The 141,463-nt window shown below is 48.8% G+C and overlaps 3 protein-coding genes, 1 long non-coding RNA gene and 1 other non-coding gene across 55 annotated transcripts in view; 4 read left to right on the forward strand and 1 right to left on the reverse strand.

Moving 5' to 3' along the window:
• Positions 1–262: 262 nt before the first annotated feature.
• Positions 263–28,195, reverse strand: LOC121817631 (uncharacterized). Of its 2 annotated transcripts, none has more exons than XR_006057650.2 (3): positions 27,589–28,195; positions 14,160–14,341; positions 263–9,065 (listed from the first exon to the last, which is right to left on the reverse strand). It is a non-coding gene; the product is annotated as an uncharacterized LOC121817631 (long non-coding RNA). The 2 variants fall into 2 exon arrangements; XR_006057649.2 differs by lacking the exon at positions 27,589–28,195 and adding an exon at positions 14,531–14,711.
• Positions 25,790–109,879, forward strand: DMBT1 (deleted in malignant brain tumors 1). 50 transcript variants are annotated; one of them, XM_042238760.1, is made up of 45 exons: positions 25,790–25,867; positions 36,421–36,477; positions 46,075–46,104; positions 46,697–46,720; positions 50,359–50,682; positions 51,099–51,125; positions 55,930–55,962; positions 57,034–57,357; positions 58,136–58,165; positions 58,762–58,788; positions 59,863–60,186; positions 60,952–60,981; positions 62,540–62,569; positions 63,152–63,178; positions 65,355–65,384; positions 65,978–66,004; positions 67,083–67,406; positions 68,168–68,197; positions 69,739–69,768; positions 70,352–70,378; positions 71,459–71,782; positions 76,947–76,976; positions 78,537–78,566; positions 79,150–79,176; positions 80,257–80,580; positions 81,346–81,375; positions 82,933–82,962; positions 83,546–83,572; positions 85,746–85,775; positions 87,329–87,358; positions 87,956–87,982; positions 88,863–89,186; positions 89,949–89,978; positions 90,572–90,598; positions 91,680–92,003; positions 92,417–92,443; positions 93,039–93,071; positions 93,867–93,917; positions 95,796–95,828; positions 96,939–97,089; positions 98,707–98,915; positions 100,004–100,188; positions 106,284–106,672; positions 107,266–107,534; positions 109,322–109,879. In XM_042238760.1, the coding sequence occupies exons 1-45, from the start codon at positions 25,807–25,809 to the stop codon at positions 109,486–109,488; spliced, it is 4,944 nt and encodes a 1,647-aa protein (XP_042094694.1). In that variant the 5' UTR covers positions 25,790–25,806; the 3' UTR covers positions 109,489–109,879. The 50 variants fall into 50 exon arrangements, with proteins under 50 accessions (XP_042094694.1, XP_060260757.1, XP_060260760.1 ...); XM_060404774.1 differs by lacking the exons at positions 69,739–69,768; positions 70,352–70,378; positions 71,459–71,782 and adding exons at positions 74,139–74,168; positions 74,752–74,778; positions 75,859–76,182; XM_060404777.1 differs by lacking the exons at positions 69,739–69,768; positions 70,352–70,378; positions 71,459–71,782; positions 93,039–93,071 and adding exons at positions 74,139–74,168; positions 74,752–74,778; positions 75,859–76,182.
• Positions 109,880–116,357: 6,478 nt separating this feature from the next.
• LOC114110374 (small nucleolar RNA U13) lies at positions 116,358–116,462 on the forward strand. Its single transcript, XR_003586649.1, has one exon. It is a non-coding gene; the product is annotated as a small nucleolar RNA U13 (small nucleolar RNA).
• Positions 116,463–122,100: 5,638 nt separating this feature from the next.
• LOC121817630 (major seminal plasma glycoprotein PSP-II-like) lies at positions 122,101–130,134 on the forward strand. The gene is made up of 5 exons (XM_042238801.2): positions 122,101–122,175; positions 125,480–125,509; positions 126,549–126,684; positions 128,437–128,624; positions 129,851–130,134. The coding sequence occupies exons 1-5, from the start codon at positions 122,130–122,132 to the stop codon at positions 129,853–129,855; spliced, it is 405 nt and encodes a 134-aa protein (XP_042094735.1). The 5' UTR covers positions 122,101–122,129; the 3' UTR covers positions 129,856–130,134.
• Positions 130,135–136,081: 5,947 nt separating this feature from the next.
• The window catches only part of LOC101111505 (spermadhesin Z13-like), a 5,408-nt gene continuing 26 nt past the window's right edge, over positions 136,082–141,463 (forward strand). The window contains exons 1-4 of the mRNA XM_015103484.3: positions 136,082–136,154; positions 138,498–138,527; positions 139,391–139,532; positions 141,303–141,463. The exon at positions 141,303–141,463 is cut by the window's right edge and continues 26 nt beyond it. Coding sequence (XP_014958970.1) covers positions 136,109–136,154; positions 138,498–138,527; positions 139,391–139,532; positions 141,303–141,463 — 379 coding nt within the window. The 5' untranslated portion in view covers positions 136,082–136,108. The remainder of the gene's footprint in view (positions 136,155–138,497; positions 138,528–139,390; positions 139,533–141,302) is intronic.

The raw sequence follows: 141,463 nt of genomic DNA on the forward strand, positions 1-141,463 counted from the left end.
CAGTCCAAGCAACAAACGTTCTGATCAAACAGAGACACAGTGGTGAGGACAGCCGAGTTAACTGTGAAGGCTTCATAGGATTCTGTTGTAATCTTTAGTGTTGTTTGAGTCTTTTTATTCTTCCAGTACTCTTGCCTGGAAAATCCTACGGACGGAGGAGCCTAGTGGGCTGCAGTCCATGGGGTCGCTGAGAGTCGGATACGATTGAATGACTTCACTTTCACTTTTCGCTTTCATGCATTGGAGAAAGAAATGGCAACCCACTCCAGTGTTCTTGCCTGGAGAATCCCAGTGACGGGGGGAGCCTGGTGGGCTGCCGTCTAGGGGGTCACACAGAGTTGGACACGACTGAAGTGACTTCGCAGCAGCAGCATTCTTCAAATTGCTGCCAAAATTCTACATGGGAATCACTGCCCTAGAAAGTTTCTGAATGATGACCAGGCCATTGGTCAATAAGTAGCAGGTCTTACAACAGACACCAACAGGTGATATTAATGGACTTCTTGTTCTTTCAGTTTAATGCCATTTTTTCAAAGCAATGAAAGGTTTAAATCAAGGACTGTCTGGTTCTTTTTTTTCTTTGAAATTGTTACCCTTTGACAAGTTTTATAACTGTGTCTTGTATTAGGTTAATAATTAAATTGCCACTTTTCAATGGACACCATTTTTCAGTCATGCTCTTCACTGATTTTTTTCACATTGATAAGATAAAGGACACTAAAAGTCCACAGCAGGAAAACTTCTGCCTTTTATGATTTACCTGAAATTGCATTAATGGTTGGCTTTTAATCAGGGTTTGCTAACTAATAGCTTCCCCTCGACTGCCCCCCTTTTTTAAAACCACTCTTCTATATTCTTAACAGTATTATGCCTGCTTGATCTGTGTCTGAGAAAAACCTGCTAAGATCCCCCAGCAGATTGTGGGTTTATTATTTTCACCTTCCAATTGTATCCGTTTTTATTTAATGCGTTTCCAGACTATTTTGGTAGATGCAATCAAATTTTGGTGGAATGTTTCTTTTATTACTATGTAGCATTCTACCTTATCTGTATTGATTTTACTATAAGTTATATCATGCTGCTGCTGCTGCTAAGTTGCTTCAGTCCTGTCTGACTCTGTGCAACCCTATGGACTGTAGCCCACCTGGCTCCTTTATCCATGGATTTCTCTATGCAAGAGTACTAAGGGATCCTCCCAACCCAGAGATCAAACCCTGGTCTCCTGCATTGCAGGCAGATTCTTTACCACTGAGTCAACAGGAAAGTCCAAGTTAATATCATATTTTATTACAAATTAATACCACTATACAAACTATGGTTTTAGTACTTCTACAGTGTATCTTTTCTCAGTATAACTATGTCAGTTTGTTTTAGAAACAGTTTTACATGACTTTTATAGACAGGATATAGCCTCATTAAAAAAAATAAGAATGGATAGTCTGTTTCTATTGAAGACTGAACATAACCTATTGACATTTCTTGTTATTTCTCATATATTTAAACTTATTTTAAGCATTTTCTTTTATGGTTGGTGCTTTCCATCCTTCTTGTTTGCATTTTTTTTTCCAGTCCTGCCTTCAGTTAGATTGGTGAAATATTTTCATATTCCCTTTTCCTCTTTTGCTGATGTGGAAGCTATAAATTCTGCATTTTAAATTTTATTTTTGCCTTTAAATTTCTAAACTTAATACATAATTCTAACTCTTTTTAGAAAAATGTAAAGGTATATAGTTTCTACCACCTACCATCTTAATGTAACAGCTATTGACATTTTGATACCTTCTGTTCAAGGTCTATTAATCTACTATGTTTATAATGTGTCTTCAGGCAGTGGTGTTGTCCTAGCTCACTACACCTACATTCAGGTTTACAAATACTTTATTGTGAATGTCTATTGTCTTGAGTGTTTGGCTTCAATTCTTTTGATGATAGCTTTCCTTTTGGTTCTGGAAACTGCTTCATCCACTGGAGCAGGAGTTCCTATGTTCTTAGAGACCAAAGCAACTGGCCTTTGCTGATTGGCTCAGAGTGAGCACTGGACTTAAGTTCAGCCAATCAGAGTCCTTCCTCAATTTTTTTTTAAATTGGAACAGAAAAAAAAACAAAAAGGCTCATCCTTTCTTGTCCCTTACACTGTGATGGGTCAACTATGACACAAGGACTATCAGCATGATCCCTACGATCCAGGAGTGGCCCACTTAGAATTAGGAAAGGAACCATGAAATCTGCTAGGTGGCAGAAGGTAAATTCATATCACAAGTGGACCTGAGAAAAAACACCATCTATAATACTCAAAATGAATTTTTAAAAAATCCTGAATGACAGTTTTCATTTAATATCCAGCTTCTACCTGAATCTTTTTTTGTTCTTGGCCTGTGTTTGGGCCTGCACACCTGTGAACATGTGCTTATTTAGGGAAAGGGTGCCTCTCAGCCAGCCTGAACTTGGACCATCCATCCCATTCCTGTTTCTGCAGGTCTCAGAGGAAGTCAGAGGGAACCTCGCCCGTGCAGTACTGGGACAAAGAGACACTTCCTTATTTGGGGCATGGTTTAGCAACTTTTATTCTCATATCCTTCGTGTTTTATTTCCTATGGAAAAGGATAGCTAAGAGTAGCGGAGCCTCATTTTTTGAAGGTTTTTCAAACCAAAAAAGTTTTTTTTCTCCTTTCAAACTTTGAACTTTTTATTTTATGTTGGTATATAGCTGATTAGGGCTTCCCTGTTAGGTCAGTGGGTAAAGAATCCTTCTGCAATGCAGGAGACACTAGTTTGATTTCAGGGTTGGGAAGATCCCCTGGAGAAGGGATAGGCTACCCACTCCAGTATTCTTGGGCTTCCCTGGTGGCTCAGCTGGTAAAGAATCCCCCTGCCATGCAGGAGACCTGGATTTGATCCCTGCATTGGAAAGGTCCCCTGGAGAAGAGCATGATCTTCATGGACAGAATCCCCATGGATAAATCCAGGGGGTCTGTGCATGGGGATCTCTTGCCTGGAGAATCCTCATGGACAGAGGAGTCTGGTGAACTACAGTCCATGGGGTCTCAAAGAGTTGGACATGACTGAGGGACTAAGCACAGCACAGCACCTCACTGATTCACAGTGTTGTAGTTTCCGGTCAACAGTGAAGGGGTACATGCCCTCCCATCTAACCTGCACATAACGTTGAGTAAAGCTCCATTTGCTATGCAATACGTCCTTGCTAGTTATCTATTTTGAATATAGCAGTGTGTACATGACCTTCCCAAACTCCCTAACTTTCCCTCCCCCTCAACACTTCCCCCTCCCTGAAACCATTAGACTTTTGTTTTCTAAGTCTGTGAGTTTCTGTTTTGTAAGTAAGTTCATTTGTATCATTTCTTTTTAGATTTCACACTAAAGGGATGTCATACGATATTAAAGTATTACTCTAGCTTGAAGACTTTGGGACAGATATGTTGACTTCTTGTGAGTCCTTTCTTGTCCAAAGATTCCCAGACATTACACACACATGTTCTGTGATGAACATGGTGTGGTTGCCAAAGCCTCAGCCCAGTGCCCTGACAAAGGTCCTCTAAATGCACCCCCTGAAGCTTTGAGTGTTAGTTCCCAAGCTCTTCATGACCACTGGTGGCAACACCCTGGACACAGCTGGAGGCAAAGAAAACCAGAGTGGGATTGATACAGGAAAGCTGTGAAAGAGGGCTGCCTGTTTCAGGCACAGGCCAGCAGGACAGTAATCAAGACGAGACAGGCAGGTACCAGTGGAGTGGGCAGTCTCAGGCTGGCTCTTTGGCAGGCCCACACTTGAATATGAGATGGGGCTACCCAGATGTGAAGTAAGCTGGTGACAGGTTGAGTACCGAGACCCCTAAATCAAGCCAAGGGGAGGCTAGGAGGTCAGCTGCTTTGGCTCCAGAGGAGCAGATTGAAAAAGAAAGGGAGGTTGATCAGGAAAAGGCTGGAAAAGACTGAGGCCTCACCATGTGGAAGGACCGTCCCTCGGGCACTGGCAGCTTGGGTGTGGGAGCTAAGGTGACAGAGGGGAGTTGGGCAATCAGCGTTGGCAGCGGGAACAGGAAGCTGCCCCCGACTCCTGTGCAACGTTTGCCATGCTCCCTGCCACACAAAGAGCACTCAGATAATCTGCCCCTTGTCCTGGGGCTTCCGGGGTGCGGTGGATTCTCACCGATAGGGCTGGCTCCACCTTTTCGGAGCACACTCACCTGAGTGACCCGGGAATAGCTTGGAAGCTTCTGGAGAGGCCTCCCTTTCCCTACAGTGGCCTCATGTGACCTGCCCTTCCTGGCACATGCATCCCCCAGCTGAACGGTCTGGATGACAAGCATCTCTGTCTGGCCTGCAGCAGCTGAGAGGCCTTTGCAGAGGCAGGGTGACCCATGCGAAGCAGGAGGGCTTGGAGCCATTTCTTTGAATTTGGATGTGTGGCTTGACTTTCCTGGAGCTCAGTTTTCTCATCCGTAAAATGAGGGAAGGAGAAGGTTTGGATGTGGATGTTCACTGAGGTTATTGCTAGTTCTGGGATCCTGAGACTCAAAGGGGACCCGGAATGGCAGATGGGCAGTTTCCATACAGGGAAGCCAAGAGGTCTTGAAAACTTGAGCGAAGAAGCCATGCCTTCCTATAGGTTTAAGGCTGGGTCTTCCTGCTCTCCTGTGACAAGGACAAGAAATTTGCCTCTTAAATTTCTGTTTTTTGGCCAAAATGGAAAGAACGGTTTAACTGATCTAGAAAAGTAAAGTCAACTAAACCTTTGAGCTACCTGGCGCTTCAGAAGCCTGCTCCTACTGCTGCTTAGGCGCTTCAGTCCTGTCCAACTGTGCGACCCCATGGGCTGTAGCCCGCCAGGCTCCTCTGTCCATGGGATTCCCCAGGCAAGAATACTGTGGTGGGTTGCCATGCCCTCCTCCAGGGGATCTTCCCGACCCAGGGATTGAAGTCAGGTCTGCTGCATTGCAGGCGGATTTTTTACCATTTGAGCCACCAGGGAAGCCCAAGAATATTGGAACAGGTAGTCTATCCCTTCTCCAGGAGATCTTCCTGACCCAGGAATCAAACCGGGGTCTTCTGCATTGCAGTGGATTCTTTAGCAACTGAGCTACATTTATCCCCAAATCACTAATAAACAATTTTTCAGTGTAATAGTGGGGTCCTGATTGAAAGTGTTGAAAGTGTTAGTGGCTCAGTTGTGTATGACTCCCTGTGACCCCGTGGACTATAGCCCGCCAGGTTCTTCTGTCCATGGAACCTTTGTCCAGGCAAGACTACTGGAATGGGTAGCCATTCCTTTCTCCAGGGGATCTTCGGGACCCAGGGGTTGAACCCAGGTCTCCTGTATTTCAGGCAGATTCTTTACCGGCTGAGCCACCAGGTAAGCTGATGGATTCCTATAAATGGCCACTTTCCCTAGCTTCCATACAAATAGGGTTCTATTCACACAGTGTTACTCATGAAGTTTAAAGGACACTTCTACTGTATGAAGAAAATATAATTAAAATCCTTTCTGGAGCCTTTTTGAGACTCATATATTCTTTAGGGGAATAGGTCGGAATCTGGGTTAAGATAGGAAGCTATTCATTTTATTCTTTTGTAACATTTAAAAATCATACTTGTTTCTTACTAACACATATATATGGAATTTAGAAAGATGGTAATGATATCCCTGTATGCGAGACAGCAAAAGAGACACAGATGTATAGAACAGTCTTTTGGACTCTGTGAGAGAGGGAGAGGGTGGGATGATTTGGGAGAATGGCATTGAAACATGTATAATATCATATAAGAAACAAATCGCCAGTCTAGGTTCAATGCAGGATACAGGATGCTTGGGGCTGGTGCACTGGGATGACCCAGAGAGATGGCATGGGGAGGGAGGTGGGAGGGGGTTCAGAATTGGGAACACGTGTATACCCGTGGCAGATTCATGTTGATGTATGGCAAAATCAATGCAGTATTATAAAGTAAAATAATAAATAAGTGATAGGTTAAAAAAATCATACTTGTCCTTTAGAAAGTTGTACATTGAATAAACATACTAGATCTGATAGATAGAGTGCCTGATGAACTATGGGATGAGGTTCGTGACATCGTACAGGAGACGGGATCAAGACCATCCCCATGGAAAAGAAATGCAAAAAAGCAAAATGGCTGTCTGGGGAGGCCTTACAAATAGCTGTGAAAAGAAGAGAGGTGAAAAGCAAAGGAGAAAAGGAAAGATACAGGCATCTGAATGCAGAGTTCCAAAGAATAGCAAGAAGAGATAAAAAAGCCTTCTTCAGCAATCAATGCAAAGAAATAGAGGAAAACAACAGAATGGGAAAGACTAGAGATCTCTTCAAGAAAATTAGAGATAACAAGGGAACATTTCATGCAAAGATGGGCCCAATAAAGGACAGAAATGGTATGGACCTAACAGAAGCAGAAGATATTAAGAAGAGGTAGCAAGAATATACGGAAGAACTGTACAAAAAAGATCTTCGTGACCCAGATAATCATGATGATGTGATCACTAATCTAGAGCCAGACATCTTGGAATGTGAAGTCAAGTGGACCTTAGAAAGCATCACTATGAACAAAGCTAGTGGAGGTGATGGCATTCCAGTTGAGCTGTTTCAAATCCTGAAAGATGATGCTGTGAAAGTGCTGCACTCAATATGCCAGCAAATTTGGAAAACTCAGCAGTGGCCACAGGACTGGAAAAGGTCAGTTTTCATTCCAATTCCAAAGAAAGGCAATGCAAAAGAATGCTCAAACTACCACACAATTACACTCATCTCACATGCTAGTAAAGTAATGCTCCAAATTCTCTAAGCCAGGCTTCAGCAATACGTGAACCATGAACTCCCTGATGTTCAAGCTGGTTTTAGAAGAGGCAGAGGAACCAGAGATCAAATTGCCAACATCCGCTGGATCATGGAAAAAGCAAGAGAGTTCCATTTCTGCTTTATTGACTATGCCAAAGCCTTTGACGGTGTGGATCACAATAAACTGTGGAAAATTCTGAAAGAGATGGGAATACTAGACCACCTGACCTGCCTCTTGAGAAATCTGTATACAGGTCAGGAAGCAACAGTTAGAACTGGGCATGGAACAACAGACTGGTCCCAAATAGGAAAAGGAGGACGTCAAGGCTGTATATTGTCACCCTACTTATTTAACTTCTATGCAGAGTACATCATGAGAAACGCTGGACTGGAAGAAACACAAGCTGGAATCAAGATTGACGGGAGAAATATCAATAACCTCAGATATTCAGATGACACCACTCTTATGGCAGAAAGTGAAGAGGAGCTAAAAGCCTCTTGATGAAAGTGAAAGAGGAGAGTGAAAAAGTTGGCTTAAAGCTCAACATTCAGAAAATGAAGATCATGGCATCTGGTCCCATCACTTCATGGGAAATAGATGGGGGAACAGTAGAAACAGTGTCAGACTTTATTTTTTTGGGCTCCAAAATCACTGCAGATGGTGACTGCAGCCATGAAATTAAAAGACGTTTACTTCTTGGAAGAAAAGTTATGACCAACCTAGATAGTATATTCAAAAGCAGAGACATTACTTAGCCGACTAAGGTCCGTCTAGTCAAGGCTATGGTTTTTCCTGTGGTCATGTATGGATGTGAGAGTTGGACTGTGAAGAAGGCTGAGCATCGAAGAATTGATGCTTTTGAATTGTGGTGTTGGAGAAGACTCTTGAGGGTCCCTTGGACTGCAAGGAGATCCAACCGGTCCATTCTGAAGGAGATCAGCCCTGGGATTTCTTTGGAAGGACTGATGCTAAAGCTGAAACTCCAGTACTTTGGCCACCTCATGTGAAGTGTTGACTCATTGGAAAAGACTCCGATGCTGGGAGGGACTGGGGGCAGGAGGAGAAGGGGACGACCCAGGATGAGATGGCTGAATGGCATCGCGGACTCAATGGACGTGAGTCTGGGTGAACTCTGTGAGTCGGTGATGGACAGGAAGGCCTGGCGTGCTGTGACTCATGGGGTTGCAAAGAGTTGGACACGACTGAGTGACTGAACTGAACTGCATTGAACTGATGGTGTAATCTTGGCTCAAATGGTAAAGAATCTGCCTGCAATGCAGGAAACCCTGGTTTGATTCCTGGGTCAGGAAGATCTCCTGGAAAGAGGATGGCAACCCACTCCAGTATTCTTACCTGGAGAATTCCATGGACAGAGGAGCCTGGTAGACCACAGCCCATGGAGTCGGACATGACTGAGTGACTAACACACACATGGTGTAATCAAAACATTTCCCAGGTGGCTCAGTGGTAATGAATCTGGCTGTCAATACAAGAGTCGGAGACACAGGTTCGATTCCTGGGTTGGGAAAGTCCCCTGGAGGAGGAAATGGCAACCCACTCCAGTATTCTTGCCTGGGAAATCCCATGGACAGAGGAGCCTGGCAGGCTACAGCCCATGGGGTCACAAAGAGTTGGACACCACTGAGCACCAAGCAATTGATACACTGAATAAACATAGTCTATGGCATGGTCAAAGCACAAAGTTATTTTTTGTCTTTGTCCCTTAAAAATTTTGTCAGGTAGGGTATTGTCTCCTGTTCCAGAAAGAAAATTTAGGCTGCTGCTCTGCAGAAGTGCGGGAGAGGGCTATGGCTGCTTTAAATCACAAGCCAAAATTTTGGGGCTGCAGTCTGGGGGCCAGAGAAGATGTGGGCTCTAAGGCTGGGGCTTGGACACTCGAGTTGCCCACCACCGAATAAGCCAGGAGGCCTGGGCAGGATGCAGGTCAAGCAAGACTTGTTTCTACAAAGTTATAGTGATGTATGCTTGAGGAGGATCAGGATTAACATAGTTATCTGTCAACCACAGGGCAGGGATAAGAGGTGGGATAGGGTGGGGGGAACTTGAGACCACCTAGGAAGAGCCTGGGACCTTGGTACCATCTCAGGAGGCAGGAGGATGCCTGGGGAATGATGGGCATTGGCCTTCTCATCAATATTGATGAACAGGGGACTTCTCAGGTTCTCCGGTGGTTCAGACTCCGAGCTTCTGCTGCTGGGGCCTGGGTTCCATCCCTGACTGGGGACCCAGGATCCCACAAGCTACACAGCATGGCAAAAAAAAAAAAAAAAAGTAGTGAGTGGGAGATTTGTGATAGAATTTTATTGGGTTAAGAAATATTAATGTGGTGTTCCACTTGAATATTGTAAAGCAATTATCACTATGGCTTGTGATAAAGACATAAACATATTCTTCTTAAAAAACACTAAAATGAAAGAGTTTGGGGATTCCCATGGGACTCAGGGGTAGAGAATCTGCCTGCAATGTGGAAGACCTGGGTTCAATCCCCGGGTCGGGAAGATCCCCTGGAGGAGGAAATGCCAGCCCACCGCAACATTCTTGCCTGGAAAATCCCATGGACAGAAGGGCCTTCTGGGCTATAGTCCATGGAGTCGCAAAGACCCAACTGAGTGACTGAGCATGCACAAAGTAAAAGAGTTTATCTTCACATATTTTTCCCTTTCTAATAAAATGAAACGTTTTGCTATTTTTTAATTGGAGTATTTCTTTCATTATGAAATTATAAATGACCAGACAATTAAATTTTCATCACTCGTTGCAGCAATTTGTCAATGAGACGATTTTATTTATTTTTTTTTTAGTTTTTTATTTTTTACATTTTAAAATCTTTAATTCTTACATGCATTCCCAAACATGAACCCCCCTCCCACCTCCCTCCCCATAACATCTTTCTGGGTCATCCCCATGCACCAGCCCCAAGCATGCTGCATCCTGCGTCAGACATAGACTGGCGATTCAATTCACATGATAGTATACATGTTAGAATGTCATTCTCCCAAATCATCCCACCCTCTCCCTCTCCCTCTGAGTCCAAAAGTCCGTTATACAGATCTGTGTCTCTTTCCCTGTCTTGCATACAGGGCCGTCATTGCCATCTTCCTAAATTCCATATATATGTGTTAGTATACTGTATTGGTGTTTTTCTTTCTGGCTTACTTCACTCTGTATAATCGGCTCCAGTTTCATCCATCTCATCAGAACTGATAATGAGACGATTTTAAATTGATGCACAAGTGATAATTCATGACTCAAATTATAGTTTATTTCAATTCACTCTGGCTGCTGTTCTGTGAATACATTAGAGTTTTCTAAAGTAGTTTGTGATCAGACACTTACAAGATCTGGAAACATACCTCCCAGAAATGTCAAGGATTTTGACAGCATCTATGAGGTCCAGCTGAAGCCCTAAACTGCTCTAAACCTCAGCTGATCCCTTGAATCCATGGAAGATGGCTTCAGAGAGCCACCTGGTACATTCACCCCCCAAACAGCACGGGTGACCTGTGAACTGCTGATGACTTCATTTTTGCCTCTTAAATAAAATGTATTTATGCAAATAATAATTCAAAACACCCAGTGATTTTCTAGCTATGAAAAAGTGTAGATGAAGATTTGAACTTATACATGCCTAGGCACTGCCAGCTCCCAGCTCCCAAATCTTTCACTACTATAGATCTGACTCTTTTCTGTTCTCCACATTCACGCTTTTAAAGGTCTTTGATTTCATCCAAGTCTTTCTTCTTTTTTAATTTTTTTTTTTTTCTTTTTGGCCACACTGTGTGGCCTGTGGGATCCTAGTTTCCCAACCAGGGATTGAACCCACACCCTCAGCAGTGAATGCATGGAGTCCTGATGACTTGACCGCCAGGGAATTCCCTAAGTCTTTTTTCTTAAAGTAAAAATCCTCCATGGTCTCAAAGATCTCAAAGGAACTGAAAGGTTTCCACCTGTTACTTTCTGATGAGCCAGCAATTTTTCTGTCCACCTGGACTGTATGTTTCTTGAGGCAGGGGTTATTCTATTCTTCCTCGTAGATTTCCAGACCCCTGCACAGTGTGGCAGGTGTGGCGATGCTTGATGAACAGGATGCTCCATACGTGCTGATACACACTGTCATTTCTTGTTTCTTCATAAAAGAGGTCCCCCATTGCTCTCCTCAAAACCCTGCCAGGACTCCATGTCCTACAGAATTAAATGTAGACTTCTCCATGAGCTGTTTGAAGCTGTTGCCTTGCAGCCGAGACTGCCTTTCATTTCTTTATTCAGTCATTCATTTGGCTATTTTTGGCAGTGCTGGGCCTTTGCTGCTGCGTGGGCTTTCCTCTAGTTGGTGGTGAGCAGAGGCTACTCTCGTTGCAGGGCGTGAACTTCCCATTGCACGATTTCGGCTGTTGCAGAATGCAGGCTCTGGGTATGGGGGCTTCAATAGTTCGTTTCTGGGCTCGAGAGCACAGGCTTAATAGTTGTGGCTCATGGGCTTAGTTGCTCCGTGGCATGTGGGATTTTCCCCGACCAGGGATAGAACGCATGTTCCCTGTATTGGCAGGCAGATTCTTTACCACCAAGCCACCAGGGAAGCCCCCAAACCGCCTTTCTCCTGTTCCCAAATAAACCTGTTGCTGCAAAGTGAATTTCCTTCCATATTTGCAGCCAGGAGGCTGTGGTCAGAGCTGCCCTTTCTCGGTTCCCACACTTTGGTGTGTATCAGAATCATCCAGGAAGTTTAAGCAAAAGATCTCCAGATCCAATGCCAAACTTGATGTATCAGAATCTTGGGGGTGTGGGACCCAGGCATCTGTATTTTAAACCCTGATGGTTCTGTCCCCCACCCTATCCACTGACTCCAATATTCTTGCCTGGGAAATCCCATGGACAGAGGAGCTTGGTAGTCTATAGTCCATGAGGTCACAAGAGTCAGACACCACTTAGCAATTAACCACAACTGCACCCCCATCCTTACCCCCACCCCCAGCACAGCTCTTTGGCCTCTGATTTTAGAACCAATACAAAGGAATCTCATTCGTTTACCACTGCGTGTAGCTCTGTTGAAAAACAAAAGAGAAATTTAAGGAGCTCCTGCCCTGTGTAGGTTTCTATGGTTCAATGAGGAGCTTCCAGTAGACCCTGGAGGAAGCATCTCCATCCACAGAGAGGGACCTCTTCATATTTGGGCCACAAAGCAATGGAGGCAAAGTGATTTCTGGTTCAACCAGGAAGCTAACTTAAAAAATCTGGCTTTCTTACCTCCTCTTATCTCGAAACAATCTTTATAGTTTACTGCTGAAAAGCCAGGGGTTTTCAAGGAGTTGCCAGGTTCTAAGATCCACTAGAAATCTGTAAGGAGGCAACGGATGGAGCAGAAAAGAGCTTTGACTAGAGAGGGGGTTGGGAGGGGCATTGAGTAGGGGATGTCTGAACTCTCCTTTTGTATTGGGAAGAAATACCAGAAAACTATCTTTTTTAATCGAATTATTTTGTTGACTCACAGATTTTAGGTTCCATTTTTAGCATTTTCGAAATTAGAAATCATCTCAGTTGAGATGCTTTTGCTGTGCTGTTTCTTCCTTCTTCTTCTTTCCACTTGGTTATTAATCCAGCAGCAAGACTTCAGTATAATCCAGTATAATCCAGTATAATCCATGCCATATGATCAGTTCAGTTCAGTCGCTCAGCTGTGTCCGACTCTTTGTGACCCCACAGACTGCATCATTCCAGGCTTCCCTGTCCATCACCAACTCCCAGAGCTTGCTCAGACTCACGTGCCTCAAGTCGGTGATGCCATCCAATCATCTTTCAACCCCTTCTCCTGACTTCAATCTTTCCCAGCATCAGGGTCTTTTCCAATGAGTCTACTCTTCACATCAAGTGGCCAAAGTATTGGAGTTTCAGCTTTAGCATTCCTCCTTCCAGTGAATATTCAGGACTGATTTCCTTTAGGGTTGACTGGTTGGATCTCCTTGCAGTCCAAGGGACTCTCAAGAGTCCTCTCCAACACCACAGTTCAAAAGCATCAATTCTTTGGCACTCAGCTTTCTTTATAGTCCAACTCTCACATCCATACATGACTACTGGGAAAGCCATAGCCTTGACTAGATGGACCTTAGTCAGCAAAATAATGTCTCTGTTTTTTAATATGCTTTATAGAAAGTCAGCATTTCACTGGACCACCAGATAAGTCCCCAGCCATCATCATGGCATTCTGTATATTTTACTTGGGGGACCCAGCCCTCCTCTTTTGTTGAGTGTAGAGCACTTTTCCCATCTCTCTGCTTTCAAGGAGAGACGAGAGAAAAGTTCTACAGGAGAATTCCTTTTTTTTTTTTTTTTTTAAGCTTTTTATTTTGTACTGGGATATAGCCAGTTAACAAACAATGCTGTGATAGTTTCAGGGGAACAGTAAAGAGATTCAGCCATTCAATACCTCTGGTATTGACTTAAATGATTTTTATTCCATTATTATTTAAACATATACAAAGAAGAAATGTCATATTCAAATTCACTTATAGAACTCAACTCACCAAAGACAGATGTATACTCAGAATACTAACTGAACTACCCACCCAAGAACACTCGACTGAATGATATTAATCCAATCTAGTGAATAATGTGGTTTTGCTGAAACAAAATTGTTCCCATTGAGTTTCAAAAACACTTGACCCTTTTTCTGGTCCTACACTAAATGTTTCTGTAGTTGATTTTTTTTTAATACTAAACTTTGTATTTTGGATTGGAGTATAGCTGATTAACAATGTTGTGATATTTCAGTTGACCAGCAAAGGGACTCAGCCACGGATATACATGTATCCATTCTCCCCCAAACTTCCCTCCCATCTATGCTGCCACAGAACATTGAGCAGAGTTTCCTGTGCTGTACAGTAGGTTCTTGTTGGTTATACATTTTAAATATAGCAGTGTGTACATGTCCACCCCAAGCTTCTTAATATCCCTTTCTCCCACCCATCCGCCTTTGGCAACCATAAGTTCATTCTATGTCTGTGAGTCTCTCTCTGTTCTGTAAATAAATTTGTTTGTATCATTTCCTTTTAGATTCCACATATAATGGATATCATATGATATTTCTACTCCTCTGACTTCCTTCACTCAGTATGACACTCTCCATGTTACTGCAAATGGCATTATTTCATTCTTCTTAATGGCTGAGTAATATTCCATCATATATATCTACAGGAGAATTCTTGAGAAAATAGAAATTTAAGAAGAAAACCCACCTCCAACGGGGTTTTTCAGCCCAGGAAGGGCACCAAGTGTTGCTAGCAGTGAGGAGGAAGAGGAAGATGGGAAATGGATGGGGATCCGGATGTGGGGTTTCTTACCTGGGACTGAGATTTCCGTGTGTCTGTTTGCACAGAAAAGTGAAAGCCTGTTGGGAGTTTTGGGTCTCAGTTTTCTTCATCTGTGAAGTGGGCTGAATCTCACCTGAAGAGTGTGTATGAAGCCTTGTTGTCACGCTCGGGGTGCTGAGAGCATGGCAGTTTTTGCAACTTGTCCTCAAGTCCTAGAAAATAGGACAGGATGGAAGATTTTAATAGCATTAAAGTCGAAATTCCTGATGGCCGTGAACTGACATGCAGGAGCTGTCTATCTCTGGGCTTCATGGACCACCATGGGATTCTAAGTGTAACCTCTGCTCTGCTGGAGCTGAGATGGGTTGGAGGAGGCAGTACAGGAGAGCCAACTTTCTCACCCTCCTCTTCATCACACTCTGGGCACCATCCTTCACCTAGGTAATCTGTCCATGAGGCCACTTGGGAGACATTTTTTCAAGGCCTTGGAAACAAGAGAACCAATGTCTCTAAGAGAAGCAGATGAGTTCAGTTTTACACTGATCTTGTTTCCTTCTTTGCTTTGCCTGCTAGGAAGTTGGAGTCACAATTCTAACTGTGTTCTAGCAGCTAAGTTCCTTTAGTGGAGCCTCTTATGACATTTCTCAATTTGGGGTTGAAATTTTACTCTAGCTTTGTTTTCCTAGCTTATCATTACTTTTTATGGTCTTGTTAAACATTTCTTTCTTTGCTGTTGCACCGTACGTGATTTTGAAAATTGCATCAAACTGTTTAGGAGCAAGGCAGGTGCAAACAAATTAGGAGAGAAATATCACATCCTGTCTGGGAACCTCAGGCAAGAACAGTATCATGAGGAAGCGTGTAGGGTCTGGGTGAGGCAGTTGTGTCCTGAGCTCTCCCCATGATCATGGGAGTAACTGCTTCACCTCTGTAAGCCTCAGTTTTCTTCATCTGTGACGCGGGCTGAGTCTCACCTGAAGAGTGTATATGAAGCTTTGTTGTCAATTTCAGGGTGCTTACAGCATGGCGGATTTTGAAGTTTTCCTCAAGTGCCGTTTGAGATCTTGCTGGGTGTGCAGTGCTGGGAAATGGAAGCCGTGCTTCCTGATTTCAAAAGAGGGGCCCAAGTGGTGATGCACGGAATAATTAGGGCTCAGTCCAACATGACATGTGAGCCGGAGGAAGGTGGAGAGGGAGCGGGGCTGACCCCGTGGGTGTGGAGAAAAAGGTTTCAAGGAGGAAGGAAGAGGGATTAATCCATTTTTCTGAGAATGTGTGAAGCAGTGACAGAGGAAGGGAAAGAATTCTGAGCAGACTTTTCTGGTTGAATGAGAACCAGGTAAAGCCCACCCTATGCCCTGGTGCTTTCTGCAAGAGGAAAGGGTTTGGCGCTGGGTCCTCCCAGTCCGGAGCCCCTCCATGGAGCCCAGACCTCCAATGCCTTGATGTAGGACACACAGCTCTCCTCCAGTCTTGGGTAAAGTCAGGCCGGCTCCCTTGACCTGAGCCAGCTCTCTCCTGTTCAGGGTTTCCCGCTGCTCAGTTCTCAACCTGATCAAATATTCATTCCATTAAATCGAGCCAAATGGTTGGTCTCTGAGGGATACTGCCCACATGTGTGTGCAGTGCCGTGGGCTCAGTGGTAAAGAATCCACCTGCTAAGGCAGGAGACGCAGGTTCTGTCCCTGGGTCGGGAAGATCCCCTGGAGGAAGACAAGGCAACCTACTCCAGTATTCTTGCCTGAATAATCCCGTGGACAGAGGAGCCTGGTGAACTACAGCCTATGGGGTTGCAAAGAGTCAGACACGGTAGAGCACGCACACACACATCCACACACGTGCACTGGCTCTCTGGGTCTCATGTTGTAACAAGGAAGAAGGAAGTACGGTCAAAACATTTCTCATTCAAGGAACTTAGCTGAGAGTCGGTGATAGCTTTGTGGAGCCATCAATCACGTTTCCTTCTTCACTGGCCATGCATAAGAACTCCATTATGGCTGTGCTGTTTTTAAGGTAGTTTTGTTTTCTTTGGTTTGGCTGAGTGCTATGTGCTTGTCATTGCCCTGTACCCATTTACGACTCTTTTTTGTTCCAATTTCCTTGGAGTTTTTACAGCGTGTGTTGTGGTTTTCAACGCCCCCTGTCAAGGCCACAGCAAAGACTGATTTGAGGGTGGCTGATGAACAAAGCAGTGGATTTGAACCGCTGCCTGGAACTGATGTGAACCCGTTCTCTGGAGCCGAGGGGCCATGGATACAACTTCCCTGTCCCTGGGGCTTCACGTGGTACCTGAGCTCACTTTGGATTACACTGGGCTCTTCAGCCAATGTGGGCAACAGATGGTCCTCCTTTTTAAATAAAACGCTCTCCTTCTGGGTGACAAGGGTCCTTTAGGATGCTCTACTTGGCCCACTCTGACTGCTGTTTGGAACCACTGCCTCTGTTCTCAGGATCAGAATAAGAGGCTGGACCGAGACAGCACCTCCAAGTCTGAGAGTGATGGCTTGGGCCTGATGCCTTTCCCAGGGGCCCGATGAGGGCCTGCTGGGCGCCTGTTAAGACCTAGGCTCCCCTTGTGTTTTCCCTCCAACCCTGGGGCACGGAGAGGTGTGGCGATCCACAGCACTGGGGATGGTCAGTCTGGGTTTGGATCTGGATCATTTATCCCCAGCAACAACCCCTCCTGTGATGCCCACACCACTTGCCTCTTCTGAATCGGTGCTGTTTCACTGGTCTGAAAGACCCATACTCTTGTTGAAGGAGAGAGAAGGAGGTGGGCAGAGAGTTCTAGACTTCGAGGGGAAAGGGCACGGGGTGCGGCTGAGGACAAGAAGGAAGGCCAGCCAGGTTGGAGGCTAGTGAGCTGGGGCCAGACATGGGAGGAGGAGGTGGCCACATCAGCTCATCCCAAACCAGGACACTGGTGTAAGTGGGGGATGCTGCGGCTGTCACAGCCCTGGAATAGAAAGTGCCAGCAGAACTGCCCTGGGACGACTGGACGCATAGTTCCTGCTCCAGAGGCTTTGCTGCGGGGCTCTGTCTTACAAGGAATGCCCTAGGATAGCCTCCGGAGGCTTTCGGCAAGGATTCATTTCATGGCTTTTAAAGCTCACTCCAGCTCTGTGAGGATAAAAGACTGGAGAGGGCAGAGGGACTGTGAGCCTGGCCAGTCTTGGGGTCGAGGGCTGGCCTTTTGGCTGTGCTGGCCCTGGTGTCTCTCAACTAGGATGCCTGCTGCTGGCCCCCAGATGCTGGGATGTGGACAGTGATACTAAGATGAAGAGGGACCAGTCTGTGGCAAACAGGAGACCTCCTTCTCGGAGGGGCGGTCCCTGAATCGGATCCATCATCCCTGATTCTTTTTGTTTAAACATCTGTTAGTTTATGAAACAGTGATAATGAAAACTGGGCTTTAAAAACATCTTCATTTAGCAAATATAACATGGCAGCTTTGTGGGGACAAAAAGGCCCCTCAAATGAAACTTATTTGAAACCTGATGGGGTTGAGAAAGCAAATGTCTGGGAACAGCAGGTCGGGATTGTGTCGGAGTGCAGAGCCCAGCAGAGCCTCAGTGCTGAGACGCCCTCTGCCCAGTGGACTTCCTGTAGTCCTGTGGCCACACCCAGACCGTAGTCACTTCCAGAACCTCAGCCTGATGCTCCCAGACTCCACTTCCAGCCACCCTCCCTGTCCTTAGGACACTCACACGGATGGGGACAGGTCCAGACCTTGTTTCCCTGGTGCCTCCCAAGTTCACCTCCTCCATCCCCAGCCTCACTCTCACTTTTCATCACACTCATGCCCCTCCATTTCATCTGCCTTCCAACCTCCCACCCTTAGAAGCATCTAAGGTTTTCCCTGCCCCACCCTGGGTGAAGAGGACACCCCAGTCCAGGGGCCTGAGCTGTTTGTCTTTCATGAATCTTCGCTGGGGGTCCCCTCTCCCATCCCCTCCAGGGCTGCATCTGCTGAAGGGGCAGGTTAAGCTTTTGCGCAAGTGGAGGTGACCAGCAGGAAGTTAGAAGTTTGAGGGGGAAGCAGGGACTGGGAAGAGAGACCTGGGGTGTGTGGGTATGTCAAGGTCCCTGAAGCCTCGGGAGCAGAAGAAGTCTGTCAGGAGGAGGAAGGAAGAGGGGCAGAGGCCCCCTCCAAAAAAAGCTCATTGTCCCCAGTGGCCACCCTTCCTCCTGGGCTCCCTGTCTCCATATGACTTGGAGCAGAACTGGTCATCCTGGGCTCCTTTGTCCCCTTTGTCCCCACGCCCCTGCCATCCAGTCGGCCCCCAGCTTCCGCTCCTGACTTCAGCTACTATTATCATCTTCTTCCCCGCTACCACTGGCCCCGCTTCATCCCTGCAGCTCAGAGCCCTGCTTTACTCACCTGGGCGGGGAAGGGAGCCTTCCGTGTCAGCAGCGCTCCCTGTAGGTTTGTTTAGTGCAGAATGACCCTCAGAGTCCCCGGGGGTGGGGGAGTGGGGCTTGTTGAAGCTCAGATTACAGGGGCCCACTCTGCAGCCCGAGGCTCCGCAGTTCTAACAAGTGCCTGATTGATGCTGATGCTGGTGGTCGAGGGACCACACTGTGGGAGCCAGTGGATTAGTGTATCAAATGGCCCAGTGAACCTGAGCTAGTACTTGAGATACAGTCTGGACCATCCAGAGGAAAGTGGGCTCTTCCTCACTCAGGTTCCCTCGAGCAACAATTAAGATGCCCTTAGACCCATTCACCTTTGGCGGCACTCCTGTTACATTTCTGGTCGATTCTAACGTGTATAAGAATCACCCACCTTCACCTTCCAGGACCGGTGCACTTGATTTTTAGACTCAAGGGCAGGAGTGATTTGGGTGCATTTAATCATGGTTGGCTTGGCTGGTGGTTCAGTCTTCCTAGACTGTCATGCATACGAGTGGTTTCTTCCATTTCCGTTTCATCCCTCCCTCTGTGTTGTTTCCCAATCACAGGTAAAGGTGTTGAAGGAGATGGGGATGAAGGACCTTCCAACAGCTCAGGACACCCTCCAATAATAGACTCATCACCAGCCCCTTTGGACCACAAGACTTCTCCTAAAGTAACTGAGTTCTTGTCTTATAAGTTAAACGCCACCTTTTTGAAGCTACTGAATTGAACATGAAAAATTATGAAATGAACCAATTTGGCTGTGGCCCCAGCTCTCCTGTGCTCTGGTGGGAGGTGGTCTATCTGAGTCTCCTTAGGTCTCACTTATCAGGGGCCCCATGTTAGGGATGTAGGAGGGTGACCACAATGACGAGCGTTTAGAGGAACCCAAAACAGTTCTTTATGCAGAGACTTCCCAAGAAAGGGTAATGACAGGCTCCATTATCTCGATAAGAGTTTCTTTTGGGCATCGCGCAGTTTCCTTGTTCCCCAAGCAAATTATTGGCATATAATTTGATCTTTCAAGCAAAACAATTCTTTAGTCAAAGGATATTCCTATTGCAAGTGAATGAATTGGTCTTCCTGGCTCACTAGTTAGTGTCTGGCGACTGTAATTAGTGTAACTGGATTTTCTAGAATCTGATCGCACCGGGGTGAGTTGAAAAGGCTAACACTCCGTGATGCTGACAACCCATGGGCAGCCCCGCCTGAAACAGCCATTCCCATTGTTCCCCGACACCCTGGGTTTCCTTCACTTTGCTGTTGGACCTTCACTTTTTTTTTTCCACTATTTATTTTATATTAGAGTATAGCCAGTTAACAGTGTTGTGATACATATACATGTATCCATTCCCCCCAGACTCCCCTCCCATCTGTGCTGCCATATATCATTGAGCAGAGTTCTCTGTGCTATCCAGGAGGTCCTTGCTGATTATCCATTTTAAATAGAGCAGTGTGTATATGTCTACCGTAAAGCCCCTAATAGTCACTTTCACCCACCTATCCCTTCTGGTGACCACAAGTGCATCTCTAAGTCTATAAATTTGTTTCTGTTTTGTCAATAAGTTCATTCGTGCCGTTTCTTTGTAGATTTTTACAAATAAGGGATGCTGTGTGGTATTTCTTTTTCTCTGACTTATTTTACTCAGCATGACAACTCTCGAGGGAGGGTTCCCTGCTCAGTTGCATAACCCCCTTGGAGAGACAGTGTGTTGGGCTTCATTAACCTTATGTACCTTAGAAGGAAAAAGTGAAGGAGGAAATAACTTCAGGGAGATGGTCACAACTATGATTTCTCCTCCCCCATTTTGCTGCAAGATCACCGGGCACCGCAAGCTGCCTAACCACTTTTAACTGTGTTGGTCTAGATGCAGTGTTGCCTTTAAAAATATTCTCCCTTCACTCTTCCAGGGAGAAGCCACTTAGCATCTTTCGTGGGGCATACGTCAAAAAATTCTGCGCTTGTTCTGATGACCCCAGAGCCAGTTTTCCTGCTCTATCTGTTCCTTTGAATGTTTCTGCACAGCAGGGCATCCTGCGGTAGAGGGCACTTAGACACAAGGCAGACTGTTTGAATAGAGTCTTCTGGGGGAAAGGAAAAGGCTTTGGAGTCCAGTGGGAAAATACCAGACTTTAGAGTCAGACTTCACTTCAAGCTCTGGCTATGCCACTTTCTTTGTGACTTTCAGTAAGTTGCTTAACTTCTCTGAGCCTCAGATGAGGAATCCTTGAAGCAGTTATTGAGCTAGTGTGAGATTTTGAGCACCCTACCCAAACAGCCCTCCCTACTGCAGATACTCGCTATTCTATCACCTTGCTCATTTCCTTCCCAGTGCTCCTCCCAATCTGAAATGTTTCTCCCTGTGGATTTACCCATTGTCTATTGTCTATGTTACCTTAGTTACAAGGCCCAGGAGGCCAGTTCCAAGTGCATGCATGCTCAGTTGTGTCCCATTCTCTTGAGACTCCATGGACTGTAGCCCGCCAGGCTCCTCTGCCCATGGACTTTTCCAGGCCAGAATACTAGAGTGGGTTGCCATTTCCTACTCCAGGGGATCTTCTCAAACTAGGGATCGAACCTGTGTCTCTTATGTCTCCTGCATTGGCAGGCGGGTTCTTTACCACTAGCATCACCTGGTAAGCCCACGAGAGCAAGGGTCATGTCTATTTGACTTTGGCCCCATTAGCTAGAGCAGTTCCTGGAACATTGTAAGTGATCAGCACTTATTTGTTGACTGAACAGATGAATGGATAGCATAATCTATAGCGTGTGGTTGACACTTAGTTGACATAGAACTCACTCAAGCCATCTGGGTAAAGAGCCCTGGTCTTCCTCTTTCCACACTCATTCAGTCAACTCATTCCACAAGTATTACTTGAGCGCCTACGATGTGCTAAGTATTGTGAGATTCTGGGGATACATCAGTGAGTAAAACAGACACAAAGTCCTGCCTCGTGGAGCTCGTGTGAGCAGACAGGCAAAAGCATAAGGAAGTAATATATAAGGAGGCCATCGGGTGAGAAGAGCTGTGCAGAGAGGAACAACCGGGAAAGTGGGAGGGAGTGCAGTGCAGGGGGGGCAGGAAAGGCTGCCCAGAGGAGGCGATATGTCAGAAAAGACCTGAAGGAGCGGAGGGGATGAGCTCATAGCTTCCTGGGGGAAAAGTCTTCTAGGCAGGGAAGACAGCAAGTGCAAAGGCCCTGGGGTTGACGATTGGTAGGATGGGCTGGGTGGAGAGAGGCCATAGGGGCTGGTTGAGTGGGGCCTTATAGACCCTGGTGAGGGCTTTCAGTGCTATCCTGAGAAAGATGAGAAGAATGTGATGAGCCTTCTATTATCTATTTTCAAGCACCACTAGAGGGCTGTGTTTGTGACTGGAAGATTCTGAGGTTGGACTGTGCTCACCAGGGAGCCATATCAGTCCTCCTGCACTCCCTCCTTCTCATGGGAGGCAGTTTCTGCCACCCTGAATGCTGGCTTGGCTCTGCCAGTCCCTTCCCTCCCTGGACCTTGGTGTCCCCTCCTCGAGGCTATTGGTGACCCTGGAAGGCGGGAGGGCAGGGTTCTGCTCTTGACGGCCACCTTTAGCAGCCAATGCCCACTGAGCACTTGTTCAGCTTGAGGCTTCTGATTACAGAGGAAAGGATGAGACTCAGCTTGGTCCTCAGGCTGGAGGTTGGGGTGGGGTGCGGGTCCCTGGTAGCTTGGTTGGGAAGGCAGGCTCTCGGAGGGCAAAGCTGAGTGACATTGTAACGCTGCATGACGTACACAGTGCCCAAAGGGTTGTTAAAATGGTAACAGTGGCTGACAATTAAGTCTGGCTACTCAGTAACAGTGAAATTAGATATTAGGGGTCAACCTGACCCCCGAAGGGGAGCCATCCTCCAAGGCGCAGAAGCAAATGGTGATGCCTCAGAGGCCACAGGGCCTGACTCTTCCCACCCAGGTCTGTTCCAGGTCACAGGGTGGCAGGTAGGATGTAGAGCCAACCTCTGGGGAAAGGGGCTTAGATGATCCAAGGTGAGGACAGGTGCTTGCTCTCGGGAGCCCCCTGGGGACCCCAGCACAGTGTCTGGATGTACCCCTGGCAACCCCAGGAGACTTGCTGGGCCCCCAGGTCCTGTGAAGAGAGGGGCTGGCTTCCCTCAGGGAACCCCTAGCCCTGCCACAGGCTGCCCTCTGGGAGGACAGGACTTTGGGGTGCTCCCTGAGCTGGCAGGGACTCCCCTGCCACACCCGGAGGGTTCCACTGACCTGTTCCTACTTGGAGCTTCCCTGTGATTTTCAGTTTAGGAAAGGGTTCTGCTGCTTAAAGAAAGCCATGAATGACCCCTACAGAGGTTTCTTCCCAAGGCCATGCCTCCCGGACTGAGGTCTGGCCCTGGGTTCTACCTTCCGGGGTTTGCAAGAGCAGGTGTTCAACAGGTCGCAACCACCTGGGGAAGGTCACTGAGAAACAGGGTCTGAGGGCCGAGTCTCGGAGCTTCAGCGAATTTTCCTTCTTCCCGCTGTCCTTAATGGCCGATTTTGTTAGGAAATGGAGCTCTGTGGCTCTTTCTTCCCCAGACACGCTGTTGACGTAGATGCTTCTAGTCAGCAGGATGGGGAGAGAGAGGTGAGCCCTCTGAAAGGGGTGTGTCCCCCCAGGACCCTCCTTTCTGCACAGGAGGAAACCCTCTCTGAACAGGGTCTGATGAAGGGCTGTGGGCCTTGGTCCAGGACGGGGTCCTGGTGATGAAGGACCCACCTGGGGGTGGCAGGTGGCTCGCGGCCCCATGATCTTCTTCCTGCACACTCAGGACTCCCGCCTCCTTCCTGCTCCACTGGCCTCACCCGTCTTCCCACCTGGATGCCTCCCCAGTGGGCTTTGGAATGATGGGTAGGTACCCTCCGCTTCCTTCTTCCTGGTATCTTCTGAACAAAAAGCTCACAAGCCCTCGTTGTGTTAGGATCTTTACTGTTGACCACAGGGGGTAGAGGATGGAGTCATTGCAATGACAAGAATGAGGAAGGGCTGCTGTCCTTTGTGTTCTGAACTGAGTTATCCATGGGGCTTCCTCTCCAGTTTTGGGGCAGGATTCCCCTCCCCCAGCCTCCACTGTCTCACTGTCCTGGAAGGTCACTTCTGTTCTTCATCTGGTCTTCCCATTCTTGGTTGCCAAATGACTCCTGACTGCATTTCGTCTCACTTCCTTAGAGAAACTGCCTCTGCCATGGAGTCACATGGTTTTTCACCCCTTAGCAACTGGCACTAATACTCTTGCAAAGGTCACCATGCAGGTCTGTCTCTAAGACAAGACAGTCTGCTTCTGCGGGGGAGGGACCTTTTGTACCCCCTCCTCCCTCGTGGATGTTTTGTATTCCCAACTCTTATTCCTTTTTTATGCTGTGTGCAGGACAGGTGCACAATCACGGCACTCTTTTTTTTTTTATGATCCTAAACCTAACTCTTCTGGAGCCAAACAATCATAACCTCCTCTCATAATAACCATCATAACATAATAAGCAATAACAAGCAATCATAACCATTCCGGTCATAATCATAAGAGGAATCCACCGTGGTATCTGGTCTTACGGGCTCCCTAGCAGATGTGTATCCTGGTTCTCTTCTCCTGTCACCTGACACTCATCAATTGTTGGGCTGCCAGGAGGGCAATGGAAAACAGTCAAGTCCCTTGGAAACGTGCCTCTTCTCATCAAGGGGAGAGGAGGAATTGGGGAACAAAGGGAAAAGCTATAGGACTGAAAAAAGAAATCCAATGTTGAACGTAACTTTCATCTGGATGGAACCTAATGCAGACATCTGGCCCGAAATCCTGCCTGGTGACCAATACAAGACATGGGTTCCTAATATCCTTCCAGAATGAAGCTGCGGAAGATCAGGGGTTCACAACTCATGGCAAGGAAGCTGAGGTGTCATCTCATAGTGTCCACATCTCAGCTGAAAGGCAAGACGGGGCTCACTCAGGCCAGGATAACAAAGGCAAGTCCTGAAAAGCCATATGCTTCTGACCAAGAGTTACCGACCTTCAAGAGAATTTTGGGAGGAAAAAAAAAAAAAGAACAACAGGAAACCTTCTAGGTAGGTTGTGGGAGTTTTACCAGAGTCTGGTGATAAAGACCAGGGATCTCAAAGTGATATCTACATAAGAGAGGGATTGTGGGCAAAGTTGGAGGAGGTCGGAGGCAGGTTTGGTGGGTTTGCCGGGCTGGACAATAAAAAGGTTGAGTGCTAAAGAATTGATGCTTTTGGTGGTGCTGAAGACTCATGAGAGTCCTTTGGACAGCAAGGAGATCAAACCAATCAATCCTAAAGGGAATCAACCTTGACTATTCCTTGGAAGGACTGAAGTTGAAGCTCCAATACTTTGGCCAGCTGATGGGAAAAGCTGACTCATTGGAAAAGACCCTGATGTTGGGAAAGACTGAAGACAGGAGAATAAGAGGATGACAGGATGAGATGGTTGGATGGCATCACTGACTCGGTGGACATGAGTTTGAGCAAATGCCAGGAGATGGTGAAGGAAAGGGAAGCCTGGTGTGCTGCAGTCCACGGGATCTCAAAGAGTCGGCCATGACTGAGCAACTGAACAAGAAAGGGTCAGGCAATGCGAATACCAAGGGCATGAAATCAAAGCCTGCGAATGGTTGGAAGTGGTTCAGTTCAAGGTCACATGTTTCTCAGTTCCTGGATTATGGAATGAGTATGAGACCTGGAAGATGATGGCTAAAGCTAATATAAGCCCATGGAATCCATGAATATCTTTTACGTCTTCTCCTCTCCAATCATGTCTGCAATGTCATCCTCATTTCTTCAAGGCCAGGGGCCAATAGGAGAGTGCCATGCCAGGACAAACCATCTCAGAGATGCTTTTCCCCTTGGCACTGTGTCCTGTATTTGCTCAGCAGCCCACATCCTGCTCTGCCCTGAGCCTTGGAGCAGACTTCCCACAAATTCATTCACATTCTCCCAGATTAAAGTCAAGCCTATATTCAGGGAGCACTTGAGAGACTTAGAGGTTCACCTAGAAGGAAGTTGGAAATTGCACTGCTAATATCAGCACTTTTGCAATTGGGAAATTGCCAGACTGTTACACAACAATCAGTCTAACCCACCTAAATTGTTCCACAGATTAGCCATCGATTGTCAGAAGAGCCCCTGACTTCCTTTATCTTTATGGCACCAGTACAAATATAGTGTCCTGGAGGACACGCCTCCTTTTAACTACGAACCTATAAATATCAAGGCATTTTTACTGAGATTGAGAAGAACCCAGCAAAATGGGGATCTCTACAGTCATCCTTCAAATATGTCTTTTATTGGGTCAAATTCTATCTACAGGTATTATATCTAATTATTACATTTGTTTTTCACTGCTGTAAATCTGAATCATGGCAAATTATATCTGTTTCTTGGTGCTCTTCTTTCATCTCAAGAGGAGTTTTATATCAAGAATGGGGGGATAGTTCTTTAATGATCATTGTAATTGCAAAGATTTCTTGCTTTGTTTCTGGCTGAGAAATGCAACGGTTGTAGTTAGAAAAAGCCAATCACTATGTCAATTGTCTTCAGTGACTCACTCAACTAAGGAAATGACTGACTGGTTTTAGAAAAATTCCTGAAATTAAGGAAAAATGTATATTATTAAAACTAAAGCTTTGTTATCATTGATTAAACCTGTGGTTTGTGCATTGATGAACATGGCCAGCAAAGATTGCCCTGTAAATGCATGTGATGTGACTTCTATCTGCTGGTGTGTCTGGCTTGATAATTAACATTTACCAAGCAAAATCAGATCACATAGCTGAGCACAGAAAAGATCATTAAGATTCCAAGTCTATGTCTGTCACTGCTTTATTTTTAAATTTTTATTTATTTATTTGGCTATGTGGGGTCTTATTTGGGGCTCGTGGGACCTTGGCTGTATTATGTGGAATCTTCCGTTGCAGTACATGAGCTTGCCTGCCCTGAGGCATATGAGATCTTAGTTCCCTGACCAGGGATCAAATCTGCATTCTCTTCATTGCAAGGCAGATTCTTAACCGCTGGACCAGCAGGCAAGTCCCTGTCTGTGACTGGTTTAGATAAATGATTTGGAGATTAGTTTCAAGCACATCTTTGTGTTCTTAGAATGTCAAGTGACAAAATGGACATGAAAGAGCCCTGGGTAAATCACTGAGGCCTTGAACTGCAATGTCGTTTTACCGAGATGCTAAGGGAACAGGATGTTTAGCCAGTCTGTTTATCATTCCTCCCTTCCTGTCTGTCTCTCTCTCTTGTTCTCTTATCCCTCTCTGTCTGTGTCTAGGTCTGTGACAGGAAACTCACTGACGGGCAACACTTGCCTTCCCCTCTTGTCAGGAGGACCTCGGCGGGTACTGGCTCTGGACAGACTAGGAGCCAGAGACTGTGTCTCCATTAGAATACTGGAAAATGGAAGGCAGTGTCTTTAGCTCTGGCTTTTATCAATATGAAGTTCATCCCCAGACTTGCACTGGCTCTGAAGGTGACGGGGATTTCACATCAGCCCCTAAGGGACAGGAAATGAATTGGCCTGTGTTATCTACAAAGGGGGCTTCCTTGATAGCTCAGACGGTCAAGAATCTGCCTGCAATGCAGAAGACCCCGGTTCAATTCCTGGGTCAGGAAGGTCCGCTGGAGAAGGGATAGGCTACCCACTCCAGTATTCTTGGGCTTCCTTGGTGGCTTAGCAGGTAAAAAAATTTGCCTCCAATGTGGGAGACCCAGGTTTGATCCTTGGGTTGGGAAAATCTGCTGGAGAAGGGAAAGGCTCCCCACTCCAGTATTCTGGCTTGGAGAATTCCATGGACTGTATAGTCCATGGGGTCACAAATATTCGGACACGACTGAGTGACTTTCACTTCACTATCTTCAAAGGGGCTTACGGCACCCTCTACGAGTGGCTTGAGGGGCTGTGGTTTTGCATGTTATGTGCACACACAGCACAGACACGCATACCGGCATTTGCATTTTAGCCTTGAGAATTAAACCTCTGCAAAGTGGTTGCTCTGTACCAGGTACTCTGCGAGACAGACACCTACCGTTTCTTGTTTAAATCTGCTGACAACTCCCAAGTTGGGTATCCACCCTGCAGATGAGGAAACTGAGACTCAGAGAGGTTCTGTGTCTTGTCCAAGGTCAGCAGTTGTTGCAGGGCTGGGCCAGGATTTGAACCTGGAGGAGGTCTGCTGGCATTTGAGTAGAGGATTTGGCTGGTTAGCTCCCACTGTTTCTTGCGGAGAACTCAGCTGAGGAGATGAACGGTGGCTTTCAGCTCGGCGCTGGAGCCCTGTGGAGAAGCTCCGTGCTGAGGAAACCCAGGCAGCAGACACTGCCCAGTTCTAGTCTTTGCACCAATTCTTGAGAAAAAGTCAAAGAGTTCAGGTTTGTGCTGGCCTAAAGGGGCCATGAAACTCCTGCTCCTGGCAATGTCTTTGGTTCTGTCATTTACCAACTCTGGGCCTTTGCAAGCCTCAGTTTACTCACTGATAAAATGGGGCTGTGTTCCAGCTTCATAAGGCTGTACAGACATGGGGTCACCCATGCGGTGTCTGGCATGTGGAGAGTGTCTGGGTGCCATCCACCGTGACTCTTCTGGGCATAATCCTAACACGATTTCCTAAATGCAAGGTAGTATGTTGGACTGGATCCTAGAAAAAGGAAAAACTGGTGAAATCCAAATAAAGCCCAGAGTTTTGTTAGTAGGAGTGTACCCTCGTCAGTTTGGTAATCGTGACAAATGTAACTTGGTCATATGAGATGTTATCATGAAGGAAAATTGGGTAAGAGGATATGGAAACTGTGTATTTTCTGCAACTTTTCCGGAAAGTTATTCTGAAATAATCTTTTTTTTTTTTAAACTCAACTTCCCTTGGTCTCATTTCTTCAAGGTCAAAATGAGAAAGTAATAATTGCTTACAAATTAATTCCTGGAAAAGTTTTAATGCTTGTACTTCCCCTTTTCACAGTTTATTGGGGATCTGGGCAATAATTAACACATTAAAAAGAAGGAGGAAATTGTGAGATGTCCTTAAGTGGCTGACATTGGGCTGGGGTAGGCCCTTCTGTTATCCTTTAAATAGGTCCCGCAGATGTCTAATTATTCCCTCATCAGCTCTCTTTGCTGCAACTTGTCTTTACGGTGCAAGCTACCCCCTGGGTGTTAGGTCACTCAGTCCAATCTAGGTGTGGAGTGTTCCAGAATGAAGAGGAAGTCCAAGGCCACGCCCAGAGCCTGAGTCTCAGCCAGGCACCCAGGACCCTCGTTTCCAGCCTCAGGTCTCTCCATAGCTGGCTTGACAACCCCCACCAGGGTTTCAGTTCCAACCTGTCCCCTGCTGTTTTCCACCCCATAATTTTATTTGTTCTGCCCCTTTCCAGCAGGATGCTTTCCAGCAGGATGTCTTACAGTGCAGAGCACATCTGTCCTGGCCGCCTTAACCCTCAGGAGCTGCCTCTGGCCATGGTGTCTCTCATGCAGCTGCCTCCACCTGGAACACAGTCTTATTCTTCCCCTCCCCACCGCCTCACCTCTGGCTAAATCTAGCTGCTCTTTTTTAAATACCACAGGCATTGTCCCATCCAGGAACCCTGACATGTACGCTCAACACACACACACACACACACACACACACACACACACACACACACACGCCACGTGTCATCCTATGCTTGCCACTCTTATTCTCCGATAGCATCTTAACTCTATGGATTTTTCTAGAGATCCTGCTATGCAGGGAGTCCCTGGAGGGCAAGGACCATGTCTGGCTCACTTAGCACAATAGCGTGCATCCCTTGGAGCCTCGAAGAGGCTCCTGCTGGCCTTAATGGAGGGGCAGGAGGACCCTTCCTGAGACCTTCTCTCTGTGCCCTGGGCCAGGTCCTGAAAAGTATTTCTCATCCTTATGTATCATTTAAAGAGAGCCAGACACCATACTGGGGCTTCCCAGGTGGCTCAGTGGTAAAGAATCCGCCTGCCGATGCAGGAAACGTGGGTTCAATCCTTGGTTCGGAAAGAGCTCCTGGAGTAGGAAATGGCTACCCTCTCCAGCATTCTTGCCTGGGAAATCCCATGGACAGAGGAGCCCGGCAGGCTACAGTCCAATGGGGTGGCAAAAAGAGTCAGACATGACTTAGTAACTAAACAAGACCCCATATCAGGAGCAATCTGCATAGCTGCTAAGTCGTGTCCGACTCTTTGCGACCCTACGGGCTGCAGCCTGCCAGGCTCCCCTGTCTGTCGGAATCTCCAGGCAAGAATGCTGGAGTGGGTTGCCATTTCCTCCTCCAGAGGATCGTCCTGACCTAGGATCGAACCCACATCTCCTGCACTGGCAGGCAGATTCTTTATCAGTGAGCCGCCAGTGAAACCCCTAAATCTGCTGGTTTCTCTTTGGCATGCGTATTCATTTGTGTTGTTTTAAAACTGCACGTAAGTGATACCATACAGTATCCTACAAGTCTCTTCTCCACTCTTGGCTGCCCTAAACCCAGTGCAGTGTTGTGGCATGGAGGTGGTGGAGACAGAGCATCACCAGGTAGATAACGGGGTCATTCACAGGAGAGCCAGGAATGTTGCTTCCCAGCGGATACTCGTGACTACTGAGCATGGAGTGCAGTGTATGAGCTGGGCTCTTGAGGAGGGGAGGGCAGGGACGGAGGGTGGACTAGCTATTCTTTGAGTCCCCAAAGCTGGGTTGGAAGGGAAATAGGACTACAGTGACCAGATTCCCTTGTCCTGAGATAGGCAACCTGACAGTGAATCCCAAATACCTGTCCATTGCTGGGAGGTAATAATTAGAAGACACACCCTCACTGTGCCTCAAATTCCTCCCTAGAAATGGCCCATTTGCTGCCTGATGACTGCAGTTGTATCCTCCCATGCTGGTACCACCCCAAACTCTACCAGCCCCAGTGCTGTCAGGGGCAACGCTGACCACAAACCCTCCGTCACTAAAGATTATTATTTCAGAATGCTTTGCTTTCTTACAAGTTGAAATGGAATCTCGTTTGCACTTGAATTTTGGGAAGGGGTGGAGCTGAGCTATGAGCACATTTACTCTGGGGTCAGTGCCCTTGACTTCCGGCATCAGTTTCACTGTCAGCGCTGTGTGACAAGCTGTTTTACGTCCCTAAGCCTTGGGTTTCACTTCCATAAGATAGACTGCGTAATAATCTGACACTGTAATAATCTGATAAAGGATATCCTGAGGATAAAATGAGATACTGCAGGTAGCACAGTTAGCTCAATGCTGGGAATGCTGTAATTGCCAAGAGATAAGAGTATCTCATCTGCCTCCCTACATGTCCCCTCCTCTCCCCTTCTTCTCTTTCTTTCCTCTTCCTCCCTCTCTGCTTTATCCTTAGCTTCATTTTTTCCTTATCTTCTTTTTCTTCCATCCTTGTTCTTTTCATTTAGCCTACGACCCCACTTCCTTCCGAACCTAAAAGAATCTGCCTCCTGTATTACCTGCCACCACATCTCCCGCATTCAGCCTCAAACCACAGCTTTTAATGCACAGTTAGGGTGGAGAGTATAGGAACTAGAGAAATACAGAGCAAAGGTGAAAACACACTCATCCTATCACCTGAGATTGGCTTTATTAAAATACGTATTTCTTTCCAATTACATGTGTATGGAGGTGATATCATTCCCGCCCTCCATGCCCCCACCCTCTCCGAATGGCATGCCAAATCTTAGTTCCCTGACCAGGAATCAAATCCATGTCCCCTGCAGTGGAGGCTCAGAGTCTTAACCACTTGACAGGCAGGGAAGCCCCTAAAGGATAGCATTTAGCATACAGTTTTCCTATAGCTTATATTCTGAACACTTTAACATGCAGTCATGATTTTGGGAAATTGAAGTTTTTTTTTTCAGGTTTTATTCTTTTTAAAAAATTTTTGCTTTATTGAGGTATGATTGGCCAAGAAATTTACAGGATATTTAAAGAGCACCTTGTGGTGATTTGATATGCGTATGCATGGTGGAAAGATTCTCCCTCATCTAGCTGAGAACATATCCATCACCTCACATATCTATTTTTATTTTGGTGAGAACATTTAAGTTCTACACCCTTAGCAAATTTCAGTTGTATAAGAGATGCAGTTTTATCAACTATAGGCCCCATGTTTTACATTAGATCCTAAGATCTTATTCATCATCTGGCTGAAAGTTTGTACCCTTTTCTCAACCTCTCCCTATTTCTATCATCCCTTTTCAGATTCTTTCTGTAATTATAATGGATAATACTGTGAAGATCATGTTTGTTCATGCATCTTTGTCCATATTAAGTAAATTATGATTTCCTTTGGTTAGATTCTTAGACATGGAATTACTGAGTCAAAGAGTTGATCGTTTTAAGACTTTTAAAGCATATTGGTACATTATTTTCTAGCAATCTACCAAGTCTTTCTCCAATAGTAAAAAAGGAGAATGGAATCTTCTACAACTTTGCTGAATCTGAATATTACCATTCAAAACTCTTGGCTGAATTGTTGGTTAAAAATTGATGTACAGTTATTTTACTTTGCATTTCTTTGCTTTATAGTGAAGGTGAAAATTTTTAAGCCATTTAATTTCCTTTACTCGAACTGTCTGTTTTTATCTCTGTTTTTTTTGTGTGTGAAAGTTAGTATCATCTTTGTTGGTTTATAGAAACTCTCTCTGTTTGTCTATTATATTGAACAAACTCTCTCCACTTTGTCCATTATATTGATGACAAATATTGTCCCAATTTGTTATTTGCCTTTAAATTTTGATTTCCTTCTGCACAAATATTTTAACATAATTAAATTTATTGCTATTTTTCTTTGTAATTTCCTGTTGATTTAAAATCTAGAAATTTCACAAAAATCAAATAAACATTTAATTAGTTTCTTGTTTTCATTTGTTTAATAAAATCCTGTTCTTTGGTTTTGAAAATTATTTTCCTTCTGGTGTGAAGTAAATATCTAAAGTGATTCTAAAATAATTTAAATTTTAAACTTTGCTTTAATTTTTATAGCTTTATTTTGAATATTTTGGACCTAATCATAATTTTTTGAATGCTGACAACATGGCAAACACTATATTAATTAAGCACCTGATATATTTTTCTACCTTTGTCTTCACAATAACCTTGTGAAGTAGGTTAGTATAACTATCTTTTTACAGATGAAGAAACTAGGACTGAGTGAGAATAAATGGCTTGCCCAAGTTTAGAGACCAAATAAATAGGAGAGCTAGAATTTGAACTCAAGGCACCTGTCTCCCAGGTTCATAGGTGGGTAAGACCCCCAGTCCCAAAGCCACATTGTCCCTTTCCCCTCCACATCAGTATTTTTTTTCTTTTCAAGAACTTATCAGTCATTTCCAGTCTATTTATTTTTCTTGATAAACTTCAAAATTGTTTTTAAAGACCAATCCAAGAGCAACTTTTTGATGGAAATTATATTAAACCTATGCATTAGTTTAGAACCACTGATAGTCCTATATTCAGTCCTTCCATCCGGAAACCCGATTCATCTTTTCATCTGAGTTGACAGCCAAGAGGCTTTACATAGAGTTGGCGGTTTCATTCTTATGGGTTGCTCCTCAAGAAAGTTTATTTATAGGGCTTTACTTCCTTGGAGCCTGTTTTCATCCACTCCTTCCTCTCTGCCTGGTGCTGTCTGTTCAGAAGTCCTGGTTCCATTCCGGGAGCTCTCCTTCTGGACTCCTGACGTCCCGCAATCAGAGCTCTCAGTTCCCTGTCCTCTAACTGTTTGTCTCTAAGTTTCGTCCACTAGAGCCAATTTCCAGAGGCAGCACTGTGTCATCTCAACATTCCCCCCGCCTGCTGGAGTCAGGCATCCAGCTGTTGTTTGTTTTCAGCCGCTAAGTTATGTCCAACTCTTTGCCACCCCTTGGACTGCAGTGCACCAGGCTCCTCAGTCCTCCACTATCTCCCAGAGTTGTCTCAAATTCATGCCTATTGAATCAGGGATGCCATCTAACCATCTCATCCTCTGCTGCCCCTTCTCCTCCCGCCTTCAACCTTTCCCAGCACCAGGGTCTTTTCCAATAGTCAGCTCTTTGTATCAGGTGACCAAAATATTGGAGCATCAGTCCTACAAATGAATATTCAGGGCTGATCTCCTTTAGGATTGACTGGTTTGATCTCCTTGGAGTCCAAGGGATTCTCAGGAGTCTTCTCCAGCACCACAATTCAAAAGCATCAGTTCTTCGCTCAGTCTTCTTTATGATTCAACTGTCACATCTGTACACAACTACTGGAGAAACCATAGCTTTGACTCTACAGACCTTTGTCTGCAAAGTGATGTCACTGCTTTTTAACCTGCTGCCCAGGTTTGCCTTTCCTTCCAAGGAGCAAATGCCTTTCAGTTTCACGGCTGCAGTCACCATCTGCAGTGATTTTGGAGCCCAGGAAAATAAAATCTGTCTCTGCTTCCACTTTTGCCCCTTCTATTTGCCATGAAGTGATGGGACTGGATGCCTTGATCTTAGTTTTTTTAATGCAGAGTTTTTCAAGCCAGCTGTTTTACTCTTCTCTTTCACCCTCATCAACAGCCCATTGCTCCTCTTCACTTTCTGCAAGCAGCGTGATTGTTGAATACATCATTCCCTACCACTCTGTCAAAACACTTTCGCTGCAGGCCATAGACAGTGGTTTTCAAACCTTAACATGTGTCAGAATCACCTGGAATGGATACATATTGTTTGACATCACATCAAGGGTAAATTCTTAAGTCTGGGGAGGCCGAAGAATTTGCTTTTTTTTTTAAAACAAATTCCCAGGTGCTGGTTGGTGCTGAAGATGCATGGAACCATTTTAAGAACCATTGTTTTAAAAGAACCCTTTTCTAATGTGACTGGGTCAGGCAGTTGTTTTTTTCCTGCAAAAATATTGTTTAAAATCACAAAATATGATAGATACACATTTAAAATGTTTCCTTTTATCTTAAAACATATAAACACACTTTGACTCGCCAATCTGTTGCTGTAGGCTTCTCTCTCAGCAGAGGTCTTCAGCAGTTCTGCAGCACCTTTCTTGTATAAATTGCTCCCATTTGGCATATCTATAACTTAGTCTCTTCAGAGTGTGAAATGAAAGACCTTTGCAAAGCAGCCTCCTAGGTGGCTCAGTGGTAGAGAATCTGCCTGGCAGCATAGGAGATGAGAGTTCCATCCCTGGCTCAGCAAGATCCCCTGGAGTAGGAAATAGCAACCCACTCCAGTATTCTTGCCTGGGAAATCCCACGGGCACAGGAGCTTGGCGAGGTACAGTCCATGAGGTCACAAAAGTGTGGGATATGACTGAGTGACTGAATGAACAAAGAGGGTATAAGTTCAATTGCTTTAAATATATATCTCCCTTTTGCTGCCTAACCCACTCAATTTCTTTTTAGCACCTTAATTTTATTTCCAAAGCATTCAGCCTTATTTTTTGAAAGACATCTTTCTATTTGTACCATATTTGATCGATTTACTTAATATTTATTTTAGTGTCAAGTACAATCAACATAAACAGGTTCAGGACTCATATCTGTCATTCACTGATCACACAACTCGGTTGGAATGCAAGTTGCTAAGTGTACTAGAAATTAGCCCACCAGCGCTAGTGGTCAGTAGGTTTAAAGGAAGGATGGAGAGCTCAGTGGATCTGGCTCGGGGTTAGTTACCTAAAGGACAGTTAAGACAACTTTTTGTCTACTGCCCCTGCTGGAATGCCTTCCGTCTAGTGAGTGCTAAGTCACTTCAGTTATGTCTGACTCTTCGGGATCTCCCATGGACCACAGCCCGCCAGGCTCCTCTGCCCATGGGATTTCCCTGGCAAGAATACTGGAGAGTAGCTAGATATTGTAAATAAAAATATAACACATCCAGTTAAAGTCAAATGTCAGATAAAAGTTTTAAGTATACATATATTCCATGTACTATTTTGAACATACTTACATTAAAGAAGAATTCATTGTTTATCTGAAATTCAAATTTTACTGGGCAGTCTGAGTTTCATCTGGCAACTCAACACCTTTCACCCTGTTCTTTCTTGACATATATCTATGCCTTCTTCTAAGCCTTGTTGAAAGATCCTGTCCTCTCTGGATTCCTCCTGCCCTTCTTCTAAGCTCAGGAATTACTTCTTTTGAGATTTCCATTTCCCCTCCACTGTGTTCCTCATTGGCCAAAATGGAGAATTACTGGTTAGCAAGTCTGGCTGCCAGGGGCTTCCCAGGTGGCTCGGTGGTAAAGAACCTGTCTACGTATGCAGGAGATGCAGGAGACACGGATGCAGTCCCTGGGTGGGGAAGATCCCCTGGAGGAGGGCATGGCAACCCACTCCAAGATTCTTTCCTGGGAAATCTCATGGACGGAGGAGCCTGGTAGGCTGCAGTCCATGGGGTCGCTGAGGGTCGGACACGACTGAGTGACTTCACTTTCACTTTTCACTTGCATGCATTGGAGAAGGAAATGGCAACCCACTCCAATGTTCTTGCCTGGAGAATCCCAGGGACGGGGGAGCCTGGTGGGCTGCCGTCTATGGGGTCGCACAGAGTCGGACACGACTGAAGCGACTTAGCAGCAGCAGCAGCAGCAGCAGCAGAGCGACTGAGCATGCGCACGAAGTCTGGCTGCCATTGGCCTCTGGGCTCCCGAGGACTACATCTTACCTACATCTTCCTCTCCTCTGTGCCCCTCGTGTGGTCAGAGACAGGTCCATATTCCCTGAGTGAATCAATGAATTAATGAATGATGGGTCCAGCTACCCTCCGAAGCAAAGAGCAATGCAACTCCCTCTGCTGCTCGAATTAGCTGATGGGAGGGAGTGTGGGTCTGGCTTTAACACTTGTTTTTGGAAGAGCTCTCATCTGGCTGTTTTTCTTTGTATTTCCAGCAACATCAACAACGGAAGGCACCACAGACACTCCTTTCTGGGAGTTACTCAGCTCTGGTAAGTCCATCTGAACTCCAGGTAGGCGGGGCGACTGTGGTGCCCAAGGCCACCCCCAAGGGCTCAGGAGGGACTGCCACAGAGAATTCTGCTGGGTTTTAGATGTGGGACAGGAAGTGTTTCCTCTGATGGGGTCCACCTAGACCCTTAGCTCCTTCCTTGTGAGGTTCCATACTGACCATGAGCTCGGCCCCGAGGCTCCATACCAGTGTCTGTCCAGTCACACTCCTTCCCTAAGGTCTCTGGCCCCCAGGCGGCCCCACTGGGTGTCCAGCAGGGCGGCAGGGGGAGTGGGCGGCGGGGGCAGTGGGGGGTCAGCATGTCTAGCTGAGCCTCTTGGGTGAGAATCACATTCCTCTTCTTCTCTAGAACTGCTAACAAGTCTTGGGGAAATAAGGAGCACCCTGGCCTCAGTCAGTGCTTCAAATGCTAACTGCTATGCGCCCTAATTCCTCTTTTATGGCAGTCCTGTGTGTGCATGAGCATACCTGCTTGTGCAAAAGCACAGACTATGATTTGAGCCAAATCCAAATAATACAGATGGTAAATATATATGCACTGGAAGGTAGAACAGTGAAATGGTTAAGAGCAACCATCTGAGTATAGGTCCGGCTGTCACTTACTGGTCAGTTGATCTGGGTCACCTACTCAAGCCAGCTTCCCTATATGGGGTTATATGAGGATAAGCTGAGAAGACACTTGTAAAATCCTTGAGTATGATGTAAAACTCTGGAGCATGACCGCAGGTTCTCAGGCTAGAAAATGTTCAAAATCATCTGCCATGATTAAGCTTTTAAAAATGGGCCTCCTTGGGTGTGTGCAAGGAAGAAGAGATGGCATAAGTGCAGACTTCCTTTTTTAAAACAACAACAACAACAACAAAAAAAGTCTTTGTGGACTTTCACCCTGCAGGCATTTTGGAAGCAAGCTTAGATCTCTCATTGCACGAGATCTTTAATTCAGAGCCAACTATAAGAAAAGCAATGGCTCAAAGGTGGATTTCTTGGTTAGGGTCCTTATGCATGAAACATGCACATGTCTGATTTTTCTTTTATTCTTCTATAGTTTCTGAGTCAGATCCTCCCACAACACATGGTTAGTGTTTTGAAACGGTATGGTGTATTTGGTTTAAAGTTTATCATTCTATACAGCTATTTATATCTGAAGAATAAACACAGCCTCTCTGGAATTTAGTGAATGGTATGAGGGTTGGGTAATAATGTGATTTGTGTCCTTTATGGAAATACAAAGGCAATAGAAACTTCTTTCAGCTACAGCACAAATGGACTGTGGTTATACAGTTAGTTTTTTCTTTGATTTTGTTTTGCCTTTGCCTCAAACTTCAGTGCACATGAGAATCAACTAGGGTATTTGGTTGAATGCAGGTCCTTAGAATTCACCTCCCCACCCCAGACACTTGGATTTGGGTGGTCTGGGGTGGGACTTAGGAATCTGAATTTTTATGTAACTGAAAATAAAGATGGTCTGCAGACCCCATTTTGAGCAAGCATGCTACATGGCCCAGGACTGAATTAAGCTTTCATGTTTGCAATGTGCTTACAAGATTTGACTAAGAATTTCCAAAGCAAGTGACAGAAGATCTAAGCATATATTTCAAGTGCTACCTTTTTAAACTTATTTTTTCTTAATGTCTACGTTTTACTTAATGTCAAGTGAATGCGGCTTTTAAACATTTTCCCAAATGGTTATTGGCTACATCATAAGTCTGGCTTGTTGATGTAAAAGACTTTTCCATAAGAGAGTTGCTAACACTGAACTTCCACACATCTTTCACAATGGGCTCAACATCTATGCCACCTCATCCGTCAAGAGCTAGTCCTACCAGGATCCTTCTAAACAGGACAGGCCCCTGTAGCGACTTAGGGTTTTATGGAAAGATATACAGTAATCTCTGAACACACAGTTACAAGTACAGCTATGATGGGTCCCAGGAGAGATATCCTTGGCAAGAGACATGTGCTCAAGCCATCAGAGAAAGCCACCCTGTGGAAGTCACAGGTAAACAGAGGTATAGGGCTGGTGTAAGAGTTGGCCAGACAGAGGAGGAAGGAAGAGCATTTTTCTGTTATTCCTGGCACTGATGCCAGGAACTCGAGGGAACAGATATAGACTTAGGCTGACTTAGTCACCCTACCCTCACCCCCACCCTAATATTTTATCTAAGCATCATAGTGCCCTGATGGGGCTTATCTCTAAGTTCCATTTCCCAAACTGTGCCTTTGACGTATTTTCTGAAGCTCTAGGGGAAAAAAAGGACTTCTGATCAATGGAGTTCAGAAGTGTCAGCTGCCATTGGCAGTAGAACAGCATTTGTTTTGGGGGCAAACGAGTGAAGAGCAGGCAGGTGGGTGGCTGCCACTCAAACGCAGTTCTTGTTTGCCTTCTAAGTCTTTGTCTAAATCTGCATGGAGACGATGGAGGCGAATCCAGAAGAGGATCCATGAGCACATTTCCGGGATGCTAATCCTTGGTCATGTCTTGAATTGTTACACCAAACAACGAGCAGTCTGGCACAGCCTCCATTTTGTCCCATCCTGTCCCTCTCTAAGTCACTTCAGTCATGTCCGACTCTGTGCGACCCCATAGATGGCAGCCCAACAGGCCCCCCCATCCCCGGGTGTCTCCAGGCAAGAACACTGGAATGGGTTGCCATTACTATCCCCTTAGGCTGGACATCCTCCGCTTAGTCCATGGAGAGGGCTCAGACAAGGTTCCCATCCACAAAATCCTCAGACTTGGAGATCGATGCAGTCTGCTCAGCAGAAAAGATAGTATTCAAGAGAATGAAATAAGCTGGGTGATTTCTGAGCATAGATCGCATGGGACTGTTGACTAGTGTTAGGGGGCCTGGTAAACAGATATGTACTTTATTATGTCTAAAACTACTGAACGCCCCATAGCCAACCCATTTGTTTTGAAGTTCTATTACAAAACCCCAAACGCTTTTAGCAAGAATGCTGCAGGCTCACAAGCCCAAGACTGAATCACAGCGCCCCCTGGCGTGATTGTAAGGTGAACCTCAAGCCCTTTGCTGCGACCGTGTGTCATTTACAAGCAGCAGAACCGACTAAGATGAATCTGTATTTCTTTCTATATCAGGAGAATTTCCAGACTATAAATGATGGTAAAACATTTTTTCTTTACTTGCCTTCCCCGGGGCTTTGCTCGCTGGCTGGGTCAGCCAGGGATGTGGTGAACTGAGGTTGAGTGCAGCCTTGGCCACAGGACAAGGGCCTGCCCTTTAAATGCAAGGATGGAGCAGGAGGAGTCCAGGGGTGCCAAGACCCTTGGTGTGTCCTAGACACACACCCAACAAGTCCCCTGTGTCCTTCTTTTCCCTTCATCTCTTTCAGTCAGTCAGTCAGTCACTTAGTTGTGTCCGACGCTTTGCAACCCCATGGACTGCAGCACGCCAGGCCTCCCTGTCCATCACCAACTCCCAGAGTTTACTCAAACTCATGTCCATGAGTTGGTGATGCCATCCAATTGTCTTATCCTCTGTTGTCCCCTTCTCCTCCTGCCTTCTATCTTTCCCAGAATCAGGGTCTTTTCAAATGAGTCAGCTCTCTGCCTCAGGTGGCCAAAGTATTGGAGTTTCAGCTTCAGCATCAGTTCTTCCAATGAATATTCAGGACTGATTTTCTTTAGGATGGACTGGTTGGATCTCCTTGCAGTTCAAGGGGCTCTCAAGAGTCTTCTCCAACACCACAGTTCAAAAGCATCAATTCTTCGGCACTTAGCTTTCTTCTCTCTGCTGCTGCTGCTAAGTCACTTCAGTCGTATCCGACCCTGTGTGACCTGATAGATGGTAGCTCACCTGGCTCCCCTGTCCCTGGGATTCTCCAGGCAAGAACACTAGAGTGGGTTGCCATTTCCTTCTCCAATGCATGAAAGTGAAAAGTGAAAGTGAAGTTGCTCAGTTGTGTTGGACTCTTAGCGACCCCATGGACTGCAGCCCACCAGGCTCCTCTGTCCATGGGATTTTCCAGGCAAGAGTACTGGAGTGGGGTGCCATTGCTTCTTCTCTCTACCTGTCAGTTATTCATTGCATGAGATTAGCTTCACCTTGGAGTCAGGAGGTTGTGGGAGGGGGGTAGAATCAGTGCCTCTTCTTGCCATGAATGCCAGTTCTATCAAGCACAGTTAACATCTCCCAAGGACTTGCTTTGTACCCTGCACAAAATTATTTTCTTACAAAGAATGAGTTAAGATATATATTTTTAAAAAGCATTTGAAAGACTGGCTGGCACAGAATAAGTGCTCAACTAGTGCCGGGGTCCAGCCCCGGTGGATCCAGGGTAATTTGAAGCAGAGATGGAGTCAGTGTCTGGGAAAGGACTACTTAATTAGAAATATAAGATTAGGAAAGAAAGTATAGTAGGAAAATTAGTGTAGAAAATATGGTGAATAACTTGGTTTACGTGGAAAGCTAATAAAGTCTCAAGACAAGAAACTTGCGCCACCTACATAGGCCACTGGAGCCCGCTTGAATAGCGGAGGGTGCCCCACCTTGGGCTCCCTCTCGCGTGGGTCTTAGAAGCCAGGGCAAGTAAGTATACATGGTGAGCCTCCACGCCCTAGATGGGAATTCAGCCAGAAAAGAAGAGAAGGAGAAAGACCACACAGGGGAAACCAGTCTTTCCAGTGACTGGCCCATCCTTTATTGTTCAGGAAAGTTTTTTATACTTTTGGTTGTACATAGAGATCAATGGACAATAGAAAGTTATGCAGCGTCAGCAGCCCTGACTCTTATCAAGACCAGGCTTTCTCTCTGCATACCTAGCTGTATACACAAGTCTTAGGTGATTTACATCGTCTTCTGGCCAAAAGGCCTATTAGCATTTTAGGGCCCTTTTCTGATAAGGGTCTGTCAACCAGAAAACTCATTTGCCTTAATAGTGTTGTTTTTTTCCAAAATCTGGTACCACTCTCAGAAAGCACTAATTAAGGTTACATTCTTACATAGCAAGAACACAACAATTTATAACAAAGAAACAGGAGTACAGTGATTTATAACAAAGAGAAAATTAATTAAGTCAAAAGTCTAGTGTTGCTAACATCAAAAACTACTATATTCCTTTTTCTATATCCCAATTACATTGATTAATATCCTTCAGGTGCCTAAAAGATAAAGAATATGAAGGCCTGGCAGCAGTCATTGACTCAACAGTGAAACCCATCACCAATATAATTTTTAGCTTTTTAGAAAAGGCTCTATATCTTTAAGATGCTTTAAGCTTCATGCCTCTTGCGGTTGGGGGGCCGTAAGCAATCGCATGTATAGTTGTAAAAATCCAGACAGACCAGTCAGGTAAGTTAGAAAGCTATCAGAGGGGTTTAAGCCGAGGCATTCTTTTTATATGCAGGAGACTTATTGACTGGAGCTCTAAGTTAATTCCTTTTAGAGGAAGGTGGTGGGGGACAGCCCCCCTGTAATGTCAGAAGAATAGGTGGAAAGCATAATGCAGTAAGGCAGGCAGACTCTGGTTTTGGGGGTAGATGCTTGAGAAAATTCAGCGAGGCTCCCTTAAGGCCTGACTTGCCTTTGCCTGTCGGACCCCTTAACCTCATGACCTATGCCACGGGCGGGACTCCTGGTGCTGGCTCCCAGCAAACTAGTGCACACAGAAAGTGCTACTGCCATGAAATCTTCCCAACAGCACTTTGAGGTGAGCAAGATAATTAACTTGGTGCAGATGGGGGAACCAGGGCATCGTTGGGTAACTTGTCAAGTTCTGTGTCTCAGGTCACGTGGTGGGCCAGTGGCTGGGCAGGGATTCGAACCCAGAACAGGTCCCTTTGGCTCTGTCCACGATTCTTTCTAAATGGATCCTCTCTCATCCTTCTCCCCAGTGAGCATATACACCCTTTGTGCCAACTTTGGTACATTAGCATCTTTCATGCACTCACTTAGGGCAGCTGACCCTGCTATTGGGTCCTGGCTGTGTTGAGGCCAATCCCTGCCCTTTCAGAGCATGCCCTGAGGGTCCAGGAATGGCCTGGGAGGGACCTGAGGAGCAGGTTTCTGGTGATTGACCTCCAGGAAAAAGGCACAGGTGAAAGCTGGATTTCTGCAGGGACCATTCACAGAAATGATCAGAAGGGGGCAGTGGCTGGAGCTAAAAATACCCCCAGAACGCACCTTGGGAAAAGCCTACAGGCCATCCAATTGACTATTCCTGCTTCCCAGGTGGCACAGTGATAAAGAATCTGTCTGCTAATGCAGGAGACACGGGTTTGATCTCTAGGTTGGGAAGATCCCCTGGAGTAGGAAATGGTGACCCACTCCAGTATTCTTGCCTGGAAGATTCCATGGACAGAGGAGCCTGGTGGGCTACAGTCCATGGGGTCGCAAAGAGTCAGACACGACTGAGCACACACACACTCAGAGCAACCTCTGGCGTTTACTGTGTGGGCTGCTGTGTGTACATACATGTCACTAAGCATAGGATATGGCTGTGAAATCCAGTCATCACCTGAGAATGTGTCCCCCAAGAGAGCATTTCTGTCCAAGCAGTCATGTTGCAGCAGGTATCTTGGCTTTGGAGATGCATCTTGGGAACATTTTTCCTCCTAGTTGGGGCCACCCTTGGGAATATATCAGTGACAGTAGATGTCATCATCTTGGAGTATGTTTGCACCATAGAAATAGGCAGCTGGTATTTGAAGTTTGCGTGCGTGTTGGGTTGCTTCAGTTGTATCCGACTCTTTGTGACCCCAAGGACTATAGCATGCCAGGCTCCTCTGTCCATGGGATACTCCAGGCAAGAATACTGGAGTGAGTTGCCATGCCCTCCCCCAGGGAATCTTTGTGACCCAGGGATCAAACCCAGGTCTCCTGCATTGCAGGCACACTCTTTACTGCTGAGCCACCAGGGAAGCCCATTTCAAGTCTGGTCTTGTGAATAGATTTGGGCCATTCATCGATGGGGTGATTTTTTTGAATGGAGATTATGCTTCCACAATTGGTGAGGATAACATGGTGGGCATGGAGCATGAGGAACAGGACTTCCTTAGAGACAGAAAACCAAGCTCTACTGGATCTCCTTAGAGCTGTCTCTGCAGGTTGATCCCTCCCCTATCTCAGAGTCAAGGTCCATGGAAGAGACACCCATTCAGAGAGGCCTTGTTCAGAAGCCCTCCCCTTTGAGAGCTGAGGTGGTAACAGGAACCAAGAATGTCCCTGATGGCCTCCAACATTGAATGAGGGCTGGCAGAGAGACAGATTTGCCTTCTGCTTCAGCAGGAACACAGCCTTGGGGCAGTGGGCAGGGCTTCTGTATCTTTGCCTCCAGCCCCATTTCTGAGCCAAGCTTGAGGGCCAGTCCTCCCTGGAGGAGAGCCACAACCCAATGACCCTTCCTTCTCTCCACTCTGCAGTTATATTTGCCACGTAGGAACTCTCAACAGTGAGCGCAACAGAAGGTGATGTTTGTTATGTGGGATCCTTGTGGGCTGATTCCCCTGCCGCACCCAGAGGTCTATATCTGGTCCAGAAGAGGTGCAGAAGGCACAAGGGATGGGGGTGCTCAGCTCTCAAAGGGGAGGGCTTCTGAACAAGGCCTCTCTGAATGGGTGTCTTTCCATGGACCTTGACTCTGAGATATGGGAGGGATCAACCTGAAGAGACATCTCTAAGGAGATCCAGTGGAGCTTGGTTTTCTGTCTCTAAGGAAGTCCTGTTCCTCGTGCTCCATGCCCACCATGTTATCCTCACCAATGCATGCTGACCTTGGGTCAGGCTAGGATTCAAGGTCACTGGCTGCAGAGCCTGGAGAGGCAATTGAAATCTGTTGAGGGGGCCAGCTTGTCTGGGCTCTACCTGAGTCCATATGAGGCCTCATTGATTTTTGTTCACTCTACAGGAACCATGGTCCTTTAGCCTGGGGTGCAGAGGTCCTGTAACCCACCCTGGAGGCCCCTCCAGTAAGAGAGCTGAGAGTTACATCCAGGAGAGCCTGAAGTCCTGGCAGCCTGGGCTGGGGGAAGACAGTCTCTGTTTATTTCCCTGTGATGAAGGTTAACTCACAGCCATATTCAAAGGTGGCCCCCAGCCCAGGGAACTGTGGCCACTTATTGCTGTTTAGTCACTCTGTTGTGTCTGACTCTTTGCAGCCCAATGGACAGCAGCAAGCCAGGCTTCCCTGTCCTTCACCATCTCCCAGAGCTTGCTCAAACTCATGGTCATTGAGTTGGTGATGTCATCAAACCATCTCATCCTCGGTTGACCCCTTCTCATCCCCTCCTCAATCTTTCCCAGCATCAGGGTCTTTTTCAATGAGGCAGCTCTTTCCATTAGGTGGCCAAAGTACGGGAGTTGCAGCTTCAGCATTTGTCCTTTCAGTCAATATTCAGGGTTGATTTCCTTTAGGATGGACTACTTTGCTCTAAAGCCATTAGAAGTCCCCTGAATCTGGAACCTGCCTTAGGCCTGTGACCTCAAGAGAAACATGAAGTGGTTCCCTGTGCTGCCCTCTAGGGATTGAATTGGGTTTGGCCCTGAGGCTGGTGAACGGAGAACACAGGTGTCAGGGCCGGGTGGAGGTCCTGTACCGAGGCTCCTAGGGTACCGTGTGTGATGACAGCTGGGACACCAATGACGCCAACATGGTCTGCAGGCAGCTGGGCTGTGGATCGGCCATTTCAGCCCCAGGAGATGCCTGGTTTGGTCAGGGCTCAGGGCCCATTGTCCTGGACGAAGTGGGCTGTTCAGGGCATGAGACCTACCTGTGGAACTGCCCCCATAGCCCCTGGAACACACACAACTGAGGAAACAGCGAGGACGCCAGTGTCATCTGATCAGGCGGGTGTCGATAACCTGGGTGTGCTTCTCTGGAGGTGGTTTCATGCTTACATTCTGATCCCCTCGAGAAGCAGTCTCTACATTTCCCTTTTCCTTGAAATCCTCCTAGTGCTTTGCTTATTTAGTATATTAGCTTTTGTCTGGCCCCTGGGTATGTAGATGGGAATTAGAACAAAAAAAGAAAAAGAAAGAAAAAAAAAAAAAAAGGAAAGTGACATTTCACTCCATGCCCTAGTGCAAACCAGAGCCAAAAGAGAGCCGGTCTGCCAGGAGGTCTCTGAGCAGAGATCGTGGGCTGGGGCTGCAGGTGGCCTCTGTTCTGCCTCCTGAGTCCTGGACCTTAAGAACTGGAAAGTATGGTTCTGCTGTGAGCAGGGCTGTGGCCCCTGTGTGGCCTGCCAGGCACCATCTTGTCTCCCTTAAGGTCGAATCTGACAGATCACACACGGGACTTGACCTGGAGCTGGAGCCCTGTCTCACTGCCTCAGTGGATCCATAAAAGCTGTGAGCCTGGCAATTGACTCTGGATCTACTGTGTCATCAAGACATAGAGTGAATTACCTCAATATTGCAAATAAGAGATGCTGGTCTGTTGGAACTTCTCAGGAGGAGCCTCTTGGGAGGGTTGAGGATGACAGAGGGTGGCCCATCCATCCCTGGCAGAGCAGATGCATGGACTGACACCTCAGCGGCTCTGCAACTTAGCATCACCCCTTTGCCCACGTGAAGCCCCTTCTGTGCATTGTTTCTGACCTGCGTTCTCTGTCCCCCAGCTGCCCAGACCCAGTCCACGTTTGTGCCAGGTGAGTCCTGCTGCCTCTTGACTCCGGTATGTCCCTCCCCACAGTCACCCCCAGAGCCCCCATCCAGTAGCCCCTGGAGGCGACTGTGGAGGTTTTCCACCTCTCTGTACCTGCCCTGGTCACTCTGGACCACAAAGACAGTTCCGGATGAGCCGTAACACAGGCATCCTCTGGACTGGCTCAGTGATTTCAGGACTTCGTGGCTACACAGAGTCTCCCCAGAGCTTTGGGTGACAGGGTGGTCTGTCCTGGGGTCATTTCTGCTTGAACATATTCTCTGGACCAAGAGCTATGTGTATGGAGAGGACAGAGCTTTTTCCTGTCTTCCACCCCAGATGGAGTCTAGGCGATGCTCTTACCAAGAAGTACCCAGTCAGCAGGGCATGCTGATGGCTCTGTGGGCTGTGCTGCCTCCTTAGATGAGTGTGTGCCTTTGATGGCACGATCTGGGCTCACAGCAAACTCTCAGAAAAGGCTTCTTCTCCTTGGACGGTAGAGCCCTCAGATCCCACTGTCCTGTTCCTGGTCATAGGAAAAGACCAACCTTGATTCTCCCAACCTTCTTTGTAATCCTGCTCTGTTTCCCCTGCAGATTGGTGGAATCCAACTGGCTATGGTAAGTGTCATTCAGATCCTGCTAAAATACCATTCAATATCATGGTAATCCAAGCCTATGGCCCAACCAGTAACGCTGAAGAAGCTGAAGTTGAATGGTTCTATGAAGACCTACAAGACCTTTTAGAACTAGCACCCATAAAAGATGTCCTTTTCATTATAGGGGACTGGAATGCAAAAGTAGGATGTCAAGAAACACCTGGAGTAACAGGCAAATTTGGCCTTGGAATGCAGAAGGAAGCAGGGCAAAGACTCATAGAGTTTTGCCAAGAAAATGCACTGGTCATAGCAAACACCTCTTCCAACAATGCAAGAGAAGACTCTACACATGGACATCACCAGATGGTCAACACCGAAATCAGATTGATTATATTCTTTGCAGCCAAAGATGGAGAAGCTCTATATAGTCAACAAAAACAAGACCGGGAGCTGACTGTGGCTCAGATCATGAACTCCTTATTGCCAAATTCAGACTTAAATTGAAGAAAGTAGGGAAAACCGTTAGACCATTCAGGTATGACCTAAATCAAATCCCTTATGATTATACAGTGGAAGTGAGAAATAGATTTAAGGGTCTAGATCTGATAGATAGAGTGCCTGATGAACTATGGAATGAGGTTCCTGACATTGTACAGGAGACAGGGATCAAGACCATCCCCATGGAAAAGAAATGCAAAAAAGCAAAATGGCTGTCTGGGGAGGCCTTACAAATAGCTGTGAAAAGAAGAGAAGTGAAAAGCAAAGGAGAAAAGAAAAGATACAAGCATCTGAATGCAGAGTCCCAAAGAATAGCAAGAAGAGATAGGAAGACTTCTTCAGCAATCAAAGCAAAGAAATAGAGGAAAACAACAGAATGGGAAAGCCTAGAGATCTCTTCAAGAAAATTAGAGATACCAAGAAATATTTCATGCAAAGATGGGCTCGATAAAGGACAGAAATCGTATGGACCTAACAGAAGCAGAAGATACTAAGAAAAGGTGGGAAGAATACACAGAAGTACTGTACAAAAAAGATCTTCATGACTCAGATAATCACGATGGTGTGATCTCTCATCTAGAGCCAGACATCCTGGAATGTGAAGTCAAGTGGGCCTTAGAAAGCATCACTACGAACAGAGCTAGTGGAGGTGATGGCATTCCAGTTGAGCTATTTCAAATCCTGAAAGATGATGCTATGAAAGTGCTGCACTCAACATGCCAGCAAATTTGGAAAACTCAGCAGTGGCCACAGGACTGGAAAAGGTCAGTTTTCATTCTAATCCCAAAGAAAGGCAATGCCAAAGAATGCTCAAACTACCGCACAATTGCACGCATCTCACTTGCTAGTAAAGTAATGCCCCAAATTCTCTAAGCCAGACTTCAGCAATACATGAACTGTGAACTTCCAGATGTTCAAGCTGCTTTTAGAAAAGGCAGAGGAACCAGAGATCAAATTGCCAACATCTGCTGGATCATGGAAAAAGCAAGAGAGTTCCAGAGGAACATCTATTTCTGCTTTATTGACTATGCCAAAGCCTTTGACTGTGTGGATCACAATAACCTGTGGAAAATTCTGAAAGAGATGGGAATACCAGACCACCTGACCTGCCTCTTGAGAAATCTGTATACAGGTCAGGAAGCAACAGTTAGAACTGGACATGGAACAACAGACTGGTCCCAAATAGGAAAAGGAGGACGTCAAGGCTGTATATTGTCACCCTGCTTATTTAACTTATATGAAGAGTACATCATGAGAAACGCTGGACTGGAAGAAACACAAGCTGAAATCAAGATTGCCGGGAGAAATATCAATAACCTCAGATATTCAGATGACACCGTCCTTATGGCAGAAAGTGAAGAGGAACTAAAAAGCCTCTTGATGAAAGTGAAAGAGGAGAGTGAAAAAGTTGGCTTAAAGCTGAACATTCAGAAAGCGAAGATCATGGCATCCAGTCCCATCATTCCATGGGAAATAGATGGGGAAACGGTGGAAACAGTGGCAGACTTTATTTTGGGGGGCTCCAAAATCACTGCAGATGGTGACTGCAGCCATGAAATTAAAAGACGCTTACTCCTTAGAAGAAAAGTTATGACCAACGTAGATAGCATATTCAAAAGCAGAGACATTACTTTGCCGACTAAGATCTGTCTAGTCAAGGCTATGGTTTTTCCTGTGGTCATGTATGGATGTGAGAGTTGGACTGTGAAGAAGGCTGAGGGCCGAAGAATTGATGCGTTTGAACTGTGGTGTTGGATAAGACTCTTGAGGGTCCCTTGGACTGCAAGGAGATCCACCCAGTCCATTCTGAAGGAGATCAGCCCCGGGATTTCTTTGGAAGGAATGATGCTAAAGCTGAATGAAGCTCCAGTACTTTGGCCACCTCATGTGAAGAGTTGACTCACTGGAAAAGACTCTGATGCTGGGAGGGGTTGGGGGCAGGAGGAGAAGGGGATGACCCAAGATGAGATGGCTGGATGGCATCTTGACTCGATGGACGTGAGTCTGAGTGAACTCCGGGAGATGGTGATGGACAGGAGGCCTGGCGTTCTGGGATTCATGCGGTCACAAAGAGTCAGACACGACTGATCGACTGAACTGAACTGAAACTCCCAGCATGCCACATTCCAGTCCACAGACATGGGTGCAGTTCCTGCCTCGTGGTCGCAGGTTATGAGGTCACCACCTCATCTACTCTGAGATGGTTGCATTCGCTTGCCAGAGTTATGGATAAGCTTTACTATAAGTTGTGCCATATGTTACTCAGAATGCTTTTGTTTGCAAGTATTAGGATGGCCACTCACACTCTCTTAATTGGGGCTGGTGCCACGGCCTACATATCGAGGGTATTGAGCCCTAGGGTAAATGTCAGGCACACCTGGATCCAGAAGTTCCAATACTCTATGTCCCCACGCACTTTCTGACCTCTGCCTGGTTTGTTTATGAGCTTCAGTGTCAGGTTGCCTCCTGCCCGGGGGCACGTGTCAGCCTCAAGTCTCCTGCCACAGGAGGACAGAGTCTTGTTCTCGATGTTGAGCAGAAAGTCCTGCGGGGATTGTGAAGAGCCTGCTGGTAATAGGTGCCTTCTCCCCAGTCATCTCCAAGTCCTCCAGTGATATCCAACAATTCCAAGGTTGTTTCAGGGTTCAAGCTTAAAAAAAAAAAAATTCAAACTATACTTTGTGTGTGAAAGTACCTGAATACATACTGAGTGAAAAAGTGTTCCGAATAACCCTGGGCTGACGGAGTGGGTTGCCACGTAGGGTGAATGGCCAACTTGGTCCCTTGGTGGGAACTGGGAAGCTGTGTCAGTGGTCTTCTGTGGCAGAGGCTCATTCTACCCCAGAGGTCTGGGAAGTAGGTTGCCCACTCAGGCTGTGGGCTTCCCTTCCTCCCACCCGCATCCTGAGACAGGATTCAGTCTCTGAATTGCTGAATGTGGGGATCCCATCAGAGAACCTGCAGAGTGAGTCCACAGTCCACAGTCCAGGATTCCATCACACAGCCATCGGAGTTAAAGAGTGATGCACACGCTCAGTCACGTCCGTATGCACTCACTACCTAGACCTCAGCAGCCTTTCCCTGGAAGAATTCTGAATCTCAGTCCTCAGTGCCTTTTCCTTCATGGGAAACAGGAGGGTGACTTTTCCTGTCTCCTTCCAGGAACTGAATCGGGTTTGTCCCTGAGGCTGGTGAATGGAAGTGACAGGTGTCAGGGCCGAGTGGAGGTCCTGTACCGAGGCTCCTGGGGCACTGTGTGTGATGACAGCTGGGACACCAATGATGCCAACGTGGTCTGCAGGCAGCTGGGCTGTGGCTGGGCCATTTCAGCCCCAGGAGATGCCCGGTTCGGTCAGGGCTCAGGGCCCATTGTCCTGGATGACGTGGGCTGCTCAGGGCATGAGACCTACCTGTGGAGCTGCTCGCACAACCCCTGGAACACACACAACTGCGGACACAGCGAGGACGCCAGCGTCATCTGCTCAGGTTGGTTTCCATGACCTCCATTTTAGTGACTGATTTTCTCCCAACAAGAGCTCTTCTTTGCACTGGGCTCCAATCACACTGATCTGTCATGGAAGATGGGTGGTTTCACAGATTCCATCGTTGGTAGATATTGGTCCTGGATTTCATGGATCCACTGCAGCCCCTTCTGTATTGGACCCCCAGAGCAGGGGGGGTGATTATAGGTTGGAAGAGCAAATTCCCCTCAGTCTTTTTTATATTGTGAAGCCTGATGTCTGAGTTTGATGTTTCATATTCAGTTATCCTGGACAAAACCCAGGCCACCCTTTTCAGGCCATGGAGTGACCGGGCATCAGCATCTCTCTCTCAGGGACCTGATGGGTTTCTTGCGTTGCAACCTGGGTGCTCAGCCTGATCATGCTTCCTCTTTCTTGCAGCTGCACAGATCGCCTCCCCCTCTCCAGGTGAGTCCCTGCAGCCCCACCCAGCCACACCCTTCTCTGAGATTCCACCTTTCAGTTTTCCAGAAGGAGAAGAGCAGTTACCTGGGTAGTCATTTCCTTCTGAGGAATCTGGAGGCTATCTTTCAGGGAATGTTTAACAGTAGGATTCCCGTGTGCTGTTTCCCATCTCCCTTGAGCCCTCTGTTCCTTATCAGTTCCTGTCAGCAGCCAGAGGAGGGGCAAACCACTCCCAGGACTGAGATCGTAGAGTTGGGATGCTTGCCTAGGATTTCCTTCATTAGCTTTTCTGTATGGTGAAAGGGATTATCTATGACCCTCTTTTGCTATGGATTGCCTTTTGGCCTTATGGCCTCTATTGCTCCTTGTTTCCTTGGTAAATTGGAATGTCTGGTGTTTTTATCTTTATTTGAAGAAGCTACCTTGTAATACAATATATAGACTCACACAGAATTCAGTAAAGCACCCTTGTTCCACCAGAGACTTGGGTCCCCGTGTCCTTCCTTCTCTCTCCTTCTCTCTCTCTATTTCTGGCTGATTCCCTGGAGCACGAAGGCCGCTGCATAACCCAGGGAATATTAGCCTCTTTCCTTCTGTCACTTTCTTATCATCAACTCGGACCACCAGGTTCCAGTCCGTTAAAGGACCCCAACAAGTGGTGCCCAAAACAGGGGCCCGATATACGCAGCACTTCAGACAGAGTGACTCAGGGACTATTGAGGCCAGTAAGTACAAGGACATGGGCCAAAAAGCTGGAAAGCCCCTTCACTTTTCTGCTTTACTTCATCATTCATATAAAGTTCAGAGACTTTCAGTTCACGCCAATGAGCAGAGACTCGTCTTCAAACAATAGTTGAACAAAATCCCTGGTTCCTTGTGAAGACAGTTTTGATTTAGAAATTTGGTACTGGGTAAAAGAGAATGTTGAATGAGCCGCCAGATGAGGAAAAAATATTCCAATTGATTTCTGGCCCCTGTGGGCTCTCATTAAAGCTTTAATTCTGCCATTTCAAGGCAATTCTAGCCTTCTCGATATTCGACAACAGACAGAACACTTATTACATAAATATGAATTAGATGATGAAACTTTACAAAAGGCCCAGTTAGAACAACATAAAATATTTCAGAATTTTCCTACAAGCTCTGCCCAGGCTACTCCAAATGCTCCTCCTCTGCCAACAGGCGCAAATCCAAAAGTCTCTCCTTTGCTGGGACCTAATGATTCTGATGACTCTCCTGAGACACTTTTTGACACCAAAACAGGCAATACTTTTCTGGATAATAATGATAAGGCCTTAGCACAAACTCATATTTGCAAAAAATTGCTACCTATTCACTCTCCTTTGTGACAGAGGCTCTCTGAATCGCTGGCTTTACAATCACAAGTCTCTGAAGCTGATGGTTTTTCCACCTTCCAAGTTTTAAGAAATGCTAATGCTCAAGGGCAAATAATACCTCAATATGAAGGTATTAACTTTTTCACATGCAACAAAAGAAAAAGGCTGTAACTATATATGGCCCACATTCGTCTTTTACTAGAGAAATTCTAAATGCTATGGTGTCTTCTATTGCAACATTTATTCCCTATAATTGGTGAACTTTAATAAAAGCTCTCCTTAAACCAGAATATCTTCAATGGACAATGTGGTTTCAAGATATAGCCAGAGATCATGCTATCAAAAATGCTCGAACCGGTGCTTCCCAAAATCAAATTACTTTTGAAATGTTAACTGGCACCGGACAGTTTGACGCTATAGAAGCTCAAATACAATGCCCTCCTTTGTTGCATGAACAATTAAAAACAGTGGCCCTTGAAGCTTGAGATAGAATTACTCCTCAAGGGGAGCCTGCAGGTAGCTACACTAAAATATTGCAAGGACCTAATGAAACTTATGCTGATTTTTTAGCTAGATTAGAAACTGCTATTTCCCGTACTGTAATCGGAGAAGAAGCCAAAAGGCAACTAGAGAAATTACTTGCTTATGAAAATGCAAATCAGGAATATCAAAAGGCTATAGCCCCAATTCATGAGACAGGGACTATTATTGATTATTTGAAGGCATGTCGCAATCTAGGATCAAAAACTCAAAAAATGCAAATGCAAGCTGAAACAATGGTTGCTTGCTTTAAAAAGGGAAATGAGGGATGTTTTATATGCGGGGATAAGAACCATTTAAAAAGGGATTGCCCTAAGAAAGCTGATAAAAAACCTCCAAAAGTCTGCCCCCACAAACCTTCGGTCTTTTACTTGGCTGGTCTAGTTTGACTTCTAAAGGAATTACTGTTCACCCTGGAGTAATCGACTCAAGTTATTGTTATGCCCAAGTCGCGAAATCTCCCAATGACCAACAGGGAGCCGATATCCGATGCAAAAGCAAGAGAGTTTTTATTACCAAGCTTGCGCTGGGGCTCCCACCATTACTGACGCAGCGGCTATAGGGAGGAGCCCTGGGTTTTGGGTTACATTGCTTATATAGGGAGTGTTCATGAAAAAAAGAATTTCTAGGTAGGGGGATGTCTGATTGGTCACTTTCTTTTGAAGGGTTGTGTGTTGGTTTTTGATTGGCCCCTATTACCTAGGTAGACCTTAATTTCCTGAACATTAAGTCAGGAGATCCTGGTCTGGGGTCCGATTGGCTCATGGGTGGTGGGGTGAGGTCAGGGGATTTCCAAAGGCTCTTTTCCCGGAACCTTACAAAATGGAGTTTTTCTGTTAACAAAATGGAGTAGTTTAGATTCTTCAGTTATAAAGGAGAAATTCAAATTATGATGTCATCTAAGATTTTATGGCAATTCAAAAGGGGGGACAACATTGCTCAATTACTTCTTTTACCCTATATTTCTATTAATTCCTCTAATGATGTGTGGACAGGCGGATTTGGCAGTACAGATAAAAAATACAATCATATATCGTACAAGCTTGTATTCCCCTTCCTTTTGTTTTAGCCATAGGAAACTTATAATTCAATAAGACTTTACATTCTGTAACTTGTGTAAATTGCAAATTGTATACCTGTCTTAACTCTTCTGTTTCCTTAAGAAATGAATCCCTTTTGATTCTTCTATCTCAACGTAATTTGTGATTACCAGTAAATCTCCAATGGCCCTGGGAAGAAGGTTCCATGGCCGGGCTTGCTTCCCAGTTACATACTAAACCACTCTGATGATCTAAATGATTCGTTGGATGGCTGATTCTTGGCATTTGGGGATTAATAGCTATTTGCACCATTGTTGCCATCGCTGGTGTTGCTTTACAAACCTCAATTCAAACACATAATTTTATCCAAGATTGGACTAAAGATGCTCATACTATGTGGGCCACTCAGGCTCAGATAGATGAGGATATTCAGAATGAAATACAGGAACTAAAAACAGTCATCAGATGGGTTGGAGATCAATTAATAGATGTACAAAAACAAGTGATACTAAAATGTGATTGGAATTCTACTCAATTTTATGCTACTCCTGTTCAATTCAACCATAGTACCTATAACTAGGAGCAAATCAAATTTCACTTACAAAACATACATGATAATGCCTCTTTGAATGTACAATTGTTGCAAAAAGAAATCTTTGAAACCTTCTGTAGAAGTCTGCCCTCATCCACCACTGGGAATTTTATCTGGGCTAGACCCACGAGGATGGTTCCAAAGCATCACCCACAGCATTGGGTCTGGAACTGTAACTCTGGCGATTGTCTTGGCAATTATACTTGTTGTTTACCATTGCTTTTCTGAAAAAATTGCTAAAACTAAACAAACTCAAATGGTCAGGACCTTTTTTACAAATATAATAAAATAAGGGGAATTGTCAGGGAATGTTTAACAGTAGGGTTCTGTGTGCTGTTTCCTATCTCGCTTGAGCCCTCTGTTCCTTATCAGTTCCTGTCAGGAGCCAGAGGAGGGGCAAGCCACTCCCAGGACTGAGATCGTAGAGTTGGGATGCTTGCCTAGGATTTCCTTCATTAGCTTTTGCATGTGGTAAAAGGGATTATCTATGACCCTCTTCTGATACGGATTGCCTTTTGGCTTTATGGTCTCAGTTGCTCCTTGTTTCCTTGATAGCTTGTAATGTCAGGTCTTTTGATCTTTATCTGAAGAAGTATTACCTTGTAATACAGTATATATACTCACACAGAATTCAATAAGCACCCTTGTTCCACCAGAGACTTGGATCCCAATGTCCTTCTTTCTCTCTTCCTCTTTCTCTCTATTTCTGGCTGATTCCCTGAAGCACGAAGGCCAGCTGCATAATCCAGGGAATATTAGCTTTTTTCCTTCTTTCACTTTCTTATCATTGACTCCAGACCACCAGGTTCCAGTCAATTTAGGACCCCAACAGCTTTCCAGTGACCAGGGTTGTCACTCAGCTGCCCCTGGAGGGACCTCTGGTCCCCTACCACCTCCTGCTGCCTGTGCCTCTTCAGAGCTGCTATGAGGGGAGACAGGATTAGGTCCTCTAATCATTTCTGTGAAAATAAGTGTCCCAGTCACGCCATGCAGAGCTGTGACCATGTTAGAAGCATGACTGAGTAGCAGACTCACAAATGTCTGCCTATTAAAAAATTTCCTTCATGTTGAGAGCAATTCCCAAAATGATCCTTTGGCCTCAGTGATAATATCTGATGCTGAATAAGATGGCAACTTCTATGTACTGATTCCATATGGCCAGTTACACTGTTGGTGGGAATAGTCAAGGTTCTGAGATGACCTTATTAGGACAAGGATTTACTTTCTCCACCAAAGTGAGGACCTTGGAATTTAAATATTTTTAGCAGCATCCTAAAATCACTTGTTTTCTCTTCTAGATTGGTGGACCCCCAAAACTACAACCACACAGAGTAAGTAACACATTTTTCCACCTGACCTACAGGCTTTGGGATTCACTCCGGTCCACAGACAGGGGTGCAGTTCCTGCCTCTTGGGTCCAGTTTCTGAGCTCACCTCCTCATCTACTCTGGACGGTTGCCTTCACTTTCCAGAATTATGGATAAGCTTTACCTACGAGTTGTGCCATAAGTTACCCAGAAAGCTTTTGTTTGCAAGTATTAGGATGGCCACTCACACTCTCTTAATTGGGGCTGGTGCCACGGCCTACATATCGAGGGTATTGAGCCGTAGGGGAAATGTCAGGCACACCTGGATCCAGAAGTTCCAATACTCTATGTCCCCACGCACTTTCTGACCTCTGCCTGGTTTGTTTATGAGCTTCAGTGTCAGGTTGCTTCCTGCCCGGGGGCACGTGTCAGCCTCACGTCTCCTGCCACAGGAGGACAGAGTCTTGTTCTCGATGTTGAGCAGAAAGTCCTGCAGGGATTGTGAAGAGCCTGAGGGTAATAGGTGCCTTCTCCCCAGTCATCTCCAAGTCCTCCAGTGATATCCAACAATTCCAAGGTTGTTTCAGGGTTCAAGCTTAAAATAAAAGAAGATTCAAGCTAGACTTTGTGTGTGAAAGTACCTAAATATGCACTGAGTGGAAAAGTGTTCCGAATAACCCTGGGCTGACGGAGTGGGTTCCCACGTAGGGTGAATGGCCGAACTCAGCACCTTGGTGGGAACTGGGAAGCTGTGTCAGCGGTCTTCTGCTGCAGAATGTCATTCTATCCCAGAGGTCTCAGATGTAGGCTGTGGGCTTCCCCTCCTCCCACCTGCATCCTGAGACAGGATTCAGTCTCTGAATTGCTGAATTTGGGGAGGATATCAGAGAACCCGCAGAGCGAGTCCACAGTCCACAGTCAAGCTTTCTATCACACAGCCATCGGAGATAGAGAGTGATGAACACGCTCAGTCACGTCCGTATGCACTCACTACCTAGACCTCAGCAGCCTTTCCTGGAAGAATTCTGAATCTCAGTCCTCAGTGCCTTTTCCTTCATGGGAAACAGGAGGGTGACTTTTCCTGTCTCCTTCCAGGAACTGAATCAGGTTTGGCCCTGAGGCTGGTGAACGGAGAACACAGGTGTCAGGGCCGGGTGGAGGTCCTGTACCAAGGCTCCTGGGGCACCGTGTGTGATGACAGCTGGGACACCAACGACGCCAACGTGGTCTGCAGGCAGCTGGGCTGTGGCTGGGCCATTTCAGCCCCAGGAAGTGCCCGGTTTGGTCAGGGCTCAGGGCCCATTGTCCTGGACGAAGTGGGCTGTTCAGGGCATGAGACCTACCTGTGGAGCTGCTCCCACAACCCCTGGAACACACACAACTGCGGACACAGCGAGGACGCCAGCGTCATCTGCTCAGGTGGGTCTCAATAAGCTGGTGTGCTTCTCTGGAGGTGCTTCTTGCTCACATTTGGATCCTCTCGCAAAGCACTCTCTACATTTCCCTTTCCTTTGAAATCCTCCGAGTGTTTTGCTTATTTAGTATGTTAGCTTTTATCTGGCCTCTGGATATGTAGTTTGAGAATTACAAAAACAAAACAAAACAAAAAAAACGGAAAGTGCCGTTTCGCTCCATGCCCCAGTGCAAACCAGCGGCAAAAGAGCGCAGGTCTGCCAGGAGGACTCTGAGCAGAGGGCATGGGCTGGGGCTGCCAGTGGCCCCAGTTCGGCCTCCTGAGTCCTGGACCATAGCCCTGCCAAAGAACCGGGAAGCACGGTCTGGGCACCAGGACTGCTGTGAACAGGGCAGTGGCCCCTGTATGACCTGCCAGGCACCGCCTTGTCACCCCCTAAGGTCGAGCCTGACAGATCACACACGGGACGTGACCTGGAGCTGGAGCCCTGTCTCACTGCCTCAGTGGATTCATAAAATGTGTGAGCCTGGCAATTGACTGGATGCACTGTGTCAGCAAGACACAAAGTCAATCACCTTGATTTTGGATATAAGGGGTGCTAGTCTGCCGGGATATCTCAGAAGGAGTATCTCTGAGGGTCGAGAACAGCAGAGGCCCTGCACTCCATGGCAGAGCAGGTGCACGGACTGACCCCTCACCTGGTCTGCATCTTAACATCACCCCCGTTATACCCTTGGCGCCAATACTGTACTATGTGTCTGACGTGCCTTCTCTCTCCCCCAGCTGCCCAGACCCAGTCCACAGTTGTGCCAGGTGAGTCCTGTGGCCTTTAGACCCCAGGATGTCCTCTCCCCAGCAGTCAGCCCCTTGGCCCCCAACCAGTAGCCCCAGAAGGGGACTGAGGAGGTTTTTCACGTCTCAGTACCGGCCCTGGGCACTCTAGAGCATGTAGATGGTTCCAGATGATCCTTAACACAGGCGTCCTCTGGACTGGCTCAGTGATTTCAGGACTTCGTGGCTACACAGTGTCTCCCCAGAGCTTTGGGTGACAGGGTGGTCTGTCCTGGGGTCATTTCTGCTTGAATGTATTCTCTGGACAAACATTTATGTGTATGGAGAGGACAGAGCTTTTTCCTGTCCTCCACCCCAGATGGAGACTAGGCAATGATCTTACCAAGAAGTACCCAGTCAGCAGGACATGCTGATGGCTCTGTGGGCTGTGCTGCCTCCTTAGATGAGTATGTACCTTTGATGACATGATCTGGGCTCACAGCAAACTTTCAGAAAAGGCTTCTTCTCCCCAGACGGTGGAGCCCCTGAGACCCCACTGTCCTGTTCCCGATGATAGGAAAGAGACCAGCCTTGATTCTCCCGATCTTCTTTGTAATCCTGCTCTGTTTCCCCTGCAGATTGGTGGTATCCGACAACTGGCTATGGTGAGTGTCATTGAGATCCTGCTAAAGTCCCAGCAGCCACACTCCAGTCCACAGACATGGGTGCAGTTCCTGCCTCTTGGGTCCGGGTCTGATGTCACCACCGGATCTAATGTGGATGGTTGCTTTCGCTTGCCAGAGTTATGGATAAGCTTTAATATAAGTTGAGCTATATGCTACTCAGAATGCTTTATTTTGCAAGTATTAGGATGACCACTCACACTCTCTTAATTGGGGCTGGTGCCACGGCCTACATATCGAGGGTATTGAGCCGTAGGGCAAATGTCAGGCACACCTGGATCCAGAAGTTCCAATACTCTATGTCCCCACGCACTTTCTGACCTCTGCCTGGTTTGTTTATGAGCTTCAGTGTCAGGTTGCCTCCTGCCCGGGGGCACGTGTCAGCCTCAAGTCTCCTGCCACAGGAGGACAGAGTCTTGTTCTCGATGTTGAGCAGAAAGTCCTGCAGGGATTGTGAAGAGCCTGCTGGTAATAGGTGCCTTCTCCCCAGTCATCTCCAAGTCCTCCAGTGATATCCAACAATTCCAAGGTTGTTTCAGGGTTCAAGCTTAAAAAAGAGAAGATTCAAGCTAGACTTTGTGTGTGAAAGTACCTGAATATGTACTGAGTGGAAAAGAGTTTCGAATAACCCTGGGCTGACGGAGTGGGTTCCCACGTGGGGTGAATGGCCGAACTCAGTCCTTTGGTAGGAACTGGGAAGCTGTGTCAGCGGTCTTGCAGAGGCTCATTCTACCCCAGAGGTCTGGGATCTAGGTTGCCCACTCAGGCTGTGCGCTTCCTCTCCTCCCACCCACATCCTGAGACAGGATTCAGTCTCTGAATTGCTGAATGTGGGGATGCCATCAGAGAACCTGCAGAGCGAGTCCACAGTCCACAGTCCAGGATTCCATCACACAGCCATCGGAGACAAAGAGTGATGCACACGCTCAGTCACGTCTGTATGGACTCACTACCTAGACCTCAGCAGCCTTTCCCTGGAAGAATTCTGAATCTCAGTCCTCAGTGCCTTTTCCTTCAGGGGGAAACAGGAGGGTGACTTTTCCTGTCTCCTTCCAGGAACTGAATCGGGATTGGCCCTGAGGCTGGTGAACGGAAGTGACAGGTGTCAGGGCCGAGTGGAGGTCCTGTACCAAGGCTCCTGGGGCACCGTGTGTGACGACAGCTGGGACACCAATGACGCCAACGTGGTCTGCAGGCAGCTGGGCTGTGGCTGGGCCATTTCAGCCCCAGGAAGTGCCCGGTTCGGTCAGGGCTCAGGGCCCATTGTCCTGGACAATGTGGGCTGTTCAGGGCATGAGACCTACCTGTGGAGCTGCTCCCACAGCCCCTGGAACACACACAACTGCGGACACCACGAGGACGCCAGCGTCATCTGCTCAGGTGGGTCTCAATAAGCTGGGTGTGCTTCTCTGGAGGTGCTTCTTGTTCACATTCTGATCCCCTCGAGAAGCACTCTCTACATTTCCCTTTTCCTTGAAATCCTGTGAGTGCTTTGCTTATTTAGTGTATTAGCTTTTGTCTGACTCTGGGCATGTAGATGGGAATTAGAACAAAAACAGAAACCGATAGTGTCATTTCGCTCCATGCCCCAGTGTAAACCAGAGGCAAAAGAGTGCAGGTCTGCCAGGAGGTCTCTGAGCAGAGGGCATGGGCTGGGGCTCTCGGTGGCCCCAGTTCTGCCTCCTGAGTCCAGGACCGAGGCGCCGGCAGGGAACTGGGAAGCGTGGTCTGTGCACCAGGATTGCTGTGAGCAAGGCAGTGGCCCCTGTGTGACCTGCCAGGCACCGCCTTGTCAACCCCTAAGGTCGAGCCTGACAGATCACACACGGGACGTGACCTGGAGCTGGAGCCCTGTCTCACTGCCTCAGTGGATCCATAAAAGCTGTGAGGCTGACGATTGTCCTGGGTCCACTCTGTCATCAAGACACAGAATCAATCACCTTGCCTTTGGAAATAATAGATGCTGGTCTGCCGGGACCTCTCAGGGGGAGCATTGGAGGGTTGAGGATGGCAGAGGCCCTGCCCTCCATGGCAGAGCAGGTGCACGGATTGACCCCTCACCTGGTCTGTATCTTAGCATCACCCCTTTGCCAGCGTGGAGCCTATTCTGCAAAATGTGTGTGACCTGCCTTCTTTCTCCCCTAGCTGCCCAGACCCAGTCCTCGGTTGCGCCAGGTGAGTCTTGCTTCCTCTTCACTCTGGGTTGTCCCCTCCCCCCAGTAACGTCCTGGGCCCCCAACCAGTAGCCCCAGGAGGGGACTGTGGAAGTTTTCCATCTCTCAGTACCTGCCCTGGTCACTCTGGACCACAAAGACAGTTCCAGATGAGCCATAACACAGGCATCCTCTGGACTGGCTCAGTGATTTCAGGACTTTATGGCTACACAGTGTTTCGCCAGAGCTTTGGGTGACAGGGTGGTCTGTCCTGGGGTCATTTCTGCTTGAACGTATTCTCTGGACCAAGAGCTATGTGTATGGAGAGGAGAGAGCTTTTTCCTGTCCTCCACCCCAGATGGAGACTAGGTGATGCTCTTAGAAGTACCCAGTCAGCAGGGCATGCTGATGGCTCTGTGGGCTGTGCTGCCTCCTTAGATGAGTGTGTACCTTTGATGACAGGATCTGCGCTCACAGCAAACTCTCAGAAAAGGCTTCTCTTCCGGTGAAGGTGGAGCCCCTCAGATCCCACTGTTCTGTTCCCGGTCATAGGAACGAGACCATCCTTGATTCTACCAGCCTTCTTTGTAAACCTGCTCTATCTCCCCTCCTGACTGGTGGGATCCGACAGCTGACTATGGGGAGCATCACTTGATGCTGCCGCACTATCAGCGTTCAATGTCTAAATCTTGGCTTAAAGCTCTGTGTTCACCACCTCATTCAATGTAAGGGATTCCGACTACTCATCTGAACTGTGAATAACCACGACCTATCCGTTAGAGAATGTACTCGTTAGGCTGTTTCAGTTTCCATGTGGCAGGATTTCAACTGACACTCAAGCTGGGCTAGGACCTAGTAACTTTCATGTCCAAGACATGTAGTCATAGTTCTGTCTTCAGGTAGAGCTGGGTCCAGAGGTTCCAGGACTACCTGTCTTAACCACTGTTTATACCCGTGATTTTTATGTGTTTGGGCTTCATTCTAACTTTACTTCCTGTCATGGGGGCAGGGGTCAGCTCCAAGTCTACATCCCAATAAGGAGAAAGATGCTCTTTGTTCTAGACCTTCTGCTGACAAGTCCTGGTGAGACTGTAGGACTCAGGTTCTGCCTGCTGAGTCTGAGACCGTGGCCCATCCAAGGAGCCTGGAAGCACGGTCTAGGTACCAGGTGTGCTGTGAGCAGGGAAGTGACCCCTGTGTGACCTGCCAGGCACCAGCTTGTCACTAGCTAAGGTCGAGCCTGACAGATCACACACAGGACTTGACCTGGACCTGGAGCCCTTTCTCTGCCTCAGTGGATGTGTACAAGCTGTGAGGCTGACGATTGGCTCCGGGTCCACTCTGTCATCAAGACATAGAGTCCATTACCTTGGTATTGGGAATAATAGATCGTAGTCTGCTGGAACTTCTCAGGAGGAGCCTCTTGGGAGGGTTGAGGATGGCAGAGGGCGCCCCATCAACCCCTGGCAGAGCAGATGCATGGACTGACACCTCAGCAGCTCTGCAACTTAGCATCACCACTTTGCCCACATTAAGCCCCTTCTGTGCACTGTTTCTGACCTACGTTCTCTGTCCCCCAGCTACCCAGACCCTGTCCACGGCTGTGCCAGGTGAGTCCTGCTGCCTCTTGACTCCGGGATGTCCCTCCCCACAGTCACCCCCAGAGCCCCCATCCAGTAGCCCCCTGGAGGTGACTGTGGAGGTTTTCCACCTCTCAGTACCTGCCCTGGTCACTCTGGACCACAAAGACAGGTCCAGATGAGCCATAACACAGGCATCCTCTGGACTGACTCAGTGATTTCAGGACTTTGTGGCTACACAGTGTCTCCCCAGAGCTTTAGGTAACAGCATCGGGTGTCACTTGGTCATTTCCTTTTGAACATATTCTCTGGACCAAGAGCTATGTGTATGGAGAGGACAGAGCTTTTTCCTGTCCTCCACCCCAGGTGGAGTCTAGGCGGTGCTCTTACAAGTACCCAGTCAGCAGGGCATGCTGTGGGCTGTGCTGCCTCCTTAGATGATTGTGCACCTATGAGGACATGATCTGGGCTCACAGCAAACTCTCAGAAAATGCCTCATCTCCCCAGGCGGTGGAGCACGTCAGATCCCACTCTCCTGTTCCCAGTCATAGGTAGGAGACCAGCCTTGATTCTCCCGACCTTCTTTGTAATCCTGCTCTGTTTCCCCTACAGACTGGTGGTATCCGACAACTGGCTATGGTAAGTGTCTCTCAGGTCCTGCTAAAGTCCCAGTAGCCACTCTCCAGTCCACAGACATGGGTGCCGTTCCTGCCTCTTGGGTCCAGGTTCTGAGGTCACCACCGCATCTACTTTGACGGTTGCCTTCACTTTCCAGAGTTGTACATCAGCTTTACCTACATGTTGTGCCATATGCTACTCAGAATGCTTTATTTTGCAAGTATTAGGATGGCCACTCACACTCTCTTAATTGGGGCTGGTGCCACGGCCTACATATCGAGGGTATTGAGCCGTAGGGCAAATGTCAGGCACACCTGGATCCAGAAGTTCCAATACTCTATGTCCCCACGCACTTTCTGACCTCTGCCTGGTTTGTTTATGAGCTTCAGTGTCAGGTTGCTTCCTGCCCGGGGGCACGTGTCAGCCTCAAGTCTCCTGCCACAGGAGGACAGAGTCTTGTTCTCGATGTTGAGCAGAAAGTCCTGCAGGGATTGTGAAGAGCCTGAGGGTAATAGGTGCCTTCTCCCCAGTCATCTCCAAGTCCTCCAGTGATATCCAACAATTCCAAGGTTGTTTCAGGGTTCAAGCTTAAAAAAAAAAAAGATTCAAGCTAGACTTTGTGTGTGAAAGTACCTGTATATGTACTGAGAGAAAAAGTGTTCCGAATAACCTTGGGCTGACGTAGTGGGTTCCCACGTGGGGTGATTGGCCGAACTCGGCACCTTGGTGAGAACTGGGAAGCTGTGTCCAGTGGTCTTCTGTGGCAGAGGCTCATTCTACCCCAGAGGTCTGGGATGTAGGTTGCCCACTCAGGCTGTGGGCTTCCCCTCCTCCCACCCGCATCCTGAGACAGGAGTCAGTCTCTGAATTGCTGAATGTGGGGATGCCATCAGAGAACCTGCAGAGCGAGTCCACAGTCCACAGTCCAGGATTCCATCACACAGCCATCGGAGTTAAAGAGTGATGCACACGCTCAGTCATGTCCTTATGGACTCACTACCTAGACCTCAGCAGCCTTTCCCTGGAAGAATTCTGAATCTCAGTCCTCAGTGCCTTTTCCTTCAGGGGAAACAGGAGGGTGACTTTTCCTGTTTCCTTCCAGTAAGCGAATCAGGTTTGTCCCTGAGGCTGGTGAACGGAAGTGACAGGTGTCAGGGCCGGGTGGAGGTCCTGTATTGAGGCTCCTGGGGCACCGAGTCTGATGACAGCTGGGACACCAATGACGCCAACGTGGTCTGCAGGCAGCTGGGCTGTGGTTCAGCCATTTCAGCCCCAGGAAGTGCCCGGTTCGGTCAGGGCTCAGGGCCCATTGTCCTGGACGATGTGGGCTGTTCAGGGCATGAAACCTACCTGTGGAGCTGCTCCCACAACCCCTGGAACACACACAACTCTGGACACAGCGAGGACGCCAGCGTCATCTGCTCATGTGGGTCTCAATAAGCTGGGTGTCCTTCTCTGGAGGCGCTTCTTGGTCACATTCTGATCCCCCGAGAAGCACTCTCTACATTTCCCTTTTCCTTGAAATCCTGCAAGTGCTTTGCTTATTTAGAATATTAGGTTTTGTCTGGCCTCTGGGTATGTAGATGGGAATTAGAACAAAAAGAGAAACCGAAAGTGTCATTTCGCTCCATGCCCCAGTGTAAACCGGAGGCAAAAGAGTGCAGGTCTGCCAGGAGGTCTCTGAGCAGAGGGCATGGGCTGGGGCTGCCAAGGGCCCCAGTTCTGCCTCCTGTGTCCTGGACCGAGGCGCCGGCAAGGAACTGGGAAGCATGGTCTGTGCACCAGGATTGCTATGAGCAAGGCAGTGGCCCCTGTGTGACCTGCCAGGCACCGCCTTGTCCACCCCTAAGGTCGAGCCTGACAGATCACACACGGGACTTGACCTGGAGCTGGAGCCCTGTCTCTGCCTCAGTGGATGTATAAAAGCTGTGAGGCTGACGATTGGCTCCAGGTCGACTCTGTCATCAAGACATAGAGTCCATTACCTTGATATTGGAAATAATAGATCGTAGTCTGCTGGAACTTCTCAGGAGGAGCCTCCTGGGAGGGCTGAGGATGGCAGAGGGTGCCCCATCCAACCCTGGCAGAGCAGATGCGCGGACTGACACCTCAGCGGCTCTGCAACTTAGCATCAGCCCTTTGCCCACGTGAAGCCCCTTCTGTGCACTGTTTGTGACCTGCGTTCTCTGTCCCCCAGCTACCGAGACCCAGTCTTTGGCTGTGACAGGTGAGTCCTGCTGGCTCTTGACTCCGGGATGTCCCCTCCCCCACAGTCACCCCCCAGAGCCCTCATCCAGTAGCCCCAGGTGGCGACTGTGGAGGTTTTCCATCTCTCAGTACCTGCCCTGGTCACTCTGGACCACAGAAACAGTTCCAGATGAGCCATAACACAGGCGTCCTCTGGACTGGCTCATTGATTTCAGGACTTCGTGGCTACACAGTGTCTCCCCAGAGCTTTGGGTGAGAGTGGGGTGTCACTGTGGTCATTTCCTTTTGAACATATTCTCTGGACCAAGAGCTATGTGTGCGGAGAGGACAGAGCTTTTCCCTGTCCTCCACCCCAGATGGAGACTAGGTGATGCTCTTAGAAGTACCCAGTCAGCAGGGCATGCTGATGGCTCTGTGGGGCTGTGCTGCCTCCTTAGATGAGTGTGTACCTTTGATGACAGTATCTGGGCTCACAGCAAACTCTCAGAAAAGGCTTCTCTTCCGCAGAAGGTGGAGCCCCTCAGATCCCACTCTCCTGTTCCCAGTCATAGGTACGAGACCAGCCTTGATTCTCCCGACCTTCCTTGTAATCCTTTTCTGTTTCCCCAACAGACTGGTGGAATCCAACAACTGACTATGGTAAGTGTCTCTCAGGTCCTGCTAAAGTCCCAGCAGCCACTCTCCAGTCCACAGACATGGGTGCCGTTCCTGCCTCTTGGGTCCAGGTTCTGAGGTCACCACCGCATCTACTTTGACGGTTGCCTTCACTTTCCAGAGTTATACATCAGCTTTACCTACATGTTGTGCCATATGCTACTCACAATGCTTTTGTTTGCAAGTATTAGGATGGCCACTCACACTCTCTTAATTGGGGCTGGTGCCACGGCCTACATATCGAGGGTATTGAGCCGTAGGGTAAATGTCAGGCACACCTGGATCCAGAAGTTCCAATACTCTTTGTCACCACGCACTTTCTGACCTCCGCTTGGTTTGTTTATGAGCTTCAGTGTCAGGTTGCTTCCTGCCCGGGGGCACGTGTCAGCCTCAAGTCTCCTGCCACAGGAGGACAGAGTCTTGTTCTCGATGTTGAGCAGAAAGTCCTGCAGGGATTGTGAAGAGCCTGCTGGTAATAGGTGCCTTCTCCCCAGTCATCTCCAAGTCCTCCAGTGATATCCAACAATTCCAAGGTTGTTTCAGGGTTCAAGCTTAAAAAAAAAGAAGATTCAAGCTAGACTTTGTGTGTGAAAGTACCTGAATATGTACTGAGTGGAAAAGTGTTCCGAATAACCTTGGGCTGACGTTGGGTTCCCACATGGGGTGAATGGCCGAACTCGGTCCCTTGGTGGGAACTGGGAAGCTGTGTCAGCGGTCTTCTGTGGCAGAGGCTCATTCTACCCCAGAGGTCTGGGATGTAGGTTGCCCACTCAGGCTGTGGGCTTCCCCTCCTCCCACCCGCATCCTGAGACAGGATTCAGTCTCTGAGTTGCTAAATGTGGGGATGCCAGCAGAGAACCTGCAGAGCGAGTCCACAGTCCACAGTCCAGGATTCCATCACACAGCCATCGGAGACAAAGAGTGATGCACACACTCAGTCACATCCATATGGGCTCACTACCTAGACCTCAGCAGCCTTTCCCTGGAAGAATTCTGAATCTCAGTCCTCAGTGCCTTTTCCTTCAGGGGAAACAGGAGGGTGACTTTTCCTGTCTCCTTCCAGGAACCGAATCGGGTTTGGCCCTGAGGCTGGTGAACGGAGGTGACAGGTGTCAGGGCCGCGTGGAGGTCTTGTACCGAGGCTCTTGGGGCACCGTGTGTGACGACAGCTGGGACACCAATGACGCCAATGTGGTCTGCAGGCAGCTGGGCTGTGGCTGGGCCATTTCAGCCCCAGGAAGTGCCCGGTTCGGTCAGGGCTCAGGGCCCATTGTCCTGGACGAAGTGGGCTGTTCAGGGCATGAGACCTACCTGTGGAGCTGCTCCCACAACCCCTGGAACACACACAACTGCAGACACAGCGAGGACGCCAGCGTCATCTGCTCAGGTGGGTCTCAATAAGCTGGTGTGCTTCTCTGGAGGTGCTTCTTGCTCACATTCTGATCCCCTCGAGAAGCACTCTCTACATTTCCCTTTTCCTTGAACTCCTTCCAGTGCTTTGTTGTTTAGTGTATTAGCTTTTGTCTGACTCTGGGCATGTAGATGGGAATTAGAACAAAAACAGAAACCGAAAGTGACATTTCGCTCCATGCCCCAGTGTAAACCAGAGGCAAAAGAGTGCAGGTCTGCCAGGAGGTCTCTGAGCAGAGGGCATGGGCTGGGGCTGCCAGGGGCCCCAGTTCTGCCTCCTGAGTCCTGGACCGAGGCGCCAGCAGGAACTGGGAAGCATGGTCTGTGCACCAGGATTGCTGTGAGCAAGGCAGTGGCCCCTGTGTGACCTGCCAGGCACCGCCTTGTCCACCCCTAAGGTCAAGCCTGACAGATCACACACGGGACGTGACCTGGAGCTGGAGCCCTGTCTCACTGCCTCAGTGGATCCATAAAAGCTGTGAGGCTGATGATTGTCTCTGGGTCCACTCTGTCATCATGACACAGAATCAATCACCTTGACTTTGGATATAATAGATGCTGGTCTGCCGGGACCTCTCAGGGGGAGCATTGGAGGGTTGAGGATGGCAGAGGCCCTGCCCTCCATGGCAGAGCAGGTGCACGGAAGGACCCTCACCTGGTCTGCATCTTAGCATCACCACTTTGCCCCGTGGAGCCCATTCTGTACAATGTGTCTGACCTGCCTTCTTTCTCCCCCAGCTGCCCAGACCCAGTCCACGGTTGTGCCAGGTGAGTCCTTCTGCCTCTTAACTCTGCGTTGTCCCCTCCCCCCAGTAACGTCCTGGGCCCCCAACCAGTAGCCCCAGGGGGGGGCTGTGGAGGTTTTCCATCTCTCAGTACCTGCCCTGGTCACTCTGGACCACAAAGACAGTTCCAGATGAGCCATAACACAGGCATCCTCCGGACTGGCTCAGTGATTTCAGGACTTTGTGGCTACACAGTGTCTCGCCAGAGCTTTGGGTGACAGGGTGGTCTGTCCTGGGGTCATTTCTGCTTGAACGTATTCTCTGGACCAAGAGCTATGTATATGGAAAAGACCGAGCTCTTTCCTCTCCTCCACCCAGTTGGATTCTAGGTGATGCTATTACCAAGAAGTACCCAGTCAGCAGGGCATGCTGATGGCTCTGTGGGCTGTGCTGCCTCCTTAGATGAGTGTGTACCTTTGATGACAGGATCTGGGCTCACAGCAAACTCTCAGAAAAGGCTTCTCTTCCGCAGCAGGTGGAGCCCCTCAGATCCCGCTGTCCTGTTCCCGGTCATAGGAACGAGACCAACCTTGATTCTACTGGCGTTCTTTGTAATCCTGCTCTGTCTCCCCTCCTGACTGGTGGGATCCGACAGCTGACTATGGGGAGCATCACTTGATGCTGCCGCACTATCAGGGTTCAATGTCTAAATCTTGGCTTAAAGCTCTGTGTTCACCACCTCATTCAATGTAAGGGATTCCGACTACTCATCTGAACTGTGAATAACCACGACCTATCCGTTAGAGAATGTACTCGTTAGGCTGTTTCAGTTTCCATGTGGCAGGATTTCAACTGACACTCAAGCTGGGATAGGACCTAGTAACTTTCATGTCCAAGACATGTAGTCATAGTTCTGTCTTCAGGTAGAGCTGGGTCCAGAGGTTCCAGGACTATACCCGTGATTTTTATGTGTTTGGGCTTCATTCTAACTTTACTTCCTGTCATGGGGGCAGGGGTCAGCTCCAAGTCTACATCCCAATAAGGAGAAAGATGCTCTTTGTTCTAGACCTTCAGCTGACAAGTCCTGGTGAGACTGTAGGACTCAGGTTCTGCCTGCTGAGTCTGAGACCGTGGCCCATCCAAGGAGCCTGGAAGCACGGTCTAGGTACCAGGTGTGCTGTGAGCAGGGAAGTGACCCCTGTGTGACCTGCCAGGCACCAGCTTGTCACTAGCTAAGGTCGAGCCTGACAGATCACACACAGGACTTGACCTGGACCTGGAGCCCTTTCTCTGCCTCAGTGGATGTGTAAAAGCTGTGAGGCTGACGATTGGCTCCGGGTCCACTCTGTCATCAAGACATAGAGTCCATTACCTTGGTATTGGAAATAATAGATCGTAGTCTGCTGGAACTTCTCAGGAGGAGCCTCTTGGGAGGGTTGAGGATGGCAGAGGGCGCCCCATCAACCCCTGGCAGAGCAGATGCACGGACTGACACCTCAGCAGCTCTGCAACTTAGCATCACCCCTTTGCCCACATTAAGCCCCTTCTGTGCACTGTTTCTGACCTACGTTCTCTGTCCCCCAGCTACCCAGACCCTGTCCACGGCTGTGCCAGGTGAGTCCTGCTGCCTCTTGACTCCGGGATGTCCCCTCCCCCACAGTCACCCCCAGAGCCCCTATCCAGTAGCCCCTGGAGGTGACTGTGGAGGTTTTCCACCTCTCAGTACCTGCCCTGGTCACTCTGGACCACAAAGACAGGTCCAGATGAGCCATAACACAGGCATCCTCTGGACTGACTCAGTGATTTCAGGACTTTGTGGCTACACAGTGTCTCCCCAGAGCTTTAGGTAACAGCGTCGGGTGTCACTTGGTCATTTCCTTTTGAACATATTCTCTGGACCAAGAGCTATGTGTATGGAGAGGACAGAGCTTTTTCCTGTCCTCCACCCCAGGTGGAGTCTAGGCCGTGCTCTTACAAGTACCCAGTCAGCAGGGCATGCTGTGGGCTGTGCTGCCTCCTTAGATGATTGTGTACCTATGAGGACATGATCTGGGCTCACAGCAAACTCTCAGAAAATGCCTCATCTCCCCAGGCGGTGGAGCACGTCAGATCCCACTCTCCTGTTCCCAGTCATAGGTAGGAGACCAGCCTTGATTCTCCCGACCTTCCTTGTAATCCTGCTCTGTTTCCCCTACAGACTGGTGGGATCCGACAACTGGCTATGGTAAGTGTCTCTCAGGTCCTGCTAAAGTCCCAGTAGCCACTCTCCAGTCCACAGACATGGGTGCCGTTCCTGCCTCTTGGGTCCAGGTTCTGAGGTCACCACCGCATCTACTTTGACGGTTGCCTTCACTTTCCAGAGTTGTACATCAGCTTTACCTACATGTTGTGCCATATGCTACTCAGAATGCTTTATTTTGCAAGTATTAGGATGGCCACTCACACTCTCTTAATTGGGGCTGGTGCCACAGCCTACATATCGAGGGTATTGAGCCGTAGGGCAAATGTCAGGCACACCTGGATCCAGAAGTTCCAATACTCTTTGTCCCCACGCACTTTCTGACCTCTGCCTGGTTTGTTTATGAGCTTCAGTGTCAGGTTGCTTCCTGCCCGGGGGCACGTGTCAGCCTCAAGTCTCCTGCCACAGGAGGACAGAGTCTTGTTCTCGATGTTGAGCAGAAAGTCCTGCAGGGATTGTGAAGAGCCTGCTGGTAATAGGTGCCTTCTCCCCAGTCATCTCCAAGTCCTCCAGTGATATCCAACAATTCCAAGGTTGTTTCAGGGTTCAAGCTTAAAAAAAAAAAAGATTCAAGCTAGACTTTGTGTGTGAAAGTACCTGTATATGTACTGAGAGAAGAAGTGTTCTGAATAACCCTGGGCTGACGTAGTGGGTTCCCACGTGGGGTGATTGGCCGAACTCGGCACCTTGGTGAGAACTGGGAAGCTGTGTCAGCGGTCTTCTGTGGCAGAGGCTCATTCTACCCCAGAGATCTGGGATATAGGCTGCCCACTCAGGCTGTGGGCTTCCCCTTCTCCCACCCGCATCCTGAGACAGGAGTCAGTCTCTGAATTGCTGAATGTGGGGATGCCAGCAGAGAACCTGCAGAGCGAGTCCACAGTCCACAGTCCAGGATTCCATCACACAGCCATCGGAGACAAAGAGTGATGCACACGCTCAGTCACATCCATATGGACTCACTACCTAGACCTCAGCAGCCTTTCCCTGGAAGAATTCTGAATCTCAGTCCTCAGTGCCTTTTCCTTCAGGGGAAACAGGAGGGTGACTTTTCCTGTCTCCTTCCAGGAACTGAATCGGGATTGGCCCTGAGGCTGGTGAACGGAAGTGACAGGTGTCAGGGCCGGGTGGAGGTCCTGTACCGAGGCTCCTGGGGCACCGTGTGTGACGACAGCTGGGACACCAATGACGCCAACGTGGTCTGCAGGCAGCTGGGCTGTGGCTGGGCCATTTCAGCCCCAGGAAGTGCCCGGTTCGGTCAGGGCTCAGGGCCCATTGTCCTGGACAATGTGGGCTGTTCAGGGCATGAGACCTACCTGTGGAGCTGCTCCCACAATCCCTGGAACACACACAACTGCGGACACTACGAGGACGCCAGCGTCATCTGCTCAGGTGGGTCTCAATAAGCTGGTGTGCTTCTCTGGAGGTGCTTCTTGCTCACATTCTGATCCCCTCGAGAAGCACTCTCTACATTTCCCTTTCCTTGAAATCCTGCGAGTGCTTTGCTTATTTTGTATATTAGGTTTTGTCTGGCCTCTGGGCATGTAGATGGGAATTAGAACAAAAACAGAAACCGATAGTGTCATTTCGCTCCATGCCCCAGTGTAAACCAGAGGCAAAAGAGTGCAGGTCTGCCAGGAGGTCTCTGAGCAGAGGGCATGGGCTGGGGCTCTCGGTGGCCCCAGTTCTGCCTCCTGAGTCCAGGACAGAGGCCCCAGCAAGGAACTGGGAAGCACAGTCTGTGCACCAGGATTGCTGTGAGCAAGGCAGTGGCCCCTGTGTGACCTGCCAGGCACCGCCTTGTCAACCCCTAAGGTCGAGCCTGACAGATCACACACGGGATGTGACCTGGAGCTGGAGCCCTGTCTCACTGCCTCAGTGGATCCATAAATGCTGTGAGGCTGACGATTGTCTCTGGGTCCACTCTGTCATCAAGACACAGAATCAATCACCTTGACTTTGGAAATAATAGATGCTGGTCTGCTGGGACCTCTCAGGGGGAGCATTGGAGGGTTGAGAATGGCAGAGGCCCTGCCCTCCATGGCAGAGCAGGTGCACGGATTGACCCCTCACCTGGTCTGCATCTTAGCATCACCCCTTTGCCCACGAGGAGCCCATTCTGTACAATGTGTCTGACTTGCCTTCTTTCTCCCCTAGCTGCCCTGACCCTGTCCACGGTTGCGCCAGGTGGGTCTTGCTTCCTCTTAACTCTGGGTTGTCCCCTCCCCCCAGTAACGTCCTGGGCCCCCAACCAGTAGCCCCAGGAGGGGACTGCGGAGGTTTTCCATCTCTCAGTACCTGCCCTGGTCACTCTGGACCACAAAGACAGTTCCAGATGAGCCATAACACAGGCATCCTCCGGACTGGCTCAGTGATTTCAGGACTTTGTGGCTACACAGTGTTTCGCCAGAGCTTTGGGTGACAGGGTGGTCTGTCCTGGGGTCATTTCTGCTTGAACGTATTCTCTGGACCAAGAGCTATGTGTATGGAAAAGACCGAGCTCTTTCCTCTCCTCCACCCAGTTGGATTCTAGGCGATGCTATTACCAAGAAGTACCCAGTCAGCAGGGCATGCTGATGGCTCTGTGGGCTGTGCTGCCTCCTTAGATGAGTGTGTACCTTTGATGACAGGATCTGGGCTCACAGCAAACTCTCAGAAAAGGCTTCTCTTCCGCAGCAGGTGGAGCCCCTCAGATCCCGCTGTCCTGTTCCCGGTCATAGGAACGAGACCAACCTTGATTCTACTGGCGTTCTTTGTAATCCTGCTCTGTCTCCCCTCCTGACTGGTGGGATCTGACAGCTGACTATGGGGAGCATCACTTGATGCTGCCGCACTATCAGGGTTCAATGTCTAAATCTTGGCTTAAAGCTCTGTGTTCACCACCTCATTCAATGTCAGGGATTACGTCTACTCATCTGTACTGTGAATAACCACGACCTATCCATTAGAGAATGTATTCGTTAGGCTGTTTCAGTTTCCATGTGGCAGAATTTCAACTGACACTCAAGCTGGGATAGGACCTAGTAACTTTCATGTCCAAGATATGTAGTCATAGTTCTGTCTTCAGGTAGAGCTGGGTCCAGAGGTTCCAGGACTACCTGTCTTAACCACTGTTTATACCCGTGATTTTTATGTGTTTGGGCTTCATTCTAACTTTACTTCCTGTCATGGGGGCAGGGGTCAGCTCCAAGTCTACATCCCAATAAGGAGAAAGATGCTCTTTGTTCTAGACCTTCAGCTGACAAGTCCTGGTGAGACTGTAGGACTCAGGTTCTGCCTGCTGAGTCCGAGACTGTGGCCCATCCAAGGAGCCTGGAAGCACGGTCTAGGTACCAGGTGTGCTGTGAGCAGGGAAGTGACCCCTGTGTGACCTGCCAGGCACCAGCTTGTCACTAGCTAAGGTCGAGCCTGACAGATCACACACAGGACTTGACCTGGACCTGGAGCCCTTTCTCTGCCTCAGTGGATGTGTAAAAGCTGTGAGGCTGACGATTGACTCCGGGTCCATTCTGTCATCAAGACATAGAGTCCATTACCTTGGTATTGGAAATAATAGATCGTAGTCTGCTGGAACTTCTCAGGAGGAGCCTCTTGGGAGGGTTGAGGATGGCAGAGGGCGCCCCATCAACCCCTGGCAGAGCAGATGCACGGACTGACACCTCAGCAGCTCTGCAACTTAGCATCACCCCTTTGCCCACGTGAAGCCCCTTCTGTGCACTGTTTCTGACCTGCGTTCTCTGTCCCCCAGCTACCCAGACCCTGTCCACGGCTGTGCCAGGTGAGTCCTGCTGCCTCTTGACTCCGGGATGTCCCCTCCCCCACAGTCACCCCCAGAGCCCCCATCCAGTAGCCCCTGGAAGTGACTGTGGAGGTTTTCCACCTCTCAGTACCTGCCCTGGTCACTCTGGACCACAAAGACAGGTCCAGATGAGCCATAACACAGGCATCCTCTGGACTGACTCAGTGATTTCAGGACTTTGTGGCTACACAGTGTCTCCCCAGAGCTTTAGGTAACAGCGTCGGGTGTCACTTGGTCATTTCCTTTTGAACATATTCTCTGGACCAAGAGCTATGTGTACGGAGAGGACAGAGCTTTTTCCTGTCCTCCACCCCAGGTGGAGTCTAGGCGGTGCTCTTACAAGTACCCAGTCAGCAGGGCATGCTGTGGGCTGTGCCGCCTCCTTAGATGAGTGTGTACCTATGAGGACATGATCTGGGCTCACAGCAAACTCTCAGAAAATGCCTCATCTCCCCAGGCGGTGGAGCACCTCAGATCCCACTCTCCTGTTCCCAGTCATAGGTACGAGACCAGCCTTGATTCTCCCGACCTTCTTTGTAATCCTTCTCTGTTTCCCATACAGATTGGTGGAATCCAACAACTGACTATGGTAAGTGTCTCTCAGGTCCTGCTAAAGTCCCAGCAGCCAAACTCCAGTCCACAGACATGGGTGCCGTTCCTGCCTCTTGGGTCCAGGTGCTGAGGTCACCACCGCATCTACTTTGACGGTTGCCTTCACTTTCCAGAGTTGTACATCAGCTTTACCTACATGTTGTGCCATATGTTACTCACAATGCTTTTGTTTGCAAGTATTAGGATGGCCACTCACACTCTCTTAATTGGGGCTGGTGCCACGGCCTACATATCGAGGGTATTGAGCCGTAGGGCAAATGTCAGGCACACCTGGATCCAGAAGTTCCAATACTCTTTGTCCCCACGCACTTTCTGACCTCTGCCTGGTTTGTTTATGAGCTTCAGTGTCAGGTTGCTTCCTGCCCGGGGGCACGTGTCAGCCTCAAGTCTCCTGCCACAGGAGGACAGAGTCTTGTTCTCGATGTTGAGCAGAAAGTCCTGCAGGGATTGTGAAGAGCCTGCTGGTAATAGGTGCCTTCTCCCCAGTCATCTCCAAGTCCTCCAGTGATATCCAACAATTCCAAGGTTGTTTCAGGGTTCAAGCTTAAAAAAAAAAAAGATTCAAGCTAGACTTTGTGTGTGAAAGTACCTGAATATGTACTGAGTGGAAAAGTGTTCCGAATAACCTTGGGCTGACGTAGTGGGTTCCCACGTAGGGTGAATGGCCGAACTCGGTACCTTGGTAGGAACTGGGAAGCTGTGTCAGCGGTCTTCTGTCGTAGAGGCTCATTCTACCCCAGAGGTCTGGGATGTAGGTTGCCCACTCAGGCTGTGGGCTTCCCCTCCTCCCACCCGCATCCTGAGACAGGATTCAGTCTCTGAGTTGCTAAATGTGGGGATGCCAGCAGAGAACCAGCAGAGCGAGTCCACAGTCCACAGTCCAGGATTCCATCACACAGCCATCGGAGACAAAGAGTGATGCACACACTCAGTCACATCCATATGGGCTCACTACCTAGACCTCAGCAGCCTTTCCCTGGAAGAATTCTGAATCTCAGTCCTCAGTGCCTTTTCCTTCATGGGAAACAGGAGGGTGACTTTTCCTGTCTCCTTCCAGGAACCGAATCGGGTTTGGCCCTGAGGCTGGTGAACGGAGGTGACAGGTGTCAGGGCCGCGTGGAGGTCTTGTACCGAGGCTCTTGGGGCACCGTGTGTGACGACAGCTGGGACACCAATGACGCCAATGTGGTCTGCAGGCAGCTGGGCTGTGGCTGGGCCATTTCAGCCCCAGGAAGTGCCCGGTTCGGTCAGGGCTCAGGGCCCATTGTCCTGGACGAAGTGGGCTGTTCAGGGCATGAGACCTACCTGTGGAGCTGCTCCCACAACCCCTGGAACACACACAACTGCAGACACAGCGAGGACGCCAGCGTCATCTGCTCAGGTGGGTCTCAATAAGCTGGTGTGCTTCTCTGGAGGTGCTTCTTGCTCACATTCTGATCCCCTCGAGAAGCACTCTCTACATTTCCCTTTTCCTTGAACTCCTTCCAGTGCTTTGTTGTTTAGTGTATTAGCTTTTGTCTGACTCTGGGCATGTAGATGGGAATTAGAACAAAAACAGAAACCGAAAGTGACATTTCGCTCCATGCCCCAGTGTAAACCAGAGGCAAAAGAGTGCAGGTCTGCCAGGAGGTCTCTGAGCAGAGGGCATGGGCTGGGGCTGCCAGGGGCCCCAGTTCTGCCTCCTGAGTCCTGGACCGAGGCGCCAGCAGGGAACTGGGAAGCATGGTCTGTGCACCAGGATTGCTGTGAGCAAGGCAGTGGCCCCTGTGTGACCTGCCAGGCACCGCCTTGTCCACCCCTAAGGTCAAGCCTGACAGATCACACACGGGACGTGACCTGGAGCTGGAGCCCTGTCTCACTGCCTCAGTGGATCCATAAAAGCTGTGAGGCTGATGATTGTCTCTGGGTCCACTCTGTCATCATGACACAGAATCAATCACCTTGACTTTGGATATAATAGATGCTGGTCTGCCGGGACCTCTCAGGGGGAGCATTGGAGGGTTGAGGATGGCAGAGGCCCTGCCCTCCATGGCAGAGCAGGTGCACGGAAGGACCCCTCACCTGGTCTGCATCTTAGCATCACCACTTTGCCCCCGTGGAGCCCATTCTGTACAATGTGTCTGACCTGCCTTCTTTCTCCCCCAGCTGCCCAGACCCAGTCCACGGTTGTGCCAGGTGAGTCCTTCTGCCTCTTAACTCTGCGTTGTCCCCTCCCCCCAGTAACGTCCTGGGCCCCCAACCAGTAGCCCCAGGGGGGGGCTGTGGAGGTTTTCCATCTCTCAGTACCTGCCCTGGTCACTCTGGACCACAAAGACAGTTCCAGATGAGCCATAACACAGGCATCCTCCGGACTGGCTCAGTGATTTCAGGACTTTGTGGCTACACAGTGTTTCGCCAGAGCTTTGGGTGACAGGGTGGTCTGTCCTGGGGTCATTTCTGCTTGAACGTATTCTCTGGACCAAGAGCTATGTATATGGAAAAGACCGAGCTCTTTCCTCTCCTCCACCCAGTTGGATTCTAGGCGATGCTATTACCAAGAAGTACCCAGTCAGCAGGGCATGCTGATGGCTCTGTGGGCTGTGCTGCCTCCTTAGATGAGTGTGTACCTTTGATGACAGGATCTGGGCTCACAGCAAACTCTCAGAAAAGGCTTCTCTTCCGCAGCAGGTGGAGCCCCTCAGATCCCGCTGTCCTGTTCCCGGTCATAGGAACGAGACCAACCTTGATTCTACTGGCGTTCTTTGTAATCCTGCTCTGTCTCCCCTCCTGACTGGTGGGATCTGACAGCTGACTATGGGGAGCATCACTTGATGCTGCCGCACTATCAGGGTTCAATGTCTAAATCTTGGCTTAAAGCTCTGTGTTCACCACCTCATTCAATGTAAGGGATTCCGACTACTCATCTGAACTGTGAATAACCACGACCTATCCGTTAGAGAATGTACTCGTTAGGCTGTTTCAGTTTCCATGTGGCAGGATTTCAACTGACACTCAAGCTGGGCTAGGACCTAGTAACTTTCATGTCCAAGACATGTAGTCATAGTTCTGTCTTCAGGTAGAGCTGGGTCCAGAGGTTCCAGGACTACCTGTCTTAACCACTGTTTATACCCGTGATTTTTATGTGTTTGGGCTTCATTCTAACTTTACTTCCTGTCATGGGGGCAGGGGTCAGCTCCAAGTCTACATCCCAATAAGGAGAAAGATGCTCTTTGTTCTAGACCTTCAGCTGACAAGTCCTGGTGAGACTGTAGGACTCAGGTTCTGCCTGCTGAGTCTGAGACCGTGGCCCATCCAAGGAGCCTGGAAGCACGGTCTAGGTACCAGGTGTGCTGTGAGCAGGGAAGTGACCCTGTGTGACCTGCCAGGCACCAGCTTGTCACTAGCTAAGGTCGAGCCTGACAGATCACACACAGGACTTGACCTGGACCTGGAGCCCTTTCTCTGCCTCAGTGGATGTGTAAAAGCTGTGAGGCTGACGATTGGCTCCGGGTCCACTCTGTCATCAAGACATAGAGTCCATTACCTTGGTATTGGAAATAATAGATCGTAGTCTGCTGGAACTTCTCAGGAGGAGCCTCTTGGGAGGGTTGAGGATGGCAGAGGGCGCCCCATCAACCCCTGGCAGAGCAGATGCACGGACTGACACCTCAGCAGCTCTGCAACTTAGCATCACCCCTTTGCCCACATTAAGCCCCTTCTGTGCACTGTTTCTGACCTGCGTTCTCTGTCCCCCAGCTACCCAGACCCTGTCCACGGCTGTGCCAGGTGAGTCCTGCTGCCTCTTGACTCCGGGATGTCCCCTCCCCCACAGTCACCCCCAGAGCCCCTATCCAGTAGCCCTTGGAGGTGACTGTGGAGGTTTTCCACCTCTCAGTACCTGCCCTGGTCACTCTGGACCACAAAGACAGGTCCAGATGAGCCATAACACAGGCATCCTCTGGACTGACTCAGTGATTTCAGGACTTTGTGGCTACACAGTGTCTCCCCAGAGCTTTAGGTAACAGCGTTGGGTGTCACTTGGTCATTTCCTTTTGAACATATTCTCTGGACCAAGAGCTATGTGTATGGAGAGGACAGAGCTTTTTCCTGTCCTCCACCCCAGGTGGAGTCTAGGCGGTGCTCTTACAAGTACCCAGTCAGCAGGGCATGCTGTGGGCTGTGCTGCCTCCTTAGATGATTGTGTACCTATGAGGACATGATCTGGGCTCACAGCAAACTCTCAGAAAATGCCTCATCTCCCCAGGCGGTGGAGCACGTCAGATCCCACTCTCCTGTTCCCAGTCATAGGTACGAGACCAGCCTTGATTCTCCCGACCTTCCTTGTAATCCTGCTCTGTTTCCCCTACAGACTGGTGGGATCCGACAACTGGCTATGGTAAGTGTCTCTCAGGTCCTGCTAAAGTCCCAGCAGCCACTCTCCAGTCCACAGACATGGGTGCCGTTCCTGCCTCTTGGGTCCAGGTTCTGAGGTCACCACCGCATCTACTTTGACGGTTGCCTTCACTTTCCAGAGTTGTACATCAGCTTTACCTACATGTTGTGCCATATGCTACTCAGAATGCTTTATTTTGCAAGTATTAGGATGGCCACTCACACTCTCTTAATTGGGGCTGGTGCCACGGCCTACATATCGAGGGTATTGAGCCGTAGGGCAAATGTCAGGCACACCTGGATCCAGAAGTTCCAATACTCTATGTCCCCACGCACTTTCTGACCTCTGCCTGGTTTGTTTATGAGCTTCAGTGTCAGGTTGCTTCCTGCCCGGGGGCACGTGTCAGCCTCAAGTCTCCTGCCACAGGAGGACAGAGTCTTGTTCTCGATGTTGAGCAGAAAGTCCTGCAGGGATTGTGAAGAGCCTGCTGGTAATAGGTGCCTTCTCCCCAGTCATCTCCAAGTCCTCCAGTGATATCCAACAATTCCAAGGTTGTTTCAGGGTTCAAGCTTAAAAAAAAAAAAGATTCAAGCTAGACTTTGTGTGTGAAAGTACCTGAATATGTACTGAGTGGAAAAGTGTTCCGAATAACCTTGGGCTGACCGAGTGGGTTCCCACATGGGGTGAATGGCCGAACTCGGTCCCTTGGTGGGAACTGGGAAGCTGTGTCAGCGGTCTTCTGTGGCAGAGGCTCATTCTACCCCAGAGGTCTGGGATGTAGGTTGCCCACTCAGGCTGTGGGCTTCCCTTCCTCCCACCTGCATCCTGAGACAGGAGTCAGTCCCTGAATTGCTGAATGTGGGGATGCCATCAGAGAACCTGCAGAGCGAGTCCACAGTCCACAGTCCAGGATTCCATCACACAGCCATCGGAGACAAAGAGTGATGCACACGCTCAGTCACCTCCATGTGGACTCACTACCTAGACCTCAGCAGCCTTTCCCTGGAAGAATTCTGAATCTCAGTCCTCAGTGCCTTTTCCTTCAGGGGAAACAGGAGGGTGACTTTTCCTGTCTCCTTCCAGGAACTGAATCGGGATTGGCCCTGAGGCTGGTGAACGGAAGTGACAGGTGTCAGGGCCGGGTGGAGGTCCTGTACCGAGGCTCCTGGGGCACCGTGTGTGACGACAGCTGGGACACCAATGACGCCAACGTGGTCTGCAGGCAGCTGGGCTGTGGCTGGGCCATTTCAGCCCCAGGAAGTGCCCGGTTCGGTCAGGGCTCAGGGCCCATTGTCCTGGACGATGTGGGCTGTTCAGGGCATGAGACCTACCTGTGGAGCTGCTCCCACAGCCCCTGGAACACACACAACTGCGGACACAGCGAGGACGCCAGCGTCATCTGCTCAGGTGGGTCTCAATAAGCTGGGTGTGCTTCTCTGGAGGTGCTTCTTGTTCACATTCTGATCCCCTCGAGAAGCACTCTCTACATTTCCCTTTTCCTTGAAATCCTGTGAGTGCTTTGCTTATTTAGTGTATTAGCTTTTGTCTGACTCTGGGCATGTAGATGGGAATTAGAACAAAAACAGAAACCGATAGTGTCATTTCGCTCCATGCCCCAGTGTAAACCAGAGGCAAAAGAGTGCAGGTCTGCCAGGAGGTCTCTGAGCAGAGGGCATGGGCTGGGGCTCTCGGTGGCCCCAGTTCTGCCTCCTGAGTCCAGGACCGAGGCGCCGGCAGGGAACTGGGAAGCGTGGTCTGTGCACCAGGATTGCTGTGAGCAAGGCAGTGGCCCCTGTGTGACCTGCCAGGCACCGCCTTGTCCACCCCTAAGGTCGAGCCTGACAGATCACACACGGGACGTGACCTGGAGGTGGAGCCCTGTCTCACTGCCTCAGTGGATCCATAAAAGCTGTGAGGCTGACGATTGTCCTGGGTCCACTCTGTCATCAAGACACAAAATCAATCACTTTGCCTTTGGAAATAATAGATGCTGGTCTGCCGGGACCTCTCAGGGGGAGCATTGGAGGGTTGAGGATGGCAGAGGCCCTGCCCTCCATGGCAGAGCAGGTGCACGGATTGACCCCTCACCTGGTCTGTATCTTAGCATCACCCCTTTGCCAGCGTGGAGCCTATTCTGCAAAATGTGTGTGACCTGCCTTCTTTCTCCCCTAGCTGCCCAGACCCAGTCCTCGGTTGCGCCAGGTGAGTCTTGCTTCCTCTTCACTCTGGGTTGTCCCCTCCCCCCAGTAACGTCCTGGGCCCCCAACCAGTAGCCCCAGGAGGGGACTGTGGAGGTTTTCCATCTCTCAGTACCTGCCCTGGTCACTCTGGACCACAAAGACAGTTCCAGATGAGCCATAACACAGGCATCCTCTGGACTGGCTCAGTGATTTCAGGACTTTATGGCTACACAGTGTTTCGCCAGAGCTTTGGGTGACAGGGTGGTCTGTCCTGGGGTCATTTCTGCTTGAACGTATTCTCTGGACAAAGAGCTATGTGTATGGAGAGGAGAGAGCTTTTTCCTGTCCTCCACCCCAGATGGAGACTAGGTGATGCTCTTAGAAGTACCCAGTCAGCAGGGCATGCTGATGGCTCTGTGGGCTGTGCTGCCTCCTTAGATGAGTGTGTACCTTTGATGACAGGATCTGGGCTCACAGCAAACTCTCAGAAAAGGCTTCTCTTCCGGTGAAGGTGGAGCCCCTCAGATCCCACTGTTCTGTTCCCGGTCATAGGAACGAGACCATCCTTGATTCTACCAGCCTTCTTTGTAAACCTGCTCTATCTCCCCTCCTGACTGGTGGGATCCGACAGCTGACTATGGGGAGCATCACTTGATGCTGCCGCACTATCAGCGTTCAATGTCTAAATCTTGGCTTAAAGCTCTGTGTTCACCACCTCATTCAATGTAAGGGATTCCGACTACTCATCTGAACTGTGAATAACCACGACCTATCCGTTAGAGAATGTACTCGTTAGGCTGTTTCAGTTTCCATGTGGCAGGATTTCAACTGACACTCAAGCTGGGCTAGGACCTAGTAACTTTCATGTCCAAGACATGTAGTCATAGTTCTGTCTTCAGGTAGAGCTGGGTCCAGAGGTTCCAGGACTACCTGTCTTAACCACTGTTTATACCCGTGATTTTTATGTGTTTGGGCTTCATTCTAACTTTACTTCCTGTCATGGGGGCAGGGGTCAGCTCCAAGTCTACATCCCAATAAGGAGAAAGATGCTCTTTGTTCTAGACCTTCTGCTGACAAGTCCTGGTGAGACTGTAGGACTCAGGTTCTGCCTGCTGAGTCTGAGACCGTGGCCCATCCAAGGAGCCTGGAAGCACGGTCTAGGTACCAGGTGTGCTGTGAGCAGGAAGTGACCCCTGTGTGACCTGCCAGGCACCAGCTTGTCACTAGCTAAGGTCGAGCCTGACAGATCACACACAGGACTTGACCTGGACCTGGAGCCCTTTCTCTGCCTCAGTGGATGTGTACAAGCTGTGAGGCTGACGATTGGCTCCGGGTCCACTCTGTCATCAAGACATAGAGTCCATTACCTTGGTATTGGGAATAATAGATCGTAGTCTGCTGGAACTTCTCAGGAGGAGCCTCTTGGGAGGGTTGAGGATGGCAGAGGGCGCCCCATCAACCCCTGGCAGAGCAGATGCATGGACTGACACCTCAGCAGCTCTGCAACTTAGCATCACCACTTTGCCCACATTAAGCCCCTTCTGTGCACTGTTTCTGACCTACGTTCTCTGTCCCCCAGCTACCCAGACCCTGTCCACGGCTGTGCCAGGTGAGTCCTGCTGCCTCTTGACTCCGGGATGTCCCCTCCCCCACAGTCACCCCCAGAGCCCCCATCCAGTAGCCCCTGGAGGTGACTGTGGAGGTTTTCCACCTCTCAGTACCTGCCCTGGTCACTCTGGACCACAAAGACAGGTCCAGATGAGCCATAACACAGGCATCCTCTGGACTGACTCAGTGATTTCAGGACTTTGTGGCTACACAGTGTCTCCCCAGAGCTTTAGGTAACAGCATCGGGTGTCACTTGGTCATTTCCTTTTGAACATATTCTCTGGACCAAGAGCTATGTGTATGGAGAGGACAGAGCTTTTTCCTGTCCTCCACCCCAGGTGGAGTCTAGGCGGTGCTCTTACAAGTACCCAGTCAGCAGGGCATGCTGTGGGCTGTGCTGCCTCCTTAGATGATTGTGCACCTATGAGGACATGATCTGGGCTCACAGCAAACTCTCAGAAAATGCCTCATCTCCCCAGGCGGTGGAGCACGTCAGATCCCACTCTCCTGTTCCCAGTCATAGGTAGGAGACCAGCCTTGATTCTCCCGACCTTCCTTGTAATCCTGCTCTGTTTCCCCTACAGACTGGTGGAATCCGACAACTGGCTATGGTAAGTGTCTCTCAGGTCCTGCTAAAGTCCCAGTAGCCACTCTCCAGTCCACAGACATGGGTGCCGTTCCTGCCTCTTGGGTCCAGGTTCTGAGGTCACCACCGCATCTACTTTGACGGTTGCCTTCACTTTCCAGAGTTGTACATCAGCTTTACCTACATGTTGTGCCATATGCTACTCAGAATGCTTTATTTTGCAAGTATTAGGATGGCCACTCACACTCTCTTAATTGGGGCTGGTGCCACAGCCTACATATCGAGGGTATTGAGCCGTAGGGCAAATGTCAGGCACACCTGGATCCAGAAGTTCCAATACTCTATGTCCCCACGCACTTTCTGACCTCTGCCTGGTTTGTTTATGAGCTTCAGTGTCAGGTTGCTTCCTGCCCGGGGGCACGTGTCAGCCTCAAGTCTCCTGCCACAGGAGGACAGAGTCTTGTTCTCGATGTTGAGCAGAAAGTCCTGCAGGGATTGTGAAGAGCCTGCTGGTAATAGGTGCCTTCTCCCCAGTCATCTCCAAGTCCTCCAGTGATATCCAACAATTCCAAGGTTGTTTCAGGGTTCAAGCTTAAAAAAAAAAAAGATTCAAGCTAGACTTTGTGTGTGAAAGTACCTGTATATGTACTGAGAGAAAAAGTGTTCTGAATAACCCTGGGCTGACGTAGTGGGTTCCCACGTGGGGTGATTGGCCGAACTCGGCACCTTGGTGAGAACTGGGAAGCTGTGTCAGCGGTCTTCTGTGGCAGAGGCTCATTCTACCCCAGAGGTCTGGGATGTAGGTTGCCCACTCAGGCTGTGGGCTTCCCCTCCTCCCACCCGCATCCTGAGACAGGATTCAGTCTCTGATTGCTGAATGTGGGGATGCCATCAGAGAACCTGCAGAGCGAGTCCACAGTCCACAGTCCAGGATTCCATCACACAGCCATCGGAGATAAAGAGTGATGCACACGCTCAGTCATGTCCGTATGCACTCACTACCTAGACCTCAGCAGCCTTTCCCTGGAAGAATTCTGAATCTCAGTCCTCAGTGCCTTTTCCTTCAGGGGAAACAGGAGGGTGACTTTTCCTGTCTCCTTCCAGTAAGCGAATCGGGTTTGTCCCTGAGGCTGGTGAACGGAGGTGACAGGTGTCAGGGCCGGGTGGAGGTCCTGTATCGAGGCTCCTGGGGCACCGTGTGTGATGGCAGTTGGAACACCAATGACGCCAACGTGGTTGCAGCCAGCTGGGCTGTGGCTCAGCCATTTCAGCCCCAGGAAGTGCCCGATTCGGTCAGGGCTCAGGGCCCATTGTCCTGGACGACGTGGGCTGTTCAGGGCATGAGACCTACCTGTGGAGCTGCTCCCACAACCCCTGGAACACACACAACTGCGGACACAGCGAGGACGCCAGCGTCATCTGCTCATGTGGGTCTCAATAAGCTGGGTGTCCTTCTCTGGAGGCGCTTCTTGGTCACATTCTGATCCCCCGAGAAGCACTCTCTACATTTCCCTTTTCCTTGAAATCCTGGGAGTGCTTTGCTTATTTAGAATATTAGGTTTTGTCTGGCCTCTGGGTATGTAGATGGGAATTAGAACAAAAAGAGAAACCGAAAGTGTCATTTCGCTCCATGCCCCAGTGTAAACCAGAGGCAAAAGAGTGCAGGTCTGCCAGGAGGTCTCTGAGCAGAGGGCATGGGCTGGGGCTGCCAGGGGCCCCAGTTCTGCCTCCTGTGTCCTGGACCGAGGTGCCGGCAAGGAACTGGGAAGCACGGTCTGTGCACCAGGATTGCTGTGAGCAAGGCAGTGGCCCCTGTGTGACCTGCCAGGCACCGCCTTGTCCACCCCTAAGGTCGAGCCTGACAGAACACACGTGGGACTTGACCTAGAGCTGGAGCCCTGTCTCTGCCTCAGTGGATGTATAAAAGCTGTGAGGCTGACGATTGGCTCCGGGTCCACTCTGTCATCAAGACATAGAGTCCATTACCTTGATATTGGAAATAATAGATCGTAGTCTGCTGGAACTTCTCAGGAGGAGCCTCTTGGGAGGGCTGAGGATGGCAGAGGGTGCCCCATCCAACCCTGGCAGAGCAGATGCGCGGACTGACACCTCAGCAGCTCTGCAACTTAGCATCACCCCTTTGCCCACGTGAAGCCCCTTCTGTGCACTATTTCTGACCTGCGTTCTCTGTCCCCCAGCTACCCAGGCCCTGTCCACGGCTGTGCCAGGTGAGTCCTGCTGGCTCTTGACTCCGGGATGTCCCCTCCCCCACAGTCACCCCCAGAGCCCTCATCCAGTAGCCCCAGGTGGCGACTGTGGAGGTTTTCCATCTCTCAGTACCTGCCCTGGTCACTCTGGACCACAAAGACAGGTCCAAATGAGCCATAACACAGGCGTCCTCTGGACTGGCTCAGTGATTTCAGGACTTTGTGGCTGCACAGTGTCTCCCCAGAGCTTTGGGTGAGAGTGGGGTGTCACTGTGGTCATTTCCTTTTGAACATATTCTCTGGACCAAGAGCTATGTGTACGGAGAGGACAGAGCTTTTTCCTGTCCTCCACCCCAGATGGAGACTAGGTGATGCTCTTAGAAGTACCCAGTCAGCAGGGCATGCTGATGGCTCTGGGGCTGTGCTGCCTCCTTAGATGAGTGTGTACCTTTGATGACAGGATCTGGGCTCACAGCAAACTCTCAGAAAAGGCTTCTCTTCCGCAGCAGGTGGAGCCCCTCAGATCCCACTGTCCTGTTCCCGGTCATAGGAACGAGACCAACCTTGATTCTACTGGCGTTCTTTGTAATCCTGCTCTGTCTCCCCTCCTGACTGGTGGGATCTGACAGCTGACTATGGGGAGCATCACTTGATGCTGCCGCACTATCAGGGTTCAATGTCTAAATCTTGGCTTAAAGCTCTGTGTTCACCACCTCATTCAATGTCAGGGATTCCATCTGCTCATCTGAACTGTGGATAACCACGACCTATCCATTAGAGAATGTATTCGTTAGGCTGTTTCAGTTTCCATGTGGCAGAATTTCAACTGACACTCAAGCTGGGCTAGGACCTAGTAACTTTCGTGTCCAAGACATGTAGTCATAGTTCTGTCTTCAGGTGGAGCTGGGTCCAGAGGTTCGGGACTACCTGTCTTAACCACTGTTTATACCCCTGATTTTTATGTTTGAGCTTCATTTTAACTTTACTTCCTGTCATGGGTTGCAAGGATCAGCTCCAAGTTTCCATCCCAACAGGGAGAAAGATGCTCTTTGTTCTAGAGCTTCAGCTGACAAGTTCTGGAGAGACTGGCAGGCTCAGGTTCTGCCTCCTGAGTCCTGGACTGTGGCACATCCAAGGGGCATAGAAGCACGGTCTAGGTACCAATTCTGCTGTGAGCAGGGCAGTGGCCCCTGTGTGACCTACCATGCACCAGCTTGTCACTGGCTAAGATTGAGCCTGACAGATCACATGGGACTTGACCTGGAGCTGGAGCCCTGTCTCTGCCTCAGTGGATGTGTAAAAGCTGTGAGGCTGACGATTGGCTCCTGGTCCACTCTGTCATCAAGACATAGAGTCCATTACCTTGATATTGGAAATAATAGATCGTAGTCTTTTGGAACTTCTCAGGAGGACTCTCTTGGGAGGGCTGAGGATGGCAGAGGGTGCCCCATCCACCCCTGGCAGAGCAGATGCGTGGACTGACACCTCAGCGGCTCTGCAACTTAGCATCACCCCTTTGCCCACGTGAAGCCCCTTCTGTGCACTGTTTCTGACCTGCATTTTCTGTCCCCCAGCTACCCAGGCCCTGTCCACGGCTGTGCCAGGTGAGTCCTGCTGCCTCTTGACTCCGGGATGTCCCCTCCCCCACAGTCACCCCCAGGGCCCCCATCCAGTAGCCCCTGGAGATGACTGTGGAGGTTTTCCACCTCTCAGTACCTGCCCTGGTCACTCTGGACCACAGACACATTTCTGGATGAGCCATAACACAGGCATCCTCTGGACTGGCTCAGTGATTTCAGGACTTTATGGCTACACAGTGTCTCCCCAGAGCTTTGGGTGACAGGGTGTGGTGTCACTGGGGTCATTTCTGCTTGAACATATTCTCTGGACTAAGAGCTATGTGTATGGAGAGGACAGAGCTTTTCCCTGTCCTCCACCCCAGATGGAGACTAGGCGATGCTCTTACCAAGAAATACCCAGTCAGCAGGACATGCTGATGGCTCTGTGGGCTCTGCCACCTCCTTAGATGAGTGTATACTTTTGATGACATGATCTGGGCTCACAGCAAACTCCCAGAAAAGGCTTCTTCTCCCCAGATGGTGGAGCCCCTGAGACCCCACTGTCCTGTTCCCGGTCATAGGTACGAGACCAGCCTTGATTCTCCCGACCTTCTTTGTAATCCTGCTCTGTTTCCCCTACAGATTGGTGGAATCCGACAACTGACTATGGTGAGTGTCATTCAGGTGTTGCTAAAGTCCCAGCAGCCACACTCCAGTCCACAGATATGGGTGCTGTTCCTGCCTCTTCGGTCCAGGTGCTGAGGTCAGCACAACATCTACTCTGGACGGTTGCCTTCACTTTCCAGAGTTATACATCAGCTTTACCTACATGTTGTGCCATATGTAACTCACAATGCTTTTGTTTGCAAGTATTAGGATGTCCACTCCCACCCTCTTAATTGGGGCTGGTGCCATGGCCTACATATGGAGAGTATTGAAACGTAGGGCAAATGTCAGGTACACCTGGATCCAGAAGTTCCAATACTCTTTGTCACCACGCACTTTTTGACCTCTGCTTGGTTTGTTTCAGGGTTCAAGCTTAAAAAAAAAGATTCAAGCTAGACTTTGTATGTGAAAGTACCTGAATACGTAGTGAGTGGAAAAGTGTTCTGAATAACCTCGGGCTGACGGAGTGGGTTCCCACGTTGGGTGATTGGCCGAACTCGGCACCTTGATGGGAACTGGGAAGCTGTGTCAGCGGTCTTCTGTGGCAGAGGCTCAGTCTACCCCAGAGGTCTGGGATGTAGGTTGCCCACTCAGGCTGTGGGCTTCCCCTCCTCCCACCTGCATCCTGAGACAGGAGTCAGTCCCTGAATTGCTGAATGTGGGGATGCCATCAGAGAACCTGCAGAGCGAGTCCACAGTCCACAGTCCAGGATTCCATCACACAGCCATCGGAGATAATGAGTGATGCACACGCTCAGTCACGTCCGTATGGACTCACTACCTAGACCTCAGCAGCCTTTCCCTGGAAGAATTCTGAATCTCAGTCCTCAGTGCCTTTTCCTTCAGGGGAAACAGGAGGGTGACTTTTCCTGTCTCCTTCCAGGAACCGAATCGGGTTTGGCCCTGAGGCTGGTGAACGGAGGTGACAGGTGTCAGGGCCGAGTGGAGGTCCTGTACCGAGGCTCCTGGGGCACTGTGTGTGACGACAGCTGGGACGTGAATGATGCCAACGTGGTCTGCAGGCAGCTGGGCTGTGGCTCAGCCATTTCAGCCCCAGGAAGTGCCCGGTTCGGTCAGGGCTCAGGGCCTATTGTCCTGGATGACGTGGGCTGCTCAGGGTATGAGACCTACCTGTGGAGCTGCTCCCACAGCCCCTGGAACACACACAACTGCGGACACCACGAGGACGCCAGCGTCATCTGCTCAGGTGGGTCTCAATAAGCTGGTGTGCTTCTCTGGAGGTGCTTCTTGCTCACATTCTGATCCCCTCAAGAAGCACTCTCTACATTTCCCTTTTCCTTGAAATCCTTCGAGTGCTTTGCTTATTTAGTGTATTAGCTTTTGTCTGACTCTGGGCATGTAGATGGGAATTAGAACAAAAACAGAAACCGATAGTGTCATTTCGCTCCATGCCCCAGTGTAAACCAGAGGCAAAAGAGTGCAGGTCTGCCAGGAGGTCTCTGAGCAGAGGGCATGGGCTGGGGCTCTTGGTGGCCCCAGTTCTGCCTCCTGAGTCCTGGACCGAGGCACCTGCAAAAACTGGGAAGCACGGTCTGTGCACCAGGATTGCTGTGAGCAAGGCAGTGGCCTCTGTGTGACCTGCCAGGCACAGCCTTGTCAACCCCTAGGTCGAGCCTGACAGATCACACATGGGGCATGACCTGGAGGTGGAGCCCTGTCTCACTGCCTCAGTGGATCCATAAAAGCTGTGAGGCTGATGATTGTCTCTGGGTCCACTCTGTCATCAAGACACAGAATCAATCACCTTGACTTTGGAAATAATAGATGCTGGTCTGCCGGGACCACTCAGGGGGAGCATTGGAGGGTTGAGGATGGCAGAGGCCCTGCCCTCCCTGGCAGAGCAGGTGCACGGATTGACCCCTCACCTGGTCTGCATCTTAGCATCACCCCTTGCCCGCGTGGAGCCCATTCTGTACAATGTTTCTGACCTGCCTTCTTTCTCCCCCAGCTGCCCAGACCCAGTCCACGGTTGTGCCAGGTGAGTCCTGCTGCCTCTTAACTCTGGGTTGTCCCCTCCCCCCAGTAACGTCCTGGGCCCCCAACCAGTAGCCCCAGGAGGGGACTGTGGAGGTTTTCCATCTCTCAGTACCTGCCCTGGTCACTCTGGACCACAAAGACAGTTCCAGATGAGCCAAACACAGGCGTCCTCTGGACTGGCTCAGTGATTTCAGGACTTTGTGGCTACACAGTGTCTCCCCAGAGCCCGGGTGACAGGGTGGTCTGTCCTGGGGTCATTTCTGCTTGAACGTGTTCTCTGGACCAGGAGCTATATGTATGGAGAGGACAGAGCTTTTTCCTGTCCTCCACCCCAGGTGGAGTCTAGGCGATGCTATTACCAAGAAGTACCCAGTTAGCAGGGCATGCAGATGGCTCTGTGGGCTGTGCCGCTTCCTTAGATGAGTTTGTGTCTTTGATGACACAATCTGGGCTCACAGCAAACTCTCAGAAAAGGCTTCTTCTCCCCAGACGGTGGAGCCCCTGAGACCCCACTGTCCTGTTCCCAGTCATAGGTAGGAGACCAGCCTTGATTCTCCTGACCTTCTTTGTAATCCTGCTCTGTTTCCCCTGCAGATTGGTGGTATCCGACAACTGGCTATGGTGAGTGTCATTGAGATCCTGCTAAAGTCCCAGCAGCCACACTCCAGTCCACAGACATGGGTGCAGTTCCTGCCTCTTGGGTCCGGGTCTGAGGTCACCACCGGATCTAATCTGGATGGTGCTTTCGCTTGCCAGAGTTATGGATAAGCTTTAATATAAGTTGAGCTATATGCTACTCAGAATGCTTTATTTTGCAAGTATTAGGATGGCCACTCACACTCTCTTAATTGGGGCTGGTGCCACGGCCTACATATCGAGGGTATTGAGCCGTAGGGCAAATGTCAGGCACACCTGGATCCAGAAGTTCCAATACTCTATGTCCCCACGCACTTTTCTGACCTCTGCCTGGTTTGTTTATGAGCTTCAGTGTCAGGTTGCTTCCTGCCCGGGGGCACGTGTCAGCCTCAAGTCTCCTGCCACAGGAGGACAGAGTCTCGTTCTCAATGTTGAGCAGAAAGTCCTGCAGGGATTGTGAAGAGCCTGCTGGTAATAGGTGCCTTCTCCCCAGTCATCTCCAAGTCCTCCAGTGATATCCAACAATTCCCAGGTTATTTCAGGATTCAAGCTTTGAAAAAAAAAAAAAGATTCAAGCTAGACTTTGTGTGTGAAAGTACCTGAATATGTACTGAGTGGAAAAGTGTTCCGAATAACCTTGGGCTGATGGAGTGGGTTCCCACGTGGGTGACTGGCCGAACTTGGCACCTTGGTGGGAACTGGGAAGCTGTGTCAGCGGTCTTCTGTGGCAGAGGCTCAGTCTACCCCAGAGGTCTGGGATGTAGGTTGCCCACTCAGGCTGTGGGCTTCCCCTCCTCCCACCTGCATCCTGAGACAGGATTCAGTCTCTGAATTGCTGAATGTGGGGATGCCATCAGAGAACCTGCAGAAATAGTCCACAGTCCACAGTCCAGGTTTTTATCACACAGTCATCGGAGATAAAGAATGATGCACACACTCAGTCACATCCATATGGGCTCACTACCTAGACCTCAGCAGCCTTTCCCTGGGAGAATTCTGAATCTCAGTCCTCGGTGCCTTTTCCTTCAGGGGAAACAGGAGGGTGACTTTTCCTGTCTCCTTCCAGGAACTGAATCGGGTTTGTCCCTGAGGCTGGTGAACGGAGGTGACAGGTGTCAGGGCCGGGTGGAGGTCCTGTACCGAGGCTCCTGGGGCACCGTGTGTGATGACTACTGGGACGTGAATGATGCCAACGTGGTCTGCAGGCAGCTGGGCTGTGGCTGGGCCATTTCAGCCCCAGGAAGTGCCTGGTTCGGTCAGGGCTCAGGGCCTATTGTCCTGGATGACGTGGGCTGCTCAGGGTATGAGACCTACCTGTGGAGCTGCTCCCACAACCCCTGGAACACACACAACTGCGGACACCACGAGGACGCCAGCGTCATCTGCTCAGGTTGGTTTCCATGACCTCCATTTTAGTCAGTGATTTTCTCCCAAGAAGAACTCTTCTTTGCCCGGGCTCCTATCACAGTGAGCTTCCATGGAAGATGGGCTATTTTCCTTCCTCCATCATTGATAGATCTCAGTCCTGGATTTAATGTATCCACTGCAGCCCCTTCTGTATTGGACCCCCAGAGCAGGAGTGTTATTACAGGTTGTAGGAGCAAATTCTTCTCAGACTTTTTTCATTTGTGGAGATGATGTCTGAGCTTGATATTTCATATTCAGTTCTCCTGGACAAATCCCAGGCTGCCCTTTTCAGGCCTTGGAGGGACTGGGCATTCAGCATCTCTATCTCAGGGACCTGATGGGTTTCTTGTATTGAGCCTGTGTGATTAGGTTCATCATGCTTCCTCTTTCTTGCAGCTGCACAGATCAACTCCTCAACTCCAGGTGAGTTCCAGTAGCCCCACACAGTGAGACTCCTCTCTGGGATTCCACTATTCATATTTATAGAAGAAGAACACCCTCTTCCTAGGGATTCATTTACCTCCGAGGACTCTGGAGGCTGTACAGAGACCAGTGGAATCCCCAGGACCAGGGACGTCACTCAGCTGTCCCTGGAGGGACCTCTGGCCCCCTGCCATTTCCTGCTGCCAGTGCCTGCTCACAGCTCCTATGAGGGGAGACAGGATTAGGTTCTCTGATCATTTCTTTCAAAATAAGTGTTCCAGTCATGCCATGCAGACTGTGACCACTTAGAACCATGACCAAGCAGCAGACTCGCAAATATCTATCAGTTAAAAAATTTCTTCAGGTTGAAAGTAATTCCCCAAATGATCTTTTCCCACAGTGATAATATCTACTCCTGAATCAGGTGGGAACTTCTATGTACTTAACCCACATGGCCAGTAACACTGTAGGTAGGAATAGTCAAGGTTCCGAGTCATCCTTATTAAGACAAGGATTTCCTTTCTCCACCAAAATGATGATGATGGAATTTAAAAATTTTCAGCAGCATCCTAAAGTCACTTTTTTTTCACTCTAGGTTGGTGGCCCCCACAAACCACAACCACTCAGAGTAGGTAACACATTTTCCCACCTGACCCGCAGACCTTGGGTTTCCTCTCCCCAGGCTTGGCTGCTGGTCTCCAGGCTGCAGTCAGGGTGCTCACTCTCCAATGAGTCCACCTCTCCTGACTTAATGCCACGTGATGTCCCCCAGCTGATGTCCCAACCCCAGGAGTGCTGTGCCTCTCTCCAGGCTCTTCTTCATCATTTACTAGTCTGACCAGGATGAGATTCCTACGTCTAGTCAGTCTCTAGATGATGCTGACCACCTGTTTATGTCCAGCTCCTCGCCTGGGACACTAGTCGGGGGTCAGCACAAACTGGATGGACCTTGCTTCACTGCTGAGCTTGGTGTGTCACCAGCAAAGGCTCCCAACAGCCTGCTTCTGAGTTGCCACTGAATCACCCTTCACTACCCCACCCTGCTTCCAGATCTTTCTGCTGCATCCTCACCCTTCCCTCCTCACCACTGGGCTCCCTACAGCAGCAGCAGCTTCAGGCTGCCCCCTCCCCATGATCCATTCTCTCAGTGATGGTCGCCTTCAGCCAATGGCAAGGTCAATCCCTTACATTGAGGAGGGGATATCAAGTTTGTAAGAGTGAAATTGCCCAAGTATTTGCTGTTGTTTGTGAAGAATGATGTGTAAGATTGATGTTTCCTATGCAGCTCCCTGGTGCAACTCCTAGGCCTCCCTTCTCTGGCCACGGAGGGGCTGGGCACTCAGCATCTCTCTCAGGAAACTGATGGGATCATTGCAGCCCATCGTGGATGCTGAGGCTGATCATGCTTCCTCTTTTCTTGCAGGACCAGGAATCAACCTCTCCACTCCAGGCCCTGCCAGCCCCACCCAGCCAGGTATGTCTCTGGGATTCCACCTCTCAGGTTTCCAATAGAAGAGCAGCCTCCTCCTGGGGAGTCATTTCCCTCCGTGCCAGGGTCCAGCCCTGGTGGATCCAGGGAATTCGAAGTGGGGACGGAGTCAGCATCCTAGGAATTAATTGTTTAATTAAAGATATGGAGGGAGATTAGAAAGAAATAGTGTAGTAGGAAAATACTAGTGGAGAAAAAGAGGCTGAATAACTTGGTTTATGTGGAATACCAATAAAACTCCAAGACAAGGAATTTGCACCATCTACATAGGCCACCGGTGCCCTCTTGAATAGCGGAGGGTGCCCCTCCTTGGGCTCCCTCTTGCGTGGGTCTTAGAAGCCAGGGCAAGTAAGTAGACATGGTGAGCATCCACACTCCAGATGGGAATTCAGCCAGAAGGGAAAGAAAGAACGACACGGGGGAATCAGTCTTTCCAGAAACTGATCCATTTTATTTATTTTCAGGTTTGCTTATATACCTTTTGTTACACATAGAGACAAATGGAAATTTTAAAGTCACAAGGGAGTCAACAGTCCTGACCTTTATCAAAATCAGGTGCTTCATATAAATGTATACAGAAAGGTCTTAGGGGTTTTACATCATCTTCTGGCCAGGGGGCCTGCTAACATGTTATGATCCGTTCTTTTCTGATAACGGTCAGTCAACCAGAAACTTATTTTCCAGGGGTGATTTTTCTTAAACCAGGCACCACCCTCTGAAGGTACCAGATAAAGTTGCATTCCTATAGGGTGAGGGTGTAGTGTGTTACAATTAAGAAAGGAATTTACTTAGCCTAAGGTTAACATGATTAATCTTAAAGGTTAATACTTATTTCTCCTATATGCTAGTTATATTCATTATAAGGGCAGGGAATATGGAGATTTAGCAGCAAACATTGGCCCAATAAATTAAAAACTCTTCACCAACATGATTTTTATCTTTAGAAAAACCCAATGCTAACTAAGACTTTCAAAATACTCCAAACTCTCCGTGCTGTTTATGATTGAGAGGTTGTAAACAATCATGTACATAGTAGCAAGAGTGTGGATAATCCTGTCACACAAGCTAGTCTGCCACCAGAGAGGTTTGACCTGAGACACCCCTGTCATGCCCAGGAATTTTTATTAACTGGAGCTGTAGGTTAACTCCTTTTCCGATAGAGGTGGTGGGTGATAGCTCCCCGTAAAGTCAGAGGTATAGGTGGGAGCATAAAGCAGTAAAGTAGGCAGACTCTGGTTTTGGGGGTAGATGCTCGGGAACGGGGGGTTTCCTGAGGCTCGGTCCCGCCTTTGCGTTTGCCAAAGCCTCCTTCCTCGTGACCTTTGCCACGGGCGGAGTTCCTCACGCTGGCTCCCGGCACCTCTGAGGACTCTGGAGGCTGTTCAGTGACCCACTGAGTCCTCAGGACCAGAGCTGTCACTCAGCTGTCCCTGGAGGAACCTCTGGTCCCCCGACACCTCCTGCTGCCTGCGCCTGTTCAGAGCCGCTATTGGGTGGAGAGGATTAGGTCCTCTGATCATTTCTATGAAAATAAGGGTCCCAGTCTTGCCATGCAGAACTGCCACCATCTTAGAACCATGATCGAATAGCAGCCCTACAGAGGTTTATCTCTTAAATAATCCTTCATGTTGAGAGCAATTCCCCAAATGATCTTTATGACACAAGGATAATGTCTGGTGCAAGTATGTTTGGATGTGGTGTGTTCTCTAACCCCTTTTGGCTGGTCACAGTGTAAATTGGTATAATCAAGTCTCTGAGAAGTCCTGAAGTAAGGAGAACAATTTACTTTCTCCATCAAACTCTTGAGCATGGAATTAAAACCTGATCCAGCAATATCCTAAAATCACTTGGTTTTCTTTCTAGATTGGCTGTCCTCAACAACTACAACCACTCCGAGTAAGTATCACATTTTCCCACCTGGCCCGCAGGCCTTGGGTTTCCTCTCCCCAGGCTTGGCTGCTGGTCTCTGGGCTGTAGTCAGGGCACTCACTCTCCAGTGAGTTCACCGCTCCTGACTTTCCTGCCACGTGGCGTCTCTGTAGCTGATGTCCCAACACCAGGAGGGCTGCGCCTCTCTCCAGGCTCTTCTTTGTCATTTAATCACCTGGCCATCCGGCGAGTCGGGTCTCTGGTCAGTGTCTAGGTGAAGTCTCCCACTGTGTAGGTCCCGACCCTCGTCTGGGACACTAGTCCCAGGTCAGTGCAGCCTGGATGGAACCTGGCATGTAATCAACAAAAGTTCCCAATAGCCTGCTTCTGAGTGGGTGCTGAACCGCCCCTCACTGCCCCCCCGACCCTGCCCCAGAGGTCACCTCTGCATCCCTAGTCTTCCCCTCCTTACCACCTGGTCTCCTACAGCAGCAGCAGCAGCTTCAGGCTGCCCCTCCCCCTGACCCATTCTCTGCAGTGCTCTAGGGTATCTTCCTCAAATGCCAAGGTCTGTCCCTGCCTCGAGGCCGGAATCCTTAGCACCATCTGGACACAGATCCTCAGTGCTCAGGGTAATCTCTAGGGCTTGCAAATTCTTTCCCATTGTGGAGTTGATTCCTGCCATCCTTCCCATCCCTGCTCCATCCACATCGGGGTTCCCCAGTTATGCCAGCTACTCTCATACCTACTCTCATACCAGCATGTTCCTTCGCACATGCTGTTCCCTCTGCCTGGAACACACTTCTGATCTTTTGGCCTCACATCCCTGTGTACCCGTCCCCTTTCCCTCCTCAGTTTGAGTCAGGAGCCAAATCTCGCAGCTCCTAGCACCTCCTGGGCTCTGCTCCATCACAGTCCCACCCCTGGAGGCTGGGATCCACTCTTTTCACTCCCCACACTGGGGAGGGACGAGGAGAACCGTGAGGAGATGGCTTCCCTAAGTACAGCCGCCCTGTATGGGCACCGCCCTGACCCTCAGTAGGTAGTCCAGGTGTAGGCGCCTCCCGGTGGATTTCCCCCGTGTGACTGCACGGTGTACACTGCAGGTCATCGGCATTTCTCCCTTTGTCCCAACAGCAAATTATTCCTGCGGAGGCTTCCTGACCCAATCTTCAGGGAACGTTTCCAGCCCGTTCTACCCTAGGAACTATCCGAACAACGCCAAGTGTGTGTGGGACATTGAAGTTCAAAACAACTACCGAGTGACTGTGACCTTCAGAGATGTCCAGTAAGTGCGTGTGACGGTGTGGTGAGCACCTTGCAGACAGTTTAGGAGGAGAGAAATGGCGCTTCAGAAGAGATATTTGCCCCACTGCCCTTTGTTTCCCTAAGGGTTCCATTTTCGACCGAGCCTAGAAGCAGCCGCGGAGGGGATGCCAGGATCAGAGTCCTGGGTCAAATTGCAGGCCTGTCACTACTTTGCTGCGTGACCTCAGGAAATCATTTAACTCTCCTGAGCCTCAAAAGAGGATAATAAAATACCCACTCCCCTCCCTTCCTGGTTCCTGGGAAAGTCACAGGAGAAATATATGAAAATACTTGGGCAAACCAATGGGAGGGATTATTGTTAGAAGTAGTAATAGCACAAAGAATCCTATTAACAACCACACTAGTTTTTCTGAACTCTTTTCTCTCGGCTCCCTCTTTCTTGGGGGAGTGGTTTCTGGCAGAAGAGGAATAATTCCTGTGGCAGAGCATAGGTTATCTGTTGCTCATCCAATGAAGGGTGGGAATCCTTGTTTTAAGCAGAGGAGACAACATCAGAACCACTGGGATATATGATTGGCTCAAGGGGCGGGGGTGACCACACAGAGACACCAATAGCTTGTAGAGTCCTGGAAAGCGGTACCATCATTTTTTCTCTAACGGTCACCACTGAACAAAGTAGTTTTTTCTCTAGATTTCTGATTGTAGTGGCCTGGGAGTTTCTGCCTTGGAAATTCGTGTGGAGTTTTGCAAAAGATATGATGCTATGTTAATCTCTTCATCATTACTATTCATTTGGGGGATTGTACTTAAAGCTCATGAAGTTCTACAGAGGAAGGTTGACCGTGACTAGTTCTGAGCCAGCATCTTAATAACAATGATCACCATTTGTGGCATTTTAGGAAGGCACTTTCCACTGTTGGAGCCTCATGATCGCTCTCTTTAGTATACTTGCATTGGGAGATTTCACCTTTATAAATAAGAAATCTGAGCTGCAGAGAGGTTATCTGACTTGCCCAGTATTTATTTGTTCAATTATTTGTTTCTGTCACTATGAATTCATGGATTTTAAGAAAAAAATTCTATGGGAAACTGGGGTCTTTTTGATCAAAGAAAAAGTTGAAGGTGGGATGTCATTCTTTCTTACGAACTGTGAAGGGCTGTCAAAAGAGCAGCTGTAGATTTCATATGCATGACCCCAAAAGGCAGGACTAAGAGCGATGTATGGAGGTCATGGGAGGATGAACCTCCACTGGATTTAAGAAAGTCTAACAAACTGGTGGTTACCAGTGGGGAGAGGGGTTGAGGGAGGGGCACTTGGGGTAGGGGATGAAAAGGTACAAACCATGATGTAGAAAACAAACTACAAGGCTCTATGGTATCAATACAGCCCAGGGAGGAGAGCCAATATCTTTTAAATAAGTGTATATGGAGTATAGCCTTTAAATATTGTAATCACTATATTTACACCCATAATGTGTAATATTATACACTGACTCTACTCCGGTAAAAAATGAAAGTCTATTCCTTTCGATTATTAATTTTGTTGAAGTTTCTGGCTTAGAGATGTAACACCTCTGACCGCCGGCATCAAATCCTGGCTGAAAGTGAAGCCAGACTGTGCCTTCCATCTCTGCAGGCTGGAAGGCGGCTGTAACTACGATTACATCGAAGTGTACGACGGCCCCCACCACAGTTCCCAGCTGCTCGCCCGGGTTTGTGACGGGGCAAGGGATTCCTTCACCTCATCGTCCAACTTCATTTCCATCCGCTTCATCAGCGACACCTCCGTCACCAAGAGAGGGTTCTCAGCTGAATACTTCTCCATTCCTTCCAATGGGAACACGAGTAAGTCCTCGCCCATCCGGGGTGACGCCTCTGAGCGCCTTTGGTAGCTCAGCCATCCCAGGGCTGTGGAAGGAGAAACAAGAGCCGCCCCGTCAGGTCATCAAGGCTTGGTGTGGGGCAGAAGGGGGCCAAGAGCAAGGGGTCTGGGGACTCCGGCTCCCCAGGACTGGCTGATGGGTGGTGGGTTGGCCTTTCTGTGGTCAGCAGAGACAAAGCAGAAGGGGCGAGAGGATGCTGTCATCAGACGGTGAGATGTCAGTGCCAAGGGCAGAGGGGACCACCTGGCTTGAGACCTTGTGGCCTTCCCAGAGTGTGGGACACTGTGGCCTTGTTCTGAGACCTAGCACATTTGGCTGATTCCTGAAAGTAGTCTGAGCTGCTCTCTCAGCCACGTCCAGCAGAGGCTGGCGGCCACGGTTGGATCTGTTAAATGGACTGATGTACAGATTGACCAGGGGCTGGGCAAGGAGATGTGCTGGCTATCTTTGTGGTCAGGATTTTAAGCACTGACCTGCCCTTAGCTGCAGGACCTATACTAAGTCCATAGCTAAGGATGTTGATTTCCCAACATCCCTGAAAGTTGCCCCAAGTGTTACTCTGTGTGTGTGTGTTTGTGTGTCAGTCACTTAGCTGTGTCTGACTCTTTGCAATGCCATGGACTGTAGCTCATCAGACTCCTCTGTCCATGGGATTCTCCAGGCAAGAATACTAGAGTGGGTTGCCATTCCCTTCTCCAGGGGATCTTCCCCACTCAGTCATCGAACCTGAGTCTTCCGCAATGTGGGCAGATTCTTCACCATCTGAGCCACCAGCGAGGCCCAAGTGCTATCCTACCAAAAGGATAAATGGCAACCTGGCAGAAACATTTTGTTGTTTTGCATCTTGCCTCCATTTCTCCATCAGAGGAACCCTAGTCCCTGTGCCCTTATAGGGGTCTCAGGAGAATGAAACTGACTTGAGCTCCAGGGCATTTGGGGGTGTGGTGAGCTGTGTCCACAGGAAGACCATGTGTCAGCCATCTCAGTCTTTTTCTGTGGGCTTAGCGGGAGGTGTGCTGACTGACTGCACCGTCTGCCTTTGGCCCCCAGAGCTGCTTTGCCTGCAAAATCACATGCAAGCCAATGTGAAGACGAGCTACCTCCAATCCCTGGGCTACTCTGCCAGGGACCTTGCCATTCCCGGCTCGGACACAAGCTACCAGTGTCAGCCCCAGATTACGTCAAGCCAGGTGACATTCATGATTCCCTACTCTGGCTGCGGCACCACCCAGCAGGTAAGCCTGGAGCCTCCCCCCACCTCCTGCCAAGCAAGCTTTCTTAGCAACGGCTGCTATGCTTTGGAAATCCTGGGGACCCAGAAAACATGGCTGTGGTATAACCAGAACATAATCTGGGTGAGGATATAAATGTGTTCCTTGGTGTCATGATGTGGCTGCAGCCACGTTCAAACAGAAAAAGAAGGTCAGTGGGGAGTTTTCTCCCACAGTGTCCAGCAGAGACGGTGCCTGGTAGGCTGCCATCAGGTCAGCAAGAACAGTAGCAACTCCCAGAGGCAGTTCCAGGTTTTGAAGGTCCTAGAGCTTACATAGGTCGAGGTTGGGGTGGGTGAGAGGGATGGGTGCCTCCTTTGTGGAAAGAACGCAAGCATATCTTACTTTTAGAAATCTTACAGAAACGCATGGTGGTGCCAGCGCATTGCTGACCCCTGGGAGGACCTGTGCATGGGGTTGGGGTGGGGATGGGGGTGCTGAAGCCTAAACTTAATTGTTTTTAGTCGCTAAGTCGTGTCCAGCTCTCATGAACTATAGCCCACCAGGCTCCTCTGTCCATGGGATTCTCCAGGCAAGAATATTAGAATGGGTTGCCATTTCCTTCTCCGGGGGATTTTCCTCATCCAAGCATCAAACCCAGACAGATGCTTTTTACAACTGAGCCGCCAGGGAAGCCCTTAAGCTTATTAGCTTCACAATACATCCGCCTCTGCAGGTGCCACTTGTTGGACTGTCACCACCTAGGGTGACCAGCTGTCTTGGTTGACCTGGGGCTTGGCCAATTTTAGTGAGGAGAAGTCCCATGTCCCGGGAAACTCCTCGATCCTGTCACCCTACAAGTGACAGACCCTGAAATTAGTCCCTGTAAAACTCCTGAAGTCCTCCAGCAACAAGATACAAGCAACAAGCCTCCCCTCATTGTCATCCCACTTGAAAAGCAGGGAAACTGGGCTTCCAGGAGTCAAGCAGGTTGCCCAAGGCTCCTTAGCCAGGTAGGTAGTGACAGGGCTGACGTCAGACTCCGAGAATCTCAAAAATGTGGCAATGGGTGAAAGAAGGCAGGCATGCCAGATCCCCTGCCCTGTGATTCCATTTCTGCAAAGCTTAGAAATGGAGAGTCAGTGTGTGATGGGCCAGCCTGGTGGGGGCGATGCCTGCAAAAGGCAGATGAAGCTCTGGGATTATGAGAATGTCGGGCCTCTTACTGCCAGCAGTATAGGGGGGATGATGAGTATAGCCCTGCTGGCACTCTTGGAGTTGTTGCATTTAACTCCATGCAAATTTATTTCAAACTCTCCATTCTAGTTCTGAATTTTTGAGTGCCACCAAAGTAACCACTTCCAGATCTTGTCTTTCAGGGAACAGTTCAGTTCAGTTCAGTTCAGTCACTCAGTCATGTCTGACTCTTTGCAACCCCATGAACTGCAGCACGCCAGGCCTCCCTGTCCATCACCAACTCCCAGGGTCCACCCAAACCCATGTCCATTGAGTCGGTGATGTCATCCAACCATCTCATCCTCTGTCATCCCCTTCTCCTCCTGCCTTCACTCTTTCCCAGCATCAGGGTCTTTTCTAATGAGTCAGCTCTTTGCATCAGGTGGCCAAAATATTGGAGGTTCAGCTTCAACATCAGTCCCTCCAATGAACACCCAGGACTGATCTCCTTTAGGATGGACTGGTTGGATCTCCTTGCAGTCCAAGGGACTCTCAAGAGTCTTCTCCAACATCACAGTTCAAAAGCATCAATTCTTCAGCACTCAGCTTTCTTTATAGTCCAACTCTCACATCCATACATGACAACTGGAAAAACCATAGCCTTGACTAGACGGACCTTTGTTGACAAGGTAATGTCTCTGCTTTGCAATATGCTGTCTAGGTTGGTCATAATTTTCCTTTCAAGGAGTAAATGTCCTTTAATTTCATGGCTGCAAGCACCATCTGCAGTGATTTTGGAGCCCCCCAAAATAAAGTCAGCCACTGTTTCCCCATCTATTTGCCATGAAGTGATGGGACTAGATGCCATGATCTTAGTTTTCTGAATGTTGCGCTTAAGCCAACTTTTTCACTGTCCTCTTTCACTTTCATCAAGAGGCTCTTTAGTTCTTCACTTTCTGCCATAAGGGTGGTGTCATCCGCCTATCTGAGGTTTTTGGTATTTCTCCCAACAATCTTGATTCCAGCTTGTGCTGCACTCAGCCCAGCGTTTCTCATGATGTCAAGGAACAGACACAGAGCAAATGCAGGTTTGTTGTTGTTTAGTTACTGGATCATGTCCGATTCTTTGGGGACCCCAGGGACTGTAGGCCCCAGGCTCCTCTGTCCATGGGATTTCCCAGGCGAGAATACTGGAGTGGGTTGCCATTTCCTACTCTAGGGGATCTTCTTGACCCAGAGATCCAACCTGCGTCTCCAGCATTCACAGGTGGATTCTGTACCATGGAGCCACCTAGGAAGTTTTTTATTAGGTTTAGTCTGCAGCGAAAATACAGCCTGAAATGCTCAAATGTGTACAGTGTGTGTGACACACACGATCAGAGGGTGTGTCAGTCACCAAAGACATTCTGCCCATTTGCTGTGTGCCAGGCAAGGGGCCATGAGGGTGCTATGCCTTGTCTGTTCCAGTCACAAGGAACAGTGACAGAGACAGGGGACTCTCGACTAGCTAACCAGATGAGCCTGTGGGCGGCAGACGGGTGCCTGGGCCCGAGGGTCTGCAGTCAACACTGCGGTCACCCAGCTCCCATCGGATCTCTTTCTGGGAGGACCTGAGTGGGTCATGGAGGCATAAGTGCAGAGAAGCGTACAGATGAGTCACGCCCTGCAAACACTCTAGTCCACCTGGCTTTTACATTTTGCAAATCAGTCATGTTGGATTCTGGTTTGTCCTGAGTTTAGTCAGTGGGAGTCGGTCCGCCACAGACAACCACCCTTCCTGGCTCCAAATGTACAGCCTGGAGCCTCTGATGTCTGGGCTATTCCATCTGTGTTCTTTCATTTCTGTTAGGAGATGCCAAGGCCACAGGGCAGCCCCAGTCTTCTAACCTGGATGGTCGTGGGCTGCATAGGTTAATTCTTATTCTTCTGCTTATTTAAATACCTGTATCCTCTACAAACCATGCCTCCAAGGCAGGCCCACATTTCCTTCATCTTTGCCACAGCCTACGCCCCTTGGTGCAGAGCCTAAGCCTTTATAATCAGATTACTAACAGCTGGTTTGTGTGCCAGACACTGAACTCTGAGTTTCAACGAGACTTTCAAAATTCTTGAGACAACCTTTATTCCCATTTAATCAAGAGGAAACAGAGGCTTACAGAGGTTAAGCCACTTGCTCAAGGCCACATGGTCACGAGCCGAGATTCAAAGACAGGATAGTGTGATCTGTAGCTGAAACTTTCTGCATCTCCTCCAGGTACCCTGTTTAGGCGGTGTTGGGCAAATGTAGAGGCCAGGACAGCCTGCCCTCCCCGTCCATCCCATGCCTTGCACAGTGTGGGCGTGCGTGCTTCGTCACTTCAGTAGTGTTCGACTCTTTGTGACCCCTTGGACTGCAGCCCACCAGGCTCTTCTGTCCATGGGATTTCTCGGGCGAAAATACTGGAGTACGTTGCCATGCTGTCATCCAGGGGATCTCCCCAGCCCAGGGATCGAACCCACCTCTCTTGCATCTCCTGCATTGGCAGGCGGGTTCCTTACCCCTAGTGCCACCTGGGCGGATGTCTAATAATGAATTTTAATTTAAAGTCAGAACTGCTTCTTATGATCAAGAACTAAACCCTCATGCCACGTGGCTTGGTGTGCATTCAGAATCTAGCTTGAGCATGGAAACCAGAGACAAATATGGATTCAAAAACACTCCCATGTGTATGTCCAAACTGAAGACACTTCAGTTCAGCTTTGAAGGAGTAACAGGATGACAACATTTATGTGGTTTATTGTGCTGATCACTGGCACGCCAATATAAAGTTCCTCATTTTTTAAAAGAAAATGTAAATACAGCGTACTTCCCATAGAGGCTTCCCTGGTAGCTCAGGTGGTAAAGAATCTGCCTGGAATGTAGGAGACTGGGGTTTAATCCCTGGGTCCAGAAGATCCCCTGGAGAAGGGAATGGTTTCCTGCTCCAGTATTCTTGCCATGGACAAGAGGAGCCTGGTGAACTATAGTCCACATGGTTGCAACGAGTCAGACACAACTGAGCGAGTAACAGTTCCCATGGAGGCCTGGAAGGCATAGAGCCCCTTCTAGGTTCTTCTCCAGACCTGAGGCCAAAGTGCAGGCTCTGGCATCCCCTGCAGCCCAGAGACTCGTTCTGACAGGAAAAAAGGGAAACCAAGGTGAGAGAAGAGGCAAGGTTCCCCCAGCAGCAAAACCACTTTGAAAGTGAAAGTGACATTGCTCAGTCGTGTCCGACTCTTTGTGACCCCATGGACTGTAGCCTACTAGGCTCCTCTGTCCATGGGCTTTTCCAGGCAAGAGTACTGGAGTGGGCTGCCATTTCCTTCTCCACTAAAACCACTTTAGTTACTTGTTAAACTTTTCTCTTTTCACAAGTCTTTCTGGAAGGGACTAACTCAGAGCTGAGCTCTGCAACTTCAGATATGGAGTGAAAGCCTCTGCAACACATGCTGTTCTAAAGAATAATTATATTTAGGTTGTACAAGTGCTGGCTTCAGAAGGGAACTTGTCTAATCTCCCAAATGGCCAGAAATGTACTTTTGTTCCTCACGGTGTACATGACTGTGACTCAACGACTCACTTTTTTTGTTGTTGACTCAGCCGCAGGGCATGTGGGACCACAGTTCCCTGACTAGGCACTGAACCTTCGCCCCCTGCATTGGAAGCACTGTCTTAACCACTGGACCACCAGGGAAGTCCCCCTTCCATTTTTTTTTTTAAGAGTAAGGTTGTCTTACATTTTACAAGGGCTTCTATCTAGGCCACTATTTTTGTGTCCATTCCTGCAAAGGCGCCCACAGCTGGTGGGAACTCGTACCAGGCAAGGTTCTGATCTTCACAGCATTTGGGAGGGAGCCCTCCCCCCTCCCCTGTCTCCACCTGGGAATGCTGCTCTTGTGCTCAGCTCACCTGCGGCCAGATGATCATGACCGTGGGGCTTCCAGGGGCACTTGTTCACTTGTGACCTTTTGGCCATTTGGGCTTGCTACTGCCAGTTCCATCCTTCTTTCATCACAGTACTTTTGCTGGGCTTCTATGCCCCAGGTCTTTCCTCCATTCCGTGAATTTTTATTGATGCTAATAATGCTATCATCAACACTACCAAGCTCTGGGAAAAGCGAGATGCTTAGACATCACCCTTTCCTTGAGTTGCTCACAGAGCATCAGGTTGCGAGACTCTTTTCCCTGGAGAGGTTGTTCTTACAAGACGTAAGCCCATCAAGCAGCATGAGAGACCTACTGCTGCTTCCTGAAAGGTGCAGTAGGAAATGGTGTTGTGGTTTGGGGAGCAGAGAGGCAAAGCATGATGGAAATGCTCCTGTGTTGCCATGGCGCCCACCCTGTACTCCATAAGAGCCTCTGGGGAGGTTCCTGCCCAGAGGTCAGAGAGCTGCCACGGCTATAAGTCTGGATCTCTGTTGCTTTGGGCTCCAGCAGCTTCAGACACCAAGCTGCAATAGCTACACACATCCCCACAGCACAGTGAAATCAAATCCCGCCAGCCGCCCCTCCCTCACAACTGCCTCCCTTTATTTCTCCCAGCAAGAGTGAGACTGAAACAGAACAGCCCGAAGGGCCCCGAGCCAGGAAGATCAAACTCAGCTTAGTCATACAGCCAGGGTAGGGGTCATCCAGACACACCCATCCTTCCTTGAGCAGCAGCTCCCGGGGGGACCACCAACCTCGTGGTCTGTATCATGAGGCAAAGGAAAGGGGAGGTGTGAAAGGAGGGAACCTTGCTGGGAAGTGTGTCTACCCCAGGTGACAGTAGCCATAGCGACAGATACCTCCCATCTCTCTGAGGCTTTGGGAGCATTTTGTAGTCTTGCAGCACCACTTCAATCTCCTCCTAACCCAAACCAGCAATGAGATGCCCTCAGTGGATGACATTTGCCTGAGTCTGCTCTCCTTCCTGCCCCTCCAGGTGGATAATGACACCATTACCTACTCCAACTTCCTCAAAGCGACTGCTTCAAGCGGCATCATTAACAGGAAGAGGGACCTCCAAATTCACGTCAGCTGCAAGATGCTCCAGAACACCTGGGTTAACACGATCTATGTTACTAATGACACCATCGAGGTTGAGAACATACAATATGGCAATTTTGATGTGAACATTTCCTTTTATACATCCTCTTCGTTCTTGTATCCGGTGACCAGCAGCCCATACTATGTGGACCTAAACCAGAATTTGTACCTTCAGGCTGAAATCCTCCATTCTAGAGCCTCCCTAGCCTTATTTGTGGACACCTGTGTGGCATCACCGAATCCTAATGACTTTACATCTTTGACCTACGATCTCATCCGGAGCGGGTAAGTAGCATCTTCTGGGAGTGGATTTCGGCCTTTACCTGATAAACGCATGCCCAGCTAGCCCAGAGTGCAAGGAAGGCAGACTGGGCTCCAGCAGCTCAGGCTTCAGCAGCCCAGGCTATCATTTCTGGGTATCTGGAGAACTCAGGGAGTTGTCAGTTGCCATCCAGCAGGTTAGCTGTAAAGTAAAATTAGACCAAGTGACTAAACTCCAGGCGAGCCTTAAGGTTCCAAAGATATGCATATAGCAGGAGCAACACTGATTTTGAAGCAGACTGCGGTTGAGAAACCAGCTCAGTGCCATGCTAGCTGCATCACCCTGGATGGAAAATCACACCTCTCTGAGCCAGTTTCCTCAGCCATCAGATGAGTGTAGTGAAGCCCTTATCCCAGTCTGTTGGGAAGGTTAAACAGGGGTAGATGGGGCAGTGGACAAAGAGCCTGCCCAGCAGGTGGCCCACAGGAGGGTTGTGAAAGGCAGCAGGTGGCCTGGTGACTGCCATCCTCCCCGGAGGACGTGCCGCGCATGGTTGGGTGGCGTGAGGAGCGCAGCGCCTTGCTGAGAGCTCACGGCGACTCCTCTGCTCCTCCAGGTGTGTGAAGGATGAGACCTACCGACCCTACCACCAGCCCTCGTCCAACATCGTCCGCTTCAAGTTCAGTTCCTTCCACTTCCTGAACCGCTTCCCCTCCGTGTACCTGAAGTGCAAGATGGTCGTGTGCAGGGCGTATGACCCCTTCTCCCGCTGCAACAGAGGCTGCATCGTGAGGGGTAAGAGGGACGTGAGCTCCTACCAGGAGAAGGTGGACGTCGTCCTGGGACCCATCCAGCTGCAGGCCTCGCCCCAGAAGAGGAAGCTGGGTAGGTGGCCCCCCTCCCATCCCACCATCTGCCTGGGCCCTGGACCGTGAACTGCAGGGACTCAGGCTGCTTTCGTGGGTGTCCTATTTCCCCTTGAATAGGGCACCTGTGCTATATGACACGGAGTCGATACAGAGTCGAACTAGACCTGGTTCCCATGTTCTTCCAAGGGCTTCTGGTCTGTGGGGGGATGCATGTGAGGGGTTTGGTCAAGACAGTTCTAACCTGGGACACAGCACACCTGACACCTTTATCCTGCGGGTTCTGAATACAAATCTCACACTCATCCATGAAACAAAAACGTTAATACTCTTAGGACTGCAGAGAGGGTTACATAAAACACCATTAGTTACACTGCTTTGGCCTCTGCCTGGTACAAGTCATTGGCTGCAAAGAGCAGTGACTTTGTTCCTATCATATTGTCATCAATGTTAACATTAATGATCACGTTATTACCTATGATGAGGACAAACTTTCCCCTCAGGGTCGTGACCTCAGGGTCCGTGCAGGGCCGTGTAGATGCAGGCAGGACTGGTTTATTCTGACAGCTCCCAGCGGTTGACCCTGGAGAAGCCATTCCGTGTTCTGCACCTGGAATGGGGAGCAGAGCTCCCCTGCTGTGCTGTTCTGTTGCGGGTGTGGATGAGGCTATGTTTGCAGAGGGATTCCCATCATTTCTGGTCCAGGCTGGGCCAGGTCAACAAATGTGGTGGCGTTAGTGATGGGGCAGCAGTAGCTGCCACAACCCCCCCTGAAGGCACAGGCTCCTCCTCACAGAGGTTCTTTGACAGTTCCCTCCCTCCCAGGGCCCAGACCCAGGCCCTGCCCTAGTCTGGCTGCTTCCAGGCTCTTCCCTCACATTTTCAGCATTCCGGGCATCTTTGTTGTTCAGTCGCTCAGTCGGGCACTGTCCTTCACTATCTCCCAGACCTTGCTCAAACTCGTGTCCGCTGGGTCGGTGAGGCCATCCGACCATCTCGTCTTCTCTCCTCCTGCATCCAATCTTTCCCAGCATCAGGGTCTTTTCCAATGAGTTGACTCTTTGTATCAGGTGGCCAAAGTATCGGAGCTTCAGTTTCAGCATCAGTCCTTCCAGTGAATACTCCAGGTTGATTTCCTTTAGGGTGGACTGGTGTGATCTTTGGAAGATCATCTCTGGAAGATCTATTGTGTGCCAGGAGATAGAACTAAATAAATCAAAACCCCTGCAGCTCCAGCAGGAGGAGACACAGCTCCATCATATGTCACCCGCCTTGAGGGGTGGAGCTACAGAGAGAAGGAAGGTGGGGCAGGGACCAGGCAAAGGGTGCCAATGGGGACCAATCTTATCTCTCCCCTCTCTCTATTCCCACTGACAGGGCAGTAACTTAAGTCCTGTGTCTCTCCCTCTTGCTGGGACTTTGTAGCCATTCCCAGATGGGGTCAAATGCCCCAACTCCCTCCTTTCACATCCATTAGGAGCCTTCAGCCAGAAAGACTATCCCAAAGCCCACCTCTGCCCTTCTGTTTAGAATCCTTCATAGCTCCTGAGAGCTGACAAGACACTGTGAAATCTCCCAGGGCTGATACTCAGCTGCCTTGAGGTGGGGGCAATCTGGCCTCACTTTCCTGAAAAGCACACCTCTCTTCCTTTATTTTTCTTCCCTCCCACCAAACGGTTCTGATTGCCATCACCGTGCCCTGGGACACCCCCCCCCCCCACACACACACACACCTAGCCCTTACTTGTCTCCCCTTCTCCTTCCCTGCTGGGCTCATCCTGACCCCGAGTCTCCTTTCCTTCCCAGACCGGCAGGTGGTGGACACGGAGGAGGAGACCAGCACCCACGGGAGCTACCACAGTGCCACCATTTTTGCCGGGGTCCTCGTGGTCATGGTCGTGGCTGTGGCAGCCTTCGCACTGGCGCGGAGAGTGCGGGCAGCCCGTGCCCAGCCTCCAAGCACTAAGATGTGAAGCAGGAGGACGCAGTGCTCAGACCCAAGTCCCCGTGCTCTGGAGTGCGTGAGGAGGGAAGAAACCAGTGTCCAGAGCTTGGTACCCAGAGCACATAACTGTGTTAAACTCTGGCCCAGTGCATGGTGGGGATGGACGGAGGAGGCGGGTGAGAACAATGAGCACAGGTTTCCTCCGAAACACAGGCTCGGCACAGGGACAAAATGTCAGGCAAGCAGGTCAGGGACCTAAAAATCCTGCCTGCAGCTGGGAGCTTACACACTAGGAGCACTCATTGTGGATAGAATTTCTTTTCTGACCTTTTAGGAACCAGATTCTTTGGCCTGTGGTGTATATATCTTAGCCTTTCCTTGTTATAGGGCAAGCTGAATAAAGAACTTTTTTCAAAGCAGCTGCCAGATTGGTCACTTGTTTCCGGGGCTGCACCCAGCATGGACCTCTTCGTGTTTGGTGGACGGCTAGAGGGGCTCCCGCAGGAATGGAAATGGCCATGGGGCCCTGCTCTGTAGTGACGCCAAGACTGAGGAGACTGTGGAGTGAGCAGTGGACAGACGGGACCAACACAGCTTCCCAGCCTTTTCCACTCACAGCCCTTGGGGGTCTTCATAGGCAAGGTGATCGTGGGTGGGCAGACTGCCACCTACCCCCACATCTGCCTGCCTCCCCTCCCAGGACACATTACAGCCTCTGTAGAAGAGCCTTGGGGACATTTCCTTCTTGCTACGAGTCCTTGATGGAGCAGGTAGTTTCAGGAGGCCGAGGCTGGCCTGAGGGTCAAGCTGGGACTGTGGGTTGAGAGGGTAAAATGTCAGGAACTTACAAGGGGTCACAGGAGAGAAACCAGCAGTGACCCTGGACACATCTCCTTCCTCCCATATGGTCTTCTGGGAGGTGTGAGGAGGAGAGTGGATTTGGTGGAGAGTCAGGGAATACAGGAAGTGGGAACCTTTGAAGTCTTTGTGAAGGCATCTCCCACCAGGCTGACAGGGGCCAGGCTGATGCTGCGGCAGAGGGTTGGCCATGTGGCCAGTAAAACCTCTGTCCTCTGTCCTTTGGCCAGTGGACCCTCATTTAAATCACTCTTGTTTGGGAGAAGGCCACTCACCTCTGCTTTCCTGGGACCTTCTCGGTTTAGCACAGCTCTCCTGTGTCCTGAGAACACTCTCTGTCCCCAACAAACTGGGAGGGTTAGTCTACCTAGACTTCTGGCAGCAGGGCTACAGGGGAGCTGGTGTCTAGCTTCCCATGACAACCACCAAAAGCAGATAGGCAGGAGATGGAGGCAGGAGACCAGGTCACAGTGCAGGGTCTAAGGTGGCTGCTACCCACCTTGGTCCCAGCACAGAGTTTGGGAGACCACCTGTGGCTCAGATCATTGGTCATTTTTGTGATTTTGGTCTCTAGGAGCTAAGAACAGATGGGTGAGAAAACTTGAGGTTTTGCTCTGGACAAGATCAAGACCCTGAGTTACAAAAGCATGTGGGCCTTTGCGGTGTGTGTGTGTGTGTCTCTGTGCATGCCTGTGTGTGTATGTGTGTGAGTGTGGATCTGGAGTGGTCTGGACACTGTCTTCCAGCACCATTTGAGGATGTTGAGTCATCACTCATGTTCAGTCTCTGCCTGCAGAAGAAATGGAAAAAAAAGTCTCTAATTGAGAAGGGTCCCTGGTGGCTGGAGTCTCAGGACCCAGTTCTAACAGGAAGCCCATTTCAGGAGGAAACTCCTGGAAGGGAGGCTAGTCTTGCTCTGACTTCCCTGGAGGGAAGAAGGCATTTGGGAGTTGTCTGCCTTTTCAGAAGGACCAGCTGGCATTTGCTTACAGGCTGTGTCCACAAAGCCCCTGGTGCTGAGCTCACCCTGGGCTGAGCTTTGCAGGGATGGAGAGCAGTCAGATAAGGCCCAGGGCTCATCCCTGGACTTGTACTCAGCTTGTAACTGTGTCAGTAATGTGTCTGACTCTGTTCTCTAACACGGGAAAGCAGATGGACACCATTCCTGGAGATAAGCCTGTTGAACTGGAGTCCAGTTTAGCTTGAAGGGGAGGCAAAAGTTTACCTTTACCCTATTAGGATTTTATGTGTCAGGGCCTGTGACTTCAGCTGACAGCAGACAACTCAACAGGAGAAAAGCAGACAAGCTTATTTAGTGCAAGTTGAACATAATATGAGGGGAAACTTCTTAAGAAATGAAAAATCCCCAAATTGGGAAATTTACTTGCTTCTATATGTGTTTCAACAAAGAGAAGCAACTGTGGAAAAGTAATTACATCATGTGGGGAGGATAAAATAGGATGATTTTATCAAGATCTCTGTGTGTAAAATTCTCTGGACTCAACTTTATGTCCTGATGATAAGAATGTTATTTCCTTCTGGCATAAAGGGCATGCATTTCAGTGGCAACTTATTTCCTGCTTATGAGAAAAACAAAGAAGGTCAGAGCGTGCGTGTGTGTACGTTGTTATTTTTCTGGATTTGCCTTTTTTCCAAGTGTCTTTAAATCAAAATAGTCAATAGGCCATATCAACATATTTTACAGTGGGAAGTTCTGAATTCCTTCAGGGGTAAACATAAAAACATGTTCAAGACTTTAAATAGGTTCAGTTGTTTTAAAAATAAGTCATTTCACACTTTAGAGTCACTCTGGAGCCTCTTTGGCTGACCTGGTCCAGGCCAGCGGTTTGCGGTCTTCACTGCTCCCAACTTCAGCTCTTACAAAGGCGACTTTCCAGTCACTTTGAGAAACATTCCTTGGCCTTTGGGTAAAAACCTCCCTGCAGTTCAATGCATGACAATATGGATAACATAGGGGAGAAAAATCAAAAGCTTAAGTGGCTTCAAATAGAAGAGCAATGTTTCTAAGACCTGGAAACATTGATGAAATACTAATGGCTGGTGGGGTGAAGCTCAGGGGTTACATGGGAGCTGGGACCCCCTGTCTCTCTCACAGGCAGGACCTACTGGAAGGACCAGGAGCGGGCCAACCTCATGGGGACTGAGGAGCATCAACCCAACCAATGACCATCAGCCAAGAGAGGCTGATGAAAATCTGCTGGGTCTGGGGGCCCCACTGTGGGAGGCACAAGACAGACCCAGCTGGCACTCTTGGATCTCTGACCAGATCTCCTACTAGAGCTGCCCTTTCCCAGTCTCTCTGCAGGAGGTTCAGTTGATTCTGGGCTCATGGCCCAGGAAAGAGTCACATGGAGGTCACTGCAAAACTGCTAAGACAGGAGAGGAGAGTGTGGGGATGGAGGATGGGGACAGGGCAGAGGAAGAAAGACACAAAGATTCACAAAAACATCCCACTCCAAATGGACCTGTGAAACCAAACGACATCACATAAAGTAGACGAAATGCTAAACGTTGGCCAACGAAGTCAACAACTGGAACAGATATTCACTCTGGATTAGCTTGTTTGCGTGAATGTTTTAACAAGGTGGATTTTATATAACATAGGATGAACCATTTTAAAGTGTACTTCAGTGGAATTTGGTATAATCACCATGTTGCTGCTGCTGCTAAGTCGCTTCAGTTGTGTCCGACTCTGCGACCCCATAAATGGCAGCCCACCAGGCTCCTCTGTCCATGGGATTTTCCAGACAAGAGTACTGGAGTGGGTTGCCATTGCTTTCTCTGAATCACCATGTTGGGCAGCCACCATCTTTGTCAACTTGCAATGCATTTTCAGCAGCCCTAAATGAAGCCATGTGCCCATAAATGGTCATCCCTCTCCCCCTCCATCCAATTGGAAGGTTAACACTACCTCACAACCATGAATCTTTTATGTCTTTATGGATTTACCTAGCATTTTAGATTAATTTTTTTAAGATTAATTTTTAAGAACACTCCTGCAAAGACTGTAATTGGAATCTTAAAGGGGACCAATGGTATCATTGAAAGCATAACTTCTGATATTTCTAAAAAAATTATTTTGAAATAACTTAAAACTTATACAGGCGCAAATTCTCAACAAAATCCTAGTATACTGAATCCAGCAATGTATAAAAAGAATTATGCTCACAGTCATGTGGGATCTATTATGAGTACACAAGTCTGGTTCAACATTCAAAAATCAATTATTGTAATCTAGGACATCAAAAAGGCAAAAAAGAAAAATCACATGATCAGAACAATATATGCATAAAAACACTTGAAAGAATTCAGCTCATTCATCAGAAGTATTCAGAGTGAAATAGGAACAGAGGGAAACTTCCTCAGCTTGTTAAAGAATATGTATAAAAACCCCATAGCTGACATCATACTTACTGAGAGACAATGCTTTCCCACAGATATCTGGGTCAGGGCAAGTATATCCTCTCTTACTACTCATTTTCAGTATCATACTGATTACCGAAAAGTTTTGCTTCTCGTATGCAATAGGCAAAGAAAGTAAGTAAAAAACATTCAGATTGGTAAGGAAGATATAAACTTTGTTCACAGATAACATGATCATTTCTTAGATAATATGAAAGAATTGTTTAAAAAAAAAACTACTGGAAGTAATACATGATCATAGTAAGGCTGCAGAATGAAAAAGTTAATACACAAAAGTCAATTGCTTGCCTATATATTAGCAATGAACAAGCAAAAATTTGAAATAAAACCTATATAATTTACTTTAGAACCCCCAAATGAAATGCTTAGGGTTTAATCAAACAATGTTTTTTTCATGATTTATATGAGAAAAACTACAAAACTCCATTGAAAGAAATCAAAGGCCAGCTAAGTGAACGGAGAAGCAATCCATGTTCACGGCCAGGAAGACTCAGTATTGTCAAGATCCCAAATTGAGCTACGAATTCAATGCAACTCCTTTTGATATCCCAGCATGTTATTTTGTGGGTATTGACAAGCTGATTGAAAGCTTTATTTGCGGAGGGAAATGGTTCAAATAAATGAGAAATTATTGAAGGAGAAGAACAAAACTGGGAGACTGACACCATCTGACTTCAAAATTTACTGCAATGCTACAGTTACCAAGGGAGTATGGTCAGCTCACACAGCTTAATTGAAACAAAACAAAAGATCACTCAAAAAACGCGGAAGGCCTAAATAGACAGTTCTCCAAAGAAGACACACAGAGGGCCAATAGACACATGAGAAGAATCAATACCACTAATTATTAGAGAAATACAAGTCAAAACCACAATGAATTATCATCTCATACAGATCAAAATTGCCATGATTAAGATATCTACAAATAGCAAATGCTGGCGCATGTGGAGAAAAGGGAACACTCCTACACTGTTGGTGGGAATGTAAATTGGTGATGCCAATATGGAGAACAGTACAAACGTTCCTTAAAAACTAAAAATAGAGTTAACATATGATCCAGAAATCCCACTCCTAGACATATATCCAGAGAAAGCTCTAATTTAAAAAGATATATGTACTTCCCCTCGTAGTACAGTGGTTAAGAATCTGCCTGCCAATGCAGGGGCCACGAGTTCGATCCCTGGTCCGGGAAGATCCCACATGCCACCACGGAGCAGCTAAGCCTGTGCGCCACAGCTACTGAAGCCTGTGCCCCACAAGAGAAGCCACTGCAACAAGAAGCCTGTTCACCGCAACGAAGAATAGCCCCGATGTCCACAACTAAAGAAAGCCCTCAGCAATAAAGACTCAGTGCAGTCAAAAATGAATACAGAAAAATAATTTTAAAAGATACATGCACTCTAATTAAAAAATATACATCATTGCAGCACTGTTTACAATAGATATGACATGGAAGCAATTTAAAAGCCCATTGACAGGTGAAAGAATAAAGAAGATGTGGTGTATATATACATATGTAGAGAGATATATGCATACCATGGAATACTACTCAGCCATAAAAGAATGAAATAATGTCATTTGCAGCAACACAGATGGACCTAGAGGTTGTCGTATGAAGTGAAGTAAGTCAGAGAGAAAGACAAATGTCATATGATACCAGTTACATGTGGTATCTAATCATATATCTTGGTTCTTACACACAAGAGTTGAAAACATGTTCACACGAAAGTCTGCACTCAGATATTATGCAGCTTTATTAATAATTGTCATAACTCAGGAGTAACCAAGATGTCCTTTGGATGGTGAATGGGTCAGTAAAGTGGAGTACGTCCAGAAATGGAACATTTTGTAGCACTAAAGAGAAATGAGCTATCAAACCACAAAAAGACATGTGGAAGAAACTGAAAGGCCTATTGATAAGTGAAAGACGCCAATCTGATAAAGCTATGCACTGTGCCATTATAGCTACTTGACATTCTAGAAAAGGCAAAGCTATGAAGACAATAAGAAGGTCAATGGTTTGTAGGGCTTAAGGGAGAATGATGACAATGTGGAGCACAGAGGATTTTGAAAACTGTGATAATTCTCTGTGTGCTATTATAACGATGGATCCATGCCATTATATGTTGTCCAAACCCATGGATGTTCAACACCAAGAGTGAACCCTCATGTAAACTATGAACCTCAGATGATTATGACGCTTCAACTCTGATTCATCAGTTATGACAAATGCTGCACTCTGATGAGTTTTGATGATAGTAGAGGAGGCTGTGCATGTGTGGAGCATGGGTTATGTGGGGAACCTCTGTTCCTGCCTCACAACTGTGCTCTGAATCTAAAACTGCTTAAAGAAATAGCCTCATGATGGGACTTCCCTGGTGGTCCAGTGGTTAGGACCCCACCCTTCCACTGCGGGGGCCCATGTGTGATCCCTGGTCAGGAAACAAAGATCTCACAAGTGGTATGGCATGGTCAAAAAATGGTTTTATGGAAACAAGCATAATGAGACAGATTTTAAAATAAGTATTTTACCCATTCATCCATTCATTACTTCTTTGATTCAATAAATATCTTTGTCAAAAAAAGAACTAGCAGATCCTTTTGTAGTTCATGAGCGTGATGATTGGGTGTTCACGCTGCTGCGTGACATGTGCCTCCCCGCAAACCTTGTTACGACCCCAGCACATTACCCGTCTGACGTGAAAAAAAAAAAAAAGAACTAGCAATTCAAACTTTTCTGCTTCAAAAAACCATGCTTCCTGAGAGTTTTTTCTAATAGTACAAAGCGAGTTTTATTTAGTACCTAACATATGAGATAATTTCACATAAATTACAAGACTTGACAGAGAAATGAAGGGTACTTGGTGCATATTTTGTCACAGGATGTAATGGATTACAATTTCCTGAGAGTTTTTTTTAAAAAAGAAATAAAACTCTCAACAAAGTGTATATAGAGGGAACACAACTCAACATAATAAAAGCCATATATGACAAGTCCACAGCTCATATCATAGTCAGTGGTAAAATGTTGAAAACGTTTCCATCCAAGATGAGGAACAAGTCAAGGGTGCTCACTCTCGCCACTTTTATTCAACATGGTATTGGAATTCCTAGTTACAGCAAGCCGAAAAGAAAAAGAAATAAAAGGAATCCAAACTGGAAAGGCAGAAGCTAAATGTCACTGCTTACAGATGTCATCATAGAACATGTGTGTTCAGTCACTCGGTCGTGCCCGACTCTGCAACCCCATGGACTGCAACTCACCAGGCTCCTCTGTCCATAGAACTTTCCAGGCAGGACTAGTGGATCAAGTTGCCATTTCCTACTCCAAGAGACCTTCCCGACCCAGGGATTGAACCCACTTCTCCTGCATTGGCAGGAGGTTTGTCAAATGTGTTGCACTGAACTTTGACTGTATGGATCACAACAAACTGTGGAAAATTCTTTAAGAGATGGGAATTCCACACCACTTTACCTGCCTCTTGATAAATCTGTATGCATGTCAAGAAGCAACAGTTAGAACCAGACATGGAACAACAGGCTGGTTCCAAATTGAGAAAGGAGTACATCATGGCTATATACTGTCACCTTGCTTATTTAACTTATATACAGAGTACATCATGCAAAACGCCAGACTGGATGAAACACAAGCTGGAATCAAGATTGCTGGGAGAAATATCAATAACCTCAGATATGCAGATCACAGGCAGAAAGTGAAGAGGAACTGAAGGGTCTCTTGATGAAAGTGAGAGAGTGAAAAAGTTGGCTTAAAGCTCAATATTCAAAAAATTAAGATCATGGCATCCAGTCTCATCACTTCATGGCAAATAGATGGGGAAACAATGGGAACATTCATATACTTTGTTTTCTTGGGCTCCAAAATCACTGCAATGGTGACTACAGCCATGAAATTAAAAAATGCTTACTCCTTGGAAGAAAAGCTATGACAAACCTAGATAGCATATTAAAAAGCAGAGACATCACTTTGCTGACAAAGGTCCATCTAGTCAAAGCTATGGTTTTTCCAGTACTCATGTATGAATGTGAGAGTTGGACTATAAAGAAAGCTGAGTGCCAAAGAATTGATGTTTTTAAACATTGGTGTTGGAGAAGACTCTTGAGAGTCCCTTGCACTGCAAGGAAATCAAACCAGTCCATCCTAAAGGAAATCAGTCCTAAGTATTTGTTGGAAGGATTGACGCTGAAGCTGAAGCTCCAAAACTTTGGCCACCTGATGTGAAAAACTGACTCATTGGAAAAGACGATGATACTGAGAAAGACCGAAGTCAGGAGGAGAAGGGGTTGAAAGATGGTTGGATGGCATCACTGACTCAATGGACATGAATTTGAATAAGTTCCAGGAGTTGATAATGGACAGGGAAGCCTGGCATGCCATGGGGTTGCAAAGAGTCAGATACAACTGAGCTGAAGTGAACTTGTACATTGGCAGGCTGATTCTTTACCACTGGCACTACCTGGGAAGCCCCATAGTACAGATGCCACCCAAGAACTACTAGAACTCATTGATAAACTTCGCAAATTTGCAGGATACAAAATTAATATATAGAAATCTATTGCACTTCTACACACTAATAACAAACTATCAGAAAAAGAAATTAAGAAAACAATCCATCCATTCATAACCACATCAGAGATTATTTAATAAAATGTGATGACTGATGCCCTGAAATTGTCTACAGAGCAAAAAAAGTTTTGTGCTCAAAGGCCATGCTTTCAGGCAGTTTTACAAGGAAATATTGCTCTTTTCAATTATCTTTATCTCATTCAAAATATCTTAGAGATCTCAAAAAGGCTACCCAAATCATTTTAAATATAGAAAAATCTGATAAAACTATGATCTGATATGAGTAATAGGCAAGGATAGTACAGGAAAGGAAATCAGTAAATAAAATTTATGAACATAGGTGCAAACATACAATAAAAAGGATAGGACAGAACTTCAGGAAACTAAATTCCATAATTTAAAAAATATTCTTAAAAATAAATATTTATCCTAAAGATGCAAAGAGAACTTGAAATAAAAAAAAAATCTGTGAAAGTAACTTCTCATATTAATAGAATAAACACTAAAATCCATATTAACACCTCAATGGATACAGAAACAAACTCAAAAAAATTGAATAACTGTTAATGTTATAACAAAGCTATTAGAAATTAGTCATTGAAGGAAACAAGTTTGCTTTCATAAATCACGACTAGAAAGAACATACAGCAAAACGTACAGTTTATGATTGAGACATAAAGAGCATTCCTAGGAGTGTCAGCCCACTCCAGTGTTCTTGCCTACAGAGTCCTGTGGACAGAGGCGCCTGGTGGGCTGCCGTCTATAGGGTCCCACAGAGTCGGACACGACTAAAGCAACTTAGCATGCATGCATGTATTGGAGAAGGAAACGGAAACCCCCTCCAGTGTTCTTGCCTGGAGAATCCCAGGGACGGCAGAGCCTGGTGGGCTGCGTCTGTGGGGTCGCCCAGAGTCGGACACGACTGAAGCGACTTAGCAGCAGCAGCAGTAGAGTGAAAAACACGGCAAGATGGCTGTCATTGCGTTTCATCAATTTTGTGCTGGAAGATTTAGGAATGATGGCCTTTCCTCCAAAGAAAAGCAGAGCTAGAGCAGGTCTGCTTAGCTTGGGGGCTCAAACAAAAGAGAGCTGTTGTTCTTCTAAGACTCTCTAGGGAATCTTAGAAAAACTTTGCGTCCCTCGTATCCTGGGAACCTGAAGGGGTAAGGTTGTCTTTTCTGCACCTGTCAGTCAGGTTCCTTCTGACTGGGACCCCCATCTCAAACGCTGTCAACTGCAAGGACGGGCAGTGCCTCCTGGAGCTGGAAGGGGCTTTGGGGTGAGCTTGCCCAGCGGCTCTGGACTGGCGGCCCCACCATCCTCTTGCTCTGCCTCCTTTGTGACTTGGCTTCACCCTCAGTTGGGAGGACGTGGAGCAGACCTTTCCCACCTCCCCTGCAGCCAGACCTCCCCTGTCCCTTCACCTGGGGACATGCTCATTCCTGCACCATCGCCAGGACGGGGACTCCCTGTTGACCTCCTCTCAGAGCTCGATCTGGGGTCAGCTTTTCCCGTGGTCCATGGCACACACAAGGGGAACAGAAACGGAATGAAATTGCAGTTCTCTGTCAATGAGGAGGGAATCCGGGAAGGCAGCTTACAAAATGCCCAACAGACCCTTCAGAGCCTCCCTGGGAATAAAACCATGGTCACTGAGAAGGAGGCAATGCCTATCCATGGGATGGTCTAGAAAGAGAGCAGCTGGGAAGATTTGATGAGGTGGGAGACACTTAGGAAGGGTCTGGGAACCGGGTACAGACACCCAGCGCGTCTCATGGAGAGGAGAGGAGAGGGGAGGTGTGCTGGGGAGCAGTCCACAGGGAAGGGGCTAGAAGCAAGGCGACCAAGCTTGTCTAGGAACCTCAGAAACCAGGCGTGAGCTTTGGGACAAACATCTGAGGGACGGAAGTCCTCAAAAACTATTATGTCATAAATTTCCTCCAGGGGGCACAGACACTGCAGGAACCTAAGACTGATTCCTGAGTGTCCCTGGGAAAGGGACTGTAGTTTCTTTTCTCCCCAGGCAGTCACAGCCCTGCTTGTTCGCTGCTGGGGAGGACAGCGGGCCTGACACATGGGGACTGAAGGCAGGATGCTTGGGCTGGGATGGAAGACAAGCAACTGCCTTCCCCCCACGGCTCCCGCATTCCCTCCATCCAGGCGTTTACAGCCATGGGGTGCTCCTTGTTCTGTCCACAGACCAGAGCCAGGGAGTATTCTGTGTGTAGGAACTGCAAGGGACAACAGAGAATGGTAAGGGAAGGGAGATTCTAGATGGAAGGAGAACTGTGAGGAATGATTATATTTTATACAAATAGCAACCAGGGAGCCTAACCAACTGGAGCAGAATCAGCATTGTTTTCTGAGAGGGAGACCCTGTCCAATAAACTTCCTCCTCCATTCATCAGCCAGAAGAGCCTGAGTGAGCAGATGGCTCAGACAGCTTCCCTGTGTTCTACTGGAGGTGGAATGTCCCTCCCACTGGGAGCCCATCAGGGCTCCTGTAAAGAAAGGTATGAGTTAGAAAGAGCAGGAAGTTTCTGCAGCTCATGAGGAAGAATGATGCGACAGTAATAAAAGCTTGGCTCAAACATATGTATGAACAGACATTTCTCACAAGAAGTGGGGTTGGACTGGAAACACTGGAGAAGTGGCCGAATGCCCTGGAGTTGGAGAAATGCACATGTTAATAGAGGACATTATTTCAAACAATTGTAATCACCAACATGCTTTGAAAGACTTGGTAAAATTCAGAGCTGTTTAATCAGGAAACTGGACATTGGCTTCTCCTGGTTGGTGTGTATATAGCTGGTAATGGTCCTTGGAAGGCAAGTGGGCTGCCATTCCTTTTGATGGCTGAATGGTTATCATTTTAGGGATGGGCCATGTTTTATTTATTTATCAGATGATGGAAATTTGGATTTTTTTCACTCTGTCTCTTATGAATAATGCTGCTATGAATATTCATGTACAATTTTCTGTCTGGACGCACATTTTCATTTCCTTGGTAAATACCTAGTAGAAACCTGGGCCATATAGAAACTAGCGTGGAACATTCAAGAACCTGCTAGACTGTTTTCCATAGGGGCTTCTGCTGGGTTCTCACAACTGTGACAATCATCGGACTGAGCCTCGTGGTCTCCACATAACAAATATAGAAAGAATTCCGACATGTGCGCCCAGGTCACCCTTGTGGACACACCACACACACGCTATGTACTTCAGTTTCCCCATCAGTCGTGACCCACACCTGGAGCAGACAGGGGCTGTTTACCTGCCTTTGCCCTGAGTGACACAGAAGGGCTCTTAAGACCAGGCAGCTGGGACGTCAGACTGGTCCTGCGTCTGCCACTGGTGCCCTGGGATGTGGGCGAGTCCCTTGGCCTCTCTGGGTCTCAGTTCCTCTCCATCTAAGTCCTACTGAGGTTTATGAAGTAACTAGAGGTGGACACGCTGCAGCTGAGCCCCAGGGAAGAGGGCCCTGCAAACAGGGCACCCTGGTGGTCTGTGGCTGATTTGCCAGCCTTCATCGAAGACCACGAAACAGGAGAGGGAGAGACCAGGCCATGACTCATCAGTCTGAGTGGGAAAGGACACAGAAAGTCTCTGACAAAGACAGAGGGGAAGCAGCAGGCGCCTCCCTTCTGGAGAACCCGGGGCTCCTGCAGCCCAGTGGGGCTGGGCTCCAGGGGAGGAGGAGGTCAGGTGTCAGCTGCTGTGTGTATATAGCCCCAGGCCTCCGGGGCCAGGCTCAGAGCTGAGGCTGGTGCCAGGCTGTGAAGATGAAGCTGTCCAGCGTCATCCCTTGGGCCCTGCTGCTCAGCACAGGTAAAGCCTGGCCCCCAGCCCCTTGCCTCCTGGCCTCTCTGCTTCCTGTTCAACCTAGAAAGTCTGTGCAGTTTCGCGTGTTGCCATGGAAAAGGGTCTGCAAGCTGCCCTCCTCCAAGGAGATGCCACCCTCAGCCTGGCCTGGAGGAGGAGGGTCCAGCAGCATGGCCATGACCCAGGGCTGCGCGTATAATGATTTTTAAGCATTTCCTGGGCTGTCCGTCCTTGTTCTGGCATGCATTCCCTGGGCCCCCTCTGCCTTAACCAGTGTCCCCTGGGATGCTTCCCTGGTGGCTCAGCTGGTAAAAATCTGCCTGCAATGCGGGAGACCTGAGTTCAACCCCTGGGTTGGGAAGATCCTCTGGAGAAGGGAAAGGCTACCCACTCCAGTATTCTGGCCCAGAGAACTCCATAGACTGTATAGTCCGTGGGGTCGCAAATAGTCGGACATGACTGAACGATTTCACTCACCTGGGATGCCCTGCAGAACAGCCAGCCCTCACCCACACCTGGATGAAGTGAACCAGTCATGGTCAGCTTTTCAGGGGTCTTGGTGGTGTGACAGCGTGGGTGCTGTATGTGGGACCCTGGCTGGACCTGATTGGAGGGTGGCATCCAAGGGGAAGCGGGGGCCCCTGGAGAAGCCCCTGGACAGGTGGGAGTGCTCTGCCTCTGCCCCTGGGATGGAGATGTGGCAGCAACATGAGCTCAGCAATGACCCACAGGAGCAGCAGCTCCCAGCAGGGCTGAGGACATCCTGACAGGTAGTTATAGTCCTTCAGGGGGCTCGGTGTTGGGCCTGCACTGAACACAGAGGGCCCCATGCTGGCTTGGGCTCCCCAGGTGGTGCTAGTGGTAAAGAATCTGCCTGCCAATGCATTCAACTCAAAGGAGATGTGGGTTCGTTCCCTGGGTTGAGAAGATCCCTTGGAGAAGGCAACGGCAACCTGCTCCAGTATTCTTGCCTGGAAAATTCCTTGGACACAGGTGGTGGGCTACAGCCCATGGCATCTCAAAGAGTCTGACATGACTGAGGGACTCGCTACTCATGCTGGTTCCCAGTGCTGGTGGGAAAGAATCGGAAGGCAGCCATTTCTTCAGGGAAACCTCTGTCTCCTCCTTCCTGCTTCTCTCTGTCTGTCTCCTTTTGTCCTTCCTCCTCTGCCCTTTTCAGTTCCGTCTCCCCTTTTCCTCTCTCCTCACTCAGCTCCCCTCCCCTTCTCCCTGCTCACCTTTGCCCCTCACACTTCCGGTCAGGGACTGTCCCCATGACTAGGCTCTTTCTTCCCTCCCCCCTTTTCTCCCTACAGTCAGTGGTGGGTCACGACTAGGAGCTGAGTGGGGGCCGAGTGGAAAGAGAGGGTCATGCAGCCAGTGTGTGCGCCCAGATCCTTCTCAGGGTCCCTCCCAGGCTCCTGTGATGAGGCCCTTCCTGTCTCCCTGGCCCGGGTGGGGGTTTGGAGGGGCAGCCCTTCTCCTGGGACACTTCGTGGGTGCCTTGTAGGTAGAAACGGGTCCATCAGAGCCCCTCCTGCTTCTTCTCTTTCTCAAGTGCCTTCAGTTCAAATGGTCAGTAGGTCAAGATGGCATGTTTGGGGGTGATGTGTCTTGAACTCCTACAAGGGGCTGTTTGTCCCCCTGCTTCAAAGTCAGGACCTCAGACTCTAGATCCTAAGAGGTCACTGTACGTGTGGGTCCAGGACAGAGATGTCACCTGAAGGGACAGGAATGATTTCTGCTTCTGTCCTTGAGGCCTGCTTTCAGGCAAACCTTCATTTGTGTCTTCCTAAGCAGACAGTGATGGATGCCCCAGGGTGGGGAGGATTTTTTTAAAATATATTTTAATTTTTATTCTTTTCATTAGGAAAGTATGATAACGCATTTACAGGAGGCTTGGAAAATACAGAACAAAGTTACATATAGTTCCGCTGTCTATTATAGTAATTTTTTTAATAGATAAATTAAGATGTTTCATTGGAGCTTTAATATCAAACTCTCAAAAGTAATAGAATGAATATACAGAGAAGTAAAAGGATAGAAACAGACCTGAGAAGCCCTGTGAACCAATACAACATAATTAAGATTTATAGATTTTTCCCACAACAGCCAGATACCATTCTATTCAAGTTCCTATAGACTGTAAACTAGGAGACACAGGAACCTATCCAGGGACATAAGACAAGGTACAAAACTTTCATGGTTTAAAGGTATTGAAATCATAGTCTCTTTTCCTATCACTGTGGAATTATTTTAGAAATCAATATCAAAAGAAATTTGAAACTAACTGTGCCCCCAAACCAATGAGACTTCAGGACTCAGGAAGGGTAGGTGGAGATGGACCCCAGTGTCCTGGTTGACATTTATGGTCAAATAGTTTCCAGAGGGCTTGTTGATCTCTATTGACTAAGGAAAGCAGTTTCTATGGGCAAGGAAATGAATGAGTGGCAGGTTACCTAGCAGGGAGCATCTCTGGGCCGGGCACTGGGCTATGCATGTGTGGACTGTTCTCTGGAACCGAGGAGGCTCCTACTGTTCAGTTTCCATTTTAGAGATGAATGGATTGAGGCTTAAGGAGAGAAAACAACTTGTCCAAAGCCAGGCATCCCTCATCCTCACAGGGCTATGACCCAGGGCCAAGAATCAGATATTCTTAAGCTTTGCTTTGCCTGATTGTTGTATCGTGAAGGTAAGCCACAGTGCAAGTGCACCATGGGAGACCTTGTGATTGAAATCAGGGCCCTTGATCCATGCACCTAACTCAGGTCCCTGATACAGCGAAACTGCTACAAATTAAGATGGCTCACTTCTCCTCAACTGAAATTTTACTCAATGTGTTCACTCCAACATCAACTTCACCACCAAAGGATTAACAAGAAACGTTCATGTCCTAGTTGGGTGAACTACTCTCTTAGTTTCGCTGGGACTGAGACATTTTCTGGGAGAAGGTAGTTCAGTGCTGAGATCTGGATAGTCCTAGGCTAAAGGGACAAGGTGGTCACCTTCCTGGGGCTGACTCTTCCAAGTCTGGCTGCAGAGAGGGAACATTGGCCCTAAACTGAGTAGATCTGGGGAAAACAAAGACATCAAGAAGAATGGGCCAGCTTTCGAAGGCCCTCCTTCTGCCCTTCCCCTGTGTGACCAGGACGGGCCCCAGGGTGGAGGACAGTAAAGCATTTCTCTCATCTCACTGCCATCCCTTGGCACACAGCTCCTCCTCACAGGGTTGTGAGTTTTCCATTCTCTTACCCTGACCCCTCTGTAACCTCGCATTTTCACGATGTTTTCCTGTTTTGCTACCTTTCAGCCACACTGGTTTCAACAGAATCGGATGAAGGTAAGTGTGGACGATGTGATTTCACCACTTCCCCTCATCACGTAGAGATGAGCCTTAACGTTGAGGCGCAAGAGGCTTCTCTACAAGGGAAACGTACGTACCCATTACCAAAAGAACGTAGCTTTCTGTGCTTCACAGCCTGGTTGCATCATCACAGTCCCTAACTCCAGTCTCTCCAGACCTCTGAGGACTCCCCCTTCTGCCTCATTCCTTCTCTCCACCCCACCACATCTTCCAAACTCGGGAGTGGCCTCACGGTGGGGGAGGAGGAAGGGGCCGCCTCTCCACACAGCAGGTGGCCAAGGTGGATGGAGCCGCCTCCTAATGGCTGGGGGACATCACCGTCTTCAGGGTCAGAGATGAGAGTTTCTCAGGGAGAGGGAGTGAGGACATCATGATGGACCGGGTCAGAGGGTGCAGCTGACCAGAGATGGGTTGTGTGCTCGAGAGGTTTCCAGGCCCAGGCACTGGCTGAGCACCTTCCAACCAGGAGCTCATTAGATCCAAATGCCCGAAGGAAAGTGCTCCTTTTATCCCCACGCACAGACGCGGAACCTGGGCGCCACTGAGTGGGTCCCGGTGCTCCCTGCGCGTCTGCACAGCGAGCGGGTTTTCATGCCTGGGAGGGGTCTGGCTCCTCAGGCTGTTCCTCTGCTGTTTCTCAGGCTTCACGGGGAAGAGACACGCAGGACACAGAAGGAGGGTTTGTGTGCACCTTTTGACTTCCAGTCTGGCCATGCATTTGATGATAAAGATTTATTTGCTGAAGAGGGATTCAATATATCTGTTTGCAGGGGTCAAAACAAATTTCAGTGATGGGTATGGTTCCCTTTAAAATGTTTCAAAGAGTAAAACATTAAAATCACTTTTTTGGAGGTCACTAGACTTGGATCATTGATGTTGATTTGTGATTTCTGGAATCTGGAAATCACAAGGTTTCATGATGGTGTGGAGCCCAAGGATGGTAGAGCGACCCCCGCTCCCCAGCCCAGGGGTTGTCACAGCCTCTGGGTACCAAGAAACCTGCCTTGTGTTGTAGACACTAGAAAATGTGGGGGCGTCCACAGAAACTTCTCTGGGAGGATCTCCAGCAGTTTCTCGTGGGGGCCGAAGTGTACCTGGACCATCCTCTTGAAGAGCGGTTATACAGTTGTCCTGACAATTCCATTTCTCAGGTCAGTGCTCAGCTGAGTGCTCTTTGCTGATGTTGTGGTTTTATGGGAAGGTGTCCCTCTTTGCCCCTTCCCGTTCCCCCTGCACCACCCAGCACACACATCCGGACACATCCTGACCCCAGCTCACTCCTGCTGACGACCTGCATGGCCCCCTGCCCTCTGCATCAAGCTGACCCTCCTTGCACGGCTTTCAGATCCCTCCAGGGGACCCCGATCTCCCCTCCCTTCTAACCTCTCCTCCCCTCTGCCCCTTCTCTGAGCTGAGCCAGCACACACTGAGCTGTGGACCCACCAGACTGTTGGGCAGCTCTGAGCCTTTGCTCACACTGTGCCCTCTACCTGGAAGGCATCTTCCACCTCTCCCAGACTCACCACCTGCTGCTTAGGGTCCTCATTTCCTAGTTCATGAGTTCACTGGAGGAAGAACTTTTCCATCACACTGGAAACCCCTGCTCTGACTCTGCCCACAGCTGGGCAGATCTTTCTCGGATTTGTGCCCCATCCGTTAATCCGTGCAAAACGCTGGAGGAATTGACAGCATCACATCACTCTTGCTGATGTCCGAGTGTGTCTCTCCTAGGATGCGTGTCTGTCTCTTGTCTGCTTGTTTTACCTACGAGTGAATAAATGGATGAAAGATCGAATAAATGTTTGAAACTATGAAGGAAGTTATAACGCTCCAGAAGGTATTTCCAAACTAGCGATAGTTACAGCATTTCTGTAGCAGGGTATTCTTCATATATTTTAACCTGGAAGTGACATTTTCTTTATGTGTGGAATCAAGGTCACTGTCAGGGGAGGCTGAGATTAGTTCTATCATCTTAGAACTGAGGGCCGTGTCCTTCTATGAAGTCAGGTCTCCCACGAGGCGGAGGAGCTGCTCCGTGTGAGGACACACGGAAATGCCTGCCTCACAGCAGGGCTCAGACCATCCATCAAAACCACATGCCGGGGCTGAAGGAGGCAGGCATTTCCTACATCCCCATTTCTGTTAGGATCAAAGGGATAGATTATTCTAAAAGCTTTCATTATTGTGCCTTTGACCCTCTCCAAGACCAGTTTTGGATATGGGACTAGGAAGGAATCAGTCCGTCTAAGAGTGAGCTAGTACAGAGGGAGCTGAGTGTGTGTCCTGGTGAGATGTCCCTTCCGTGTCTCGTTTTAGCCCAGAGAGGCTCCAATCTCCCTCCTGGGTGGGGCACACGCTGGTGGCTGAGAGAGGAAGACAGGGCGGGGTCAGGTCTGATGGGCAGGAGGAGGAGACGGAGACCTTGGCAGGAGGGTCTCAACTCGTTTGTGCACTTTGCCCACAGCAGCGAGACCTGGATGCCCCTCTCGCCTCTGCAGGTCCTGGAGGCCAAGAGGGGGTCCTGGGCCCCCTGTGCCAGGGGTGCAGAGGGTGAAGCAGGAGTGGAGTCACACACGCATGTCTGGGCCTCACCTGACTCCGTGCTTGTTGCCCAAGGAAATAGTCCTCAGGGTTGGCTATACTGTGCCCTCCGGCGGTTCCTGATCCCAGAGTCCTGGGTGGGCTTCCCTGAGCCCCATCAGTGGGGTTGCCCAGGAGGCAAGGAGTCACCTAGGGGACCACCACCCCCTCCTGAAGGATGAGTCTCCTCCCCCGTGGGCACCAGCCTGGGAAGTCTGGTGCACAAAGCTGTGTGATTGCGTGGGGTCTGGACAGGGGAGGCTGCCTGCCAGGGGGACCACGATTCCCAAGGCTGACGCCTGCCCTTCCCTCTGCTCCAACAGCCTCAACTGTAATGAAGAGGATGTGGAAATCATAGACGGGCCGCCGGACAGTACTACATTTGGGAATTTCTGTTCAGGGGGACCCCTGGTGTTTACATCTTCTTCCAATGTCATGACCGTGAAATACCACAGAAGTTCCAACCAGCCAGTATCTCCTTTTGATATATTTTACTACGAGCGTCCATCAGGTAGGTGAGATGGACAGGGGTCTGCTGACGTGCCCTCTCCTGTCCGTGCGTGGTTCTGAGGGCACATGGCTGTTACGTGACTGCTGAAATAAGGTGGAATCTAAGTTCTGCATGATCATCACTGGGTGAGCCAGAGTCAGCATGACCCAGTGAGGCTCTCCAGAGACACCCACCCGCTCATTCCCAGCATTTTGCATCTGACATACTGGAATTGGAAAGACCCATATGAAAATTCTTTTCAAATTTTACTCTTTCCATTGATTATGTCCCATATTCTTCCCAAAAAGAAAATGTCCCTTTCTGGATCTTATAATACAATCGTAAGCATTTCTAGTGTGTACAATTAAAATGTGTACTACACATAGTATACTATATCAAATGTATATAGTTACCAGATATATAGATATAACGCACATATATCTCTTTGTATATAGATTTAGCAGGATGTATATTCGCCATTTACTACGCAAAATGTATATTATGGTCACCAAATATTTATGCATACAAATATATACATGTGTCACTTAGGGCAAGTCAGACACGGTTTCTCAAAACTGTTTCTTTTTTCTCATTAATGATCAGTTAAACTTTCCCCCCACTTATCAATGGGAAAAAAATGCTCGTATAATTGAAGTGAAACGAAAGTCGTTCAGTCGTGTCCAACTCTTTGCAACCCCATGGACTATACAGTCCATGGAATTCTCCAGGCCAGAATACTGCAGTGGGTAGCCTTTCCCTTCTCCAGGGGAACTTCCCAACCCAGGGCTCGAACCCAGGTCCCCCGCATTGCAGGCAGATTCTTTACCAGCTGAGCCACAAGGGCAAGAAAGTGAAAGTGAAATCACTCAGTCGTGCCTGACTTTTTGCGACCCCGTGGATTGTAGCCTGTGAGGTTCCTCCATCCATGGAATTTCCTAGGCAAGAATACTGGATGTGTTGTCATTTCCTTCTCCAGGGGATCTTCCTGACTCAGGGATCAAACCCCGGTTTCCTGCATTGCAAGCAGATACTTTTACCCTCTGAGCCACCAGCGAAGTTCCCCAAGCCACAAGGGAAGCCCATGAATACTGGAGTGGGTAGCCTATCCCTTCTCCAGCATATCTTCCCAACCCAGAAATCGAATCAGGGTTTCCTGCATTGCACGCAGATTCTTTACCAACTGAGCTATGAGGGAAGCCCCTGTGTAACTGACTTAACCAAACTCTAGTTAAGTTCTCCATCCACAGCTTAGTGATCGTGCTCACACCTAAGAGTGGACAAGTGTTGCCGATGAAAACAATCTTCCTGGAAGACTCTTCTGGAATCAGCTGACCACGAGGAGGGACACATCCTGGTCACCTGTCTGATCACACCTGCTCATCCCATCCCGTCTCCTCCATTCTTTCCAGCCTTCTGTCTCTTCCTTGCAAAGAAAGATTCCTTACTCCAGAGTTTTCGATACTTGCCGGTCTTGCGGTTCGGTCATTCTGCTTGTCTTTATAATCGTTTTGAATAAAGTCTCTTTACCGGAGTCTGGATTTGTTCCTTTACTCTAAATGTCCTCATGTCACAGGTTAGAGAATCAGACATCAGTGAGAATGAGAGGAACCTCTTCTGAAGTTCTTTAAAACCATAGGCTTTTTTATTTTTTTATTTTTGAGGACTGTCTTCAGATAGTTACTTTGCCTATTTCCTATTTCCCTCTTGTGCCCAAGATAAACCTCTCAGACAGAGTAGAGACATTGGAGCATCTTTCAGCTAAACTTTCTGATGATGTGGTTGGTGATAAAGAATATTTGATGGTGATGCATTAAACTTCTAATGCCCATTGGCCAACCAGAACGACGTTCGGGTGTCTTAAAAAGATCTGCAAAGAGTAAAACATGTTTTGTTTGTGGGATCATCAGATTCAGGGTTTTTTTTTGGTTAGTTGGTTTTTGGTTTTAATTTTTAGAATGTTGTGCTGGTTTCTGCCATGCCACAACATGAATCAGCCATAATTTCACATATATCTCGTCCTTCAGGAGCCTCCTCCCCTCCTCCATCCTACCCCTCTAGGTCATCACAGAGCACCAGACTGGGCTCCCTGTGTTACAGAGCAACTTCTCTCCAGCTGCCCGTTTCACACACGATATGCTGATGCTGCTTTCTCCATTCAGCCCACTCTCCCCTTGCACAGGTCCAGTCTCTATATCTGCATCTCCATTCGCTTCAGTGGCAGCCCACTCCAGTGTTCTTGCCTGGAGAATCCCAGGGACAGGGGAGCCTGGTGGGCTGCCGTCTATGGGGTCGCACAGAGTTGGACACGACTGAAGCGACTTAGCAGTAGCATACCATTTTTCTAGATCTCATAAGTAAAGTAAATTATTAGTCGCTGAGTCATGTCCAGCTCTTTGCAAACCCATGGACTGTAGCCTGCCAGACTCCTCTGTCCATGGCATTTTTCAGGCAAGAATCCTAGAGTGGGTTGCCATTCCCTTCTCCAGGGGATCTTCCAGACCCAGGGATCAAACCCAGGTCTCCTGCATTAGCAGGAAGATTCTTTACCATGTGAACCCAAGCCCCAAATCCCATCCGTTTCAATTCAGTCACTCAGTCATATCCAGTTCTGCAACGCCATGGACTGCAGCACGCCAGGCTTCCCTGTCTATCACCAACTCCCAGAGCTTGCTCAAACTCATATCCATTGAGTCGGTGATGCCATCCAACCATCTCATCCTCGGTTGTTCCCTTCTCCTGCCTTCAATCTTTCCCAGCATCAGAGTCCTTTCCAACTAGTCAGTTCTTCACACCTGGTGGAGCTTCGCTTCAGCATCAGTCCTTCCAATGGACATCCAGGACTGATTTTCTTTAGGATTGATGTGTTTGATATGGCCTTGCCACCCTGAACATGGCCAATCTCATCTGACCTTGGAAGCTAAATCCCATATATATGTGCTAATATACAATATTTATTTTTCTGACTTTCTTCACTGTCCTTAACAGGCTCCAGGGTCATCCACCTCACTAGAACTGACTCAAATTTGTGCTTTGATATGGCTTAGTAATATTCCCAGATTCAGGTTTTGCTGTTGCATTTTACCAGAGGCCAGGATGTTAGGAGGACCAAGAAGCATAATGTCTGCCTGAGTGACACAAACCCCACACATGAGGGCACACTCGTATCCTCCTCTGTGTCATTTTGTTCTCTATGGAGAGTTGGAGGATGTAGTCTCTTCCCAGACTTGGGCAGGGTCATCAACTCCCCTGAAAGCACCACTAGTCTATCCAGACCATCCAGATGAGACCAGCTCAGAAAGTCAGGTTGGGGTCCCCCTTCCTCAAGTGAGTTCCCTGGAGGTGGGGTTTCTCTGCTGATGTTGTCGATTTTAGGAAAGATCCCACCCGGGCCTCTTCCCGTTCACCATCCCGCACACACATCTGAACACAGCTGATTCCATTCGCACTTCCTGTTGAAAACCCTTCTATGGATCTCCGTCTTCAGGATACAGTTTACCCACCTTAGCCTAGTTTTCCAAAATCTCTCCTTTTCTGACCTTCCCTCCCTTCTAGCCTCTTCTCCCCTCTGCTCTTCTCAATGCCGGACCATCACACACTGAGTTTCGGAGACTGAAGAATTTGGGGCAACTCCATGCCTTTGTCACATGTCTCATCTGCCAGGATTGTATCTGTCCAACCCTTTCGACTCACACGCCCTCTGCCAAAACACCCCCCATAGAGGATACCATGGTTCGGATTGAGGGCTAAGGTTACCTTGTCATCTTCCTGACACCTCTTAGGTGCAGGGACCTGGATCCTTCCCCCCCTCCCCTCACTTACCTTGTGTAAGTTCCTGGGTCATTTAACTTATCATTTGTTTATTAGCTGTGTGGCTGTACCATTGTGGGACTCCAAGGTCCAAGTTGCAATCCTTAAATGAATGAATGAGTAAATGGATATAGGTTCACACATGCACTTTCAATGATCCTGTAAAGTACTGCGTTTCTTTCCAGCCAGTCTTCACACAGGTTAACTTGGGAATCGTATTTCCTTCCATTCTAGGCTGAGCTGAACATAACCTATACAAAACTTTGTTTATGTTTTCCAAATCTCTTGTAAATATGTTATCATACTTTCACAATTTAAAAACAAAAATGGAATTAACAATGAGAAGATTTCTTTTCAGAAAGTCGATAGTTCCAGAGAGTTTAACAATGAAGATCACTGTTTCAGTGATCTTTAACTTCTCCAAAATATGTTGAGGAAGTGAAAAGGGTACCCAGCTCATTTTATAAATTTAGAAGAAGCTGATGTAAGTATAATCTGATACTAGTAATGGGAAAGAACAGTACAGGAAAGAAAACTTCATGCAATCTAATTCAAGAACATAGATGTCGATATAAGAGAAAAAACGAAATAGAATACAGTTTTAGAAACTGAACTTAGTAGTGTAATAATATTTGCAAAGCATAAGGATTTATTCTAAGAGTACAACGATACACCAAAAAGCTATTTAGAGGAGCTTGTCATGTTGGCAGAATAAACATAAAATCTATAATACACATGAATAGATTCAAAACAAATGAAACAAGATTCTGTAACTATTAACGATGTCAAATACAACTCTTAGAAACCACTCACTGATGGGCACAAGCTTAACATCATAAAGTGCAGCGATGAAGAACATCTAGCAAGATGGCTTTACTGATGAGTCTTTGGAAGGAATTCCATTACATTACGAGCAATAGAGAATGGCTGGCATCACCCTTGGTCAATTTTCTGCTGCAGGATTTGACATTTTGCTTTTACTACACACACACACACACACACACACACACAAACAGAGCTGGAGCAGGTTTGCCAGCTTGGGGATTCAAAAAGGGGATAGAATGTTTTTCTTTTTTAAGACTCTCTAAGAAATTTTGGGAATACTTTTTTGTCCTGGGATTCATGGCACCTTGAAGGGGTGAGGATGTTTCCTCCTTCAAGAGACTTACACACCATCCCAAACACCTTCAAGCACAAGTACAGTGCCTCCTGGAGCTGGAAGGGAGGGGGCTTTGGGGGAGCTTGCCCAGTGGCTCTGGACTGGTGGCCCCACCACCCTCTTGCTCTGCCTCCCTTGTGACTTGGATTCACCCTCAGTTGGGAGGACGTAGAGCAGACCTTTCTCACCTCCCCTGCAGCCAGACCTCCCCTGTCCCTTCACCTGGGGACATGCTCATTCCTGCACCATCGCCAGGACGGGGAGCTTCCTGGGGACACTCACACCACCTCCTTCACCACTGAGGCCAGTTCTTGGAGCTGGGTGTGGGGTCAGCTTCTCCCAAAGCCTGTGGCACATGCAAGGGGACCAGACACTGAATAAACCTGTGGTTCCAGGAAGGCAGCTTACAAAAGGCCCAGCAGACCCTTCAGCTCCTCCCTGAGAATAAAATCGTGGTCACTGAGAAGGATACAATGCCTACCCATGGGACGGTCTAGAAAGAGAGTACTGGGAAGCTCTGACGGAGCAGGAGGTACTTAGGGGGTCTTTGAGCCAGGTGCAGACACCCAGTGCATCTCATGGAGAGGAGAGGAGAGGTGTGCCAGGGAGCAGTCCATAGGCAAGGGGCTGGAAGCAACGCAACCAGGCTTCTTTAGGAACCTCAGAAACCAGGTATGAGCTTTGGGACAAACATCTGAGGGACAGAAGACCTCAACAGCTGCTGTTACCCCAGAAATTTTCTCCAGAGAGTGTTGTGAATTTAGGAATCTAAGACTTTGATTCCTGAGTGCCCCTAGAAAAGGGACTGTTTGGTTTTCTTTTTTCCCCCTCTAGGCAGCCGCAGCGCTGCATGGACACTGCAGGGGAGGACAGCAGGCCTGATATGCAATGACGTAGGATGAAGACAGGCTGCTTGGGCTGGGATGGAAGATGAGGAACTGGCCTTCCTTCCATGGTTCCTGCATTCCCTCCATCCAGGCACTTCCATCCATGGGCAGCTCCTTGACATCTCCACAGACCAGGGCCAGGAAGCATTCTGTGAGCTGTGGACTGTGACAGGAATCTGGAAATGATGAGCAAAGAGAGATTCTAGATGGAAGGGGAACTGTGAGGAATTACTGCATGTTATCAGAGTCCCAACCAGGGAGCTTGACCACTGGCGCAGAACCAGCATTGTTTTCTGAGAGGGAGACCCTGTCTAATCAGCCTCCTCCTCAGGAGAGCTTGAGTGACCAGATGGCTCAGCCAACTTCCCTGGGCTCTGCTTGAGGTGGAATGTTTCCCCACTGTGAACCCATTAGGGCTTCTATAAAGAAAGATATGACTTAGAACAGGAAGTTTCTACAACCCATAAGGAAAAGTGAGTGACGCAATAGTAAGAGAAACAGGCCCAAAGATACGCATGAACAGGCATTTCACCAAAGGCCTACAGTTGAGCTCAAGACATATGGAAAAGAGACCAAACTTACTGAAATTTGGAGAAACGCACATTTTAAAAGATGTTTTATGAGCATTTCTAATCTGCAAGGAATTCTGAAAAATTTAATAAAATTCAAAGTTGCTAACCTTCAGGAATATGGGCATTGTGTTCTCCTGGGTCGGGGTGTAATTGTAATGGTCCTTGAAAGGCGATTGGCCTGCTGTTCCTTTAAATGGAAGAATGACTTCCATTGTATAGACAGACCATATTTCACTTATCCATTCGATGATGGATGGATGGACATTTGGGTTTTGACCACTCTTTGATAGAATAAGGCAACTATGAATATTCATACACAAAATACCTGGTAGAAAGGTGGCTTATACATCCTCCATGTGTTGAGATTCTGATGCATGTTTTCAACAAGGAGCTCTTCTGGTTTCTCATAACTGTAATGCTCTCACTAGTCTGAACCATGTGGATCTTGGTATAAGTATAGCATAAATGCCAGCATGTGCACACCTTTCTCCCTTGTGGACACAGCACACACAGGCTGACATGTGCTCCAGCTGCCCCACCAATCGTGACCTGCACCTGGAGCAGACGGGGGCTGTTGACCTGCCTTTGCCCTGAGTGACACAGGAGGGCTCTTAAGACCAGGCAGCCGGGACGTCAGACTGGTCCTGCGTCTGCCACTGGTGCCCTGGGATGTGGGCGAGTCCCTTGGCCTCTCCGGGTCTCAGTTCCTCTCCATCCAAGTCGTATTGGGGTTTATGAAGTCACTAGAGGTGGACACGATGCAGCTGAGCCCCCAGGGAAGAGGGCCCTGCAAACCAGGGCACCCTGGTGGTCTGTGGCTGATTTGCCAGCCTTCATCGAAGACCACACAACAGGAGAGGGAGAGACCAGGCCATGACTCCCCAGTCTGGGTGGGAAAGGACACAGAAAGTTTCTGACAAAGACAAGGGGGAAGCAGCAGGTGCCTCCCTTCTGGAGAACCCGGGGCTCCCGCAGCCCTGCGGGGCTGGGCTCCAGGGGAGGAGGAGGTCAGGCGTCAGCTGCTGTGTGTATATAGCCCCAGGCCAGGCTCAGTGCTGAGGCTGGTGCCAGGCTGCGAAGATGAAGCTGTCCAGCGTCATCCCTTGGGCCCTGCTGCTCAGTACAGGTAAAGCCTGGCCCCCAGCCCCTTGCCCCCAGGCCTCTCTGCTTCCTGTTCAACCTAGAGAGTCTGTGCAGTTTCCCATGTTGCCTAAGAAGAGGGTCTGCAAGCTGCCCTTCTCCAAGGAGATGCCACCCTCAGCCTGGCCTGGAGGAGGAGGGTCCAGCAGCATGGCCATGACCCAGGGCTGCGCGTATAATGACTCTTAAACACTGTCTGCGCTCTCCCTCCTTCTTCTGACATGTGTTTTCTGGCCCCCCTGCCTAACCCCTACCTCAGCCTTATGCCAATATCCCCTGTGATGCCTGGTGGGACAGCCAGTCCTCTGTCCAGACCTGGAGGAGGTGAACCAGTCGTGGGCAGCTTTCCACGGGTTTTGGAAGTGTGATGGTGTGGGTGTGGGAGGTGGGACTCGGTCTGGACCTGATTGGAGGGTGGCATCCAAGGGGAAATAGAGGGCCCTGGAGAAGTCCCAGGACAGATGGGGTGCTCAGTATCTGCCTCCCAGGCAGGGAGATGTGGCAGCAACATGAGCTCAGGAATGACCCGCAGGAGCAGCAGCTCCCAGCAGGGCTGAGGAGGTCCTATGGGGGTCTTAGCCCTGCAAGGGGGATGGGCGCTGGGCCTGCGCTGAACATGGAGGGACCCATGAGGATTCTCAGTGCTGGAGGGAAAGAAGAGATGGCCATGCCTTCAGGGAAGCCTGTCTCTTCCTCCTAGCTCTCTCTGTGGGTCTTACTCTGTCCCGTCCCCTTCTCTGTGCTTTTCTGCTCCAGCTCCTCTTTTCATCGACCCACACTCTGCTTCCCTCCCCATCCCCTGCTCCCCTGCAGGCAACTGTGGTCGTGACTAGGAGCTGTGTGGGAGGCAGGTGGGGAGGACCGGCTTGTGCTGTCAGTGTGTGAGCACAGATCCCTCTCAGCATTTATCCCAGTCTCCTGTGATCAGGACCTTCCCATCTCCCTGGTCTTGGGTGGAGTGGGTCGTGGTTCTCTCCTGGGACACTCTGTGGGCAGCTTATAGGTAGAAACAGGTCCATCAGAGCCTTCCTGCCTCTGATGTTTCTCAAGCACCAGCAGTTCAAATCAACAGATCAAGGCAGCATGTTTTGGGGGTGAACTCCTACATGGGGCTCCTTGTTCCTCTGCTTCAAAGCTGGGACCTCAGATTCAAATCAGAGGAGGTCACTGGATTATGCGTCCATGATGGGAAGATGTGTGATTCTGCCCTTGAGATCTGCTTTCAGAGAAACCTCGATTTGTTATTTTCCAGAGCCGATGTGATGGATGCCCCATCCATCCATGGAGGGTGGGAGGTTTCCTCTGTGGCCCCCAATCCTGTGCCACTTCAGTACTCAGGATGGGCAGCTGGAGACGGACCCCCATGTCCTGGTTGACATCTATGGTCACATAGCTCCCAGAGCACTTGTTGATTTTGATTTACTGAGGAAAGCAGTGTCTACGGAAAAGGAAATGAATGCGGCGGGAGGTTGACAGTGGCAGGGAGCGTGGTGGACAGCCTCTCTGGGCTGGGCACTGATCTGTGTATGCGTGGACTGTCCTCTGGAACCAAGGACAGTCTATTATTAAATTTCCAGTTTACAGGTGAATGGACTGAGGTTTGTGAGAATAAATGCCTTGTCAAAAGCAATCCAGCTCTCACCCGAGCCACTCTGAGCCCCAGGGCCCATCTGATTCCTGCACTGTCTGTGCCCATTGGTCACATCATGAGGACAAGCCAGGGTCTCATCAATGGTGGAGGCTGAGGGGCTGAATCAGCACCCTTGACCCAAGCCCTGGACTCACTTCCCTGATACTGTGAAACTTCATAAATTCAGATGGTTCACTTCTCTCCAGTGGAAAATCGACTTCATTTTGTTCAACCTCAGATTGGTCACTGACCTCAGTGAAGAATTTTTCAAACAGTTCACATTCATTAGAGTGATGAAATGTCTTGTGACCAGGTTGGAGAGGTTTCTTGGGAGAGGGTCTTACAATGCTCAGACTGGGAAATTCTTGGGAAATCAGGACAGGTGGGTCAGCATCCCGAGTGCTGACCTCTAATTGGCTCCAGGGTGGGGGCATCACAGAAGACATGTGGAATTGGAGAGACGAGGAGAAAGCAGCTGGATAAAGGAGTCTTGAAGGAGGAGGGCCAGACCTCCATGCTGCCCTGCCCCTATGAGACCAGGTTCGTCCTGGGGACAAAGACAGCCAGGCTTTTCTGTCTGTGCTCGACTGCATCTTCCTTGAGACTCAGCCCTTCTCCACATTGTCTATGAGAAAGGCTTGGCTCTTCCGTAACTTCCACCTTGTCATCCTGACTTTCTGTTTGTTTTTTTTCTTTCAGCCACATCGGATTCAACTGACAGGCTTTCCTGTAAGTGCACAGATATTATTTCATTCTTTCCTGCTCATCACACAGAGAAGTGCTCGGGGTTGCAGTTTCAATAGCTCTCTTGGAAATAGTAGTACCGGTTTACCATTTTGGTCAAAGGAACTTGGCATTTCCGGAGCTGACTGTCGGCCTCGGTTTTAACAGTCCTTAGGGCCCCATACCCCTGACCTCTCATGACTCCCACCGTGCTCCTCCTCCCCGCCCCACCTTTCCTCCTCCACAGCCCAAAAGCCTCTCCTGCCTTCCTGCATGCACAACCTCACTAGGCAGGAGTGGGACCACCGCTCCACAGCACAGGTGTCCCAGGATGACGAAGCTGCCTCCAATGGCCAGAGCCTGGAGGGCTGAGGGGCATCACTGTGTCTAGGCAGAGGGTGTGCTGGCAGCAGGAGGGGTGCTGGGCAGAGGGACAGGCTTCCTCCTGACGAGAGGGCTGATTGATGATTGATAATTGATCGATTGATGATCAATTGGTTTCCCTGGTGACTTCTGGCCCAGGTACTCGAGGAGCATTTTTTATAAATAGGAAGTCTTTTGATGATAAACACCCCCAAGGAAAGTACTGCCTTTATCCTCACTTGATGAAAAATGTTTCATCATGCAAGATTGAAGTCCTTCTATTTTCAGGTGTCAGACCAAATTGCAGTAACGTGTGTGTGGGTTTGCTATGTTCTGCAGAGTACAAGATAAGATTCACTTTTGGGGGACTCCAGACTTAGACCCTGGAGGTTCCTTTGTGATTGGCGGAAGGGGAAGTTAGGACCACGTACGGTGGTGTGGTGCCCAGGGTGGTACCCTCCCGCTGGCCTGGTGTTGCTCCTGGGCACCTGTAATTCTCTCTTCAGTTAAAGATAAAAATTTGTGTGGGGACCTTTATGAAGAGGAATATGGCGTGATCTACCCCTATCTGGGACTGCATACGGAATGCCTCTGGACCATCAAGATGGACCCAGGTCACAAAATTGTTTTGGCAGTATATGATCTCCAGTAAGTGCTCTTTGCTGATGTTGTGGTTTTATGGGAGGTGTCTTTCTTGGCCTCTCCCCGTTCCCCGTGGCCCCCTGCCCTCTGCATAAAGCTGACCCTCCTTGCACGGCTTTCAGATCCCTCCAGGGGACCCCGATCTCCTCTCCCTTCTAACCTCTCCTCCCTTCTGCCCCCTCTCTGAGCTGAGCCAGCACACACTGAGCTGTGGACCCACCGGACTGTTGGGCAGCTCTGAGCCTTTGCTCACACTGTCCGCTCTGCCTGGAAGGCATCTTCCACCTCTCCCAGACTCACCACCTGCTGCTTAGGGTCCTCATTTCCTAGTTCACGAGTTCACTGGAGGAAGAACTTTTCCATCACACCTGAAACCCCTGCTCTGACTCTGTCCACAGCTGGGCAGATCTTTCTTTGGATTTGTGCCCCATCCATTAATCCGTGCAAAACTCTGGGGGAATTGACAGCATCACTCCTGCTTATGTCTGAATTTTCTCTAGAGAAAGCAGCCTAATCTCTGGGGGATCAGGGAATGATTTTTTAACTAATGACTGAATAAATGAATGAATGAACCATTGAAAGAAAGAAAGAGTAAATGAATGATAATACGAAAAGTGAACAAAATGATGTGGCAACAGAAAGCATTTGCAATGTAGCAATAAATTACAGCACTGCTATAGCAGGTTAGTCTTCACAGATACAAACGCAGGAGCCACATGTCCATGGCTGGCCACATGCGGTCCAGGGTGGTGGTTGAGACAGGTGATGTTCTCTAGTGACTGAGGGCCCTGTCCCTCCAGACCTTCTATGAGGTCAGTTCTCCCACTAAGTGGAGGAGCTGCTCCGTGTGAGGCCAACCTAGGGATGCCTGCCCCACAGCAGGGCTCAGACCATCTACCCAAAGCACACTCCAGGGCTGAAGGAGGCAGGCATTTCCTTCATCATATTTCTATTATGGTCAGAGGGATAGATTATATGGAAAACTTCCCCTGATTGACCTTTCCACTTTTGCAGAGATTTTTGTTTGTTTGTTTTCATTGTCCTTGGCACCAAGGAAGGAATCAGTCTAAGAGCAAACAACTAAACAGGGGAGGCACAGCTAACTAACTAAAAGTCAGCTCAGCTAACTTAGAGAGTGTCAAGTGTGTGTCCTGGTGAGATGTCCCTTCCGCGTCTCATTTTAGCCCAGAGAGGCTCCAGCCTCGCTCCTGGGTGGGACACGTGCTGGTGGCTGAGAGAGGAAGATAGGGCGGGGTCAGGTCTGATGGGCAGGAGGAGGAGACGGAGACCTCAGCGGGAGTGTGACAACCTGTGTGTGCACTTTGCCCGCAGCAGGGAGAGCTGGATGCCCTCTCGCCTCTGCAGGTCCTGGAGGCCAAGAGGGGGTCCTGGGCCCCCTGTGCTAGGGATGCAGAGGGTAAACCAGGAGTGGTGTCACACACTCATATCTGAGCCTCACCTGACTCTTGGCTTGTCCAAGGAAATGGTCCTCAGGGTTGGCCATACTGTGTCCTCCAGTGGGTCCTCATCCCAAAGGCCTGGGTGGGCTTCCTGAGCCATCAGTGGGGCTTCCCAGGAGATGTGGAGTCATGTGAGGGGGAGGGTCCTGGGTGATGCCCCACTCCAGAAGGGTGAGTCTCCTTCCCTGTGGGCATCAAGCCTGAGAAGTCTGGTGAGCAAAGCTATGTGATTGGGTCGGGTCCAGGTGGGGAGGTTGCCTACTGGAGGGACCACGATTCCAAAGGCTGATGCCTGCTTTTTCCTTTGCTCCAACAGCCTCAACTGTGATAAAGAGTCTCTCGAGATTATAGATGGGCCACCAGAATCTTCTAGCTCACTGAAGTTTTGTGACAAGCCATATTTGGAATACGCATCTTGTACCAATACCATGATCGTCAAGTACACAAGAATGCCCAACCACCCAGTCCCTAACTTCT

The sequence above is a fragment of the Ovis aries genome, chromosome 22 (assembly GCF_016772045.2).
Source record: "Ovis aries strain OAR_USU_Benz2616 breed Rambouillet chromosome 22, ARS-UI_Ramb_v3.0, whole genome shotgun sequence".
NCBI lineage: Eukaryota > Metazoa > Chordata > Mammalia > Artiodactyla > Bovidae > Ovis > Ovis aries.

What these genes read in the sequence shown, in the direction of transcription:
- DMBT1 (XM_042238760.1), top strand. Translation starts at nt 25,807, where the DNA reads ATGGGGATCTCTACAGTCATCCTTCAAATATGTCTTTTATTGGGTCAA. An exon ending in CCTGTCCACGGCTGTGCCAG is followed by an intron (nt 85,776 to 87,328) that starts GTGAGTCCTGCT and finishes TCTGTCCCCCAG; the next exon opens with CTACCCAGGCCCTGTCCACG. An exon ending in AACAACTACAACCACTCCGA is followed by an intron (nt 95,829 to 96,938) that starts GTAAGTATCACA and finishes TTGTCCCAACAG; the next exon opens with CAAATTATTCCTGCGGAGGC.
- LOC121817630 (XM_042238801.2), top strand. Translation starts at nt 122,130, where the DNA reads ATGAAGCTGTCCAGCGTCATCCCTTGGGCCCTGCTGCTCAGCACAG. An exon ending in GGCCCTGCTGCTCAGCACAG is followed by an intron (nt 122,176 to 125,479) that starts GTAAAGCCTGGC and finishes GCTACCTTTCAG; the next exon opens with CCACACTGGTTTCAACAGAA. An exon ending in TTCAACAGAATCGGATGAAG is followed by an intron (nt 125,510 to 126,548) that starts GTAAGTGTGGAC and finishes CTTGTGTTGTAG; the next exon opens with ACACTAGAAAATGTGGGGGC.